At 42.6% G+C, this 142,694-nt stretch overlaps 4 protein-coding genes across 5 annotated transcripts in view; all 4 read left to right on the plus strand.

Annotated features, from left to right (window-relative positions):
- The first annotated feature begins 18,149 nt into the window (after nt 1-18,149).
- Nucleotides 18,150-90,955, plus strand: SFMBT1 (Scm like with four mbt domains 1). Of its 2 annotated transcripts, none has more exons than XM_082767798.1 (21): nt 18,150-18,754; nt 57,307-57,463; nt 63,249-63,343; nt 67,756-67,996; nt 68,371-68,459; nt 69,416-69,662; nt 71,185-71,282; nt 72,380-72,481; nt 73,678-73,828; nt 75,487-75,569; nt 77,007-77,133; nt 77,842-77,955; nt 79,007-79,049; nt 80,403-80,467; nt 81,916-82,055; nt 84,774-84,883; nt 86,607-86,782; nt 87,530-87,708; nt 87,893-88,138; nt 88,631-88,759; nt 89,611-90,955. In XM_082767798.1, exons 2-21 carry the CDS (start codon nt 57,436-57,438, stop codon nt 89,749-89,751), a joined length of 2,604 nt encoding a protein of 867 aa, XP_082623924.1. In that variant the 5' UTR covers nt 18,150-18,754; nt 57,307-57,435; the 3' UTR covers nt 89,752-90,955. The 2 variants fall into 2 exon arrangements, with proteins under 2 accessions (XP_082623924.1, XP_082623923.1); XM_082767797.1 differs by lacking the exon at nt 18,150-18,754 and adding an exon at nt 19,039-19,083.
- Nucleotides 90,956-95,933: 4,978 nt separating this feature from the next.
- Nucleotides 95,934-125,181, plus strand: LOC309881791 (store-operated calcium entry regulator STIMATE-like). Its single transcript, XM_082768162.1, has 8 exons — nt 95,934-96,159; nt 109,871-109,919; nt 111,750-111,845; nt 115,289-115,410; nt 120,812-120,924; nt 121,845-121,922; nt 122,820-122,969; nt 123,880-125,181. The coding sequence occupies exons 1-8, from the start codon at nt 96,009-96,011 to the stop codon at nt 123,994-123,996; spliced, it is 876 nt and encodes a 291-aa protein (XP_082624288.1). The 5' UTR covers nt 95,934-96,008; the 3' UTR covers nt 123,997-125,181.
- A 5,757-nt stretch (nt 125,182-130,938) lies between these two features.
- MUSTN1 (musculoskeletal, embryonic nuclear protein 1) lies at nt 130,939-135,095 on the plus strand. Its single transcript, XM_082768163.1, has 3 exons — nt 130,939-131,094; nt 133,660-133,780; nt 134,642-135,095. Exons 1-3 carry the CDS (start codon nt 131,086-131,088, stop codon nt 134,746-134,748), a joined length of 237 nt encoding a protein of 78 aa, XP_082624289.1. The 5' UTR covers nt 130,939-131,085; the 3' UTR covers nt 134,749-135,095.
- A 5,279-nt stretch (nt 135,096-140,374) lies between these two features.
- ITIH4 (inter-alpha-trypsin inhibitor heavy chain 4) overlaps nt 140,375-142,694 on the plus strand; it is an 18,918-nt gene continuing 16,598 nt past the window's right edge. The window contains exons 1-2 of the mRNA XM_082768476.1: nt 140,375-140,462; nt 142,381-142,541. Coding sequence (XP_082624602.1) covers nt 140,388-140,462; nt 142,381-142,541 — 236 coding nt within the window. The 5' untranslated portion in view covers nt 140,375-140,387. The remainder of the gene's footprint in view (nt 140,463-142,380; nt 142,542-142,694) is intronic.

Raw genomic sequence — 142,694 nt, forward strand, 5'->3', positions numbered from 1 at the left:
AGTGTCTAATACATTCTTGGGCCTCTTCTGCCATCACATTTTTTGGTTTTCCTTGCTCAGCATGATAATCACAACAGCTCCTGGATTTATAGACTGGAAGGGGATTAACACATGCACAACACTATCTTTCAGAAGGTGCAATTTATGTTTATCTTCCTCCTGCTGCTAGTCCCATCTATTGATTTCCCGCTGCTGACTTTTTACCTAAGTCTCGCTGCAGAGGGAAACTTCAGTCAAATAAAAGGTCCACACCTGCTCCTCCCGAAGGGCTCAAGGTTCTTTAAATCTGCTTCAGAGAGAGGACTGGGGCACTGTGATGGAGTCGAGATCATTCTGCAGACTCCCACATGGTCAGCCTTGTTTTTCCTGTCATGGGCACTTAACGAGGCCGGCAGTCAAGCAAGTTAGGTGCTTTGTTTTTGGGGTTGGATCTCTTCTGAGCTGCCTCTTCTACGTTTTGCTGGGGAGGCACTGGGTGCATGATAAGGTATTCAATTTCCAGGACACGGCCGTGTGTCACTGCCACTCTTGGTAAGCACTGGGATCTCCAGCTCCAGATTTTTTTCTGCTTTTTCTATTTTTTCTTGAATAGCTGACCCTCCATTTTTGTTGCATCATGCTGTTTGCTAGGTAGATGCTATGTGCTGTCAGCCAGACCAGGTCACCAACAGCTTCAGTCAGCTTTATTCATTTATCTTGTCATCTTTCCAGCCAAGCCCCATGAATAATTGTCATGATGCCATAACAATATTGGTTCTACAGCTTGGTTTTACTCAAAATTGCTTTAAAGAAATGTGATTCTCTGGCTTTCTTATTCCCTCAGCTAGTTTAGATTCTGGATATGCCAAATGCTACATACTCACTTTTTAAAATTCTGCTTGGTGAGTTTTCTGGACCCAGTGCTGGCATACATGTTTAGCACTAATTAAGTAGGGATCATGAAATAAAGCTATTTGTATAATCCAGAGAAAAAATATTCAGGTGGGGTTTTATACCCTGCTTTTTCATGAAGAATGTGGACTCTGTGAAATAAAGCATTTGTGGGAAGATACAGGTTTTGAAGAATAATTTATTAGATCCCATTCTTACTAAACCTGGAAAGTAGGATCAATCTCCTGAGTATCCGGCTGCTGGTATTTAAGGTGAAAGTCTCAGGTTCAATTTCCTCTTTCTGCAAAGCAGACCAGGAACTTGAATCCAGATTCTTTGCACATGCAACTTGTGTTCTAATAATGGTGTAGCTGTTGGAGACACACCAGTCTTTTATAGCCTTATTTTGCATAGTCTATTTTGGAAGAACTTGCGATTTTTTTTTAATTTTTTTATTTTTTTTCCTAAAGGAGACCGGGGGCAAAGTATTCCCAAAACTCAAAAATTTGTGCAGAGGAAAGCATTTTACTGCCGTGCTATAGAACAGACTTTAAAGTGGATAGCATAGATATAGCAATGGTGTTTGCAACTCTAAAATACAAATCTGTAGCTTTCCTTATCATTTCATGCTTTCACTGCACAAAACTCCTATTTTCTACAGCTTTTAAAGAAAAGCTTTGCTTGTCACTGCAGCAGGAACAGCCAAATCTTGTACTATGGTCTAAAAATATCCGTACCAAGCTCTAACAACCAAGTTGAAAGGTTAATTGTCCCTTCTATGCTCAAATGTAGGATTATTGATTAGGAATACTTCTTTAAAAACAAGATTTTTCCATACTCCTAAGCTTTACTGCCCATATATTGCCAAAGGCAATGCTGGAGCCCAGCTAGTTGGGTCTGCTTTCAAGAAGCAGTAGCTCTGAACTCCGCTCATCAGTACAAATTCATTAACTGAGGTGATCTTGGTTTGTAGTGAATAGCACATGTATATCCAGCATTATGTTCCAATCTTACTTTGGCAATATGCTGATTTTAATGGCTTGAAATCTTGTTTTAATCTTGTTACAACTGAGATATAAGAAATGCAATCTATAATACTTTTATTTTGCTGTGTCTACTAAATTGCTAACTCTGTACTTTAAAAATATTCCTATACATGAGGTTATTACTGTCATCTATATACAATATGAACAGGATACATATACCTTAAAGATGTAATTAGTCACCTACTCTTTTTTTTCCCATCTTTTATAATGAAAGCAAATTCTCATTTTCTTTTCTGCCTCTTCTCCCAAATTCAACTTGGCAGACAAAGAATCACCACAGGAAATAATGCCAAGCACTTTCTCTGGGGATTCCTTTGCCTTGGCTGCTGACTTGTAAATTTTTTCCTAGTTTAAGGTTCAATTGAAAAATGCCACTCATTTGTAGTCTGCTAAGTTTAAGAAGCAGAAAAATGCAAGGTGAGGAGGAAAAGCACTATCCAAATCAAGTCATTAAATTCCACCTATTCAAGAAGTCATGGTATCTTTTCTGAGATATTTGCTCTGTTATATTCCTCTTGGAGGAGACAAACACCTCAGTTAAGCCAGCTGTCAGGTTTAGTGGGGCTGAGCAGTATATTACCCTCCCTGCCCAGCGGCACACTAGTAACTTCAGAGCTCTGCCGCAGATAATGTATAAATGGTGCCTTGTTAAAGTGTTAGCCTCACATCTAGAGATATCAGCATCTCTCAGTGCCTGGCGTATTTCCTAAAAGTTTACAGCAGCCAATTCAACTGCTTGCATAAAAATTAGCGCAGGGACATTAGCATGGTTGCTAATATAGTGAGTTTGAAACTGTCTGTGAAGCAGTCAGACATAGTTGCATTCTATGTCCTAGTTACGTTCTTCTTCCTTCCCTCCAAATACTCTAGCTATAGAGATGAAAGTTTTCATTTGTGCTTTTGAATCAGGGAGTTCATGAAGGCAGACACAATGACATATTTCTGACTCTGATGGGGAACAAACAGATGTGCTTTCCAGATCTAAGTCCATCTGTTTGGGAACTGTGACAGAGCCACCAAGGATAGGCAGCATCGTGCTCACCACAGCCTTGTTTCCCAAGCAATCCAGCATCCCTCGAAGGACTTCTCCTAAGCAAGCACAGGCTGGTGAACCTTGTAGTGTGATTCAAAATTGCCACCACCTAGGACAGTCATGAATATTAAAGTACACTCTAAAATGATTATATGGAGGTTGCCCCGCCTTGCTGAGTAAATGAGGTTTTCCTCTGTATTCAGTCTTTTGGGTGACATAGATTTGTAGTGGTGTTTTGGTTTTGTTAGTACCGAAGAGTCAACACAGGTCAGTGAGCAAACTGAATTGTCTTCTGTCTGCGTGAAACAGAATTGCTGGTTACGTCTTAATCAGCAGCGAGCCTGGGGAGCCAGAAAAACCCTTCTTAGCCCAGTCTGTCTTAGTGGCATGAGCCAAGGAACTTTCTGGGTGCTGGCACACAGGATGCTCACAGCAAACAGCCCTTGGGGAAGAGCCAGTGCTCCTTGGTTTGCCCAACATGTGCAGAACCACTTTGCGCAGTGAAAGGGAACAAATTTTTTTTTTTTCATTTTTATGTTCTCTAGCAGACATCAAAATTGGTTTCCTGAGATTAGCGCAGTATATAATTTTAACTCGTTTTGTATAGCTCTACTCTTTTTTTGCACAGGAAGTTTTTTTTTTCTCATCTCTAGCTTGATATGCTTTGGCAAAAGCAATTTTATTCTTTTATCAGCAGCAGCTTGGGATGGGCATAATATTTACAAATGATGCCATGAACAAGTTATGCAAATCATCCAAATGAGAACCAGTAAGCTTTTATATCCTGCCAAACAATCGTGTATTGTAGAAATGCCATGTTTTACAGTCAATTTGAGAAATGTTTTAGAGACTTTAAAACATTAGTGCCCTATTTTTCATATTGCTCAACATATCCAACAGGATTCATTAGTACCACCAGTCCAACAATACAACCTTTGGAATAAGAAGAAAAAAATAACCATAATAGATTTTAGAAACCTAAGTGACTTTGAAAAGCTTCTTGGAACTTCATAATACTGTCAATTTTTTAAAGATCTTGTCTAAAATTGAAAACCTGTATGAATGTAAAGAGGCAATCTGTGCCTTTCTACTAGTATAAAAATACACTTTCCTAGTGCATGTAAATGAGCCATTATAAAATAAATCAGCAAAAAGTAATGGATTCTCTTAACATATTAAGCTCTCCAAAGGGCTCATCTACACTGCAGAATTTACTGGTGACTGAGATGAGAGCTGAGCTAAGGATCGGTGACATTAACAGTGATTTTTAACATCATCCCAAATTCCTTTTGATGATGTCCTGAAGGGTATCAGTTTTAGGAGGTTCTGGTTACCCAAAATAGTGTTCACAGGAGGCAAATAGCCGAGCAAGGTTTGCAATTCCCCCCTTTCCCAATTCACTGTTGGGCTATGGATGAAACACAGATTGTCAACTTCTGTTCTACCACTAGCTCGTTTTCGAGCAATTTACCTAAATTTGAAGACACCATTTTCTTATTTGTAAGTTTTTATTTTTCCAGTTCTCAATTAAATTATTGAATTTAAAAATAGGACAAGTTTCCCCTTGAGAAGAAATTTGCTGATCACAACAGTAATCCACAAAACTATCCTCCCTGAGATGAAGGTGGTAACAGAGACATCTTGGAGGGTTGGGGGAAATGGGAGCAAATATTTAATTTGTAGGTAATGAAAGATTTGTGGGAACTCAAAAATAATAACTTTTTATGCATTTCAGCATGTGTTTTTTGTTTTTTCAATCAAAAATCTGTATGTGCCACAGTATATACCAAATCCTTACATCAGCTTTCCACTTTCTCTGCAAACAGATAATAGAAAGGGCTGTATTTTAAAGGCATTCAAAGTCTTCATCTTCCCATCAGTTTTGGTTAAAAAGTTATAGGGTATCCATACTTCTTTTGTGGTGTTTTTATTCAAGTTTTTGTACTGAGCCCTATTGCCTTCACTTGAGTAAAGCAGAGTGTGTGTGTCCTTTTCTTAGCAGTGAACTATTTGTTGCTGGACAAGGGCAAAGATGGTGATTTGTCTACCCTTGCCTTTCCAACATGTCTGTTTTGTGAGGGCATGCATTAATTTTGTTTTGTTTAAAACCGTGACTGAAGTGCCCATGCTCACTTGCTGAGCTGGATGAAGCCCAGCTGGGCTGGGACAAGAGGGAACATATGTGAGGGAAAAAATAAATATATAGTGTTAAGTATGAGGCACAGAGGAGGGTTAAGTATGAGGCACACATGAGGGGTGCCTGTACATGAAGTAAAAAAGTATCAGGAGAAATGTGTGTGAGGTGACAGGAGCTGTGAGGCGGTCATGTTGGGGCAGCCATGTTGAGTGCTGTGGTGGCACCCCACACGTTCTGGAACCTTCTCTTGAGCCCAGCCCAGAGCTGGGTGGCTCAGGCTGGGTCCTTGCTCAAGGCTGCTTACCTGGCCCCGGCTGCTGTCCCCAGCTCGGCAGAGACACGGAGTGGTGAAGAGTCCCTTGAGAGGCAGCTGGGCACCCGGGGCAGGCGTCTGCTGGGAGAAACCCCAGCTGAGGCCCTGCGGCTGGGGTAAACTTCACATTGCAGTCAAAACATTTCCCTTCAGCTTGGAGCACCAACGGGTTTAGTGAGGTGTGGAAAGGTGAGACCATATTGTCTTTGGGATTTTATTACTGTAATAGAGAGATGAAATTACCAGTTTTCTCCTCCCTTGAGGGGTGTACAATCCTGAATACTGCTGGCTGCAGACCGAGGGTCGCACACTACCTGTGCAGTGAACAATTACAGATAATTTCTGTGACGACGTGCCTTAGGAATGATTTATTTCTACACAAATTGAGTTTGGTACCATGTGATACTACATGAAGATATTGAAAATGGTACCTCTCTGTAGTCTGAGGGACTGCAGGGCCTCTCCTGCAGCATCTCCTGCCCTGAGAAATGTTCTCCTCAGATGACTGCACAGGGGTCTCATTCCCAGTCCAACCTGACATCTACCACTACACCTCCTGTGTAAGCTAATACCGACGTCATATTTGCAGTAATTCTTCAGACCTTATGGTTGAGATGGCGTTAAAATGATGCCACTGTTACGAATCACCCTATATGTTTTTGGCATTGAGAAAGTAATTATTATACCTAATTCTGCTGGCAACTTTGTTATATTATGAACTATTTTCCCAGTTCTGTGGCATATACCGATATATGTTGTGCATGTTCCAGAGACAGAAAAGGATGATGAATGGGTAATATGTTGCCAGCTTTCTGCTTCTGTTGATAAGTGACTGATAAAGCTGACAAGTAGCTAGATTAAGTAAACAGAGCCTATATAACTCATTCGAAGTGAGTAACTGTTTACAAATTATCAATTGCTATCTGCAAAATTTTCAATTAGGAATGATGGATCCCATTCCTGTGTAGAAATAATAGGCCAGTGATTATGTGTATCAGGTATGTGAACAGCAAAATCAGCCATCTGACTGTGCTCATATCCAGGACAGGAATTGTCAAGAAACAGGAGAGAAACAAATGCTCTTTGGGCCAACTGCAGTAATTTTGACTCGAACAAGAATCTGAATACAGCAAAGGCTTCAGGATTTGGCTCCTAAATACAATCAGAATAATTTGTGGGCTTTTTTTAGAAGCTATTGTAACTAGTTACTACTCAAGGAACCATTTCCATTTCATTCCCATAAGTAGTGTTTGCAGAAAATGTAGAATGTGTATCTTTTTATTAGAACAGGAAGAAATGTCTGACAATATAATACTGCTTCATTTCATAATTTGCTGTAGGATGAGAATGGGATTTCAGAGCTGTTGATGTTTTAATCTCATGTTTCTTTGTCCCAAGTACAAGCAGCATACATAACAATGTTGTACATACAAAGAATGTAAGTTACACAGATTTAGTTCATCAATGGCTCTGTCATATTTGTACCACATGCTAAAGGTGGGGGAGGGTTTATGCCCAGCTCTGTATGATCAAGAGCTTGCTTTTAATTTAGTGAGTCGTCTCTGGAACATCCTGATAACAAAACATGGCTTCAGATTCCTGAGATAACATTGAGTGCCAATTGCACATCAGAGAGAAAATAACTTGGCTTGCAATAGCCTAGATTGATCCACGAAGTAAGAGGTTATAAACTGTAATGGAAGTGCTGACACAACCAAATGAGATAATACACTCCAGTACAGCTATCAGCGCAGATGGAACATGCAGCTCTGAAGTGTCTCGATGTGGCCTGACCACTCGTGCTGGAGTACAGCTATCAACACGGGGGAATTGAGGTGATGCATGAGAGCTCGGTGGGTCTGGGTGCTCTCCCTCTTGGGGGTTTGGCACCCTCTGCTGTCTGGTTTTTGAACCAAAATAAAATCAAATCAGACTATACAACGGACATAAAACAGCAACGAAATCTGTTAAATCAGCTATTTTGTAATAAATCTTGCACGCTCTTTCTTGCTGCAGCAAAGTGTGAATGTTTTAAATGTGTGTGTGTATCTTTTCCTAGTTTTACAATGCTGATTGCATTGACTCTTTCTCATAAATAAGGTGACCAAGTAAGTCTTGCCTCCTAGTCCCACCATAAGACTTCCCAACTGTTTACGTTGAATGCAAACAAAGCACAAGGCTCTGGTCCAGGAGAGGTCTCTGATGAGGCTAGGGCATAGAGGGGTTTGTAGTGCCTCAGCAGGGTCTCTATGCAATCATCACAGAGCTAAAACAACACAGCCACAGTGGATGTACAGTAGAAACAAGTGGGTTCATGCCTAACATCTGGCATGACTGTTCTTGCTATACGAGCATCTTGTGCTGCAGCTGATAGCATTGAAAACTGTGTAGGGCACCTTATGCATGTTTTAGCTATTTAGCTAAATGTTTATTCACTCTGGTTTGGTTTTTTTTTTGGTTTTATTTTAAACAATTAGCAAATGCTCTCCCTGACAGTGAGGCACACAACTTCACTTTTGTAATAGGAAAACAGGGGGAACCTACATTGAGGGGAATTTAAACCTGAGAACCCTGGAAAAGCAGGAAGCCCTGCGCTGTTATACAACTACCTCTATGGAATAGCTCCTATATCTGACTGACAAGATGAAAAATACTCCATAGAGTAGGTATTGCAGCCCACAGGAAACAGCCTTTGTTTATTGTTTATGTATTTCACTTTTTGGATATGCACTTGTATGCTACATTAAGGATAAACATGAGTTTATCAAGTAAATCTTCAGCACACAGAATACCAATCTTCCTTCCCTGAACAGGAAACCAAGGCTGTCCTTTCCAGTAGATGTCCTTCAGTGGCTTCAGTTATGAAATGGCTTCAATTATATTTTATCAGTTTTCATTTATCAATGGCTTCAATTATAAAATCAATGTTGACTTAATGAAAGTAGGACAAAGTACCCTTCTTCTGAGGGTACGGAAAGAGTTAGGTCCTGACAGACACTGCTTTGTGCCTTCTTGGGTCAGTTGAGTATCGTTCCTCTGGCACTAAGTCTGGAGTGCAAAGATAAAGATGTAGACATGTGTCTATGCGGTGTAGATGTATGTCTATGCAGGGCACATTGTGCAGCACTTTTCATGCATGCAGGGACAGCAACAACTTCCCCTGAGTGTCCTGGAGCTGTGTGTTTCTCAGGGTACCGGATTCAAGTGTGGTTTGAGAGCGGCTGCGCTCTGCAGGAGCTGGCTGCCTCTGCCTCAGCCTGGTAATCCCACCATATTCCTAGGGAAAAATAACTTGAGAAATGCAGCTATAGGGTAAATTTTTACTTGTTTCTACTACATTTCACTTCACTCCAGCAGTCTTCACTCTAAATGGATTTACTGGTCAACAGTTTTTCTTCTCCATACCCACTCTGCTTCTCATGTCTTCCCAGATCTGGGAGAATAGCTAGGGATGCAACATGCTCAGACTTTTTTGTATTGTAAGCAGAAGAAAATACACTGATTCTAATAAATTCCACTTTTGGAAATAGCTTTGGTTTTCTGTTACAACAACCATGATCATCTAAACAGACTGCAGCTCTTCATGTTCAGTCTCAATAGAAAAGAAAATGGAGGTAGTGCAGAAGGCAGCACTGACTATTTGCATGTAGTCTTTGAAAACAGCGCATCAGATAGTGCTGACTGAAAACCAGCTTTATATTAGGCTCTTGCTGCAAATGTTGTGTGCAAATCAGAGAACAAAAACATGACCTTGTGGAAAAACAACCCTCAGTCGAGTTCATATCTGAAAAAGGATAAGAAACTGTGTTTGTTTTTTGTTGTTGTTGTTGTTGTTGCTCTTTTGTTTGGTTGGTTTTTGTTTTTGTTGATATTTTTTAAATGATGCAAAATAAGATAGAAACCTGAGTGGTGGGAAAAAGCTGAATAAAAACCAGAATCCTTATCTGAGATCTCCAGTGAGTGGAAGCCATAGTACCCAGTGCTGTCTGCTCACGGGGCAGCCTTTTGCTGAGCTATATATTCAACCACAGATTGTTTTCCCCAAGCATCAACCAAGACGTTGTTTTTATTGATTTATTTTGCTAACTTCCCACTGCAGTGATAAGATGACAAAAGAACCACCTGTGGGTATCCTAATATATCTAATGCCAGCAGATTTTCAGGTTGAATACAAACAATATATCTTTCTAGGAACAAAGAGGAAACCACGAGGTAAGTTAATTTGGGAAACTAAAGAGCATGATTTAGGAATATTGGGTTTGTTAGAATGAATCAGGCTGGCCCTGGTTCACTCTCCTCTCCAGAGATGGTTCCTAATGGATGGCATGCAAGATGACAAAATAAGCCCCCAAATCGTTCAATGACACTTCAAGAGAAGGGCCTGCTTTCTGACTCTGTAGCACTAGTTGTGCTACACCAGAAGCATGAGATCTGATTCTCACTGTACTACACATCTGACAAACACTCCAGAAATTAGGTGCGTTTCTTAAAGAACACAGATGTAAGGCTGTACTGATCACTGCATCTACTGTGGGATGCTCCCTGTAGGTCTTAGGTTTATTCCCTATGGCAGCACAATTATATTTGTTGTACAATTTCCAGTTAAATTAAGATAGAAAATAAACATATAAACCTGTTCAGTTGCTTAATATATTTGCAAGCCATGGCTAAAACAGTAGCTAGTCAAAGAAGGTGTAGAGTCTAGCCCACTAGGAAACCAAGTTCTCTCTCTCCACAGTACTTCCAATGGGTTTTGCTGTCTCCTCACTTCCATAAACAGGCTAAACTTGTCTTCATACAAGTGTGTATGAAGCCCTTGTGCTAACATAAGGTTTCCCAGTTCTCATCCACTTCAAGACAGTAATTTTAGACTCTTTTGGGCTTTCTGCTAATAAAAGCATCCAGAGTAACACGCACCTGCAACTGTATTACTCTGTTTTCCCCTAACCAGGTACAGCATGTGCTGCAGCTGAGGTTCCCTACAAGTGCTGCTCTGCTGTTGTATCTCAGCCCTGACCCATTCTCAGAGGTGCATCCGAAGAGGTTAGTTTATTCGTGGTAGGAATTTCAACCCCTGGTTTGTGCTTTTTATTTCTGTGCCTAAATTTTGACTCTGACCTCAGAGTTATTTTGCTTAGATCTTAGATTTTTTGCTAATGGGGCTGCAAGATGATATACACGTAAGCACTGCTGTTCATGTATCTTAAGAATGCAGTTTGGCGTGGTCTGGCAAATTATCTAATATACTTGTTTAGATTGCTTGAAGGAACATAAATAAAGGCTCCATGTATCTGCTTTAATCTATGCCCCTCAAACCCCAAATAATACTGGTACTGGTTGCCTGTGGAGAGTCAAGGCGGTAAACACACAAATACCAACTTTGGACCTGCACCTTTCTCAGTCTCAGGACAAAAAATCAAATTGAAGTGAAGACATAAGAGCTCGAGAGATGTTTCAAAGGAAGACAATAAAAGAGAAAAGCTAGAAACTGACACTCACCAATAACAGGATTCTTAAAACCTCAAATTCGATAAACCCACAAACCAAAAGAAATTAAGCAGCCTTTGCTGCTTCAATGTCGGCATGCTATGGGATTTTAACAAGATTCATAGGTATTAAAAAGTAATGGCATAAATTGGTTATTTAAAGTCACTATTGATTTGTTGCCAGATTCTGCATATCAACAATTGCACTTGAGTGACCATTTACTTTGCTCAGAAATAAATATTCCTGCTCAGCTGCGTGTGCTAGTTGGAAGAGAATCAGTTTTCACCACTGGCAAAGGGACAGGTTGTTATCTCAAGCCACATGGTTCATTGATTTATCAGTGGCGGTGTAAATACAGAAATTTATAGGGATGCTGTCACAATCATTTATTTAAAAGCTTTTTTTTTTTTTTTTTTTTTTTGAAGAAGAAGGATGATAGTGGATTCCCAGGTAAGAATGTGAGAGGCTTTCTGAGTATTTGGACTTATTAGTTGGTTGAGGTAAATTATCTCCATTTGATGTTTCTGGCTGGCAGAGTTAATTTATTTGTACAAAAGTATTTAATGATGCAGAGAGATTGTTATTGGTGGTTTAATTATTGTTTTGATCAGAGCTTCTGTATGGGTGGTAGTACGCCTAATAAGATAATCATACTTTTTCATCTGGTAATGAGTCTTTGGAGTATTCCCAGCACAGTTTTAAGTCTTAGTTGTTTTCCCGCTCTTGGTTTAATTTCTCTGTTTCATTTGGCTTGTATAATGAGACTAGATGTGCTGCTTTACTGCTGTTTATAATCTGTTTTCTTAATCTGGTCTTCTGTGCTCGGGCAGGACTGATCAGGATTTTCTAAAACTACATAAACGTCTAATCTGAGGGAAAAATTGATTTGCCCTTGTATTGAAACAAATAAACTGGGTATTTGTTCTTAGGTAAATGACAGTATTGCTTTTGCATAATCTTGTTGTGGTATCTAAACTGTACTTATAAAAAGCATGTTGCCTGCCCCTTTTTTCCATTCACATCTCTTAAAAAAACACGTTTCCGCTGTCTCCTTGCAAATGCTAATTACCATTGGCAAGATTATATATTCAAATTCAGCAAAATACCGACAATGCAGTCAGTATCCTGTAGTTAATCTTAGCAATTGTATGCACCAACTGAAGGAAAGGGATTTTCAGTATTCGGTGTCAATGGTAACTATCTTGCAGATGAGTTGACTTGTAGTTGAAGCTGGAAAGTGCTCAAAAATGTTAGGAGAACCATAAACTAGCAAAGTTAGTGTCACATGGAAGGACTCTGCTTTTCTACAGAGGTGCATATTCCAGTTGTTACGGTGTCTTGTGTGTTGAGTACTTATATACTCCACTTTTCTCTATTCTGTGACTATACTTGCTTTTCTTCTATATCATTTTTTAGTCTGAGCTTATAGGGCCTGGATTTTACTTGCTTTGAAGTCAATGTTGTTTCCGCTGTGGTGGTGTATATACAGAGATGGCCCACACTGCAGAAACGTGAGGCACACAAAGAAGCACATGACATCTGAATATTGATGCACGCTGCCTGCCAGGTAACTACTACAAAAATTGTACCAGGAGTTAGGAAATTCCTCCTTCTCCTCTGGAATGTTCTCATCCTCTTGGTGCTGTTAAAAAAGAAATGTAAACACTGACAGAGAATGCAATCCTTCCATTTGTGCTAATATCACATGATAACTGAACACCTCACAGAAATTGGAGGAGTCATAAACCTTGTAGAAGTCCAAAGTGAACACCACATGGTGAAATCTCACCCTGCATAATCAATTTGTAATTAAATTAAGAAAGCAAACTCAAGGACTTAAAGAGAAATGCAATCTGATTGTAATATTAGAATCTAAATCTATCCAGCCACTCCAGGAAGCCTGACCTGGTTATTTAAACCATTTTACCCTTTCACAGATAAAATGAAACAAATCTTTTCCACAACTTAATATTCTTCCAGCAAAAAGCTAATATTTTCCTAAGCACTCGTGAACTTTAGTTTCATGTGAGTACATTTCTTCTAGTGCGAGAGCAGCACAGCCTTAACCATGTCTTATGGATGACTGATGGAGTGGTCAAACGAAGCTGCCTGATGCCAGTGGCTATTCTTCATCAGTTTTTAATGCTTCACACTAGCTTAATTTACGGCACTGCCACCAACCCTAATCTGCACGTACACGGTTTGTGCTGTTGTGTCCAAGAACATCTTTGCATCTCCTACTGCAGTCGCTCAGTGTTTTGTAGGAATTCACACTTCTATTAGATAATTGGCAGCACTGTTATAGAGCTTAATACAGCAACAGCACTGGCGCAGCAGTCCATGTGCAGCACTTGGGTGATGCATCCAGCTCCTTACTTGTACAACTTCAAAAGCGTCAGCTGAAATTGCAGAAGAATATTTTGCCTTTGACCAGAAACAAATCTGACTGCTTGTCGGCACGCAGCCAATGTGTGAAGCAAGCGACTGGAAGAGGTTCCTCCTGCACAGGAGCTGCGCAGCAGTCCTGCACCGGCAATGTGCAGTAAGCATTGCAAGGGCTTGGGGATTGGAACAACCTACAGCAGCAGGATTCCCCTCAGTGCCAGGGGAAGTGCTCCCGGTCTGGGGTTACATGCGGAGCAGGAGATGACTTTTCTTTAGGTCCGTGTTAGGATCTCTTTGGGAATGCTTTGAGTTTTGTTTTGTTTTTTTTTTTTTTACCTGATGGTGTGTTTCACTTGTGCCCTCTCAGAGAGCTTCCAGAGGCAGCAGGTGATGAGAGGAGGCCTGCTAGCATTCTGGAGATTAACAAGAAGGGACTGCAAGGAACTAGAGTGGAAGAATAGGGCTTGCTGTAGCTTCTTGTATTTTATCAGGTATCACAGACCTGCGGAGTTAGAAATAATTTCCTGGAGAAAGTTTATCAGCCACATCTGCCTGCAAGTAGCTTGGGGAAATCTGCAAGGTTACCTAAAATTTCTTTTCCCTAAAGCTCCCAGGCTTTAGCCCAAGATCTTTTTCCTTCTCCTTTGTGACCTGTACAGCATATCCCACACCTGAAAAGTCTTCAGTTATGAAAAAACTGTGAAAAAGTGGCAACTATCCTCATACCCAACAGAGGAAGCATGAGGAGAGACCTTACCAGGGAGAAGATGCAAGATGGCATGGCACTGCTTTCCTATGGGAGTATCTTGTAATAGGGGCAACATTTTGGCATTGTAATAAACCTTCCAAAGATAGCTTCTGCTGGTAGACTGGATGGAAAGAATATTTTTGCATTCCCCTTTGCAGAATAGCTGTTATGCTATGTGAAAGCTTACGTGCTTTTATCTCCAGCCATGTGCAGGGAGGCTTCAAAAAGGAGCAGGATTCCAGTTCTGACACGCTGGACTCTCTTAAGGCTCAGCTTTAGGCTTGTATCACTTCCTAAGTGACTTATTTCCTTTATGGGTAAAGGGTTAAGCTTTCTACCATTATTCAAGCTAGTCTAAATAGACTAAACAAAGGGGAAGGGAAAATTATTTATGTGAAAAATGAGCAGCATCATGGCAGGTAACAGCCAGGTTTCTTTCAGGAACTTGTTTTCCGTGACATATTGAAAATGGATCTGTAGTGTTAAAACAAACAAAAAAAAGCACAACCCAAGTGAGGTGGAATGGATATTAATATGAAGTAATTAAAATTGGGAGTGTAGAGGTCAGATGAAATGAGAAGGAAGCAAAAACATAGATGGAAAAAGCAGCCAAGCATACAAGGGCATGCCTCGAAGCTGAACTGGAGAGAAGGTAGAAGGTGGGGTCCCGTGCTGCAGGGACCAGGTTACAGATGCTTTCTGCTGCTGCCAGGTGGGCATCTGACCAAAGACCGTGTAGCCTTTTTTACTGCTGATATAAAATGACTGATAAGGGAGCTGCATGTGCCCTGAAACCTTGTTGTCCTGAGTCTGGAGTTTGTTACATCAGAAAGCAGTTAGGTGGGGAAGCAAAGGAACAGATCAAAGGCCTTGGATCTCAGCTTCTTCTTCCTTCCTACAATTGAACCTGATCAGGCATATCTACATGCCAATGAAATGCCTTTAAAAGAGAGCTGTCTTGAAGATCTGAAGCAAAGGAAAATGCTGCCTCAATAACCATTAACATCCCCAGTGTCCACAGCATAAGCTGTGAACATCTGGTACCTGCTGCTGACTGCGGGAGCATCTTTTGCCAGGCCACTGAAGGAGGACAGTCTGAGTTGCACTTAGCCCTGTGTGCCATCGGCATGCTTCTGCAACAGCAAACGGAGGAGTCCCAGTGGCTTTTCCCTTGCGTCTGTGCTATGGTTCCTCTGGGGACGAACAGATTGTCTGTCACAGGGCTGTCAGCTGAGCCTCTCACCAATTTTAACACCGACATAATTTTCAGACTATAAAGTCTGAAAACAGGAAGAGCAAAGCAGAAGTCCAGGGATGTCACTCAGTGACCCACAGAAGGTTATCTTCTGGGTTAGAATTTGTCTGGTTCATTGACCACAGAAATAGCAACTGCAAATACTTCAGTTCCAGAAACGTATGTCTCTGGTTATTACCCCAGAAGTACTCTCTGTATGTTGATGCCCACGGGAACAGTGGAGAGCAATGAATATTAAAAAGTCTTTGGCAATTTTTGTTCTCTAGCACGGCAGTAAAGTTCTGTATATTTTGGAATAAGACATGCAGTTCTAAGTTAACAGCTAAACACCTTCAGCAGCATTTGCAGAAAAAGTCCCTACCCTTTGGGAAAACATAATGAACGCAAACAATTGTGTCGAGCTCTGTGTGGAGTAGAAGGCTCAGGTAACAGGGCTTTGCCTCAGCTCCCCTTTGGGCATCCTGGGCCGTGCTGATTTGCCCTGTGGCTCTTGGTATGCCCCTGCATTTGGTTTCCTTCCCAAACACACACTTTTACCCCATTAAGGGCTGGCGATGCAGGCAAGGATCATGAGGGGACCCAGGATTTCAGAAGCACTTTTGCCTTCCCCTTTAAGATACAAATAGTAATTCCACTAAGACCAGCATATGGCACTCACGTGCGTACTCACGTAGGCTCTGTCTCACAATCTTTACCCGAGCAAATCTTCCATTAAACTACAGGTAGAGACAGAGTTGTAACTGACTTGTAGCTAATATGAATTTACATAGCAAACAATTGTCTCTGGGTTTCGCTCTCGCAGACACTCACGATGTTCCTGTAACTGAATTGTTCCCATTCAGTGGATGGGAATGCTCAGCTACGTTTGGGATACATTTGAGTACAGACACAGGACTGCAAAAACCCAGTGGTCCTATTCTTAGCGCTGGGAGGTACGGCTTGAGCCTGCTGTCTGCACACTCAGATAGCTCATTGTAGTCAGAGGGTCTTCTTGGCCCTTGCAGTCTCTAGGAGTGTGGTCCTAATTCATGTATCAAAACAAAACCCAGCTGAATGTTTCTCTGAACAGAGCAGAAACAGAAACCCCTGCTTAGGCAGCAGCTGGCTGACACTCCTGATACTGATAGTCTAATGTTGCTCACACAGATTGAAAACTTTATGTCAAAAAGGGTTTCCTTTAATGTTAGGAAACAACAGTAGGAAAAGGCAGTGTGCTGCTAACAAGGTGTGTGACTTTACTGGCTCAGGTACTGAGGGTTTAGAGAAAATTTAGAATCCCTCGTTAACCACTTTAACCACTTAATACAAGAAAAATAAATTTTTAGTGATTAGGAAGCTGATGATCCTTGAAGACGTGTGAAGTGCACGAAGTGTTCAGGTTTACCTTTGTTGTAGAAATGGTGTATCCCAGTCTGCAGAAAACCAAAGCAAATGCCAAGCAAAGGAAAAGGCTGTGGGAAAACAGCCGAACCGTGGTGGTTCTTGGAGATCCGCCTGTTGCCAAAGAGGTAGCGTTGGTTCAAGAATGGGGCATACTCAGGAACGTGGGTAACGTGTGCTGGGGAGTCTGCTGCAGGCTTGGACCAGGCTGCTGGGGGCACTTCTGCATTTCTGACATGGCAAAAGGTGTGGATGGGTTGCACAGAGAGTGAGTGAGCTGCAGGGGAAGAGGGGAGGCTTCTGAGGAGGCTGATGCTAAACAAGCTTAAAACAGTTTTTAAGGATGCCAGTTTTTAAGGCATGGCATCATCTTAAACAGTGCTAGCACAATTGCTGAAGATAATCTATTGCGTGGAGAACCAGAAATGGGATGGAATATAATAGCAAGAAGTCATGCACTTAAAGATTAATTAGAATAACTGCGAGTATGCTTGGAGGTTCATCAACTGTGAGATTACACGAGGAGAGGAGTGCGGGTATGTTATTGGTTGTAGGATAACTAAGATGCCACTGTAATGCGGTCTTAAAAATGCTAATGTATTCCGGGATGCATCGAGTGAGGTGTTTTCAGTAGACGGCGAGGTATTAATATCACTGTGCGAGGCAGTTGTTAAGACCTTGTTTAGAGCAGTGCACGCAGGGCAGAAGGTATAGAGGACACTGGAAGAATGGAAAACGTATTTAGAGAGAAGATTAAAAACACAGCCGAAAGGTTGAGGGATGATGATCTAATTGCTATTTAGAGGGACATTTTAGGTAAATATCAGAGGCACGGAATTATCATGTAATGTGAAGGGTAATACCGGTAAAGATCAAATGGCTATAAATCGGCACCGAATACATTTAGGGTGGAAATTAGAAACTTCCTCGATCGTCCCAAGAGCGGCTGCCAGCAAAGCCCTGCAGATGAAGGCGGCCGGGGGGGGGGGGGGCAGGGACACGGCGCTGGGCGCCGAGCGCTGGCCCTGCCCCTGCCCCAGGGGCTCCCGCGGAGCGCGCCGCGGGCTGCGAGCGGGTCGGGGCTCCGCTCACCCCCGGAGGCTGCTCCCAGCTCCCGCCGTGCCTTTCCACCTCCTCCCGGTTTTTCCGAAGGACGCCGAGCTGCACCAAGCCGGGGCTGGCCGGCCGGAGGAGGTCGTGAGCGCTCCCGGGGCCGGCAGCAGCAGGCGGCACGGAGCGGCGGCGGGCAGCGGCTGAGCCCCGCGGCCGTGCCCTGCCCACGCTGCCCGCTCCTCTCGGCAGCCCTTCACCTCCCCCGGGGCGCGCACCGCAGCCTCCTCCCCGGGATCACCGGAGCGCTCCGGGGGCCGGGAACTTCGCGGCGCTTCCCCGCACCCGTCCCGCTACCCCGCTCCCCGGGCGCGGCGCGGGCCACACCTGCCCGGCGCGGCTCGGCGGGGCCGGGAGCCGGGCTCCCTCCGGCGGCACGGCGAGGCCCCCCTCTAGCGGACGGCCCGGGGCCGGGGCTCCGTTGCTCCGCTGCTCCGCTGCCGGGCGGGGAGCGGCGCGTTGGGGCCGGACGGCGGCGGCGGGGCCGCGCCGAGCTCCTGCGCGCTCCGCTCCGCTCCGCCCGGGGTGCCAGCAACTGGTGGCCGGCACCGTGCGGGGCACGGCACCCGCACCGGGAGGCACCCGCAGCGGGCGGCCCCCAGCCCGAGCCGGCGGCGCGTCCCTTTCGCCGCTCCGCTCCTCTCCGCTCCCGCCGCCGCCGGGCTCGGCCCCGCCGCTCCTTCCCCCGCCGTCTCCAGCCCGCTGCGCGGCTCCCGGCCGGCGGAGCGGCGCCGCACACGCAGGGCGCTTCCTTTTTCTTTCGCTTCGCTTCGCCCGGCCGGGCGGCGGGGGCAGCGGGGCTCCGCCGGCAGCGAGAGCCGAGGCCCGCTCGGCCCCGCAGGGGGGCCCCGGCCGGGGGCGGGCCGGAGCTGGAACCGGCGCCGCGCATCCCCGGAGCGCCCCTGCCCGCCGCCGGGCTGCGCCCCTGCCCCGAGCGGGGCCCGCTACCGGCGGCCGAGCCCTCGCCCGGCCCCGGCGCGGCGGGAGCAGGTGGCCGGGGGCAGGAGCCCGGGGCGGCGCGGCGGGGGCGGGGCCGGCGGGGAGCCCCGCGGGGCCGGGCGGGGAGCGGGGCTCGGCGGGACGGGAGAAGGGAGGAGGAGGGGGGGGGGGGGCGGGAGGGGCCGGCGGGGACCGGAGCGCCCGAAAAGCCGGGAGGGGAGGGGAGGGCGGAGGGGCGGCGGGGGGTGGGGGGGGGGAACGGGGGGAGCAGCGGCGGGCGCATGCGCCGTGCCGGCCGTGCCATATTGGAATGAGGCGGTGAGCGGAGCGCCGGGAGCCCGAGCCCGGGGAGCGGCGGGGGCTGGAAAAACTCCCCGCAGGTGAGGCGGGGGGCGGCGGAGGGCGGCCTCGGGCGGAGCGGGCCCGGGCGCAGCTGCTGGCGGCGTTTTGCCGGCGGGGCGCGGGGCCCCCGGGGTTTTTCCGGGCTCCCGAAGTTTGGATGCGGAGGGGGAGAGAAAAAAAAAAAAAAAAAAAGAGGAAAAAAAAAAAAAAAGGCGGCGAAGGAGGAGGAGGAGGAGGAGGAGGAGGAGGGGAAGAGGGGGGAAGAGGCAGGCGGGAGCGCGCCGGGGCGCGATGCGCGGGGCCGCCTCCCCGCCGCGCAAGTGCCCGCGCGCAACTCTGCGCGCTCCCGCGGGGGCCCGCGGCGCGCCCGGCCCGAAGTTGCCCTCCCGGGCGGCCCCGCGGGAACTTGGCGGCCCCGGCTTGGGGGGGCGAGCTCCCCCCTCCCAAAATGGCGGTGGGAGGGGACCTTCAAACCCCGCACCGCCCGCACCGCCCCGCGCCCTGCCCTGCCCTGCCCTGCCCCGCTCGGCGCGTCCCGCCCGCGGCTCCGCTCCTCGCTCCCCGCTCCCCGTCCGGCGGCCGCGCAGCGCTCGCTCGGGCCGGGCCGGGCCGGGCCGGGCCGGGCAGGGCGGAGGGGGGGGCGGGCGCCGCCCCCGCACCGCACCCGCGGCTCTCCCGCAGCGCCTGCGCTGCCGCGGGGCCGGCATTGTGTGCGCGCCGCGCCCGGCGGCTCCTCGGCCGGCCCCGCAGCCTTTGTCTCCCGCGGAGCCGCTGCCCGCCGCCGCCGCACCTGAGGGGCGGCCGCCGGCGACGCCGCCGGGGCGACCGCCGAGGTCCCGGGGCCGGCCGGGGGCTCCCGGGGCGGGAGCGGCGCTGGGCGGCGGCGGGATGCCCGCCCGGCGGCACCCGGCAAGTTTCCGTCCGCGGCTCCTGCAAACTTGTCACCGAGGCTTCTCCCTCCCCCCCCCGGGCGCGGTGGAGAGAATGAAAGGAGAAGGAAAACGCCGCGGGCAGCGGGCGGTGAATTCCCAACTCCGCTCCCCGTTAGGGTGCTGCCAGGCCCTCTCGCTCCTTCGGAAATAGGCCAGCGCCGCCTGGTTCACGGGCACGCACGTGTGCGTTAGCAGAGCAATTAGAGCTCCTCGCAGAAACTTGTTGCCGTTATAAAATGGCTTTGCGCGGTAACCTTTACGCCTGACGGCTTTACCCGCTCCCACGGTAGAATCGGGGCGGGAGAGGTTTCGAAGCAAGAAGGCCTACCTGCCTGCCTGCCCACCTACCTGGCTGGCTCCTCGCCGCTCCCTCCTGCTCATGAGCTGGCTGCTGTCAGCAGCCCGGGAGGTTACCGGAGAAAACCTTCCCGGTGGGCAGAAGGGAAGGTCCGCCGGGCAAAAGTCATGCTGGAGAAACGGAGCACCTCTCTTGTAACTTCAGAAATACCCGCGTTTTGCAACTCAGGGGTCACAGCAGATGTGGACTGATCAGAAAGATCTGATCTGTAAGAGGAAAAAAGTTGTCAGTGGGGAATGAACATGGTGGTGCTGGAGCGGGGGCTGTAACTTGCAGCACCCAGCAGGACAGAGTCCTGTGCTGGATAAGGTCTGTGATTACTGCTTCAAAACAGCCAGCTTTCAGGGCCGAGTAAATCAATGATACGACAAAAGTATATCAGCCAACTGTGGAAGAACGTGGGTTTCCTGTGTGGTGGTTATTGCAAGCATGGATTTTACAATTAAAAAAAGAGTAAGAAGGCATCTATCTATCTAAAGGATCATCTGTAGGAAGAAGACTTAGTGGGCTTCCTGCCTTCAGTTCAGCCATTTCCTCTTTTACTTTTGCTTTGCAAATTGTTGCTGTGATTGAAGGCTGAAGAGAATGAAATCTGGTTCTTCCCACAACCATTAGTAATGGGAAAACAGTAGCTGGGCAAGCCAGACAACTGAACAAAACCAAGAGACCTCACTTTACCCTTTTTGTCAGTAGTACTTAAGGCTGAACATGGAAGAGTTGGGAGAACGGCTTGGCTCATGTCTGCCTCCCTTTTCGGCTGGGCGCTTGCTTTGGGAGAATTGGGCAGCCCCTTGGGTCAAAGCTGGCACACACATTATCCACGGGAGGCGGCAGCACGAGATAGGTAGCTGAGGCACAGTGGCAGACCGTAGCGATTATTGATCTGCACGGCTTTTCCTTTGCAGTTTTTTTCCCCTCCACTATTAATTTGCTAGTATGGAATTAACTTACCTGATTCTTTTACCTGGGAAATTTCCTGAGCAATTGCTGTGGGAGAGAGAAAGGTGGGTCAAGTGTAAGACTCACACGGTTTGCGTGCTGGGATCTTTAAATTCTGAACCTCTTCCACTGTCTTGTGGCGAAGATGTTAAGGAATACTGCAAAAACATCTGTGCCATAGCATGTTTCGGTACCAGGTTCTACCTTATGTAAGGGTTTTTCTGTGGGCGTTGTTCCACGGCAGACCTGTGACAGCTCCAGAGCTAACCTTTTGTCGTATGTACTTTTTGAATGCACTCTATTTATTTTAGCAAGTCACTCGAAGATCATTACCATGCTTCCTTTTGCAAGGTCTGGCCATGGCATGGTGCTGCAGACATCAGCGCAGTCACTTCATGCTGGCCGGACTTCAGTAATTGTGTTCGAGTGGTGCACTTCAGACACCTGGCAGCTTAATTACACGAACACATTGACAGCGAACTGACTCCTGCTAAATTCACTAACGCGCCTTTTAAGTGCAGGACAAATTGAAACCTGGGAGGTATTTAGTGAGGGATGTTCTGGGGAGAGAGCTTTCAATACCTGAAAGCACAGGTTTTGTACTACACACCTTGTCCCTGTGTTAACGTGGTAGTCCTGGCATTACAGAATAGTCTCGGGATTTGGTTTCTTGACCTTTTAAATACCCAGTCCTGCTTCTTGTGGATTGATCAGCGACTGAAAACCACGTAGCCTACGTAGTTACAAATGCTCTCTGGAACTACAGCACCTCTCTTTGGCGGTGTCCATCAGAGGCACCCCGCTCGATGTTCAGCAGGCAGAGTGTGTCGCCTCTGCCTTGGCAGCTTCGCGCGGTGATGCATTGCCGCTGGTAGTGGAGTTGGCTTCGTGCCCATTTCCTGCTGCCTTTGGGACATGGTGTTCAGTTTTGGGGTCATAGGTTTAGATTTGAGGTGGGTGTTGTTTCCCTCTAAAGTTTTTTTTTTTTTTTTTTTTTTTTTTCCCCAAGATTGTTGTCCTGTTTGAAAAGTCAGAAGATGGAGTAAGAGGGGGTGAAGGGGGAGAGTTGATTTTTTTGTTGTTGTTTTTATACAAATGCTTGCTGAAATTGTGCTGAAGGGGAATGTTGTGTTAATATGCAAGATCCTGAAAGGGAAATGCAGCAGTTTGCATTCTCTAAATGTAGCAAAAATTGAAAATGAAAGTAAAATTTTATTCTAATTATATATTAATACCTTTTTACATTAAAAAAACTCATTAGTGTAATGGCATTTTTCATGTAATTATATATTTTGATGAACTTTAATCAATAATTCTTTCCACTGGTCAATTTTCTTTATATGGATAAAGCCTGTGAAAGAAGCATTAAGATGTTACTTATTGCTCATTTGATTTTAAAATGGTCTTGCTTCCTAGAGAACAGAATACTTTTTGGGAAAAAAAAAAAAAAGAAAAAAAAAAAAAAGAAAGACTCAACGCCCATTAAGACACATACACGGTTACCTCTGTATCCATTCTGATTTTTCCTGCTTTTTCTTGGACTTGCTGACAACCATTATGGTTTGGTGGTGATGACAGGAGAGGTCTTTATTATTATTATTATATATATTTTTAATAACCTCATACCTTAGGGTGAGATTGTATTTCCGAAGTGTACTTACAGAGAGCTCGCCTGTAGGATTGAAGAACTGCAACAAGAATTCTACCCCGCGTTATTACTAGGGCAAATCTTAGGGCAGTCAGTTGCCTGAGTATTTTCAGTGCTCCCTATGGGAAGGGAGGGCATCAGTTGAGGCTGGAACAAGATAGGCTGTGTATGAGCTGGGACTCTCCAGATAACTTTCCACCTCTCTGGGCAGTTAGTGTATTTTAACTAGCACAAAGCTGCTTCGTAGTTTACAGAGTCCTGGGTGAATGCTTTAAAACCACGCTGAAGACGGAAAGCGGTGAGAGTTGGGGGAGCTCCCTGCTCCATGTGCTGGGACACTGCTGCGTTATCACCCCGCACACCAGCGAGGAGCATTTTGCTGGGAACTGTGCAAACAAACGTGGCCCATGAGCCACAGGACTAACGAAGCTCTGCTCCCAAAGACTCTTTCTTCTTCTGTTTCCCCATTCTCTTTATCCTTTCTTAATTCGTCGGGATTCTCAGCAGTGTCTGGATTCATCTTTCTTTCACTGGAGACTGTGATGTATAGCGTTTCTTTTTCTTCTGAAAATAATCATTCTGGTACAACACTCGCAGGACTTCAATCTCACTGAAACCCCTGCCCCTCTGTCATATTTAGTTTACTGATTTTGATGAAGAGCCATGAGAGGGTAGGTAGAAAATGGTACATGCAGGCACTTCAAATGACAAGGCTTGTTTCCTGGGGAAACCAGGTAAACAGTAGTGTTAAAACCCGGAGTAAGAGGTTTTTGTGTTTGCAGTAAAACTGTTGTCTCTTCTGGGGATGCATTTCTGCTCTTCCAGGTTCTCTTTTTTTATAATCCAGAACAGTCTTAAATGGCAGTAACATCTTGCTGCACAGATGACTGCTGGTAAACAGCTCTTGACTGCTAGGTTTTCCCTCCCTTAACAGGGGTGGGAGCCCGGCATGGTTTGCTTGGGCATTTTTCACCCATTAACAGTTGGCAACTGGACCCAGTTGCGGATGCTTACGGGTCAGGTGAGTTGCTAGTTATGGAGTTAATCAGAACAGTTTCTTGAGATTATGTGGACACTTTAAATGGGATTATTGTCCCGAGAGTCGCCGCGAGGAGCAGCTTGCTGTTTTTCAAGGTCAATGTTTACACTGCTGTGGCACTTCATTTACAGTGGTTTATTTGCTGTTACACTCGAGGACACTCCTCGCTACAGAAATGATCTCTTTCTTCAAACAGATGAGTTGGGAAGGAGACTAGTGGAATTTGATGCTATTTAAAAATGATGTAGCTATTCAGCCAGCTTTGAGATTCTCTGCGAGTACTGAGGAGAGGTAGAGGAGATGTGTCTTGGATTTTTTATTATTATTATTATTATTTAAAGAATAAATTCTGTGCAGGGCTGAGTGACCTCCTCTCCCATTTTGGCTGATTGAAGTCGAGGGCCCTCAGCATACCTCGAGAGGTTCTCTGTCTTGCGGAATTGGGTCATTGGATGAAAGTAATGGTGGTGGGGGGGAACCCTGCAGGGTTTCACTGTTTGTCACTTAATCTTTTTCAAGGATGTAAAGGACTGGAGCTGTGATATTGAAGTAGATATCAAGTGAATCGGAGAAGATGAACTCCATCTTGATGTATTTAGAGGCTGTAGTCTCTATTTCTTCTGGGGATGGGTGAGAGAAAGCCATAAATAGCACCTTCAGGTTTGTCATTGTTTCCAGAAGAAGCCGATCAAGTCAGGAAGTGAATGCACTTCCCCTCTAATGCTGGTGTGCGCATTTATTACAAATGGCTCTGTGAGCCCCGTGGGTGTCTCGCCTCTCCGTACTGCAGTAGGTGATGCCCTGGCATTTGCTTCCTGTTTTTTGGTCTCTTGAATGCTGAGAATGTGTCTAAATGTAAGATTTTACCGTTTCTTTGGGATTTTTTTTTTCTGTCTGTAGCTGGACTGAATGAAATACTTCTAGGAATCCCTGGCTCCTTGGGAACTGTGATAACGTGCACGCACGTGCTGCTCTTGTTTGTTGTCTGCTCAATGCATGGGGAGCTGTGGCCTCTGGTGTAAAAAGAAAAAAATCATCTTGAAATCATAAAATATATCTTAAATCTAAGGAATTTCAAGTTACAGAACACTGTAAAGTCTTGTCTGAAACTAGGGTGGTTTATTTCTAAGTGTCTTTCTCTCCTGTCAAGGCATATTTTCATGATGGGAGGCCACTGCTGGCCCCTGTGCCCATTGACATTGCCCTAAGAGTGAGGAGGTGGTGCTGCAAAAGCTGCAGAGGTGCCAGGTGGGATTAAAAATGCCATTGGAGCTCGATGATACACACAGACAGGCTTTCTCTCATGTGGATTAGTATTTATTTTTTTCCCTGTGTCTAGTTCCAACTACTCCCCAGATCACGTGTTAAGTAGTAAACCAACCTAGTGGTGTTTTAATAGAAACGACGAGATCTGTCCGACACAATTCGTAAAGAAACAGGCAGGTGGAAAACGCCTGGCAGGCGGGCAGGGGGCAGGCATGGGGTGCTCTCCTGCAGCTGGGCCAGCAGAGCTCTCGCATCACTCACATAACGCACATCCTAAAAGAGAGCTTACTGAAGAAGGCAGTGGTTTATTCCAGGATTAATTCTGCTCGTTGCTGTTTAAAGTATTACTGTGAGAGTTAAACTAATGGCCCTAAGAAATAACGAAAGTGCAGGATCAGTCAGAAGCATTACATATATGGCACTAATTGGCCAACTGAACAGAACTAATCAGCTCTTGTAAATGAACGTGACCATGGGCACAGGCGTATGAAAATCTCCCCTGCTTTCTGGGAAGTTTTCTCCCCTGTATTTGCAAAACAAGACTTGATCAAGTTAACAGCTCGGCTTCTCAGTCCAGCGGCTGAGAGGTTCTGGGGTGATCGTGTTATGGCTTCAGTTATTTGTCAAACTTCTTGCAGAGGTTTGGGGGGGGGGGGGGAAGAACTTAACTCTGAATTCCCACTGCTGTTGTGGCCAACTGTTACTCTTTGAACTTACTCTTGTGCAAACTGGAGCATGTATTTCTCACTCCTCTTAATGAAAACCAGTGTTTTTTGGGAAGTGGCTTGGCTGAGTACTTGAATCCAACATTTACTGTGAAAAGAAGCCAATTCTAGATAATTCCAGCCTAGCTGCAAGTGTAAAGGGGTTATGGCCAACAGTTGGTTCGTTTGGCTTTGTTTTCTCAACCAGTTCAGCTTCTTTAAGTAAGAGACAATGATTGGAAACTGAAAAAACAGGGAGGATTGCCTTTAATTCCTCCAGCCTGGGTACGGAACGGAGATGGGAACATAATAACTGAAAGGACAAGGTGACAAGAAAAAAAATCAACTTTTTTTAATTGCAGTTGCTATTTCTTGATTTAAATCTTTATCTGTCTTAAATGGAAAACCAAAATACTGTTTTCTTTGTATCTGTTTCTAAGGGGTGAATGTTACTTAGTTAAGTAAAATAAAAGCACAGTTTTTGTTACTAATTGTTGTCCAATTTCCATCTAAATGCATCTTGACTTAAATTATAACTCTTAGTATTATCCAGGAAGAAATACAGAAATTACCTTTTTTATAGGAAATTGAGAATTTTATTCAAGTATTCAGGCTTAATCTTTTGCATTTCGACTTTGTTTCCGAACAGTGGTTGAATCTTACTGGGAACAATTTTTAGGTTCTTGAGAAATTGCAGCATTGCATAGTTTCATAGGCTTGTATTTAAAGCAGTTCGTGCTTCAGAAATGCCTTTCTTTTGTGCTGTTACGCAGATGGTGGCATCAAAACATGCTTTGTCAGTCTTGATCATTCTTAGACAGGGATGTGAATGATATATAAGATAAAGCAATTAATGTAACAACTGCCTTTCAACTGCTGGAGGCACCTTCATGGAAAACGAGCAGCACTGATGTTTCTAAGTAGGTGTCTTTTCATACAGCTGCGTTGTGCTGGTTGCCGTGGCCAGCCTGGGAGACTCTTGGAAACTAGCAGTGTATTTTGGGTTTCAAAGGCTGGTGGTGTATGAATTCTTTATTTTCTGCTCAAAAGAGAGAGATCTCTTACCACAAGGCAAAAACTTGATTTCTGACAAACTGCTCAGCCAAATCCACTTTACTGTATTAAAATTACTAACCCTCCCGAGGTCCTGCCTGAGTAGTAGGGCTTGAAAGCAAAACAGCAGCTTGCTAGCTGTCGGAGGGGGCTGAGGAGGCTCTCTGTGCTGTGGGAGGATGGGTGCCTTCAAGTCTAGCTGAAGTTGCGATGAACTTTTACGTTCAATTGCCGCAGCGTGTCAGATCAGTAGGCCACCAAGCCCCGTGTCTCACCTCAGAAACCTTCTGAAATGAGGATGAGAAGCAGTGAAGGGTCCTTCGTGCAGCTGGTGACGTGGGCGTGGAGCTGTGTAGGAACCAGCGGTTTGACCTGCTCGCTGTCAGTTGGTCTAATCCTTTCCGAATCCACAGCTTCCTGTGGTTATGAGTCTGCAGTTTAATGATGTACAGCGTGACAAGGTGCTGCAGTTTGTTTTCTGGTTCTTGTGGTAGGAGAAATAGTGAATAACCTTTCCTTATTCTTTTTTATAGTAGTTATGATTTTACAGGGCTCTATTGTACCCTTCCGTAGGCGCTTTGTTGAGCCTGAAGAAGGAAATGGTTTTATTGTGCAGAAGGCATCGAAGCCTATTCACGGCTTGTGCGTGCGTAGTGCTGGACTGGGCAGGACCTCTCTTTCAGGCTGTGGGTATTGTCTGGCATAGCTGTAAAACCAAACTGCACACAGATCTCGGTTAATATCTTAGTGCTGCAAGCCTCTGATCCTTTTCTTTGTGCATCTTCTAGTCGTGCTGTGGCTGTTTGGCACCAGGACTATGTGCTCTGTCGGGGTACAGGTGTGCTGGGGGTTTCCAGAATTGTAACACGAGGTTTTCTGGTTTCTTCTCCATTAATTGGGGTTCTTAATGACCATGGAACTGATGTTCTGAGGGAATTACTCACAACAATTGAAAATCCTGAGTTGCAGTTGCTAATGTAGATCTCAATCTATAGGCAAGGTTATTTCTTTCTCCATGCATTATTATTGTATCTTGAATTTCATCTTCAACTATACTTCTCCAGTTCTTAGCAATCAACATTTATTTTTCATTGCTTACACAGTTCTTTGTTGTCTTAAAACTCCACTTCATATGTGAAACTTCTTATTTCTGCACTTCTTCGCATCGCAGGAAGAGAACTCAGGATAAACTCACTAGGCCTCCCTGCATTGTGAAAAATGACTTGGATTTCTGGCATTACCTCCCATCTTCATTCCTGAAGTTAAAATAAAAGGCGATCTTCCAGAAAATGCTTCAAAATGATAGAAGTCTCTGTGGACAGGAGCAGGTTCTTGAAAGACCGTGCTGTGACTGTGGGCCCCAGGTTTGGGGCAAAGCGTTTGCTTTCCTTAACTCGTGTCAAAGGCAGGGAATGGGAGCTCAGGGTGCCACGGTTCTGATGGATTTTTTATCCACTGCTTTGGGTAGGTATTTCTGGACACCGGCATGGGAAGCAGATGTCAGGAGCTGTGGGAAGATGGGTGTGAGGAGCTGGCCTTTGGGTTTATTTGGCCACAGCTTCTTTCCCTGTTAATCTTTGGCCATTCACATGTGTATTTTGCAGGGGAGGAGGAGAAATAAAATCTTGTAAAACTAAATTCAGTGCTTATAGCAATGTTAATACTGAAAAAAATTGTATGCAGAAAGCTCTTAAGGTTCCAAGTTTTAGCAATTGCAGTGTACAACTCTTTTTTTTTTTTAATTTCAGAAAGTTTTCATTTTGGTAGCGGAGGATGTACAAAGCAGAAATGCTGATACCACTTCTTCAGTGTTCCTGTTGTAGTTCAGATCACTTTCTCACCTGAGGTGACCATTGAGTTTGGTTTTGGCCTTAATGCTTGTCCTTAATGAAACCTTTACTTCTCACAGTCATAAAAGGAGGTATCTGTGCCTAGATCTGCTGTACAGCATGTGGTATTGAACTTAACACTGATCCTGTCCTCATTAAGAAAATCTCATTGTGAATTTCTCAGGTTGTGAAGTGTTTTTAAACACTGTTACTTGAGCTATGTACGCCAGGCTGCCACCGAGCTGCACGTGGTGGTGTGAGTAAGTCTGCAGTGACTGCTGGGGTTGGGCAGAGAGCAGGCAGATGTTCCTGCGGTGGGGGACAAGATCACTTTGGCAGTGTCTTGGGGAGCTCCCTGCGTCTGGCACCTCCATGGTTTGCACAGGCGAACATGGATTTTGCAGTTAAACCCTGTCACATGGGAATATACTGTGATCCGAAGCGTGCATATCCAGGAGATACATCCAGGAGACTTCAGGACATGTTGAGGAGACTTCAGGAAAGGACATCTTCAGGTGGCATTTTCAGGAAGAGGGTGTCGTTTGTTTTTTCTGAGACACTTTTTATTACATCCTACTGTGAGATGAAGATTTTCTGGTTTAATAATCATGTCTAATGATTCCAAAGTAGAAATTGAATTTGAATGAAAGTCTGATACCTCTTTGGTATTTAAATTTAATAACAGAAATAACATTGCATGTGCCAGCAGAGTGATGCCCGAAAAGAATCCACTGAAGTTTAGGAGGAGGAGGCTGCAAAAATAATGAAATGAAAAAAATTGTTTCGATTTTAAAACACATTTTGTGACTGTAAACATTCCAGTGTCATCAGGATCAAGCTTCAAAATCATACCCCTAAAAATAGAGGAATCTTTTTTAGTTGCTCTCTGTCTTTTGAGCCCTTAGGCTTCGGACTTGTTTATCTCTCTGTATGAACAGAAGTGCAAAAGAAGTCTTAAAATGAGAACAGATTTTCGTGTAATTGCATCACTCCTGATGCTGGAGTAATAACAACATCATCAGTTCCTGTGAGATATCCACTAAGACCCTGTGCTGTCACTGTTCTTAGGCCTTCAGGCCTGTTGTGATTTGAAATGTATAGTGTTGAAAGCTGTTGTCTTTTTTTTTTTTTTAAGCTTTCAGTTCTTTTTAAAGGGAGGAGCGGGAAGGAAGCATATAGGTTAATGCGCAGTAACAAAAGGCAAGGCCATGGTTTTGTGGTGTTGCCTGGAGAGGGAGAATTCCATCACTGAGCACAGCTCATAATGCCCTCCGTCCTGTGTGGCAGCAAAGGAGAAAGGGGAGAGCTGCCTTCTGCCACCGCAGTTTGGAAGTCCAAAGGTTGGTACAGTCTTCGTGGTGAGCCAAAGGGAGCTTTAGCCAGTGAAAAGAGCATTTCAGTGCACAAAGCAGAAACAGTTCATGAGCTGTAGTGGAAACAGGCGGCATTCTGGGGACCGGTCAGAAGGTTTGAAGATGGTGGTTGGTTAAAGATGTTCCAGGATCAAATGTGGGGACTTTGTGAGGCTTGCTTGTGTTGATGCTTGAAGTTTCTCAGAATTAATAAATCCAGCAACGCCTATGCTGGCTTCACAGTCAAGTGTGTGTGTTTTTCTCAGTTTTCTAGATTTAAAATGCCACGTTTAAAGCCTTGTTGCTCTGAAATGTTTTCTCAGCCTGTTATGAAACCTAATTTACGCACTTTACAGAAGAGGCTCAGCTGCTGCTTTAACACCAGAAGTGTATTAAGAAATCCAGTCTGTACAGGGTGAGAAATAACCGTATTTCTGTGCTTTTAGCCTCTTATTATTGCTGTTTGGACATGATGATAAGAGATGTACTGGCAGTGGAACTGAAGTAGTGGCTGAGATCTGCAGCGTAGGTAATGATGACAGGAAAAGGGCTTTCTGGTCGCATTTGGAAAGGTGTCAGGGCATCAGTCAGGGAGGCGAGCGTGTTGGTGATGCAGCGGTTGTGCCTTGCCTTGAAGCCAGCGTGTCTTAGGGAGGTTTGTTGGATCTTACACACAGAGCAAAGAGCAAGGTAAGGTGACCTAATCTGGAATTTCAGATAGACTATAAGTAAGCGTGTCCTGTCAACGTACACCACTGGAACAGAAGTTTTCTAAGCCTTGAGCTCATTGATGGTTTTGGGATCCCTTCAGATGCAGAGAGGAGTTTTGGGGGTTCTCATTATAATATTCCTCCTCTGGATTCACATTTATTTCCACTAAAAATGTATTTGCCAAACTGAACTGGAACTCCTTTAAAACAAAAAGCAAATTGGAAAGCAGTGGGAGGGCTCAGGACTCTGCGGCGAGAGGATTGAACTCTGCCATCCACAGCCTCTTAGGAATACAGTTAGCCTTCTAAAGATAAAGGAAAATTCAATTAAAAAGCATGAAGGAGGGTGAAGGGGTGTAATTAAAACACACAATGCTAAAAACAAAACGAACAGTGCTTTTTCGTGTTACACTTAAAGCAGGCTGCTTTCTGTGTGCAGTTGCTGTTGCTTAAGATTATTGATTTCGTTTCCTAGGGGAAACACTTTTTAAGAAGATGCTAAAAGAGTGACGTCTGTTGGTGTGAGTGGCAGTGGGATGTGACACAAACATCGCTCTGATGGGCAGCTCTGTGGAGAGTTTGCCTCTCCAACTTGCCAGTTTTGCTTTGAAAAAAATGAAAGCAGAAAATGAAGTACTCCTCCTGCTTTTGTCTCACGCTAGCAGCAGTTGTCCTACCAGGCACAGGGCGAGTGCTTCAGGCAGCAGGAGAGACCAAAAGCAGCACGGGGGCAGCTTCTTCTCTCTTGGTTCATCTACAGCAGTGCTCACTTCCTAGGATTTAGTAGCTTGGACCCTGATTGTCAAAACGTTTGGAGTCCAACTCCTGTCAGCACTGGTGCCTAAGACCTTAGATAAGATGTGCGGCCTGAGGTCCACACTAGGCTGGGAACCTCTCTTCAGTTCCGTGATAAAGGCCAATGCCGTGTAGGAGCAAATACACCTGCTCCGTGGTGCTTTTTTGCTACTAATCCGCTGCTTGCTCTCACACAAATGGCAGATGCTGGGTTAGAGCACCTGGTTCTTTGCTTGCTGGTGAAGCATCCCCTGGCTTGAGGTAAGGCGCTTTGTTATCACTGCTGTCCTTTAGGGTCAAAATACTCCGATACTGTGTAGTGGGGTCACCTCGTACACACACTGACCTGCCCGCTGCAGCTCTGTCGAAGTGAGTGCGTACGATGTGCCTGAGTGATTGAAGCTGGCATGCGGTCCTTCTGGATTTCAGTCCTTCCAGAACCACAGCTGGTTTGATTTCCCAAACACGGATGGTGTCTGATTTGATGGAGGAGATGAAGCTGTGTGGAAGAAAAGGTGGGTGGGAGCTGGCAAAAGAAAAATGAAGGAAAAAGATTGGCGTAGGGCATGAACTTCACTGTCAAATTGTTTCAGAATGGTTTCTGAATGCTGTTCTCTTACATTAGTAGCATTCAAAAACCCATCTCCTTCCCAGTACTCAGGAGTTGAGCATTAAAATTTAATATTATTATTTTTAATACTTAAACTGGTTGGTAAAATATTGGTTTCATTAGTTCATGAGTTTTGTGCAAAAAAATTGAAAAGGAAATATTTTAAATCACTCTAAGAAAGAGCACCAGCTTCTTGTGGTAGCAGAGGCATATGTCTTGTTCTCTGCACAAATACTGTAAGCATGTTTATAGAAAAATTACTGCTTAGCATCAGAAAACTTAGTATTAACCAAAAAAGTACTGCAAGTTTTGTAATGAGTTTGAGTCAAAAAAGCAATCTTCCCTTGTTTAATCTTTTGCTTGGTCTTCCTGATGTCTGCTTTTGTAACAATAGCTTGTGCTGTCAGTTCAGTTCCTTTGATAAAACTAATAATTAAACAAATACACAATTAGAAACTAGCAGCACCTATGCTTTTCAGCTGGAGAAAGCAAGCGTATAATCACCCTGCCCCTACGAACATCCTGGAAGCATCGGGCTGGAAGGAGCAGTGCATTCACGTTTTGAATCCAAAAAAAGGAATCCACAATCCTTTCAGCAAAAGTCACTGGGAAACCCTTTCCTGCAGGAAATAAGCCTGCTCGTTTCTTCCTGGTCTGCTCTGAAATGGGAAATTAAAGCGCTCTATGGTTTGGAAAAGTTCAGAATAACAGCGATCTGGAAAGTGGGTGCCTTAACTCTCCTGCAAATGCACAATACAGACTTCATCCTTAGTGTTTGTTTCCCTGTTATTTTCAATAAGCAATCAACTGGAAACCCATCACTATTAGTTATTAGTTATTTAGTAACCAGTGAATTATTTTACCTACTTTATTTAAACTTCTCTATGTTTTTACTTCCTTACACCACTCAATATGATTTCATGCGTGGCTGTTCCTTAACCTGATTTTATCAAAATAACCCAGTTTTATCAAATATTTTAAATTAGAAAATACAGTTTTCAGTTGTCTGCAGGAAATTGCAGGGATAACTAATATTTTCTGATAATTTTTCTACAGATGTTTAACTTTTATTTAAGAAGTAGAGGGGGCGTAGTCAGGCTGAAACTATTCCTGTGGATGTAGACTCTGTATTCTAGCTAGGTAGCAAGTAACATTGGAAAACCTAACCACTGCTGGTTTACCTCTCCTCTTATCCCGCTGTCTCCACCCCTCACCACCACCCCCATTACTAGTTTGCAGAAATTTACGTGCTGTGTGAAACTTCCATCTTCTCTTTACTTGATGGCAATTTCTCCCTAACCGTGAGGTTTCCTGTCCTCATGCAGAAGAGGATCTCCTGTATTTAATGTAATCTATTTCTCCTATGTCTGCAAAATATCTGTATTTTCTGTATGTGTGTGCAAAGCTGAAACATATGTCACCAAACAGGTGAGAAGCTAGATTTTGGCTCATGCTTAGTCTGATACCTAAGACAAAGACATTGATAAATGTTTTAAAACTTTGGTAAACATTTTAAGGTGTATCACTTAATACATTTTAATAACTGGGATGGCAAGCAGAACTTGCTGTTGGAAAAAGGGCTCTCTGGAGGCCACGTAGAAAAACAGGTAGAAATTTTGAATAAGGAAGGTGTGGGGTGAGTTACTGTGCTGAGCTTTCTTACACGTGCTGACGTTCCACGGGCTTTAGGCTGTGCTGAAATGTGATTGTTTTGACCAAGTTGAGATCTGCGATTCCTCCAAGTTTGGCTTGAATTGCGATTTCCTGGATGACATTGCAGCGTGATGGTGTCATGCTGCCGGGCTGCTCTTGCGGCGTCTCCTTCGCACTGTGCAGGAGTGGCACGGCTGGGGTAGCCGTTGTCATGAAGGTCTGCGTTGTAGATGGAGATGCTTTTAAAATGAATTTAATCTTATTTAGCTTTACCTTTTGAAAAATTGCCTTGTAAAAATAGACAAGTTTAGTTGGCTCTGTCCAAAAACACCCTTTTTTGTGGCTGCAAGTTACACTTGTGTTCCAGTAGCAGTGCTTTAGGCTGGGGTGTTGCCACAGAAGTCCCCTGGGGCTGTGAACACCTCGGCTGAATTCCCCGCTCTGTTAGGAAGGGAAGGCGGTGGTGAAGTACAAGTACAAGTACATAGCAGCGGTAGGCAGCTGGCCTCTCTTGGGACATACGATACAGTTGTTCAGCAATTTAAAATAATACTCTGAATCTTGTAAATGTGATGCAAAGACTCCGATAGTACCTGGGGCATTACCCAGCTCTTCCACCAGATCATTTGACTTCTCTCGCCATGTGCAGCATAAAGAGCCCCTTAACCAGGATGCTTGGGAGGCTGCCAGCTGTTGCTTGCTGCCTGCAGACACCAAGCCCGTGTTAAGTCTTCCGTGGTGCATCAGCACAGAAAAAGTGCATGTTGTTAAAGAAAGAGGTTATTTCACAGTTTAAAACAGAAGATCTGGCGTGGGAACCTGGAATCCTGCATTGCTGAAACAGTGAAGTGGCGGTGAAGGGTAAACTTGATTCTCATTTCCCCTTAACAGCTCCCCAGCAGCGTTTGATTTTGGTAGTTTCCTTTAGGTACTGGTCTTGGATTAATATGGTTATATTACAAATGAATAAGTCCTGATTGCATTCAATTTAACTCCTTCTTTACTTAATCCTGTTGCATGTATTGTATTTAATATCAGTGCCAGTATAAGTTATGGGAACAGTTTTGAGCATCCTCTGCCCATGATCTCCAGATAGCAGAGTATTACAGGCTGTGCTGTAATGGTGACTAAAAATCATTATAACAGAATTGTGGTATTTTTTTATATATATATATGTTGGTGGGTTAATTTTTTTTTTTAAACTAGGTATCTATTTAAGAAGAAAAGGATAATGTCATTTAAGTGTCATTTGTGTAATTCTGAATTCTTGGTGATAGATATTCCCGATGTGATCTCTCTGTCATTACTGACTGCAAATGCTCTTGCCATGGGTAAACTAACTTGGGGCTTTACATTATCAGGAAACATTCGGAGAGCAGAGGCAGCCAGCCAGTGTGTGGTTTACTCAAATGGAGAACATGTGCAACATTGCACAATATTGCTAAGCTACTCGTTGGTGTCTGTGTTCAGTGACAACTAAAATCAGAACTCATTACATTTTGAGTAATTTGGATTAAAAAAAAAAAAAAGGTAAAAAAAAAAAAAAAGTGGTGATTTCATTTATTTCATTTCTACTGAGCAGTTCTGTGGTAATGGCAGTGAACGTGACTGAAGCAGGGGGGTCCGGCAGCTTATGAGCAGCTCTGGGTTGGGCCTCCAGCTCTGGGGAAGTGCTTGGCTCTTCGTCCTTTAATCCACGCTGTCTACCAGGAAGTCTTTTTGGTAAAGCTTTTCCAATCAGCCTTACCTCCTGCCTGTGGGGATCATGGAAACAGCTGGCCCAAGAGGAAAAACAGTGCTAAATTCCAAATTTCCAGGTCTTCCCACTGTGTTGTTTCCCACTCTGTAGGCAGGATTACATCCCTCACTTTGTGTTTAGATGCAGCTCTCTCTTTTGGACATTTCTAACTTGAATTATTTTCATCTTTCCTCCTGGGCAAGCAGGAAGCCAGGCAGAAGCTGACCAGTGGGGTGGTAGCTGAGTGGTTTAGTTTCCTTTCTCCTGGAGGAGAGCAGCACGCTGGAGGGGAGGTGGCCTTTTCATGCTCCCGTCTCTAGAGCTTGGCTGTGGCTCACAGGCAGCCATCACCCTGCTGCTCTCCAAGCAGTCTTGGTATGCTGGGCGATGGGAGACCTTTGAACTCTTTAATTTGCTGCTCTTTAGTCCTGTTTTACATGTGCCACTGGAGGCCCAGGAGAAATCGTCTGTGTTCACCCATCCAAACCAGACATTGCATGGTAAGACAAAGCAAATGGAGTAAGCATCAATTAAACTAAAAGAGAGGTGGCCAGGAAGAAATCTTAAGTGAAACCCACAAAAAAATGACTTTATTTTGTATCCTGAGCACCAAGTGAAATGGCCAGGCTGAAGAACCATGGACTTGCTCAGGTGGAACATCTGCCACTGTCTGTGCCAGGAGCCGTGAGGCTGCCTGGCTGTGGCTGTTGCCTCAACTCACAACTCCTGAGCATTGACAGTGGCTTCCTTGCCACTGCTGGGGTTTAGCAAATGGTTTTCCTGCTTAGCCAGAACAGAAGACTTAGAAGTGAGTGTTGCTCTGCACATTGGTGCTTCAAGGCTGATGGCATTGTGCAGCTGGGGGCTCACTGCTGTGTGGAGCTGGCACCCTCAGCATAGCATATACAGTATTTTCCAGGTCAAATCAAGTAGTTGTTTTCCTCTTCTGAATAATCAGCTTCACAGATCTGGTCCAGCTGACTGCATTGTGCAGAATAGTTGTCCAAAGCTGCAGGTAGTTCTAGATAATGTGTTATTTCCTATTCTGTTCGGTGAGTGCTAAGAGGAGAAGGCAACATACAACTGAGCCTCAGTCAGTAGCAGATAACACTGAGTTATCTTGACAGTGGACTTTTTTCTTCATCTGAGGAAAACTTTGCAGGACCAGCACTTTGATCCTGACAGTGACTGATGGATGTGGCTCAAAGTCTGCATGGCAAAGTGGTTGTTGCATTGATTAAAGTGTATTTGTGTACCTTGCTGGGGGAGAAAAGTTTGATTTGGTGAGTACAGATATGTTTTCATATTATGCTACTGTATGAGTGAAGCAGCTGTTTTCTGTATGTTTTGATTGCCATTTGTATACCTGGTGCATGGTAAATGAAATTGTGGTACGTTTAAAAGCAGCTGATGTAAAGGTTTTCATTTAACACAAGAAGCCAAACTATGTTTCTCCTCTTAGCAATTTTCCCCCTGGAACCAGTGTGGTTACAGTCAGATTTAAGTTCACTTGAGTTTCAGAGGTACCAGACTGTGCTATAGTGTAAACACAGCTGGTATCGAGTGAAATAGGCTTCAGTCTTCTCAAAAGTATACAAGTTCCCTGTTAGTGCAATAATAGATGTGTATTTTATTAACTTTTAGTCTGCCTGTCGGCTTCCTTCGCAAGCTGAAAGGATGAGGTGCCCCATTGCCCGGCTGTCCATTCAGCGCTGCAGGCTGTGAGCAGAAAGCACTGCCAGAGCCTCGCTGAGAGTACAAACCTGCCTGCTGCTCGTCCTGAGGAGCGAACAGAGGGGTTCCTCTCACCTTGTAAGAGGGTCAGAGTATCCGTAATGGTGTGCAAACCACACTACTTATAGTGGTTAAAATAGTGGTAGATATGTAATAGGTAACTTTAACTGCATAGTGGCGCAAGTGAGGCGGTGAATGCCAGATCCGATGTGGCCATGGGTATTTCACAGAACTCGAGAACCAGCTTGGGCTCCTTCCATAAGCTGCTGTCTCTCAGATCTACGTGGTTTTGGATTAAAACAATAAAATGACACAGTGGAAGTACATCCTCATAATAATTTAAATATAATTCACCTAAAACATCGCAGCTTTGCCTGGCAATGCACTGAGTGAACACGTAGAGCTTGTCAGATACCAGCATGTAACGCAGGCTGAGTTCTGTTGGGCTTGTTGTGTGTTGGAGCTTGGAGACTGTGGCATGGAAAACAGCTGATGTTACCTGTAGCAGCCGCGGTGGTGTCGGGTCCTGTGTGAGTGGAGCCCGTGCACTGGAAGGAAGGGGGCTGACGGCTGCTAGAGGGCAGTGGGACGCTGCTCAGCGCTCTGGGCAGTGGGAGGCATGGCTGCTGAGAGAAAACGTCTAGCAGGGGGATTGCAAGGCTGCCTGGGCGTTATTTGGGAAATCTGTTGTCGCTGAAAGGGCGGTTAACCTGAAAACATGATTCAGGTCGTTGTTCGCACTTTGACACTTTGTAAAACCGACTTGCGTAGCTCTCAGGTCGGATGGCAGGGGTCAGTTCAGTGACAGTCCGACAAAGCCCAGGCATCCCACAGGGTGCCCTCAGGGTGGAGCTGGTGCCCCCCGTGCTGTGCCACCGAGAGCAGGCGTTACTGCCCCAACAGAGCTGGCAGCCAAGGGTGCCTTATGTGACAGCCGGGGTGGTGCGGCTCTGAGGGGTTTATAAATAACCGAAGTTACAAAATCTCATTCATCTGTGCTGCTAGAATAGAGGGCCGTACCCGTGGGGAGCAAGAGATGTGTAGTAGTTCCCTGTCAGCACCGAAGAAGCACGGAAATCAGCTGGCATCAGATCTCAATCGGCCCTGCTGTTCTGGCACAAGGGCTGGGGCTGGTGGGAGCAAATCGAGATGAAATGCAAAAAAATAGAACTTAAAAGTATATTTACGCAAATCAGACCACGTGTCACTACCATTGCAGAACTGCTGTGAACCGGGTGGAAGTCACACTGGAATGAGGATGTCCTGTGTGCGCTCCCAGCGCTTGGTGATCCCACAGCAAAAACCGCTCCTCGCTTGGATACGCGGCACAGCTGCGTGGCTGGGGCTGTGTGGCAGCACGGGGCCTCAGTCCCTACAAACAGCTGGACTTCCATGTGTGTAAAGCAGTAAAAGGTGGAGCTGAAGCTTGTCATGTTTTTAGCAGGCTTTTATACCTTCAAGAAAATGAAGCAGCTGTTTCCCTTCTGTGGCATAATGTATATGGTGTGTAACCACTGGAATAATCAGGTGCCTCGTGTGTAGAAGAGTGAGGTAAATTCCTTTCAGTAAGAAAATATTGTTTTTTGTAAACAAGCTGTGGTGAGCACCATCCCGTAAATGCAATGTTTTCTGCCTAAATCAACAGTCTTTATAGGCCTCCTTCTGCATGAGCATGTTGTGACTTGACTTTATTGCAAAAATAAAGGTTTTGAATTGGCCATTTTTGTGCTATGATGGAATTGCTTCCCCAGATTTTCATCAGGGGTTGCAGGAACACAATGTCCAATGTGATACGAATGTCGCTGTTCATACAGTTATTTCTAAATGCTTTTTCCTGCTTTTTATTCTTCGATGGTTCAGGCTCTATTGCAAAGTGAGTGGTTTGTCTCTTGCCTGGAATGTGCCACACTCAGCATTTCACTGCTTCTACAGTTGCAGCCTCTTGGAGCAGGTGGCTTCAAAGGGAGAATGCAAGGGAGAATGAAGGAATACTTGACTAATTTATGCAGGGTACAGCGTGCCGATTGCACAGGAGTGCAATACAGTTATTTCTACTCCTGAGAGTTTTCAAGTCGAGTTCTGTCAAATACGAGCTATTAAGCAATGCTTACTTATTCTTACCTATTTGAAGCAGGCTGGAAATAGCACAGTTATACAAATGGTGAGTCTTAGGCAAAGGCATTTGCCTCTGACATTGGGCAAATGAAAGAAATTGCAGAAAATCTGGAAATGTTGTATGCTGAAACCTTTGTGAGAATACAGATTAAGATAGTAAGTCTCTTCTCCATCTGAAAAAGAAGAAGATTGTAGAGCTAACTTTGTTGCTGGTGTTCAGCCGCAAGTTGCCTTTTTTTCCTGTTTCTGTCCATCAGACTTAGTCTTCTGATTAATAAATATGTGTCTTGGTTGTGTTTAAAGTTTATTTTTAGATTAACCTGCTTAGAAAGCATACCATCTGATGTGAAATAATGCCTGAGTGTAGAACAGTTAAGTTCACCAAAATTTGCATCTTTTGCCACACAGATAAGCGTCTGTAAAGCTTTGCATCTGAAGTGCACCTTTTCCTGTGCAGTGGATGACTGCAATGAATACTGAAACACACGTGTGTTTTGTTGGCACAGAAGAAAGTGAGAACCACTTTACTTAGTCTTATTTGTTAGCATTAGTTCATTTTCTGTATTTTTTTAAGTGAGGCGTTGGAGTTACCCGGAGTCTTTATCATTACCTGAGAAATCCTTTGGATATCACGATGTGTGCTGGCACAGGCATTTTTAAAACAAGATTCAGATGAGTATGCAGAGTGGATAAGTTCTCTGTTACATTGGTGCTCTGCAGCAGGACTTGGGTGACCCTGGTGGCTTTCTCATTGAGGTCACCAATGGATTCTGAACCCTCTGGTCAGCTGTGCCTGGCAAGTCAGGGGAATTGTAGCCTGACCCAAGTCTCCTCTTTGGTTTTGCTATGGGTGTTTGCTCCAGTGGAAAGTTTAGTGTGGAGCAGGAATGAGCAAGTGGGTGTGGAAATGCCTTTTTGGGGGTAGTGCAAACCTTACTCTGGTTTAGTTACATGGGGAAGCTGTAGCCAAGGTACAAGTAATGCTCCCAAAGCTTTCAGAAACAGGTAGTCTAGAAGCAAGCATCCTTTTAAGATGCGTTTCCGTGTTTCATGTCGAGGCTGAGCCCTGAGGAGCTGTAATCCTCAAGGAAAGCCTGACCTTTTCTCTCAGGTTCCTCCTCCTTCTGCAACATCAAAGGTTCCCATAGCGCATGTTGGGGCAGGATCGTACTTGGACATCAACTGTTAGTGCTTTGCTTTCTGCTCTCCTCCTAGTTGCCTGTTTGTGGAGGCAGGGTGCAGGTGAGAGGTTTCTGGTGGTGCAGCCCCGGCTCAGCATGCAGCTGCATCCCTGTTATGTGAGCAGCCCTGCCCGGGTCAGGGCACTTTGCCCTGGGAGTACGAGTCTGCTCTGTCTTTTCATGTCTGTTCACAAACCAAAAATGTAAACTCTACATTTCATCATCATCCAAAAGTGATTGCAAGGCTGAAATAAAAATCAGGAGGGGAAAAAGCTCTGAAAAATGTCTTTTGTTCCAGTTTTCTCCCTCGTGCTGATTACTAACTGGCAAACAACTTCTCTGCTTCCCTTTTCTCCTTGGAGGCAGCTGCCCTGCTCGAGTGATGGGGCTGGAGCACTGGGAGCCAAATGGCACCGAACACGTCCCCAGGCCACACAGGTTGCCCTGAGCCAGCACACGTCACGATGTGCACAGCCAGGTTGGGCCAGGAGCAGCCAGTAGACTTTTTTTTTTCTGCTCAGTCACGGAATTTATCACAGTAACTGACAAATTAATGAACAAACTCATAATTAATGTCAATGAAAATTTAATTCACTTGTTATTTAAACGATGCAATAATTTTGATAGCCGTGTGTGCAGGGCTCTGTGCCGTTGCACAGTGAAGGCTGAGCGTGGGAAGTTGAAGATAGAACGGGACAAAACAAAACTAACAACTTGGGAGGCAGCATACAAATATTTACAGTGTTTATTGTAGTCTTGAAAGCTGCAGAGTTCATAGCGGCAGGAGATGAGTAAGTTCTTTGGGATGTTGGTCTCTGAACCTTTCCTCACATCACAGAGGTACAGCGTGATGAATTTGCTTGTTTGGAGCGAAGAGAAGCTTTAAGCCCTGAAAAAAGCTGGGTGTGTGGTGCTGGGATTGCTGTTGTGTGATGAAGCACGAGAGGTTTTGTTTGCTCTTTGCTTCTGCAAAGAGTTTGTCAAAATGACACTTGTGTAGGCAGCCTGATTTGAATTTTTTCCCCCTATATTCTTTACATTCACAAGTGCTCACTTTCACCTCGGGGTGCCAGTAAGTGGGATTTACAGGGCACAAATTTTAAGTGTAAGAAGTATTTGCAACTACAGCGTGTTGTAGGTCAGTGAAATAAATTACCATGTCTTTTGCCTAAAGCATTTCATTTCCTTCGTCACCAGCTCCTTCAGGGAAATCTCTAGATCAACTATTTAATGCTTGTAATGGAAAATTCTGTTTCTGAAACAACTGAATATTTGCTGGTGCTTATTCTTTCTTTCACTTTGTGTTTCTCCAATCCTTAGATTTGGACAACATTGCAATGATTGCTTTACTGACACCCCCGTTTTCTCCCTCTCCTCCTGCTTCCCCCCAGACACCCAATTTTGTGTGTGCCATGGGAAAGAGTGTAACACCCTTCCCTTCTTGGAGTTTTTCTTATCAAATTTAAGGTTTTCAGGCAAGATGTAATGCTTCTGCGGTCAGGGAATTGAGTGGTGCTCAAAAATGATCTTTTTCTTGTTGTCTGAGGAATATTCCGGTGTTCTACTCTTGAATCCAAGCAGCACAAAGGATGAAGCGGTGCTATTTACAAAGCAATGTTCTATCTCCACAACCAAAAATGCTGAAAAAGTTACTAGTACCACTGAGTGAGCCCATGCAGCATTTAATGTGTTCTGAAACGTGTTCAAAATCCCGTGGTCTGGAAAGAAAGACTGCTCAGGATCTGCCTAGCTCAAGATTACAGAGTAAGGTTCGAAGAAGAAAAGCTCCTAATCTCCCTTAGTGGTTGTGTTTGCAGCATGTGAAGTGCAAGCTGATGTCTTTGTATGTTGGAGCTGTCGCTGCTGCATTGCTGTGCGAGGCTGCAGGGCTGTTGGCCTTTGCAGCTAAAGCGCTTTTTTTGTAATAATAAATCCAAAGCTGCAGTGCCAGCAGGCTTAGAGGTGTTAATTTAATTTGCAAATATATCTTTTTGACCTGCTTGGCACAAGCCCATTCTTCAGGGAGTCCTCCCCACGTTGGTCCTCATCCTGCTTAGCAAATGCTTGCGCCGTTCTGGAGGCTGCTTCTCGGTGATGCCTGCCTGCCTCTGCCTCCATAGCACTGCCTTCATCTCCTTCCCATGGGGACGGTTTGCCCTGCAGAGAGCTGCAAGTCACTGCATTGTTCTGCTTGGCAGCTGGACAGCCTTGACACAGCCCACTGCCACCAGAACCTGACTGCGGTTCATCGGTGTCTTCATCTTTGCCTTGATCCCAGGAGAGTTTGAAAAACCAACCCGTCCTGCTCTGGTGTAGTGCCTCCTCTAGCTTAAGCCCAAGGATTAAAATTAGTGTGACTCTGGCAATCGGTGGACACTCCTTAAAGTGCAGGATGCCATTCTTTGGTGGAAAAGAAATAGCTTGCACAGATAATCTACAGCACAAAGCTCTGAAATAAGTTCTGCAAAATTAAAATTCAGGTGGGGGTTATGCAGATTGCCTTATTTGAATATTTAAATCTTCTTTAGCTTTTTGATGACTGCTTTATCATTGTTTTCCATATATATGCAATGATGCTCATTTACAGCCTTCCCCAATCAGTTATACAGCAAATACCACTGCTATAAATAAAATGTCATTTGCAGGAGACAGTTTTGTAAGTTAAATGAGGAAGAAATATTCCCTTTGAAGAAACGTTAGCCATCATCAGTTGGTCAGGATTTTCTCTACAGGATTATTCAAAGAGGTGGCTGAAATGTGTGTTTTCCGTTCCCTTTCTTCCCTAATAGTGGCCAAGGAGTACTTTGTTGGGTTTTTTTGGTAGTGTTTCACAGCAGTTGTCCTAAAAGAAAGAAAGGTCTGTGGCTGCAGTGGTGTGTTTCAGCTCAGTCACTGCAGTGGTTAGCTCCAGAAGGGAGCAGAGCCGCTTGTTGCCATCCCTGCTCTCTGCCATGGTTGCCGTCTTAATCCTGCCGTCAGCTGCTGCTCCTCTTCAGCACAAAAACTAATCGCTCTCTGTTTTTCCCAATTCTTTTTGTTTTCTTGGCGAGGTCACACTTGGGCTTCTTTAGTTCTTTTTCCTTTTTGTATTGTCTACTCAATTATTCAGAATTGTCGGCCGGGAGATATTTCTGTCTTTGCTGTTAGTGTTTGAACGGTGTCAGTAAAGTCAAAGTCGTCACTATTAGGGAAAAATGCTCTTACTTTTGCTGTTGGGATCTGAAGCAGTGGTAGTATCAGACCAGCACCACTTCTGCAGGTCATACAGCCACACGTGAACCGCATGCCTGTGGTTCTTCCATGGGCGCTCCTGCAGCTGCGGGGAAATTGCTTGGCCTCCTCTGCAGTTTGTCCTCCTGTGTGGAGTGTGAGATCCTGTGCTGGGCTGGTGAAGCGTTCTGAATCGTTTTTAAAGTAACCTAGGTTAGATTAGTTTGAGGTGGTTACACACCAGACTTCCAGCTTTACAGGTACGGTGAATTTTCATCAGCATCGTTGTCCTTGGCAGCTCTGGAGCAGCTCAGGTCAGAATGCATCTCTAGGTGACAAACCTGTAGCTGGAGCGCAGTAAGGTAAGTGACCTGAGCATGCAGTAAGCCCATGAAACAGGATGGGGATCAAGGTAAAGGTAAGATGCCACACTCAAACTGCACAGGGCTTTGTCTGAACTGCTGGAGGTTAGGATGTAGAATAAGCTGCCTCCAACACTCTTTTGTTAAGGTATGTTTAAATACGCATCGTAGGAAGCTGAATTTTGTCTCATCTAGGATTTCTGACTTGATGTAACAATCTTTACTCAAATAGTTGCGTTAGAAGGATTATATGTTTAATAAAGAAAGGAATTAGAAGTTCTGGTATTCACATTCGGAGACCTGAGTAAAGGTCTCCAAAGCCTTTAAGATGTCTTGCTCATTTAGATGTACTCCCTGTCGGCCCCCATACATAATAGAACTGTGGTTTAGTTTTTCAGCTTCCCCCATTTTAAGTCGGTAATTCAGTCGTGCTTTTGCTTTTGAATCAGGGAATTCCTCTGAGTAGGAAATCATTATAGTCCTGTCAAGGCCTAATGCTTGGATGGCAGCATGCTTCCGATGCTTCCCTTTGGTGCTCCTACCAGGGGAAAGAGCAGAGAACCTGCGTTTATGGAAGTGAGCCGTGCTGCTATCCTGATCTGCTACCGAGAGCTCTCCTTATGAACATCATCTGGCAGGAGAACATCTCCTTGTGGGAGAACACGAGCCCTTCGTTTTCAACTACTGCGGACATCTGCTCCATCCCGCGGTGGCGGTCCTCCTTCTCCTCCTGTCGTGCCATCTCGAAGGCAGCTGAGGAGCACGTGTTGTGCTGGGCCCTGTGCGGGAGCACCAGGGGCCAGGAGGAGGAGAAGGGCAGATGCAGCCCCCGCACGGATCCTGTCCTGTGCGCTGCTGGCCCCAGGGAGCCTGCAGGGAGAGTTGAGAGCACCTGCTGCTCGCAGAGTAAAAATAAGTACTGTAAAAATAAGAACCTGTGGCATGGAAGTCCTAACATGCTGCTGAACTCTGAAGCCTGTTTTGTGAAGAAAATGACACAGCAGGCCTGGAGTCCTGACCCTTCGAAGTTTGTAGTCTCATTTACTCCTGGGTCTCATCTGTACTGAGAAGGTGCTCATTAGCATTTCTGAAAGCAGGGCCTGAGCTCTGGAGGTCTCGATGCCGAGGTGCCTTTGTAGCACGTATTCAGCGTGTGCCGAGTGCGGCTGACACTTCTGCAGTCCCTCCACCTCTCACTTCCCACATGCAGCAGCAGCTGGGCTCCAGCACTTGGGTTTAGCTGGTAGGCTGAGGTTTATTTCTTGGCGGTAGGTGATACTGAGTCCTTGCCGGGGAAAATGAGCCTTGGTTTCACACCTTCTGCAGCCACAGGTTGCGTTTGTTTTGTTTCCCCACACTCGCTGCCCAGGTGTATGCTAACTTCTGCAGAAGGAAAACAGTGACTTACGACTTGGTTTTGATCCAGCTCCATACGACGTGATGAGTGTTTTTGATAAAACAGTGCAGTGTCTTACTTCATTCTGCAGCTTTTATTTGTAATTATGTTTTTTTTAGAGCCACTGCTTGTTAAAACAGGCTTTCTGTCTGTTGGACAGCAGTTTGATTTGCAGTTGCATCTGTCTGCGTAGAGTGTATGTGTGCTTAAAAACAAATTAGTGTGCATTAGTGTGCTTAAAAACAAATAACAGATTCTTAGTTCTTTTTGTTGTTGCTGTTTAATTGAAATTATTTAAACTGAATATAGTACAAAACCTGCAACCTTTGAAACCAGTTCTTTTCTATTTTAATTTTCACTGTAGCCCACCCTTGCGGATTTGGCTGCCTGGGGATAGTTGCTTGCTCAGAGATGACCAACACTCCATGTCTGCAAGAAGTAGGAATGAGATGCTACTCCCTTTGTTGCCCCCAAGTATCAGTGGCAATATTTTATAAATACAAACTTAAAGTTAGACTATGAAGTCTGTTTTTAGATGCAAATCCAGGAGAACGGCAGTAATTTCACAAATGGTGAGAGCTGGTTAGGATGCTGATGGAGTTGATGGGATCTGTCGCGGGGTGTACATGTGTTGACAAACAGGCTTAGCTCCTAACCTTTAAACTTGTGTGTTGGTGGGGTGAAAGGAAATGTCCTTGGGGTTAAGCTGGGCTTGGCTGTGGATCTCAAATGGCTGGAGCTGGTGTGAGCCCTCACTGGCTGATGGGACCTGACTTTATCTTGCGGTTCTGTTGGCATTCAAGGGAGAGTTCCCCTTTCCACATGTAGCCTGTGGCGTAGAAGCTTTTCTGAGAAATGGGTGTAATATATTATTTTATTTTGGTATTGTATACTGTTTCAATGACACAACAAAGGAAGGAAGCAAAGTAGGAGTATTATTTTATATATCAAAAGCATTTTATATGATTGGCTTTTTTTTTTTTTAATGTCATGTTTGCAGAGTACCTTCCTTCCCTCTCCACTTCCTCCTCCTCTTATTGATGTTTTGTCTGTAGTGGTGGCATCCATTAGATGGTTCAAGTTCAGTTTCCCTGGAATGAGGAGTTCAGTTTCAGAAAAGGATTTGGAAGATGCTGCAGGGTTTTTTTTTTCCCTTTGCATGACCTGAGTGTTGAGACAAGTTGAGTGTCCTGCTAAGATTGCATTCAAAGACTTTCTTATAACATATGCACAGATTATAGGAGTTGGCAGAGGGGACTTGTTTGAATAAATCGAGCCTCCTAGCAGTATCATGGAGGCATTTATTACAACTCAGTTAAGACTGCATTGACCTTCATACTTTATCTGCAGGACTGATATCTTTCATGCATTGAAATTAGTTTCCAAATCTGTTGTTCTAACAGATAAATTTTTGCAGAGTCTCTGGGTAATTTTTATGTTTCAGGCATTTACAGATGAGTTTTTATCTTTATTAATTGCCTAAAATGTATGCGCAATCAATGCATTTTTTGGTTTAAAACAACTTCCAGATACTGGATAGCCGAGTGTTATGTTTGTAATTGTATTTGTCTGTTGGTGCTGGAAGTGCTCGTGCTTGAGACCACTGCAACAACCTGGTATTCTTCCTACTTTTGGAGCTAAAAGTTGTTGTGGTAAGGAGTTTTCATGGCCCACTTTTCCACCAATAGCTCAGTCCAGGTTGCTGCGTAGGTTTCTGTATTGAGTATCTCAAGTCCTGCCACTAGCTCAGAGTTGTCTCTTGAACAAAATTGAGTGAGTTTTATGCATTTATACTTCAAGTCAGAAGAGCAAGACTGGGTGGTGAGTGACAAAACATTTGGTTATTTCTTTCTAAAAATCTAAACCAGGATATTGTACCCATTTGTAATGCACCTACTGTGGGGCAGGGGAGAAGCCAGGTGTTTCACAGTGCTGTGCCTTGCGGTGTGCATTTCACTTAGAGGCTACTCAAACCCACTTTAGATGGTCCCATACCCCACACATTGCTGCTGGCAGTTTAACTCTTGCGTTTTTGTTGGGCAGCCATCTGCAGCGCGTCAGTATGTCATGGGGGATTTGATACTTAACGTGGTGGGGATTCAGTTGTGGAGGCAGGAGCCATTTCCTTGCTGTTTGTCAGCTCTACTTCGTCTCGCGATGACTTTTACTGCGTGTTCCTGGCAGAACATGAACTTGTCCATACACTATCTGTCTTTAGACAGAGGATGAGAAATTCTAGAGCCGTCATCTGGTTCTTCAGAGCACCAAGAATTTCTCATCCCTCCTTCATCCTTTTGTCCAGATTCAGGCAAATGTTTTCATGCTGTAAGGTAAGCAATTAATAGAGTCTTGCATTAAAATGGAGAAGTCTATTCTGGCCGTTTTCTTTATTTGCTGATAACCCCCAATCTTTTTGTAGCCTGTCTGCTGGAAAAAGTAGCTGGAGAAGGCAGAATAATGCTGGAGACTTCCTGCATTTGTAAAAAAAAAAAAAAAAAAAAAAAAAAAAAACAGAACCTTGACAAAAACAGCTGCTATCTTAAATGTTGCTGAATCGAACCAAGGAATTCCTAATAGTTTCTGTTTGCAGGCAATTATAAATACAAGAGAACTTTCTGGGAAGCCCTGTCATGTGTTGGTCCCCGGTCAAGTTGAATGCTCGGCACTGAGTTTGCTGGGAGCAGTGACTTCCACATTTTCACCTGGACTTAACGTGTAGCCCTGCGGAGATGGCCTTACCAACTGGGTAGCGCAGCACGGGTTGGAAAGACAGATCCCATCATTTGTTTAGCTGGAGCTGAGAATTACAGCGTTTATTAACCAGCCTTCCCAGTTTTAAGTGCGTTCCACAGCTGGTGGTGCTCTGCTGAGGGTCAGGAGCAACTGGACCTCGGGCAGGTGTTGGGATTGGAAAAATCACATAAATTCATACAGCCTCAGTGAAAGAAGATAAATGCCAAATGTTGCATCAGCGGACTTGGGTTAAATAGATTGTTGTTTTTTTCTATGGTGGACTAGTAGCCCTGTTAAAAGGTTAAGTGTACAAGCTTCGATCCCATTTTGTGACAAAAGGACTCTCCTTTCCTCCGTTAAACATTTTTATCCTAATAAAAATGCACATGCACACACAACATTTCCACGTCTTTGAGGCAGAAAGGATTACCAGGGCTGCAACCTTTCCGTCTGCTGCCAGGTTTTTGTTTCTTGGTCTGTGCAAACCCAGCAATTTGCTCTCCTAGCCTGACGCGAGGGGCTCCTGCAGAAGTTGGCCAGCGCAGCAAGCTGCCCGCCTCGGCTGCACGTGGGGAGGCGGTGGCAGTGCCATGCAAGGGCAGATTCCTCTTCTTTGCTGCAGCCAGTGCAAAGCCTCTGCTCCAGAGTCGGGACGTGCTGCTGGGACGTTGCTCCGTCAGCGCCTCGTAGGGGTGCCTCTCCAGGACCTGAGGGCATCTGCGCCTGAAGAAGCGATGCTTGAAATGTGTGTCGGTAACTTACTGCTCTGCTTCCAGCAAATCCCAGCGTTCGGTGTTCTGCCCACGTCCTGGGGCAAACCCCAGGAAGCTGGCAGAAAGAGAAGAGTTTTTAGTAAGCCCTTGGGACAGGAAGACACGTGCAAAGGAGTGTAGTGGTGCTGTGTAGTGTGCTCTGCACGGGCTGACCCAACTCCCCTTCGCGTGTGCTTGCAGTGCTGTAGTTGCCCTCACGTGGACAGCATGCAGCATGCTGTGAGCCCAAATTGCTGCTGATGGCTGCATTTGGTGCATTTTGGAACTAGAAGTCCACCCAAAGTTTCCATCTGTATTGGACAGGAAAATTTCTTCAACAGCTGTGACTTGGTACAACAACAGCAGCTAGTGACATTGGTAGCGTTTTTATTTCTTTGTTAGAGAAGCATCAAACTATTTTGCCTATATGTAGTCGATACTCTGGGCTTTGCAGGGCTGTCTTGGAGAGATTTAGAGTGTGCTAAGAGTGCTGAGCTAAGGGATCTGTGGCAGATAGTGGCTTTCACAGGAAAGAAAACTAGAATTGTGTTTTGCTAGTCATGGGACAGCATTTAAAATGGCTTGAGAAAATCGACATTCCACCATAAACTGGAGCTAGTGAGATGTCTCACACTTTGTCTTTTGTTCGCGGACGGTCAGACACTAGGGAAGCATGTGCTTGTGAAGTACTTTGCTTACAGAGCTGACGGCTGGAAATTCTGTAAATGCTGGGCTTTCAACTGATGGTGACTAAAGAGAAGACTGAAGGACAAGAAACGTCTTAAACCCTGTCCTGACTCTGCAAGGCTTAGAGAACCCAGAGCTTGCCCCAAACCTAGCGACCTGGAGACCCCTTCTTGGAAGAGCAGGATCCCTGCTATGGCTCCCAGCAGGGAGAATAACAGGAGGATGGGGCACAAGAAGAGAAAGAAGGCATAAAAGCAGGTATGCAGAATGCTGTGCTTCCCAAGCAAAGAACTGGAGAGCATGGCCATCCTCGCTGAAAGCTGTGTGTGGGCCCTCTGGTGCTGCGTGCACAGAAAAACAGCAAAACAGAAGTATGCACAGAAGAACAGGAGCTTAGAGAAGTGCGGTTGTGGTTGTTGAATCACAAAACACACGAGGAGCAAGAATCGTGCTCCATGTGGCTGGTTAGCCAGGGGGGCTGGTTTTGTGCCTGCTGTGCACGGTGTGGATGGAGTGAAACAATCCTGGACGGGGGAAAGGAGAGCGAGCAGCGCCTCGGCAGCAGCCCTGTGGGGTTCAGGCAAGTTGTTTGTCCGGATGTCACCGAGGTGATTGTGCAGACTTCTGCTGATCCCTGAACTTTAAATGATTCCTTACCATCACAGATCTTCTACCGTCAAAAGATTTCTTCTACTGAAGGTCGTTCTAAATATTTGCTTGCTTTTGCCTCTTTCAGTCCTGGTTTTGAGGATGAGATTTTTCAGAGGGCAAATGCCTCCCACTGACGTGCTGTGCCTGTAACTGGCAGTGTCCTGCTGAAAGGGCAGTGGGCTACCTGGCCTTGGCAATTTCCCCCAAAAGAATGTGGCTGTTCCCAGGAAACACTGACCTCTAATTCAGGAGATTTGGGTGTTTCTGTACTGTTCGTGTGTTGTTACAAGCGAGGGAATGAAACCTGCACTGAGCAGCCTTGTAGCTGATTGCTTGAAAGTTTCCTTCAGTGCTGGAGATTTTGGTTCTGATTGACAGATTTGCTTTCTGGGTATCTTTCTTTTGTCTTGTGCTGAAAATACTAACAAAAGGAGTTTGCAGCTGCTGTGATACGAACCTTGCCAGTATACCTGTAATGGATTGTGTAAAAATGGTCACGGGAAATCAAGTACTGCACATGCGAGTGGACCGAAAATAAAGTTGGTGCCTACCTGAAGTATGTTGGGTTCTGGTTGTGCTGTACAATTCTGTTGAACAAATTCTACTGCTTAAATACAAGGCTGACAGGAGAAAGCTTGTTTCAGAAGAAACACTTCAAAAGAAGCTGTCATCCTAGAGGGTCCTATCGGATTTTTGGCTCTCTTATCAGTGACCGTTAGCAGGGGCTCTGTCGGGTTGGAGTCCCTTTGTCCTTGCAGGGTGTGAACATGTCTTCATGAGGGCTGGTGTTCTCCGCAGAGCTTATCTCCTCAGTGAGACCCCACGCAGCTGCATTTCAGCCAGCTTCGATCTGCGACCGTGTTGATAAGGCGTGGGGTATGGGAGCACCCACTGTGTGCATGTCCCCCTTCTCCCGTGGCACCCCAGCCTCATCGTGCAGCCAGTGAGGCAGCTAGTGCCTTGTCATGACTGCCTGCAGTGATGTTAGATTAGGAAAATATTTTTTTTTAAAAAAGAAAGAAAAGCCATGAAGCTGCCTTTCCCAGCCTGGAACCATGTGCCAGACCACCCCAGCAGTGATACTGGGCTCACTGGTGTGCTGTTGGTGCACACCTTCCTGCCCATGAAGGAAGAGTCTCTCCACCCAGGTAATTGTGTCATAGGAGACAGATACAGATCTTAACTACAGAAAAGCTTTTACGATGAACTCGTGCATTAGTAAGATGAATTGGGAATAATCACTGAAGGGGTCACTGTGCACAAGGAAGCGTAAGCACTCCTGGTTGTTTCCTATTTCTAACCACACGCCGAGAAAGGCTGCTGCTGCTGGGCACTCGCCTGCCCCTGCTTTGTGCTGGGTGTTCCTTCGGAATGGGTTTCAGACAGGAGGGTGTAGCAGAGGGCTGCTTTTGTCCCGCGTGGTTTCTCTGCTGAAATGCCAGCAAGAATCTCCACTGCGAACGCTGGGCCTAATCAGAAGCTGTGCTGAGCAGGGCACGGCTAAACCACAAGCATGAGTCTGACAACAAAGAATTTGTTACAGAAAGCCTTAGCTGAAGTGCGTGTGCTTTGTCTCCTCATAAGGAATACGTAATTAGTATATCTGTGAAGTAGGAAAGCACAGGTATATATGTGTGAATCCTCCCCTCCCCACTCCAGGGTATGCTCCCAGGATAACTAAAAGGACCTTTTCTTTTGGTCCTGCTTTGGCAGAAGATTTTCTCAGTGGCCGAGCTGAAGGTTTCAGATGCTGAAGAACTTCTTCCCCTGCTCTGACAGAGCTCTGCAGCAGGTTTCCTGCCTGCCTCTGTGGAGTGAGGCTCCCCCTGTGCAGGCACCGGGTTTTGAAGGAGATTTTGCTGGATGCCTTTACATGAAGGAATGTGCTGAAACCTGATCCCTTCTGTAGCTTCTTCCCCGGTCCCTAGGAGTATCGCATGTCCCCGTTGTCTCATGCGCCTTTGTTTTAAAATAATATTAAGCCTCAGACACCAGCTGATTTACTTTAATTCAACATCCAACTTATGTTTGATTTCTTTTCATATTCAAGTGAGCCATCTGGCTTTAATGAACTGTAACTGTTTTTAATGCTGCCTCCAGTTGCTAACATCTGAATATTTCATGTGCTGAAAGGAGGTTTGAAATGCAGAAGTGAGACTGAAGAGTCCAAAGTATTTCCAAATCAGCTCTGTTCCAGCGGCACTTGAGCTCCCCTCCCCTCGAGGTTTATCAAAAGGTAATCTTTGGGGTGCCAAACTGCAAGCATCAGCCATGGTGGCTGCTAATTGCAAGTATTCTCAATGTTGTGTACATAAAATACCAGTGCTGCTTATGAAATCCTGAATAACCACCCAACTCGGGCAGAATATCAATCAACTTCAACAGGAGCTGCCAGGATTTGGCATCTTCTAAATAAACAGCCTCTTAATTTTTGGGGGTGTTTAAATATTTCCTCATTGTAAACAACAACAAACTAGTTTTACGTCATGTAGTTTAGTTCTAGAAGTTAACTGGGAGCTGGATACCATAAATGAACAATGTGTTAATCTCAGTTAAATTTCAATTGTACTTTGCCAGGGTTTTACTGATAGAAACCTGTGATACATCCCCAAATTTGCTGGGCTATGTGCTTCACTAGTTTTTTTCACAGCATTGCCTTTGTTTTGGCTTAGCAGAGTGACAGGTTATAGACTTCCTATAGGTCATTACCAGGAAATACTTGGATTAACGATAAAAAGTGCGTCGTTGGTTAGGTCTTCTCTGTGTGCCAAGCATCATGCAGGTTACCAGCAACCTGATCTTCTAGTGCTAGAAGTTTAGATCGAATCTGTCTGCAGGGGGAAATCACCTTCAGCAAAGGTGCTCAGGGAACACCACAGCTTTGGCTTTCCCGCACAGCGCTGTCCTAAGAGCGTGGAAGTCAGGTATGTAAGAAACAGGTGGTGGTTGTTGGAAATTGCTTTATTTCTCTTAAGCTCTGCTTAATTTCTCAGTAAATTGCTCATAGGGACAAAGCAGAATTGGGAGTTAACTGATAGCTTTGTGGGTATCCACCAAACCCAGACTTTCTGAGCTGGAGAAGAGCAGGTTGGGAACAGTACAGGAAAAACTGGCAGCTGAGCTCCGTCCAGTAGCATTCCTGAAACTGTAAAGAATAAAGCTGTATAAATATCTTTCACGTGGTAGGATTTTGTCACAGAATGCCCCCATTTAAAAGGAGCTCTTAATGAGATACTCAGGCTTGCACGTGCACAGATTTTTGTTCCTCACTTGGTAATGGACATTTTCAAGTTGTTGGTTCCAGAGAACTTCCTACACCACTGAGCAGTGTCGGTGGATATTTCTCCGTTCTGTTCCAGTTTTTGTTTTACTTTTGTGTGTGTGAAGCTCACGGTATTGCATGCAGGAAAGCCCAGCTGGGCCTCTCAGTGTTTTGCATTGCAGTTCCCTAAAATTCATGCCAAAAAGAAGCTCAGTCTACAGAGCAGCTTCGGCATCTCCCTTTGAGTTAACACATGACTTGAGTTTGGTTGGGCCTGCGGCCATCTAGCAACCTGGACACTCCACTGTCATGCTCAGCACACCGGCATTTGCAGCCTGCTACACTCGGTATTTCACAATTACACCACGGAAATCCTCCACTTACAGGGTTTGTCCCGCTCTGCTCTGCGCTGGGTGGCCTCACCTCGAGCACTGTGTGCAGTTCTGGGCACCACAGCACAGAAAGGACATGAAACTGTTGGGGAGTGTGCAGAGGAGGGCTACAAGATGGTGAAGGGCCTAGAGGGGAAGACGTATGAGGAGCGGCTGAGGGCACCGGGCCTGCTTAGCCTGGAGAAGAGGAGGCTGAGGGGGGACCTCATGGCGGCCTACAGCTTCCTGATTAGGGGAGTGGAGGGGCAGGGGCCTATCTGTTCTCCTTAATCACCAGCGATAGGACCCAGGGGAGTGGTGTCAAGCTGAGGCAGGGGAGGTTCAGGCTGGACATCAGGAAGAGGTTCTTCACAGAGAGGGTGGTTGCACACTGGAACAGGCTCCCCAGGGAAGCAGTCACTGCACCAAACCTGTCGGAATTTAAGAAGCGTTTGGACTGTGCACTTAGTCACATGGTCTGAATTTTTGGGTAGACCTGTGTGGAGCTAGGAGCTGGACTTGATGATCCTTATGGGTCCCTTCCAACTTGGGATATTTTATGATTCTACTTTCGGAGAGGTTTTTTCTTCCCCTTTGTTTTTCTTTCCAAGTTCTCTGCATCGAAACGAGGGAGACACATCCTTCAGAACTTGCTTTGCACACAGACCCTGAGAGCCTGAAGATACTGCTATCACAAGCGACAGTGCCACTGCCCCTTCCGTCCCCGAGCCTGGCATTACGGGAGCTGCCTTCTCTGGTCACCCTGATAGACTGCTGAGCAATGGGGTGGGCGAGCTGGGCGCCTCAACTTCCCTTTCACAGAGCTGCTTCTTCAAAACACTTCAATTTTTAACAAGTAGACAAATTTTCAAAGGAAAAAACATGCTGTTAGATTTTTTTTTTTCAGACCAGCTGTAATTCACAGTCTGCTTATTTGAATGACAATACAAATGAAACTGCAGCCTGCGTAAAGCTGCCTCAAGTCTGCAAGCAGTTGTAGTTGGATGGAAAATGATCTTTAGTCATTGATAGCTATCTTGTGTCCAGTCCAGTTAGAGCTTCAGAAGGGAAATCACAGTGGCACCTCTAAAAGGTGAATCTTTCACCGTGCAGAATCTTTCACCTATTTGTGGTGCTCATTTTGAAGGAAGGTTTTGGTTCCATCTGCTAGGCAACTTGTGGTTTTTAGGGATTTGCCCATGCTATAGCAGGGGGAAAAATTGTTGTTGTTTTTTTTCTTTTTAAACCTTGGAAAAAAAACAACCAACCAACCTCTCTAAGGATTATCAAGTAGTCTTCATAAACACACCAGGTGTACACAACTCAGGACAATTTAAGACTTGCAAATGTTTGAGGCTTCCGTCTTGTAAACCGTAGTTACTCAAAATGTGTTTGGGTGAGAAATACAGCCTTTGTTTTTAAAAGTTTCCGTCATTCCTAGTACATTGTTTAAAAAGGAAAACAAGGTGCTTCCAAGGCGTTCAATAGAAATGCAAAGAACATTTGAAGCTTTTTTTTTTTTTTAATGATTTTTAAGCTAATAATTTGTTTCCAGGGCTGGAGGCCCAGGTGTAAAAACAACTTGTATTGGGTTAGACCTGTCCTTTTTCAGTTTCTACAAGTAATAATGAAATGATGATTTAATTGCTCATAGGAATTGCAGTAACGGTTTGAAAGCCATGGCTTGTAATCACAAAATGTTTAGGAGCGTATTTCTGCCATCTGTACTTTGTTTGCTTTAACCCGATAGCTTCAAAACAGGTTATTTTTGCCTGGTGTGCATCAAGAGCAGGAATAGCTTCAGCCTGTGGGACCCAGTGTGTGTGTGTGCACATGTGTATAGTGAATCCACGGTGCAAAAACCAACCACTTTTGGGGTATTTCTAATATTTTACACATGCTATTCTGGCATGTTCTGCAGAACGATAGCTTCTGGATGAGGGCTAACATGGGAAGATGTTAAATGCTTCAGCCATCTATGATTGTATGGCTTCTCTGTTTGTAGGGTGGGTTTGTAAAAACATACTGCGCGTTTCTTCTTGTCCTGCTGTCACCAAAACAATTTGGGGCACTATTGGCAGAGAGGAGTATTAGATTGGAGAGGGGCTGTGTTCCTTGAAGATCCTGAGATTTTTCTCACAAATTTTCTCAGACAAGATCTTTTTTGAAGCTATTTTATTCGTGATTGCAATGGTGGGTGTCCTGCAAATAAGAGCACACAGTAAAAGTTTATCATAACCTTATATTACCTCTTACCAGACACTTGATTTCTCCCCTGTTTCCTCACTGGCTGAGTACGACAGGTTCCCAACCTACTCGACGCATTTCTATACCACATATGTACAATGTGATTTGACCAACTGTTAATTCCTCCTCTTCCTTTTTTTTTTCCTTCTTCCCTTGTGACTAGAGGGCCCGTGATTTTTGGTTTTACTGATTTTGTACTGCTCATCTTGTTTTTCTTAGCTAGCCTCCTTATTTTGGGACAGTGGGACCTTCCCTTTATCTGCTTAACATACTCCCCACTGACTGCTGTGCCGCACAGTCACTTTTGAATGTGCAAGGTTAGTGGAATTTTCCACTGTAAAACCACCGTCTATTGCAAAAACATAACTTTGTTTCTCACAACTCCCCCCTCGTCTTTTCTTACTCCTATTGTTGCTTTTGCACCTCTTCACATACCCGACTCTTGATTTTTTTCAACATCAGGGTGCGATATTCTTCTTCAGATGTCACAGGGAATGACAGATACACGATGCCATTATTATTACAATGCCAACAAATAGTTGTGTGAGCTAATTCCATTCAGGTAACCACGAAGTTCGTTTCTCCCAAATGTTTCTAAATCCCCAGGAAGTGTCATCTTGAGCCACTCTATGTAGGATCTTGTAGTGTTTTTTTTCCCCGAATATTTTTAAGATCAGTTAAATTCGTCCCATTTTATCTATATACATACAGCAACTAGCACTAATTACAGTGCACACTCCTCCTTGTGAGGTTAGCAATAAATCTAATACCGTTTGATTCTGGAGTACTATTTTTGCAAACTTGTTACCTCCTTTTGTAGTACCTGGACTGCATCCAGAGTGCTATTTTCTAGTTCTTCGATTATAGCCAAGATATCTACAATAGCGTTTTCTAATTCACTCACCCCTAACTTTTTGTTTTGTTTTGTTTTCAGGATCTCTTCTTGAATGTCCTGGCTGCCAGCAGGATTGAAAGTGGGAGGCAACTCATGACCACCAAACTGTGACAGCCTCGGATCCCCCTGCTTCTGGCTGCTTGGCATAACCACTGGGCTACTGTGGAGATGAATGGAGAACAGCAGTATGATGCAGGTAATAGAGCGGTGGAGCTCTGGGGCTAAAGGTTCTCAAAATATTTGGCAAGCAAGGTGGGGAAAGCTCAAATTTTAGTTACTGTGGGTTACATTCTGACTACTGAGCTTAAGTTTGGTATTGCTCTGTTTCAGAAGCAAAGTGTATCATTGGCTTAAAGGAGAGCAAAATCCGACCCACCCTAGTAATTATGTTTCTAAGAAGCTGTGTCTTTCCCCTTCGTGATGCCAGCATAAGATGAGCTTATCGCTACTATTTTAAGGCATTTGCCTGTCAAAGTGGTTAATGTTATCTTGTTCTGTCCTCGTGTGCCTTCATGTTGCTCTTAATATTCTCACAGGGTTGTGCTGCTGGTTTAAGAAGTCAGATAATCGAAGCTGTGTGGTGCTGTTGTAATCTGTCCTGGTTTTCTGATCTTCCTTGCTGCTCCCTTTGATGGGCTTGGGACATCAGCTCCTAACCTGCTGCAGAGTGGTATATTATGACACATTAGCTCAGGTTTTGGTTCATCTTGAAGCACCAGGCTGAGGAGAATGTCTGTCTGGGACGGCTGGGGATACTAACAGCTTTCTGAAACAGAGTTCTTAGGTTGTATGCACAGGGACCATCTGTTTTCCTGACTTCACTGCCAGTTTGTTCCTTCTCCTTGAGAAAGTCCCTACCCACAGTGCAGTGTTGGGACAGTTAATGAGAAGTACATTTCTATTTGTAGTTACCAACATAAACCATTTGGTTAGGATTTTGCAGAGTATTATTTTCCTTTGATACTTGTCCAACGAGCAGCCCTTCTCACAGGACAATTCACAGTTGGTAATTTTTGTACCTCTACTTTATGGAAGTCTGATTGCTGTGTTACTGACAAAATGTTAAACATGATTTTAATCTACAGTGTTTTTAGCAGAATGTTAACACCTGCTATCTGATGCTGAAACGGGCTTTTTGATTATTAATTATAGCCAATCACTCAGGTTGTTGTCAACATTATATCCTCAAATAAGCAAGAAAAAGCAGCATGCACAAGTATGCAGAATGTCTCCAGGCACATACAAATGCAGTTTCCTCTGCTACTGGGAAGTGCTAACTTCTGTCAGGTTGTGTACAGTAAGGAGATGTATATGTGGTCAGCAGCAGGGTGTTCACAGGCTGGTGGCACACAGATCTGTACTAAAACCTATATTGAATTGCTTCAGTTTTCCTCCAAAAGTAGCAGAGGTCACCCAGTCCTCTCTGCCTGCTTACGGAATCGCCGTGAAGGGCTCCCTGTTTCTTGTAATTGCTGAACAGGTATTGTCCTGAGCATCCTTTCAGTGTCTGGTTTGAGTACAGGTGGCTGTGAAAAGCAGATGATAACTGAAGAGAGCCTTACTTGCTCAGTGCGAAGGCAGTTTCCAGCAAATGCTCACCACGTAAGCATAAGCACAGTGTTTTGGTGTTGCACCCTTGGCTAGTGTTTTCTGCAGTGACCAGTCCCAACCCCTACTGGAATGTGCACTCCCTCCTTTGACTGGTGTCATGCTTCCAGCTGATGACTTATAGCAGGTTTTGGAGATTCCACTGTCTTTGTGTGGGAAAGACAACTTTCATTCTTTTCACAGTCTTCCTCAGCTGCCGAAATTCTAACCTGTCTTTATTTATTCATGGCCTTGCAGCTGGTATAGAAGGCAAAGATTAACTGTTACTAAAATCAGATTTAAATACATCTAAGTTTCAGCGTGAGAAACCTTTAGATTAGCTTTAACTGAAGGTCTTTTAGACTTCGATGTGATGTATTTAAATGTCCTATGTGACTCTTTTCAACTCAATCACATTAAAGATACATGAAAGTTATTTGCACTGAGAGTTTAACTCCAGTCCAAAGATCAAGACAGTCTGGTGTAGGTTGCTTCCATTGTAGGTATATTTAAGTGCTCATGCCCTTAATATTCCACTACCGTCTTGTATCCAAATGATACAATTCAGTATTCTTCCTCTACTTGTATGTGTCAGAGAGCAACAGGACATAATTCATATTTAAGTCCAGAAAGGAAGAGTAGATGTTGAAAATAATGCTAGTAGAAATAGTGATAAATAGGAAAGGGTGTACATATCCAGGAAACTTTGAATATTCTTACCATTTTCTGACCTTCAGAGTGAATGTGCATTCTCCTCAGAAGCTCTGTAGGACACCTCTCAGATTTTACTTACCGAATATGATAGCTTGATTTGAAAGTCTACCTGGCAAAAACTAGTTGTATGGCGAGGCCACAGGGATGAGAATCACACCTGGTTTCTCTCCCTGCCTGTGCCAAGGTTGTGCTTTGCCACTGAACTGGTGTGTGCTTCAATCTCCTGCCTAACATAGAAGAATATGTCCTGTTACGTAGTGGAAAGCAGAGCTTTTTTAGGACTCACAAGCAATTAAGGATATGGAGAGGAAGAGAGAACATACATACATGTACTCAACTACAGCACTACTTAACAAATTGTGCTTTAAGATTAAATGGATAAAACACATTTTTGCCTGTTGTCATCCGTCACCCTAATCTACAAGTTTTCTCACAGTAGAATTGAGTTGCTGGTGTAAATAGAAGAGGTTTGCCTGGGCAGTTTGAACTCGGATTGATTTGGATGTTTAATACAGATGTACAGCCCCTCAGGAATGCAGCTTCATTAAACCGGTCCTCTGCGTATCCCAGCATCTGCTAACCCACCACAACGGAGCTGTGCGGGAGGGCCTGCCACAATCTGGCAGTGGACCCGATCAAAGATGTGATTTAAAGAGGGCCCTGCTCCGCTGCAAGCATCCTACCAGTGAAAGCAGAAAAGCAACTGGATTCTGACTCCAAGCTTTCCAGCATGTGAGTCTTGCTGGAGAGCGGTTGCTTCGCCCCCCTCTTGGAGTGTTTCTGCAGTTGGATGTAGAAAAATAGGTAGTGGATTTCTGAGATTTTTCTCATTTTCTATAGTCCTATGATGTGGCCATTCCATAACTAAAACACAATTCTCGCTCTGTGAAACACCGTGGAGTGTTTTTGCTGGGAGCTGTATCCAACAAGCTGGTCGTGTTCCACACTGATTCAGTGAGCACAGCACTGAGTGAGTCGGTATCCCATAGCTTGCCAAGGCCATCAGCCGGGCCTGCCTCCTAAGACTAGTTTCAGGAGAAGCTCTGGGTGTGCTGGTCAGGTTTGGCCATCGAGGGGTACAAAGCGATCCGAGCCCTTCTCCCCACGTCGCAGACCTGGAAGGAAACGGCTCTTTGAGGTAGGAAAACACACGGGCTGCAGGGCCTGGGGATTAGCGGCGTGAAAAGGACCTGGGATAGCTCTGATCAGTTTGGGAACTGGTTTTGACCCTGCTTAGAGGCAAAAGGGTAGCAGGAGCTGCATTCAAGCAGGCTTTCTGGGAGCTCCTTGTGGCAATTAAGTGGCAACATAAGTTACTAATTGACCCTTTCAGTGTGTTAAGTGACCTGTGCCTCATTTAAGGAGCTTAACTGCCCCTCAGACAGCTATCTGATGATCCCGCCTTACTGAAGGCTCGGCAAGGCAGGAGCCGTCCCGGCAGTACTCCCGGCTGAATCTGCCTGGCTCTCCAGCATGCTAAACCTCACTGAGCAGTCGCTTTGCTTTGCTTCTCTCCTAGCAGAGCAGTATGCTTAGACATCACAGCGCAGGGCTTGGGGGGCTGGATGAGAGCCGGGCTGTTGCTGTTGTCCAGCAGCCTTGTGCTAAGGAGGAAAAGGGCAAGCGGCGCAAAGTCCGAGCAAGTTGGTTCTGAGGCTTGCCTGACCATAAATGTTCTGTCCGAGCTGATGTTTCTTCCCGCTTTGGTTCGCCAGCTGTAAACTTAACCATTTTGATGGCGGTGTTAAAGTAAAGTGTTGTTTTAATGAGTTGAGAAGTCTTACTTTGTTTTTTCAATGAGGTTATATTTTTCTTCGAATGACTTGCAGCCAAAACTAGGCTCAGCTGCACCCTAGTTTGCAAACTGCTGTGTTCTGCGACTTACCCTCTCTACTCCGTCAAAATGTGTTAAATCAAGGTACCTGCTTTTGAGTTACTTGCTTTTGTCCTTTTCCAGGTGTGTTTCTGCAGTAAGTTAAAAATTATCCTCTAAAATGGGTGATGATCCTCAAGCTCCAAATTTTCTGAGCTCTCAGGCTTGTGAAAGGCCAACATAAGCAGCTCTGTTTGATTAAAAATAGCAAAATGAAAGTGGAATCGGGAGCAAATGAGCTGCTTTTAAAACAGATACTGTCATCATAAAACAAAAGCTATCTGAAGGTGCATTTTTAAATTTGGGGAAACATTCCTAGAATTCCAATGAAAAGTCAAAGATGAGTTTAATGTTCATTTGAAGAGAAAATGAACACACCATACCCTGAGAATTTAGAGGGTTTTTAGGTGATTTAGATGATTTTTAGATGATTTAAAGTAGCTCAGACTTCTGGGCAAATATTTGCCCCTCTCTATTCAAGGAATAAGAAGTGTTGTGAAGCATTCTTAGCGGATTTTCAGCATGTCTGTGGCTCTGATTTGGGAATGTGAAAGCATTTCATCCTTTGTTTTTGTTTTTTGGACACTTAATGTTTCTTACTCACATTACTGCTCCTCGAAAGAAGAGGTGCCACCTGTCCTAAGAGTGAGAGCATAGGGAACATTAGCATCGTGTAACCTTTGCTGAGCTCTCCCCACGCTTTGGCCACGCTCGGATTTCTCTGTTCTCACGTAAATGTGGCCCCAAGTTTCCTGGTACAGAGAGATGAGCATCTCTCATCTTCATTCACAAAGACAGCTGTGGTTTGACTGTAGAACCAGTCTAAAAGTGAAGCCTCCTTTGTCATCCCGCCCTGTGCCTGCAGGGAAAAAAAAAAAACAAACTGGGGCTGTGTGGTGAACAAAACTGGGGAGTAAAATCCAAACTGTTCTGGTTGCAGTGACTTCCCAGGAACGTGGGTTACACGTTAGAGAAAAAGGGGAATGGGAAAGAGAGCAGGGAAGTGAGCCAAGCACTGAAGGGGAGACCATGGGTAGAGGGACAGATATGATAATGCTGATAGAAAATATGACTAAATTGTAGAGTGTGGCTCACACTACAGCTGCTCTCTTCCCTGACAGCATGAGTGAGTGTACAACTGTGGCTTGAGTGGTTTTAGCCTGTTCTGGTTTAAATACATCCAGAAATGAGGTTTTCTTGCTCTGAAGAAGCTGTTGCACCTTAAGAGCTGGTATTTTAAGTGACTAATTTGAAGGCTCTTGATTTCAGTTGTGTCTGGAGCTGCTTTTCTTAGAACTACCCTGAATCCTTCTCTGTGCTTCTGGCATCTTATAACACTGAAATAAATACTTGCTTAAAAAAGAGGGGAGTCTTTAGAAAGTTCTTTTAGTTCTTTTAGAAAAAAAAAAAAAAAAAAAGAGAGCAGTCTTATCTGTTTCCTGGATGTTTTTTTTTAATTGAATCCACTGAAGGTCTGGTGTGCCCAGAACTTTTAGTCCCTTCCTAAATATTTATTGATACAAACACAGGGCTTATGCCTGTACTCCCCTCTCTTAGATTTATAAACAATTTATGCTTCACCAGAATACTCAGGCTCTCGCTATTTGTCAGACTGAATCCAACTTACAGTGCCCTTCACATACAAGAAAAGGTGAAATAGCATTGTTTGTGTGTTGAAATGCATGACTGAAGTTCATTGCATGCTTACATAGTCAGTCATTTAGAAGTGGTCTTTGCTGGAGTTCTTGATAGGCCAAAACTTTAGCCAACGGGTTGCTGGATAGAAGATGTTTGGCTTCTCTTCCAGATGCTGGTTCCGGTGTGGAAGAAATGGAATTCAATTGGGATGAGTATCTAGAAGACACAGGAGCAATCGCAGCCCCTCATGGATCTTTTAAACATGTGAGTAAGGGATTGTGTCATTACTTACCATTTCCTACATCGTTTTTTTTATACACTGAATGTTTAGGGTTGATGAGTCGATGCACTAAAATCTGGAAGACTAACTAAAATCACGTTTCCTAGAGTAATGAGAAATGTGGAATTTCTTTTTTTTTATTATTGGTTGTCATCATCTTGTTTGTACATAGCACAGGATAATCCCATCCTCATGTACTGGAAGTTAAGGGGTCCCTTGTCGTTTCTGCACCAGAGGATAAGCTTGATTTTTCTCATGAAGACTGAACTGGCCAGCATCTTCTCTTTGGGGATTTCTACCAGTCAACTGCTGTGGAGTAGCTGTGCTTCAGAGAATGGTGCTGTATAGTTCTTGAATAGCAGAATTCAGATCTGCTCTCAGAGGAAGTTTTAATGATGGTTCTCGAGGAGGCCAAGGAGAAAACAATAGCTCTGTTGAACATTTGACTTTAATAGTTAGAAAACTGATTAGGATCACAAGGTTTAGTGGATGGGATGAAGTCTAGATAAGCCCTTGGATGCTTTAAGTCGTTTGTTGGTAAACTTCAGAACTGCACTGTCCCATTGGATGACAACTGAAGTGTGGCTTGCTGCACTAGGACATCAGGGAAAGCAAGCTGCAAAATATTAAAGAATCTATTAAAATACAGCAGTTGTGTTATGAGCAAAGATCCACAGTAAATGTAGGCTCTGCAGAGACCCTTCCATACACTGTAATTGTAAGTTCTTTGCTCAGTATGAGCTTTCAGATATCACGTTTCTGGAAGGGAGAGACCTTACAATTGTTTTTAGTTCTTAGTTTACAAATGTTCTAGCAGGAGCAAGCTTAATCAGCAGTGGTGCTTGCACAGCCCCCATTGAGGAGTGGCATCGAGTTGGAGCAGTGGCCTTTTGTAGCAGCAGCGAGAGGTGCTGCCTGCCTGCTACTGTGGTGTGCATTGCCTTGCTTGATCTCCATTAAAAGAAGCCTGCTCACAGCTCAGACATTATACAAACAAATTGTGATGCCAGCCTCATAGTAGTGGCCAGCTGAATTAACGTGACAGCTCGGTTTTGTTAATCAGCAGGAGACCACCTTGGGTGACTTTGGTACCCCCACACGTCACCCTTTGCCCTCTCAGTTGGGCCAAACAAGAGGTCTGACCACTGTGGCTGTGGTCAATACAATTAGGTTAAAAAAAAAAAAAAATCCACGTTTTTAATTGTCATTATCCCTTACACGTGTAGAACACTGCAGGGCTTTGCTTGTTTAAGCAATAACCGCTGGGGAGAGTGCTTTAGGAAGCGAGTGTGGACAAAGCAGTGTCACCCAGTCCTTTCTGCTGCCTTGGGTGCCCTCTTGTGGGCAAATCCAAGGAGGAGCAGAGCTGGGCTGGCCCGGCTTCATGCCCGCACACGGATGCAGGCAGGAGAGCTGCAGGGGGCACGTGGAGGAGCAGGGAAATAGATGGCTGTGGGTTAAAGCAGAACGGGAACTGTCAGGCACTGATGAGCAGAGTTCCCCTAGAATTTGTCCAGAGGCCAGTTTTGATGTTCTCCATAATATGATTGGCAAAAAGAAAATTGTTTTAAGTTAATGCTGACACAGAACTGACAAGCAGGGAAAGGAGGGTATTTACAGCAGTCACATCCCCTAGATCTTGCTGTTAATAGAAATTCAATGGTGCAAGGTCATGTATTCAGCATTTCTGCTGTAAAAGTGTTAGTGTAGTTCCAGGATACATCAGGGGAGAGATTTTCAGCAGAGGGCATCCAGGCACTGATGTCTCTGCTAGAAACTGGTGGTCCTCGCAGCTCGGTCTGTGCAGTGTGTGTTGCTTGACGTGAAGAACAGATTTCTATAATCTAGATGCAGGAGAGCTGGGAGGGAGCTTTTGTGCTCTCAGAAAAGCAAAGTGGGAAAAAAATAAGCTGAAGAATAATGCTGGCACAAGAGAAAAAGGTGTTGCATCAACTAGAATTAAATTTTAAATGGAAGCTTAAGGTTTTTGTTTGGTTCTTTTGAAATGCTGGAGTAGTGAGACTGTGAGCGGCCTTCCGCTATGAGCAGTGGATGAGAAATGCCTCGCCCACATCGTAGGGAGAGTACATGCACAAGTCAGGAAAACATAACCCGTAATAACCCAGCCTGTGTTAGCAAAGCACTAGTCTTGCAAATGGGAGCTTATATTAATTTTGAATGTTCCACTGTTACTATGAGCAAGACACATTGCAAAATGTATGCTGCTTTCTCAAATCAAACATGGTCTAATGTTTAATTTGTTTGCGCTTTAAAAATTAAACAATACTGAGATCCAAGGGATTGTTTTGCTTACAATCTAGTAGGAGTCAGAGTTTAGGAACCCAGAGTTGCAGTGGATGCCAGTGCTGTTATCCCACCCTATGTCTAAGTAAACTTTCTTTGGAACCGTTTAATGCTCTACTTGAACACCCTTCTTCAACTTGTATGTGTGTGCAAATATGTATTACAAAATAAGTTAGTGCTCAGCATTATCTGAGGATATGTGCTTGCTGTGTGTTCTTGCAAGCTTTTAATAACATTTAATCTGTTCTTTAGCATTCTCTTCCTGAGTTGAATCAGATTTCCTTGGTCCAAGCTTGCACAAAGGGCCACAAAGTAGGGGTTGGTACTTGATGGGAAGGAGGGGCTGGGGATCAGGGTGCCTAAGCTGAGCTGTCGCCAGGTGCTCAGTGGCGCTCTCAGCTTGCCAGATGTGCAGCAGCAAGCTGCTGCTTTTGAATGCGTTGCTCTGAAGAAAATGTTCACAGAGCTCCTGCACAGCATCTCCTGCTCGCCAGCTTTCCCACTGGTCCAGCCTAAAAGAAGGAAGTTTTGTGCTTTAAACCTCTGTGGTGTCGTCTTGCCCAGCTGCCAGAAGAGGGTGCTAGCTTCTTGGTCTCTGCTGTATCCACCCGGAGCATACATGACAGCGTTTGAAAAATGTACCTGACTTCAGGGAAAGCTCCATCTGTTGCTGTTGGTTTCCTTGAATACAGTTCTCTATGCCACGAGGCTTGGCTGAAAGTTCAGGTAGAGAGAGCTGTGCAGGTTTCCCAGTTCCTTGGACCTTGTGTTGCTCGTGACCTGTCTCTTGGGAATTGAAATCCAAAGTCTTTAATAATATCTCTTCTGCAAGGCAATTGCCTTTTCAAAGAGATTACCTCTGTAATACTGCTTCAGAAAGACTGCAGGTATTGGGTCCCACTGATTTGTTTTTATGAAGGGGATTCTCTAAGTGAGGGTTATCAACCTAAAGGATGTGAACAGTTAACAACAGAGGCATATGCTTTTCGTTCTGATGTTGTTCTCTTAGTTTTATTTTTAGCAAACCAGTATGTGCTGGCTGATGAGACTATAATAGCTGTGGCAGTTACTGAACCGTCAGCACAGAACTGGTAATAAATAACCCAGAAAACATCTACCACATCTGCATCATACTGAAAGCCTTTCTTGCAGTTAATTCAAAGAGGAAATGGAACTTGGGACCATTAAAGAAAGAAAAAGCCAGTCACATTTGGCCGAGAGCAGGGAATTGACATGTTAGTTGTTTAATAAAGACTGAGGCTATGACATTAAGTGTAGCTTGGAAATACTTTGTAGTGGGAGCAGGGCAGGATCCTTCTGTCCTTGCAGGAGTCTTTGAGCTGGCGGAAACTAGGAATGCAATGAACTTAATGTTTTGCCTCCCCTTCTGAAGTTCACATCTCAGTATCTGAGTACCGTGCAGTTGGATTCCTCTCCTTCACACAGCACACGCACAGAACGTATATGCTATTTGGCACTCAGCTATTTCCAAGACATAAGCTTGCTGAAAAACTGTGTGCTGTTTTTGTTAATCTGTGCAGTTCATGTAACTGTGTCACACACAGGATTATTTAGATTCTTTAACAGAGACATTAAAAGTCCTTGTTCTGCAATTTGTGCAGGTTTGTGCCTTCTTAAATGAGCACAGTAGCAGAGACAGCGGCATCACTAAAAAGCAGGTGTATATACTTTAAGTAGGCTCACTGTCCAAAGAGGTTGGAAGAAAAAGTTTAACACAAGAAGTCAAGGTTGTGCTGCTGAGTTTGACTTTTAGCCCTGTCTAGCTGGACAGCCCAGCTGTGAGTTGGAAAGCCTTTCTGTGATGGGGGAGGTACTGTCTGGGACAGGAAGATGCATTGCAAGGTATTAATTGAAGGTTGAAAAGTACTCTGAAGTGTGGAGGAGATTTCATTAATGCTGATTCCATGTGCAGTCTAATTTGGGTCCCATACCATGATGAAGCTGTTTCTCCGAAGAGGCTGGATGGCATTTGGCATGAGGGTTTTTGCTAATGATTATGTCTAAATTGCTCTCCCTGTTGTTTCCTCAAGTTTTCTGGGTGGTGCTCAGGTGTGATGATCTTTCTCTTCAGGTGGATACAAGTTTGCAGAATGGTTTTGCCCCTGGTATGAAGCTAGAAGTAGCTGTCAAGTCCGACCAGAACACCTACTGGGTAGCCACCATCATTACTACCTGTGGGCAGCTGCTCCTGTTGCGCTACGATGGTTACGGAGAAGATCGCAAGGCTGACTTTTGGTGCGATATCATGACAGCTGATTTACACCCCATCGGCTGGTGTGAGCAAAACAAGAAGATTCTCAAAGTGCCTGAAGGTAATGCCTCCATGTGCAGAAGAGGGGAGTGGGACAAGGTGGGGTTATCTGTTGTTTTTTTCTGAAATCCCATGGCTTACTCTCTCTGGATTTTGCTCTTGCACCAGAGAGAGTTGTTAGCTTAATTTAAGAATTGGACTTAGATTTACACAGAGACTTGTGGTTATCTTAATCATCACCCTCCAAATCCTACTGCTTTGTCATTTCCTTTACAGAATGTTTTTTTGTCTTATTTCTTCTTTTGAGGTGTTACTGATGAGCATGTGGCAGCTTCTTCTGAATCACACAGCACAGTAGTGTGGTAATGTCTTGTTGCCCGAATGATATTTAACTGGCAGGAAGTATCACAGTTTTTCTTCCTCATTTTTCACTAGGTATCAAGGACAAGATACCTGACCAGGAGGAATTCCTTCAGCGAGTACTGAAAGGAGCATGCAGTGCTCCTGCTAATCTGCTGGAGGGGGTAAGTGTTTGAATGTGCTGCATCTTGGTTTTTGTCTTGCTTTTGCCTTATGTTATTAAAGGAACTCCTATTAAGATTGTCAGTTCAATGCCTCTTTTTTTTTATTTCTGTTTTGGTTGTCTTTTTTTTTTTATTTAGGAGACATTGTAGTATGATGCTGAACTTAGAATTCCACTCCTTAGTGTTTCCTGTTTACAGTGTTTTATGTTGATAGTGTTGTGTTTAAACATATCTTTCACTGCAGGCTTGGATTGTCTGTGCTATTTATTAATTCTCTCAGAAGGAAGACCTATTTTCAAATTCCCTTAGGTTTCAATCTTCCTCCTATTCTGGTCCTCCTTCGTATAGCTCTAGGGAAATTATTCTTTATTTACCTGGCATTCAGGTTGTTCCCTTTCTGAGCTGACTCCTTCCACTAATTTTTTTGTTTTTACTAGTGGGCAGATTATAGTTTCACTTAATCTTGTAACACTGCAAGTTAAATCGTTCTCTGCAATTAGAATGATACTTTATCACTTAATTATCAATGTCTGGTGGTAAAGTGCACAACATTTTTTTTTTTTTTGAATACCATTGACATCATCCTCACAACTAAAATTTTTATCTTTGTATGCTAGATGAGTCAGTTTTTAAAAGGAGTTATTCATGTTTGCTCCAAACCTGTTATATATAAGGAATAATACTTCTGAAAGCAATAAACAGCATTTAAGTGAAATGTTTGACTGTATCTACAGGCAGTACAGAAGTTCTGATACAAGCACCAGTGATTCTAAATGCTGGTTTCTGTTGTCCTGTGTTAGTAAGGGACATGTTTTTCTTTACTTTTGTGTTGATACTTTATTTATTCAAAATAAACGTGTATAAAGGACAGAAAAAAAGTGGAAATACAGGATTTGGAAGTTGTTGTTGTTGTACAGAATAATTTCTTTTATGTTCTTGTTGTTCTCTTTCTGTAGCTTCACAGAGGGAAAAATCCATTGGATCTAATTGCACCAGGCTCCCGACTAGAACTGCAAAACTTCCGGGATTCCCTGGAAGCCTGGATTGTCAATGTGGTAGAAAATGTTGGAGGGAGACTTAAATTGCGATACGAGGGGCTGGAGGATTCTGACAAATTTGACCAGTGGATATTCTACCTGGATCCTTTCCTTCATCAAGTAGGGTGGGCAACTCAGAATGGATATAACCTGCAGCCACCTTTAGGTACTTCAAAACTTATATCTTTTATACGGTGAGCAATGCTTGAGAATACTCCTGCTACTTTGGTGCTCTGAATCTGCATTCTGGATGTATAAATGGTCACATAATCAGTGTGTGATCTGCCAGTGTATCTAGTGAAATGTAAGTGAAAACACCAGTAAAAAAAAGTCCTACAAGACTTTTCACCCACTCATGCAAATGTTGCTAAATGGTTTTGCCTGTCAAAACATTCCACCTATTTGTGGAAGGAGAGGAGCTGAGGAAGGGGCCTTTGCAATTATTTTTGATACGTTTGTGTTCCTGTGTGTGGGGAGGTACTGCTCAATGGCAGGTTTTGCTGTTGAGACTGGAAATCCAGTAGGCTCCTCAAGGCTCTATCTAAAGAGGTGCTAAGTGGATATGGAAATGTTCCTGTAAATGGTTGCCCAGAGAATTAATTCGTGGAAGAGGGGCCAGAGAGCAGGACAGATTTCCATGTTTCCCAGGCATATCAGGATGGGTGGGTGGTAGCTTTTCTTGGTCATCGGAGAAGTGGGGCCTAAAATGGCTGAAACACAAATGGATTGCTTATAAGCAGAGCGGTGATGTAATGTTTCCTGATGAGGAGAAACCTTGGGATAAAACTGGAAAATGGCAAGTGTTTACTCTAAAGCCTTTCTGTAAAGGCAGATGTACATGCAAGGTGCTGGTATGATCTGAGCCGTTAGTTGTGGAAGTCCAAGTCTTTCAGAACGAGTGTTTTTGTTATATTTTTTGTGTGGTTTTCCCTTTACTGATAAGAAGAAATAATGCTGAGGAAACCGAAACTATTTCCATTGAAATGACTGAGCATGGTGCCTTTGCTCATGCTTGACCAGCCTCTGCTGAAATGAGGACAGCGAGCAGGCACACACCAAGTCACTGGCACAAACTAGATGAGTGGCTTCCACAGCACCATCTGAGTGGATAATGTCTATTAAAAATGTTAGGTTCTGACTTTTTAGACTTGTTTCCTTTTTATGTTGATATAAGAGCCTTTGATATATTCACAGACTTGACATCAGGGATCCTTTGTGCATGATCCTAGTAAAAGTAATTCCCTCGCTATCAGAGAGGTGTGTGATCTGCAATTAAAGGTGCTGAAAGAGTAACTTATACAGCTGAGACAGACATGTGGAACATTTCTTCAGCCTTCTGCTTGCTTAAGCCTAAAACAAACAAATGTTGTCCAGCTAGGACTGTTTTCTGGTCATGCATTCCTCCAGACGTTTTCCTCAGGGTTGATGTGACCGCCATTTTCTCAGAAAGACCTGACTGGGCAGTACATAGGTGATACAGTAGTGCCTGACTTCAGTCCCATTTTGTAACATACGCAAAATCTTAACAACCAGTAGGTTTTTAAGAATGAAGATACCTGCACAGATTCTGAACAGATGTGAATGTAGCACGTAAAGGAGCACAAATCAAACTTTTATTACTGCCTGTTTTATGAGGGAAAAGAAGAAAGATGACTTCATTCACTATTTCCTGGTCTTTTTTGCTCAAGCCATTAGGTCCTTGAAAAGTGAAGCAGATTGGCAAGAGATCTTGAAGAAAGTGAAGGAGGAAGAAGAGGAATCATCAGTTCCTACAGATCTTTTTAAGGTAAAGACAGAATTTGTGTATTTTAATGCTGTATGTGATACCAGAAAAATGCTGCATTCCTAAGAAATTATTCAGGGAAGTCAAACATTGTTGCTCAAACTTCCTTCCATGTTTTGTTTTGTTTTTCTGTTTTTGTTTGTGTGTTGTTGTGTTTTTTAACTTCTTTTTTGTTGCTCATTCTAGTTTAAAAAAATAAATTAAAGATCATACTGCAATACAGTTCTTGTGAAATTAGACAAAATACCTATCACAACTATGTGAGCCATTACTTGTCATGCTGGGAAAAAGCCCTGATTCTGATCCCTATAATGGCATCTCCAGTTGTTTACCAGCTGGCCTTGTTGATTACTGTCCTTCTAGAGGAGTGAGGTATTAACTGTACTCCTAGTTTTTTGAGCATATTGAAAAGTTTAACGTGTAACACCTAATATGTAACCTGATATAGTCATGTATGTTATTTAATGGGCCCTGATAGACCCTCAGTGTTAACAAATGTTGCTATTGAGTCTGAATTTAAATGTTTATGAATTTAAAAAAAAAAAAAAAGAAATCTTTGAATCTTTTGAAAAGAAATTACGTTTTGAGAAATGGAAATGGAAATTTAGTCCTTTAAGTTCTTAGTTCAGTTTTCTCAGCTACATTTGGGCCCATAAACAGAACAGAAGAGAAAGTGGTGTTGCTCTTGAATCCGTTGGATCTTAACCAATAGTATATACCTAAGTCTGGAGCAGGAACACTCTTTTGTAGGCTTTTGGTAAGCTGAAAGTGAAGACTTCTATTGTCCTCTTTTAGGTTAGATCATGATGAGCCCTAAATGTTAGGGGAAAAAAGAACTTTTCTATTGACTTAGCAGACCACTCTGCACTGTGAAATCTTGCTTCTGTGTGGAGAATGTCAGAGAAGTAAATCTTTGGGACTCAGTCTTATTAAAAACTCATAGAAATGGCAGTCTTAGAGGGCTGAGACTCTATGATAGTGAGGTTGCTAGTACTCTACTGAACTACTAAAACTCAAGTTACCCTCTTCAGTTGAACCTACGTAAGGTTGGTCTTTTCTGATGGAGAAAGGCAGGTGATCACTGATACTTGATTTTTCAGGATAAACCTGTGATTGGAGTACATTCGTTCTCTGAAGGCATGAAGTTAGAAGCTGTGGACCCGATGGCTCCTTTCGTGATATCTCCTGCTACGGTTCTCAAGGTACTGGGATTCTTTAACTTGTCTTAATTCAGTTAAATTGCTACTTGTGTTTTTAAATGCTCAGAAAAATCTCGTTAACCAATTGTCTTAAAATACTGTACTAGTTTTCAAATTAGGTATTTTGTATGTCTCCCTTCAGGGACAGGTCACTGTGGGAGGAGGAAAAAAAAAAAAAAAAAGAAAGAGTGAGGGGGAAAAAAAGAAAGAACAACCCTAACTGCTGATGGTGAAAACATTGGAATTGAAAGTAGAAGAAAAGTTCCATAAAGATAGAACATCAAAAGATCAAATGGCTGAAGCTGTTAAACCTGGGTTTTTAAGATGAGATACAATCCTTCATAATCTGAGTATCCAACTGAAGATAGATGTTTGTTTTTTTGCAAAAGTTTGGATTTGCAAAAGTTAATATCATTTTTATGTACAAGCTATGAACTTTCAAAAAAGGGCCCACACGTGGATTTAGAAGTTGAAATGAAAACTTCGTAGCATACTCAGGTTGTGAGCAGCTTCTATCTTCCTGTGTTGATAAACAGGTGAAAGGTTCTGTAAGAGACTTGTTTTCATGTAGTAAAACAAAATGTTCCTGTACAACGTAAACCAAGAGCATATTTTAAAATGTTTTTGGTGCGAAAATAAAGAAATACAGCTTTTTCTTTAGGACAGATACTCTGTCAATATGATAGCTTACATTTCAGTGATAGCTCTCTTTTAAACTATAACGTGCAGTTTCTTCTAATAAGATGCTCACTTTATTACTAAGAAGGTGCAACATGTTCCAAGTGAAGCAAAATCATTTGATTTTTCTGATGGTGATGAAGTTCTGCTCCTCAGTTCAGGAGCTTAGTGTTCTACTTTTGACAGTTCATCCTATGACACAGTTCAATTTTGGTGAAATAATGTAAGACTTCAAGTTCTATTTTCTCCTGTGTTTTTTTGTTTGTTTGTTTTGTAAGAGAATGTCATATAGCACTTGATCACCTTACTTTTTTAAGTGCTTATACATTGCCTTATATTATGATTTATTTTTCTTAAGTTTCCAGGTAATGTAGAGGAGTCTACTTTCTTAACGATTCCCACAGACTCTTTTTTCAATGTTTCTATTTTTATGCTGTCTAATAAAGTTATCAAAATGAAGGAGAAGTAGATCATTATCTGCTATTTACAAGACTGCATGGTACTCTTTTGGCTAACTACAGGTATACAATGAAAAATATTTCAAGATAGAAATTGATGACTTGAGACCAGAGCGTACAACCAGCCAGTCCTATATTTGCCATGTCAACAGTGCTGGAATTTTCCCTGTGCAATGGAGTCTGAAGAATGGCTTGCATCTTAGTCCTCCACCAGGTATGTTTGTGCAGGTTTGTCGTGCTCCCTCCTCTTTGAAGTAGCTTGCCAGTCTCCAGAATGCGATGTTTAGGACAACACTTTTGCAAAAGAATTACTTGTAGTAGAAAAAGTGAAGAAAATGAAAGATTCTGAGAAACAGGAGTTTTGAGTTAGAGAGTCTGAGGTTTCCTGTGTATGTGCTTGGATTGGAGAAGGTAGCGGTGGCTAGGGGGACCGGCCTTGCATAAAAACCTGAAAGCTTGGAGGATGTGTTTCAGGGCTAAAGGTGATGCTGATTTCAGCGTTAATTAACGTAATATCAGAAGTCTGTGGTCCGTGCATTGGATTTTTGCTTCTAGTCAGATCAGAACATTGTTACTCAAATTCTTAAAATATTTTCTTATCACTGTAAATGTTAATGAAGTATTTTTTCCAAGGGCCTATCAGGCAAGGTAGCGGATTACTAAAATGTTCCTTCAAGATAGAACAGAACTGAGCAGTGATCCTCAGCTACTGAATTATTAAGACCTTTTTGCAAAAGGGAAGTGACAACAGTATTGTAAAACTAGGGACTTGGTACCCTTATTCACCACCACAGAAGTGGGAATGTTTTGGTTTATCTGCTCATGATATCAGAGGAACAAAGAGTGTAGGATGTTTGTCTCTTTCCTTTTCTTTTACATGCAAAATTCTGGGTAATGCTGGGTCAAGCAAAGCCACTTTTTGTATCTTACTCAAGGAGACACCTTGCTTTATAGGCATGTGTCTGGATCTAATGGAGATTTTAAGCTTCTCTTCTTTTAACCCCGTGGGAAATGGTGGGCATTCTGAATTATGTGAGGTCTCAAGTCCCACTGGCACTGATAAAACTGAGAAAAATAAATAGGTCTGTCTGTGGTTAGGCCCTCACTTGATGTTTGTAGATAATTATGGTTATACTATATTCTCAGACTAGTTTTAAAATTTTGTTTGATTTCTTAAACCCTGATACAGATGTCCCTTGGAATGGAGCACTCCAAAGACACTTATGGAATCAACTGCTGCTGTTGTCTACTTGCTATTATACTGCCAGTCTCAAACTATTATGGCAGCACATTTCTTTTGCACCCAGTTCCTTTCAGTTACTTGTTGTTTATGAGATCATGGGGAAGCAAAGTATTTCCTCCAAGAAAAAATTAATTTGCCCTTTTTTTGAGAGAGAGAGTTGCTCTGTCCCTGAAGGACTCTTCCCTTCAAGCACATGTGGATTTACAGCTATTAGCAAACTTGACACTTTTAGGAAAGACTAACTGCTCTCTTTAAAGGCGTGATACTTAATAAGTGTTTAAGAGAGTAATATGTTGCTATTGAGCAGCTTTTAGATGATCTATTTAACAAAAAAAGAACTTCCCTTGTCTGCTTAGATATATTCTGTTCAAACCTCAGCATGCTCTCTGTGAATTTGCTTTTGGTTTGATGCCATTTCAAGCCAAAACAGGAATCAAAGTGAGTGCCCAAAGCTCATCTACACTGGTAATAAAGAGAGTATCTCAAATACATGAGAACCGTGCTATGGGCTCAGTGAAGCCGTAGTCAGCTGACAAACTCAAGTGGTCCAAACGAATTTCACGTCAGCTTGAAATGAGTCCGTTGTTCTCACACTGTTAAACTAACCCCTGTGCTTGTTCTTTGCCCAGGTTATCCAGGGCAGGACTTCGATTGGGCAGACTACCTCAAACAATGCGGTGCTGAGGCAGCTCCCCAGAGCTGCTTCCCTTCGGTAAGGTTCTCTTGCAGAAAAATGTTTTTTCTCTTATGTGAATGATATATTTGATTCCAGCAAGAAACATTTTACATGGTTTTGACTTAATTTGCCTGTGATAACTGATGAAATGGCAGAGTTAAGAGAGTGCAAATGAGGGCAGAATGAAGTAGGTGCATATGAACTTCTTATCTAAGTAAGTATTAGACCAAATGCTTCAGTTACAAAGCAGATCAGTTCAGTGATAAAGCAGATCAAAAGAAATGACTGATCTGTGAAATGGAAGTGTGTAAGAGTCCACAGAATTGCCATGAAATAACATCAATCTTCGGTGCTCCTGTGGTTGTGGAAATAGGGCCTTTTAATAGACCTTATTTTCATTTACTTAGTACATTATTTCAGTCTTCCTTCCTTTCAGCATGAAAAATTCATCCCATTGTGTTAATCAATAACCAGCCATCTTAAATTAGTACCAAGTAATCATTTTACATTAATCAATGCCTGAAGTACTTGTTAGTTTTTGGGCTTTTGTTGGTATAATGATAGCATTGTTGTCTCCCAGAGCAGAATACCTTGTCAAGCAGAAAAGGGTGCCATTAACACCTACCTTCCAATTCCATTTACAATACTTGGGCTATTGCAATGCTTAAGGAAAGAAATTAAAATGAATAATAACCATTTTTTGAAGAGGGTGTTGCTGTCTATGAATTTTTGTTGCCCTTGTTGTGTCTGTAAGCTGTGGCATCTCAGAATAGGTCATTGAATTTTTTATCCCTTTTCTGAGAAGAGTTGATCGCTGTGGGCTAGTTTCAGAATTTGTAATATGTTGATCCTGTAATTATGTTGCAGAGTGGCTCTTGGAGGAAAAGTCCTCTGTCTGGCAGCTACTTGTTATTTTTAATTCAGGTGCTTTGGATCTAGATAAATACACGTTCTTACTTTTTAAGAATTTTTGAATAAATCCAAAAACCTATGTATCCAAAAATATAAAATAGAAAGAAAGCTTCCATTGCTGTCTGCCAGGACTCATTTGGATGAGGCAGAAATGTTATTTGCATACCTAAAATAAATTTCCAAGCTAATATAATAGAATAGAAAGCCTTGTCAGACTATATGTTGGATTCATCACTTCTGTAGCAAGCAGCAGAGAATCCCTGATTGCATGGAGTGGAATGAATCCATTCAGAGTCTCAGCCTCCTTATTTTTGAGTACAAATATGTTCTGTTCTAGGTCTGTCTATAGAATCTTTTTTTTCCTAACTTAAACACTTTATAGTTTGTAATATATATTAATTGCATTTAACATGCTAATTATCTGAAGTTTTCTGTTTGTGAGTGTCCTTCTGTGATACTCAGACATTGTGGTTTTTTGTGTGTTATTCCCGTTCATGGCTTTTGATATCATACATTGGATATAAAGATGGTATTCTATTAAGTATTCTGTCTTTTTCCTAGTTAACTTCTGACCACGGATTTAAAGAGAATATGAAACTTGAGGCTGTGAACCCTGTTGACCCTGAAGAAGTTTGCATTGCTACAGTCACCAAATTGAAAGATTCTTACCTCTGGCTTCAGCTGGAGGGTAAGCCTGACTGGGAAGAGAAGTGTAGCACTTACACTGATTATGCTGTGGTACCATCATCTAACCTGAAAAGTATCTGGAACAAGCTCACTACCTGCTCAATATTGGCAGCAAATCACTGCTCCATCAGTAAAAACACAGCAATCCATTTGCATTGCCTGTTTCCTAGCTAGCTTTGTATGGCAGTGTTTATTTAAGCCAGGCAAGAATTGCATTTGCGCACTGCAGTGTGTCAGTGTGAGGTTAGTGTACTGTGTGAAAGGCTGGTCAGTGTCTTTTAGAAAGCAAGGCCTTGTAACATTTTTTTTTAATAAATGAGTGACTTCCATCCTGATCTAAGCTTTGACCAGATATTGGAAGAAAACTTTTGGAGAGGTTCTTCATTAGGACTGGATAGGCTATATGAGACACCCTCCATATTAATCCTGCTTCTTGATTAAAAGTCCATCAGCATGCAGTTACTCTGCACTGTGCATCTCTGCTAACCTGGGGAGGGCAAATTCCCATCTCCAGCTTTGGGAGGAAAGAAATGAGATCAGGAAGGAATCTGGGCAATAAAGGAGGATGAATATACAATTGATACTGTGTACCATAAACGTGGTAAATTAAAAAAGGGAGCTCCTCTGGCAACATATAAAAAGCATTGACCAAATGAGTTTTTTGGATTGTTATGAGTTTTTTCAATTTTTACTTCTTTTAACTGAACAGGTTCCAAGAAGCCCGTCCCTGACTGTATAGTGAGTGTGGAATCAATGGATATATTTCCAGTGGGTTGGTGTGAGACGAATGGATATCAGCTCAGACCTCCGCGCAAAGCAATAGGTATCAGTTGTGTTTTGTTTGCAGTGGTTAGCTGGTTTGGTAGAGGTGGTGAAGACCTATGAGAATAGGTTACTGCACAGTTAGTTGTGGCATCACTGAATTTAGAAATTTCCACTGTGTATGGACAATCTATCCTTTTGGCAACTGTTTCCCTGCCTTCTTGGTGCAGCTGTGAGAAATACTTCAGTGGAATTGGAATCCATACAACTCCAAAACAGGCATTGTTGGTTTGAGACCCTCACAGCCTGTAAGAGAGCGTGGAAACAATGCATTAGCCACAGTAAAGAAACGATATGTATGCCTACATGCACACACACGCGTGCTGTGCATATACTTTTGTCTGAGCTGTTCTTGCAATGTGTCTGACTGATTGATTTTATACTTGGGTTGTGCAAGCAAAATTAATGCCTTAGTAAAGCACTGTTGAGTATGTATACATTTGGGAGTTAAAATGAGAAGGAATGGCTTTGTAAATGTGCCAGGGTTGTCACGATCCCTCAATGGCAAAATGTTGAAAAGTAAATCTTATCTGTTCTAATTACACTGTAAGTAATGTAAGAGAGTGCCTTCTCCCAACTGGTTAGTGAGTTCTGTTTATTAAAGCTTAATGGAAAAACTGAAGAATGTCTATTAGGTAAGATAGTAAAATGGTAAGATTGGAATGAGCTGTCATTTACTGCAAGTCAAAGCAAGAGAAACTTGTCTGGGAAATGTCTGCAATGCGAAGAGCAGAGGAGGAAGGAGGAGCCTAATCAGAAAAAAGAAGCTTAAAAAAAAGCCAGATGTTTGATGAGGACTAAGCCTGAAATTGCTGCGGATGTACATGTTGCCTTATCTTATTATTTACTACCATTATTATAATATTAATATCTGGTTGTAAGGTAAAAATTGACTCTAGTGGGTCAGCTATTTAACAGTTGCAGAGACTTTGAGTATAGATTCTCTTTGGCATATAACTTAAAGGAAAGGTGTCTAGTAAATACAGCAGTAGAAGCTTCATTTGCTTGCTTCCTGTGCTTTGTGGTTTTTATTTTCTTCTCCTTCCTTTCAGTAAACAAGCAGAAAAAGATTGCAGTAGTTCAACCCGAGAAACAGTAAGTAATAGTGTTTTGCTGGGTCTTTTTTGTGTGTTTGTTTGTTTGTTTGCTTGTTTCCCTAATTGGTAAATCTGTTGTCTTAGGGGACACAACTTTAGAGAAGCCCTCTAGTGAGGGTTGAGAAATTCCATAGTCTGTATAACGTGATGTTGATAGTTCCTGTTGATATTGAAAAGGACCTCTCGTGCTGCTGTGGTGGGATATAGAAAGCTTGAAATTTGTTTTTTAGCAATGCTAGTGCGGCTCAACTGAGTTGACCTGTTGAATAGGTCAAGTCATTGAAGCTCTAGACTTGAAATTTTTAATCTGTCATTTCTAAGATTGCATTATCTGTGAGTATTGAAATACATTTAAGAAAAACTAGCCTGATCTTAAGAATGTGAATTTATAATCACATGTGCTTTAGCCTTTTCAATGGCAATTAATAGGGAAGATTGCAAGAATGCTTTTCAATTCCACTTTTGTTGTATTCCCTTTTTAAATAAGATAGTTGCTGTAAGGTAAACATGCTTAGAAAACGTGGCTTCCTTAACACATAGCTGTGATTTTGCACAGTGGATTGGAAAGTTCATTTCTAGTGTGAATACTGTTACTCAGTAGATGTATATTTAATACTTCTTTCCTGAATTTAATTAATTACAAGGCCAAACTAGCCACAAAGGAAAGAAAAGCCCTACTAATATCTACAGTTCATCTACAAACTGTCATGCATATGAAACTCCTTCATTTGAGCCTGCTCAAAAATGCTCAGTAGAATTCCTGACAGTTGGTTTTATTGACTTAGAGCTTTACAAACACCAGATCTGTCGGTAGTTCTGCCAATGTTTTCATTGTTCTTAAAATAACGAGCAGACTGTTCTTCCATGGTTTTGTAATTGGGATACTTACCAGAGTGCTTGATTCATTTTGATTGAGTTCTGTTTAAAATCCATCTTTTTCAAAGTGCATTAGGTAAGACTGTACATTGCCTTGTGCTGTGAAATGAAGATAAAGGAGATAGAAAAAGTAAACTACTCTTGGTTGCTTTGTGTAAAGCGATTATCAGATTATATGTTATTGTAACTATGATTCTGTGATCAGCATGCCAGCCTGTACAATTCAAGCAAAGTATGATCACTGCTAGCTGTTAGCAGTCCAGTAGTTCTTTCCAAATTGAAATCAATAGTCTTTGTATATTTAAGAAAAAAAAAGTTGATGTGAGCAATGTTATGAAATACAGAATGTATAAACAGCAGATTAACAAAGCTGGAGCAAGAATGTTTTTGGCTTTTAATGATTGGGTTTTAGGAGCTGAGGGGTGGCTGTCCTTACCATCTGTCCCTTTTCCCAACCTCCTTCTTTGTGTTTCAGAGTTTTGTCTTCAAGGACAGTTCATGATGGACTAAAGAACCAGGAACTAAACTCTTCTGACTCAGGTATTGATCAGAAAGGGCAGGGCAACAAAACCAAAATCCTTCAACAGTCCTGGCTCATAGTGCTGCTCAATAGTCTTCTGTCAGGATATAGGAAAGAAGATGAGGAAAGAGCTTGAAGATTTTCATCCTTGATTGATTTGAACATCAGAAAATGAAATGAACAAAACTATACAATTACTTCTGTGTCCTGTAATTGAAATGTGCATTAAACCTGGAAAATAGATTTTTACACCAAACCTTCTTCCCCCTACAGAGAATATGTAGAGCCAAATGTATGCTGTGACCCATGCAGATGATTTGTTAATGTCACCTGCTGTGTTTAATAATGTTGGGAGAAACATCATAACAAGCATGCTGCATCTGTACTCTTGAGTCGTTAGATTCTAGCTTTGGGAAGCAGGTTTATCTGCTTTTTATAACTTTGTCATCATGATAAACAAAGGCAATTCAAACAGTAAGCTGTGTTGTGTGCCAGATGGTGAAATCTAATAATTTTCTAAACTGTTGCTAGAACGAATATGATGAATAAGTACATCTGCTGGTTAAAGAGTCATACAGATCTGTCTGTTTGGCAACAAAATGCCTCTTCTGCTGTCTACTGTATAGTGAAATGCATATCTGAAGCTGCACCAAATGCAAGCTTTATAAAACCAATTTGTGCTTGCTTAGCATTTTAATCGTTTTTTAATAGAGTAATAATGTGAATTTTATTCATTTATTTAGCAGTTATCACCTACTGAATTTAAAGATCTTTAAGTGATAGTGTTGCTCAATCAAAAATACTGCAACACTGTTAGGGTTAAACTTATTTTTTTAATTCGTAAGTATCTTACAATACATATTATACAGAACTTTAATTTTGAGCAGCATTGGACCACTTTGAAGGCTTAACAAACTTGATGTCATTTCATCAAAGGTCACTTCATCAGTTTTATCTTCTGATTGAGTGAAAAGAGTGAAAATGCAAAGCAATCAATATTGCAGTTTAGGATGAATATTGGAGAAGAACTTTGCCAGCTTCTCTGATGGCAAAAGTTTAGGGAAGAGAGAGTTATTCAACTGGAAAATTTGTCTGTAATTACTGTGTTAGAATGTGCTCTGCTACCAAATAGATGGGATTGCCATCTTCTTGCCTGTTCTCACTGAGGTACCGTAACGCATCAGACTAGCCAGAAAAAACGCTTCTTTTCTGATATATAACTGGCTTTATTTTCTATTGTTTGTTAATTTGCAAGCATGCTTGTTAAGTATGGGGAAATGTCTTTAGCAACATCTATAACTAGTCCTGAGGTGGCAAATTTGACACCTGTACTCACCCAAACTAAACTCATTCAGGTGTTCTTTTCCTTTCTTTATTACAGCAGGCAAAATATTAAGCATTGCAAGAAGTAATTTGCTGGGGAGGTGGTACCATGTGATTTAAATCTTTTTTTTTTCTCATTTCTCAGTGATAATTAATGGAAAGTACTGCTGCCCAAAGATCTACTTCAACCACCGGTGCTTCTCAGGGCCTTACCTTAACAAAGGCAGGATTGCTGAGCTTCCTCAATCTGTGGGACCTGGGAACTGTGTTCTTGTTCTGAAAGAGGTGAGGTGGTTCTACGCTGTGTACCTCTATTAGCAGTACATCATAAACTCTAGAGTGTGTCTCTCATTATAGATGGGTAATTAATACTTTTAAGGCGTTCATAAACTGATGATGAGCGAATGGGATTTTGTATAAAATGAAGGATAAATCATGGACTGTTTTATGAATAGCTGGAAGGAGTAAAAATGTCCCATTTATCTGAGTTAAGTCAACCTTCAGCTGCTAACTTTTCTTATAGGTTAAAACAGAGTAACTTGTAATTGCCATGACCAGAGGAGTTAATATCTTTTTATAGCTGTAATAAATGCTTCAATTTTAATTAACAGAATTTAGTTTCAGATAATCCCAAAAGCTTTCCTTCACAGTTTGCACCACTGATGTTAGAACAGAGGAAATACAGATTTTCTTAGCAGAAATGCAAAACTGTTTTCAGTAATGGGGAAATGAAAAGAATTCCTAATATTTAAGTTTGATATAATTTGCAATGATCTGATGAAATAATGGATAAGCTCATTATTGAAGAAGTTCTATTTCTGCATGCATAAATGTAGCCATCCCCAGCAAACATCAGGGGGAATGAAACAGTAAAAAGACCTTAGTCATAATTTTTTAACAGCAGTAAGGGTGCATATTAATTTTTTTTGGTCTTCAGACATAAGTATATAAAAGCGTACAAAAGGATATGTGTGCATCATACCAGTACACAACGTGGTGGACATTTGAGTGAGATGCATACTCTTGTTTTAATCTCAAATATTTGACTTAAAAATTAAAACTTGTGTTTTGGCATGCCCATAAAATTGTTTAAATCATTTATCTACACCTCTGCTTAAAAACATATGCCTGATCCTTCAGCATTTGGAGATGAGGAATGCAATTGTGAATTTTTAAGCAGACCTGTACCCTCATCTCAACTCATTAATCTAGTTCAAGTACTTTATCACTGGATAAAGCTTGCTCATACCTAGTAAAATAGATAGTGGGCAGATGGGGTCCCAGGACTGTGGAAAACAACGGTATTGTGTCCCCAGGTTGTAGGGGGAAATCTGGTTTTAAGAGGTAGCCTGTATTTGAGCAAATGTACCTTGCTTAATGGAAAGTACATTTTCTTGTTAAATAACTTAAATGGAATTTCAGATAGGTAAATTAAGACTAATCTTAAACTCGCAGCTATATGGGATGAAGATTGTATTTTTGAGACTGATGGCATTAAGGTATAAAAAATAATTACTGCTATAGAAATGGCCAGATGGCATGGAAGCTGGAGGAGTTCCCTACCTTTTTCAGAAGTGAATGGCCCTAGTGGCTGCTCAGATAAAGACCTGGATTTCATGAAACACTGGCTTGATCTACCATGGTGAATCTATATTATGGGAGGAAAATGCAGCTCACAGAAGCTATCTCTGAGAACCCTTATCACAGAATTCACTGAACTGTAGGAGTTGGAAGGGACCTCAAGAGATTATCAGGTCCAACCCCCAAATGACAGCTTAAATGTCACTTATTATTTTTAAACCAGCAGGTTTTGCACTTCTTGACAAAACTAAAACAGATTCTTTAGCAAAAAAGCATCTTCATTCTTTAGACGTGATCTGGCATCAGAAGATGCCCTTGCAGTCTCCGATTGGAGTGTCTGCTCTTCTTTGGTCCTACAGCATATTCATTTGCAAGGGCTGAATGTCCCTTGCTATGCAGGATGCTGCACATTGTCAAACTAAGTGAACACCACACTGTATTTCTCCCCATCCTTTCTGCAAGTTTCAGTTCTCTGATGTACATTCTTCAGCACTCCAGAAGAGCAAGTGTGAAATTCTGTGGCAGCTTCATTTCACCTCGAAGAAGGTTTAACCTTCTTCACCACCTGAAAGCATGAAATATGCACAAATCCTGCTAATGTACAAGATGCTGAGTGTTGCTAAAAGTTCAACCAATCTGCTTAGTTATATACATTTTAATTATGATTCTGACTCTTTATATAAATCCTGCAGTGAGTTCGGTACTTGCATAGTGTGATAATTGAATACCGTTCACTGGAGCTGTAGACCTCTGGATTGCTGTGGTAGTAGGACTGAAGCTGCAGTCCTGACACGTTGGTGCAACCAATTTGGGATAAGCAAACGCTGAAAATAAGAAACAAGATTTGAATGTAAATTTTGTACTATCCCACACTAATTTGAAGCTGTTCACAACTTTGAGTTACTTGCTGCACAGCACCAGAGAAATTCTCATTTTATTATAGTACAGGCCTTATTGTGGTTCACAAAAGCAGAAAGGAGCTTAAGATTCTGGAGTGTGATTTTGTAGCAAGCAGTGGGTTGGCAGGCAGTAAAACCCTGCAGCATTTGTAGGCATATCTTCATGTGTCAAACAGGCTCTAAGGTGATAACTCAGATTTACCCAAGGTTATGCAAATGTGGTATCCAGCCCTGCGCTTCAATTTAGTGACATGTAATTTGAAGGCATTGACTGGGAAATTGCTCGATACACTTGCGATACACTTGTGACTCTGCAGACAAATTTTGAAGGTTTGGCATGGCCCAAAGTGTTGACTGCTCTCAGTTTTCATTTTGGCAGTATCTGTAATCCTGCTGTGAATGAATGCTTTGATGCTGGATAATTCAAATGAATAGAATTAATTTCCTATTCTACCCTAGCACTTTAAAAAAAGTTTCGTTGTATAAATAAACTAAACATTTTCTCCTCTTCCCCCAACGATAGGTTCTCACTTTATTGATCAATGCAGCTTACAAACCCAGCCGTGTCCTGCGAGAGCTGCAGTTGGATGAAGAGGCTGCATGGCATGGGCATGGAGAAACCCTAAAAGCCAAGTAAATTCTCATCCTGTTCCCCACTCAGCTGATCCCAGTGACAGTGTCCTCTGGGGTCTGGGCTTTAACTTCTCATATTTCAGAGATGGAAAAATTGCTTATAGCATGTAAAGATGCTGACTGACTAAATTTCCAAATCTTTATATAAAGTCTTTTCTGAATGTCTGGTGAAGTGCATCTGAATTTAATGTTCCTTAATACACCATGTGCACTCTGCTGCTGGCTCGTTAGCAGCTATTGGTGAAGTACCAGTGGTGTGGTACCGGTACAACAGTGTAGGTACAACAGGGCAGACCAGCATGTGAGGCTTAAGATATTTAATTTGCCTAATAATTGTCAGTATTTGAAAGCAGAAGCACATACTGCTTAGGAAGCTTCTCAGAATTCCATGGCATTTCCATGCCAGTTTCTCAGTGGAAGAAGATTCCTCTGAAATTCAGTTGTAGCAGTGCTGTGAAATGGACTGGCATGGAAGTCTTTCTACAACAACCTACCCTAAAGTGCTCCATAGCTTTCTTGCTGAGCCTTTTGGGTTGGAGCTTCTTTGCAAGATTATTCTGTGGCTAGGAAAAAAAACATGATCATATTTGCATATATTTGATAAATCCAGATATTACCTTATAGTCTAGTGATGGCCTTGTAATTAGGTCACCATGTTTGTGTACTAGAGATTAGATTTTCCCAGTGTGCCATAGCACAGACTTTACTACACGGTTTTGAATATGTCAGTAATTCTTTAGTTGGATCAGTTCTGTGTGTAAAAGGACACTTTTCCATGTATTGAAGGATTGTTCTGTATTTGGATTTGGACAACAGGAAGATTACAAGAAAAGTTAATGCAAATAAAAGATATGGTTGAAATAGAAAGAAATCTTTTGATCTGTTTCACTGAAGTTGCTTGCTTTTGTCACAGCAGTGAGAGCAGGGATGTCTGCAATATGAGGACACTTTCCTTTTTCTCTTATTTATTTATTTATTTATTTATTTATTTATTTATTTATTTATTTCAGTGCATTAATTAGATATTTGCAGGCCTGAGAAGTCCCTAATACATATCAGCACTTGTCAGTAGCTGTGCTGGGAGAACAAAGCAGAAATGAGGCATGAGATGGGCAGGTATTTCACCATGCTACTCTGTCCGTGCCATCACAAGGCTGATGAACAAAAAGAAATTGCTCTTGTCTGACTCAAAGTAAGAAATAGCCATATGTGGAGTCATGGCAAATGACTGTCCTGACAAATTGTTCAGCAATTAGATGAAAAGTGAATGGAAATGCAACAGTAGTTCATTTGTTTGCCATCACATGGGCATAGAATGGCTCACAAGAAGCTGTTTGATGCTGTATTTTATTAGTAGTTGTTTGGCCTCTAGTGCGAATTGGTGCGCTCAGTCTTGGGATTTGGGGACCAGCTATCTGCATCACAGTGGACACTTCTGCAGTCCCCTGAAAAGAACTCTGTGAGGAAAGAAATCACGCCATCTAAACTCCAGGATAGTCCTCTCAGAGGGTATTTAATAGTTACTGGCAAGGGCGGTGTTTGTTCTATTTGGTACTGCCAGCTTTTTTACTTTGCTCGAGGATCTGTCATAAGAGCCAGGACTACCTGCTTCCTGGACTATCCCTGAGTCCATTCTTAAAGCAGTATCCTTATACATTTTTGATGAAGTACTTTTGTCCTTTATTAGAGGACTTCTGAATTATGACCATGGTTTCAATTGCAGGTACAAAGGGAAGAGCTACCGTGCAACTGTGGAAGTGGTAAGGACAGCAGATCGGGTAGCAGACTTCTGCAGAAAGACATGCATCAAGCTGGAGTGTTGTCCAAACCTCTTCGGCCCTCAGATGGTGCTGGACAAGTGTTCAGAGAACTGCTCCGTCCTGACAAAGACTAAATACAGTGAGTAGGCAGTGGCTGTCAAACTGAGGTGGGACTTGGGAGCGTTATATTTTGCTTTTGCTCCAGAAGCGATCCAAAGTACATTGGTTTGCTTACAGAAAGAGAAGCTCAAGCACTACATGCACTGGCCTACAAAATATCTGTGTACCAATGTGTAGGGCAGACGAAAATAGTTTTAAATTAAATGGTAAAACCGTAGATTAAATTGTTGTATTTATCTCTGTAAGATACATTTTGGGACAAGAATTGACTAATACTGTAATATAAGTGACATTGTAATTGCTTTTATCATTTTGTTGTGGAACAAAATAAAATACTTTAAAGCTCTTCTCTTAGCTTTTAGGTTTTTTAGACTTTTAGTTTTTTTAAAACTATCTTAACCATGTGACACTGAGAACAAACAGTGCATGGAGGCCATGTTTAAAAGCTGCAGGACATCACAAAAGACACCGTTAAATTGGATGAAGTCTGTAGTTGATGATTTTTATATAAAATCTGATCATATGGGGCTTCTCAAAGATAAGTAAATCTCCTGTTACAGGGAAAACAAAATTAATTAGTAACTCTTCTTCCTTAAACCAAATTGAAGAGGAAAACATAGACATACTCATTCTGAAGTTTTGCAGAATTGGGATTTCTACTGGGAAATGTCCTGCTACTGGTTTTCCAGTCCTGATGATGGACAAACATAACTAGTGGCATTGAAGGTGCATTTCAACATGATGCTCCTTTCTTCTGTCCTGGTAGCACACTATTATGGAAAGCGGAAAAACAAGCGGATAGGTAGGCCTCCGGGTGGCCACAGTAACCTGGAAGTAGCCATGAAGAAACCAAATAAAAGAAGGAAGAGACGAAAACATTTTTTTGTTCATAAGAAAAAACGTTCTTCTACTTCAGTGGATAACACTCCAGCTGGATCTCCCCAGGTATGAGACTGACAACACCTTTAACAGATACGGTATGTGATCATGGACCAGCTTCATTTGAAACAACAAACTTAGTTCCTTGTAACCTCGGGTTACTGCAGATACATGGATGGCAATTGTAGTTTTTGTCCTAAAATTCCTATTTCTGATTTTGTTCCTTTTTTATTTTTTTCCTACTTTCTAGGGCAGTGGGGGAGAAGAGGAAGATGACCAGGATGAGGTAGACGAAGAATCTTTGACTGAGGATAGCACATCAGAGCAGCAAGATGAATTACTTGAGGAATCAGAGGTATCAGAGAAGAAATCACTGTCGTCCTCTCCTACACAGAGTGAGCTGTCTCATTCTCTGGCTCAGGACCGAGACAAGCGGAAGAGGAAGCTTAGGACCTTTTCTTTTTCTGATGATGAAAATAAGCCTCCTTCACCGAAGGTAATTCTGAAAATACATTAGTGCCCTTTCTGAGTGTTGGGTAAGCACAAATATCTTGGGACTATTAACCATCACGTGTATTTTTATAAAGTATTCCATTATCCCATAAGGGCATTGTGAAGACACTGCAGAATAATTAGAAATCACAATTGCTATTACAGTCATGTTACAAGACCGTAATAAAGACTAAACAGAAAGCTGTAGGCAAAATGGGGAGCTTTCCACTTCCCAGCTGTTAGCCATCCTTGGTTCAACTTCAGCAGTGCCAAGTCCTGGTTTTAGATCACTGCTTACTGGCTATGAGGATGTGACCTCCACCTGCAGCACAGTGCTGTTCTGCACATCTCTTAACCACAGAGCAAGTACAGTTTGGAGCTCTCATTACAGCTTCATTTGGCAGCTGAACATCGGGAGTGGGGGGGAGCAGAGGGGACTGTTGGTCCATGCCTTCTGTAATATTTTAGTTCTTTTTGTGCTGGGTGGCTTGTCTAGGAGATAAAGATTGAAGTTGCTGAAAAGCTGCAGCTGGACAGTAACCCTCTAGAATGGAGCGTGGCTGACGTTGTGCGATTCCTCAAATCTACTGACTGTGCACCGCTGGCAAGAATATTCCTCGACCAGGTATGATATTCTGTTAAAGTGTTGAAGCTCTGTTACTTGGCTACAAAAAGAAGCTAGTTTAAATTGTATAGTAGGGTTCTGAGGGAAAAAAAACAACACATGCACAACTTGCTGTAGTTTGGGAGAGGAGGGTGAAGTGAATGGACACAATTATGTTTGGGTTTCTTAGTACTCAGTGGAGGAGGTTTTAGTCTGTGAGGCATCAGAATCCCAAAACCACAGAGAATGCCCATGAAAAGCACCACAAAAAGCAGCACCTGTTTTTGTAGATGATACTGTTCTGCAACTTGAGTTGAGGACTCCAAATGATAAATGTTTTCCATTCTGCAGACTTAACTGCAGGTGTCATAATGTTGTATGCAACAAGTGAACAATTCTGTGTTAAAGTATGATGACTAAAGTAAAAATATAAGTCAAATGATGCATCTTAGTTAAAATTTGCCACAAAAAATATCATCTATCAAGACTAGTACTGGAACTGGTGCTGAATATGGTTTATGACAGATGTTACAGAAGATACACTTTGCCTTGTAGAACATCTGTTTCTATAGAATGATTAGAAGTTAGGTAAAATGACTTTCTGTCTGAAATTTCCTTCATTTCTATTGTTGGGTTGATTTAAAAATAGCCTCTCATGAGGTTCTGTCCCTTAAGTACTGAACTTGAGCTAGCATTTTAAGAAAGGAATTAAATTTTTAGTGAGAAATAAAGGTTCTTAAGTTACCTGGAGTAGCATGGAAGGAACTACTAATTCACAAACGCCCATGAATCTGAAATGACAGCAAGTCAAAGCTGCAGGGGGATGGAGAACAAAAATGCAAAGTCACTATGGAGATTTTGTCTTCTGACAGGAAATTGACGGCCAGGCACTGCTGCTGCTGACCCTGCCCACCGTTCAGGAGTGCATGGACTTGAAACTTGGGCCAGCTATTAAACTTTGCCATCACATTGAGAGGGTCAAACTTGCTTTTTACCAGCAGTTTGCTAACTAAGGAGCTGCCAAGTTGAAGTGGACCTTTGAAGCACAACCACAACTCTATGCTCCTTTCCCTCCAGTGAGGAAAGCCAAATGAAGCTGAACTGGGGCTCTGGCAACCTGATAGAATCTGTCAGCCTCGGTTTTTCACTTTGCGAAAAAGAAGACAACATCTGGAGCAAAATGCCAATGCAAACTTGGGCTACTCTGCCAGCTGCCAGCTTGGGAACACGATAGTCTCTTGCTCTATGGTTCCCTTTTTTTAATGTATTTTTTAATGATTACAGAAAAGTCTCCTCTGGTGGGAAGTGACATTTCAATAGTTCTGGTGGCACAGAACTTTAAAAGGAGAAACGGATCCTGTTTACGTTCGCATGCAGGCTGCCAGAAATAACTTTCTCTGTTCCTGGTGATTCACAGAATCCCCATCCCCTCCTGTGGACGAACATTTGCTTTACCACAGCACTGGCTTTGGAATGTGCTCTTTGCACATTCGTGTGTTAATGTTGAGTTTTTTAATGAATTTGTTCATTGTTAGGACAACAACGTGGCCACAGGGTTCTGAATGTACAGTATAGCAAGAGTGTGGTTCTTTTTTGTTTTGTTTTGTTGTTTCGTTATTGTTGGGTTTTTGTTTTGTTTTGTTTTTACTACCTCTGTAGCCTGAACAGTAGAAGTGATGAATTAAAAAGGGAGGGAACTGTTTCTTCTGGACAAATCGTAGGTCACTGCACAGCAGTCTCTCTTCTGTAAGCATGCCATAAGTACAAACCCATATCAGCATACAGAGCTTCTGTCCCCAAGCTTTAGCTGAAACTTCTGGAGGCTTAGCTTGGGTGTTACCTATTTCTCAGATGTCAGAAAACTTAATTACTTTGCACTTCTCTTACAGATGGGCTGTAGGAAAAAAAAAAAAAAAAAAAAAAAAAGAAGGAAAGAGAAAGTGCCTCTGCATTTCCTATACTTTGGTTTCCAGATAAAATTTCTTTTACTTTTTTCCCCGTTTAGATTTCTGTGAAGTTGTTTCCTTTTTCTTATACCAAACAACCGGGCCATGTACACAGAGCCTGTAGCAGCTTTTTGCTTTTCTCCTTGTACATCTCTTCACAGAATACACTAAAAAAGCTGCAATCAATGGAGGACTGCTCTGCCACCGTTTGCTTACTGAAAATTATCTTACAAGTATGACTTTGTATTTTTAACTACTTACAGCTGCTCAGGATCAGACTTGATGAACAGTGGGGGGGGGGGGGGGGCGGGGAAGAGGTTTTTTTGTGCTTTTTCTGGGAAAAAGGAGCATAGGGACATCTAGTTCCATCAGTAGACCCACTGTACGATGAACTGCTGATTTTAATTTTTCAGGGTAATTAAACCCATTCAGCCACTTGCTGTGGACCTCTGTGTCACATTTTAAGTAACAGGGCTTACCTTACATTCCATTAAAGATGTGGGAAATTTGCATCAGGCTTGAGATCTGCTTCAAATATGCATTAGGTTTCAGGTGGTCTGCATTCATTTACTTTTGCCTGTTCTCATGAGTGTTTGGAGGAGCATGGGCTGGAGCTTTATAAAGCAAGAGTGCAGCCCTTCTCCTTTCTCATTCAATTGCATTTTTACAGAAAACCCCTGGCAAACAAGGTGTCTGAGGGTAGGAAAGTGCTCACTACATGAATTTGTTTTAGGAAGGACATGTGCACTGATTTCTGATCAGCAGTGGGTACTTGGTCACATGGAGTGATTCAAGCTTCTCTTCACCCTAAAATGATAGGATATTTTGATGCTGTGAGCTGTAGGATTCAGTGAGGAGGTCACGTGTAAAGCAAGAGCTGAGCTTGCACAGTCTGTGTCTGTATCCAGCACGTGGGTGTTGAGAGGAGCTACCTCCAATACAAACCGTGTATAGAGTAAGCAAAGCAAAATAGTTGGTGTTGATTTCTTTTGCTATTATCCCCTTAGAATAACTGCCTTGTAGAGACAGAACTGTTTAGGGAAGTCCTAAATTAAAAATTGCCTTTTTTTTTTTTTTTTAATCAAAATGTCAATATTGATTCTAATATGACAATTGTCATATGTCTGATATGACAGTTTATGGCTAATATGTCCATTGTCTAGTTGTCAGTTGTCTAATATGACGGTTTACTAGCTCAGTAGTTTTGATTGAGGGAGGGCAGGCAGTGTGTGACTAGAGCAATTTTTCTTCTCAGATTATAAGAGTCTGAAAACATAGTTAAATTGAAATCAGAGTGCCCTTTTTTTTTTCTCCACACCATATATGTGGCCAATAAATGGACGTTTTTTCTCTTTTTGTTATGCCAAGGTCATCCTTCTGTACTCCATTCCTTTAGTTACAAGCTCAGTGGTAATCCATTAGGCATGTTTTTTTATTTTTTTTTTTTTGAAAGAAACATTGCTGCTTTGTTGTCAGTGTCTTGTCTGGAGAAAATTGCCCTGCAGAGAACTTCCGGGCTGGAAGATGCTTTTGAATCACATTTGTCATTCTTCAGGGATTCCAGAATTCTTTTGCACTGTTACAGAAGCTGATGCCCAGCAGAACTGATCTGCATAACCAAGAGATGTTAATTCCACTTTTCCCGACGGACAGATAGGTGTCTTCCTGAGTAGCTGTTAGGAGAGAATAGACCTTAAAGGGTAATGTAGTGAACCTGTTAACATGGCACCTAAAATTTAAATACAAAAGTCATACTTCTTTTTCTCAGCAAACAAAGCAGTGAGCAGTTTCAGAGGTTAGTGGGATACTTACTGGTCACCTTTGGCATGTTTTATAGGCTAGATATTTCTGCCTTGTTTTGGGAGGCACTGACAGTCTGGTCCCAATGGGATCCGTTTTTGTTGAGATTTTCAAAAGGGATGTTTTCATTATTTGTGAAATGTTTTTATGCTGCACATGGGTACTGTACACTCTGTTTCCTGGGGAAAAAAAAAAAAAAAAAAGCACTCATTGCTGGATTTTAAAAGGGATAATTGGGGCTTTATCGTGATGGATGATGTTTCTACTTGGCTGTTTCAAGTTCCTCTTCTTCTGTGTGTGGCAGATGACAACTGCACTTATGTTTGTTCATCTTACACCAACATAACTTGAAATCAGCTCACATGCTGCTTTAGTTGCTCTCTTTCTTCAGAACTGGAGTTTTGGTAGCTCAATGCCTGAATCTTGGCTTTAGATGATACCTGTGTTTCCCCAGCAGGAGTTGCTGGGACTTCGGTAATTAACTTAGGCTTCAGGGGGTTGTGCTGTCCTCTACCATTTCCATTCATCCTAAGACATGACACAGATGAAGTCCAGCCTCCTGGACTTGGAAATGTTTTCATTACAAGAAAATGAGCTCTCCTTTGGGCGTCATGTACTGTTTATGTGTGTGAAAAAAGGAGATACTGCTTAGTTTATATTCTTGAGAGCTTATATTCTTGTCTTATTTTTATATGCATTGTGTAGTCTTGGTTTGCACATCATAGCTTTAGAAACATGGTGGTGCCTCCACATGGCTCTCGTACTGTGCTAAGCTTAGCCTTGCTGGGCAGAAAGATTTTGTTGAGTTACTACAGTTTGCTCTCTGCATCAACACAAGGAGCCCATAGCAGAGAAGTATTTGACAAAAATGTCGCTGAAGGGTAATGTGGTAAATTGATCCCCCAAGGCATGAGCAGCAACTGAAAGTGACCTTTCCAGGAGAGGAGAGGTACAGCACAGATCTTGGTGAATGAAGACTACTTTTTTCTAATGCTAAACCCTTGTAAAAGTTAATCTTTGAGGAAAGAAAGAAAAGGCAAATTTGTTTACATGTTGTGTAGAGCACCAGGGGTGTTTGCAGTCTCTCCTGGGATTAAGGGAAACAGTACAGAGTTTGCAGTGGTGGTTAGGATTATTTTCCCTTGTCACAACTTTCAGCACTATTTCATTGTTGCTTTAGACTTTGCTGGGGTTTATTCTTTATTCCAGTGATGCTTTAAGTGAGGGAAGAAGGATTTAGCTGCTAGGTCCACAGAAGTGTAAATATATTTACAGCTGATTGGACCGAGCTCTCCAATCTTCTGCATAAAGTACAAAGACATGGCAAAAGGAAAAGAGATTTTTGAATGTAATTGAATAGGCTTCATAACTGTCAAACTCAAACTGGAGACTGGATACCTTTGGACCAAATCTATTGCTAGGGGAGAAGCTCTTACCCAAAAGCCAAAAACATGATAGATAGATAGTAAGCTACTCCTTAACCGGTCCTGTTGCTTAGTGGCAGACTGGTTACTGCCTACTGTGAGCTCAAATTGCTACAGCTAAGCACAAAGACATAGGCTCTGTCAGGAGACTTCAAGCGTTGGCTGAAGGCTCCATTTTAAAGGGATTGTGTGCTGAATCCAAATTTTAGAGTGCTGCCAAACTTCCCCAAATGTGCACATAGCCTTGTTTTCAAAGGCAGCCTTATGGGTGAAGGATTAGGAGGGGACTTGGGAACACCAGGTACAGCAAGCCCCTCTATTGTTACATGTTTTTCTAAAATGATAATAATCTGTATGAAATCTAGGGAAAACAATTTACGGCTGGTGTCACTTTGTCTCCCTGGTCTGGTCATTTCTAGCTTTCTCATAGTTGCATCTGTTGTCCTGAAGTGCACCAGGCAATAAGGATGGGACATTTTGACGAGAAGACAAAGTTCCTATGTTAAGTGCAAAGCCAGCAGTGGTTGGCTCAGCTTTAAGCCATGGAAGCGAGCAGGTCTTGCGCTGACAAAATTCAGAGGCGGTAGGTCTGGCTGACTCAGCACAACCATGGGCACGGAGCCTGTGGAAGTCCTCCACCGTTGTGCCATTCAGGAGGAACAGGCCTTCTGCTCGAGTCACAGGCATGGCTCGCTCAAGTCAATGAACAACGAAGTCCGGGCAAAAATGAGTTCTTGCCCACCCCAAAAGTTGTTGAGCGCCAGTTTCCAAGAAACCTCTTGGAAAAAAATATTTTTTCTGGAGGTGTCATGTTTCTCCTCTCCTTTTTTTTTTTTTTTTTTTTTTTATTGTTGCTATTTTTTGTTTAAATTAAAAAAATAATCTTTGTAGACAATCAGAGGCCTTCTAGGAGGCTCTGCCCTAAGGGGGTACCTGCTCTCCACACGTGGGCCTCTTTCTTATACTAACTCATTGGAACTGATGCACTTTTCCTGTATTTTGCCTTTTTTAATTAGCTGCTTGTTCTTAAACAAAGATTTAAATGCATATTGTGTTGCGTCCCTTCTGCTTGTTGTTTTTATCTTTCTTTAACTTTTAAATATATATATATATATGCAGTGAGACTGAAGTACTAAATGGAAGAGAAACATGCACAAGAAGATATGCCTATTAAGTCCCACCATTGTTTGAGCAGGTGTAACAATTTAATCAGAGGATTTTTTAAAAAATATTTTGGATGGATATTTTGCTTGTTTTGTCTGTAAATAGTGTACATAAGTTTGTGGTATATGACAGTTTTAAGTGGTTGTAAGAAAATTAAAAAAGATACTTAAACTGTTCCTGATGGTTTTGGTTGTTAATATAACGGCGAACGCTGCTGCTTACCCGTGGGTGGTTTTCCATCTTCCAAAAGCGTGGGGAACACTAGGTGGTGTGTTCCATTTTATGTCTAAAAGGAAATGCTGACTACATAAATACCACTTGCCCAGCATCCTTGTCAACAGCTCGTTTGGGTGGTACCCATGGTTCCCTCAAAGGCAGGTACGTTCAAGCTCTAAACCTCCTAAAGTACCAGATTTTGTTTCACGGGATGCTGCAGGTCCTACAACGGAGCTGAGGACAGAGCCTACAAGTGAGTTCCCATTAATTGTTGCCTGTAAACCGATGTAGCCAAACCTTGCAGGGGCTGCTGCTCCTTCTGTGGGCTCCTCTGACGAGTGGATAGCATGCACCGAGTCGGCATTTTAAAACGAGCCGCTTTGGTTTTCCACGAATAACACAAATTCCCCGGGCTGTTGGGCAGCAGCTCAGCCTTCCAGCAGCGCCCCTTGGCCTCCACACAACCACCGAGGGGCTTGAACCTGACGGGACCCGAGAGAAAACCCCCCTCGCTCAGGCCCTGCCCTGCCCTCAGCCGCCTCTCGCCTCCCTCCGCTCCCCGGGCGGCCGGGCCGGGCCCCGCCTGCCTCTGACGCGCCGGGGCGGGCCGCGGGCCGCAGGAAGCGGGGCGGGGGCCCGGCCTCGGCCGCCGCCGGGCTCGACACCGCCACAGCCACCGCCGCCATGCGCCGCTGAGGCGGGCGCTGGCCGGGCCTCGCCATGGGGGCGCCGCCGCCCAACGGCAGCCTCGGCCCCACCGAGAGCCCCCCGCGGCCCGGCGAGCGAGGCTGCGAGAACGGGGCCCTGATGGACAGCTTCGGCATCTTCCTGCAGGGGCTCCTGGGCGTCGTGGCCTTCAGCACCCTCATGCGTGAGTGTGGGCCGGGTCGGGCCGGGCCTCCACACGGGGAGCGGCGGGGAGAGGCTGCGGGGCCGTGCCCGGCCTCGCCTCAGCCCGGGCCGGGGAGGGGGTTGAGGCCGCTGAGGCGAAGGGGAGCGGCGGGGGCTCGGCGGTAAGGCCGTGGTGCTGCTTCCACGCCAGCATCGTGCTCCCGGGGTTAGGTGAGAAGTTTTGCTGCCTGCCTCGCGTTTCGTTCGCCCTTAACGAGCGCGTTGAGCCCCAGGAGCTGCGCTCACGGCAGGTGAAGCATTGGGGTCAGCCGGGCCGCCCTCATCACGGGGAGCCCGGGAGGCTGCCCCCCAGAAAGGCTCCTCAGGAAGGTGGCACGGTCAACACGTGTGTGTGCTGATCGAGACTGGTTTATTTTTTTTTTTTTTTCTGGAGATATTTCCGCTTAAATCTTTATGCGTTTCGAGTATGCCTGTGGACTCTGTGAATATAAGGAAAAGTGAATACCCAGGACAGGCAGTGTAAAAGCCTGGTTGCCAGCCGCACTTCCTAACTTAATTCTACTTAAATATTTTTGAACCGTGAGCCATTAGAAGGAGATTGTCAGTGATGTGCTTGTAATTGTGGGAGAGGGGAGTGGAAGGAAGGTAGCCAGTCCCCACCCTGGTACTGGTAAGAAAAGCGATCTGTTTCCAAAGGAGATTAGAGCAAAAAAGTAGCAAACTGTTCTGCTTACACTGGAAAGCAGAAGGAGAGGTTTGCTTGTCCCAGTGTTGACAGCCGCGTTGTTTTCCGCGTGACATTGGGCCTGTGCTGTAGCAGAAGGAGAAGCTGACCCAGCCACGCAGACCAGTTGCACTGGTAAGAGAGCACTGGTCTCCCAGTTAGGTGCTGTGCTGCGCTGGAAGGGCCGATCCTGTTCAGTCTCCTTGTTTTGCTGTACTGTTTCCAGCCTTTTTGTCATACTCCAAGCAGCATGTGGCATGCTCTTCCAAAATCTTTCAAAGTTGCCTCAACAAACCCAGTAGGGCTGCTCTGTGCTCCACGTGGTAGACCTGATGTGAGTGAGAAGCAGGAACTGACAGCTGAGGACGGCTCCTCAGCGGTCACCTCGGCACCTCCATAGCTGTTCCTGTCCCAAGCTGGCGTGGCAGAAGGGATGACACAGCCCCAGGAGCTGGATCACGCAACCGGTACAGTGAGGAAAACAAGCAGAGGGATGTGGTTGTCTTTAGGCTCAAGTATTTCCTCCAGCTGTTTGCTACAACAGAGTGAGCGGCGCTGAGGAAGAAGCAGGCGGCTGTTGGCAGGGCCTGCCCGAGATGCAGCACAGCTGTCTGGTTGGAGATCAGCTCCCATTTAGTGTTAAGCCTCTGCATGGAGCTTCCCTCTGTAAAACGCCAGGGAGCTGAAGACATGGGACTGCCTGGCACTTAGATTTAACTGGAAGGGGCAAGCCTGTTTATTTTGAAAGGAAGCATCAGAAGGAGCTGTTCTGACACTTTGGATGCCATTACTAGTGCAGAATCCTCTGCTGGGGAAAGCAATGAGAGTAACATCACAGATGTATTGTAGAACAGTTCGTTATGCACAGTAGCTCTTTTCCTTTGAAAAATATTTGATATGACATCTAAACAGTAAGAATTTTTCTTAAGTAGGTAAATCAGAGGGTGACCCAAGCTTGCCCTTTCCTTGATGGCTCCTGCTGTGCTTGCATTCAGTTGAATAAGGAATTATTGTTTTTTTTCTGGTCATAGTAACTAACTGCAAGAGGAGAGTCTTTTTGTGCCTCCTTACAAGATGTTCATCTCCAAATAAGTGAAGACCTATCCTTAAAGCAAAACTGCTTAAGATGTGATGCTCCAGATCCTTCCCGTGTGTCTGCCTGTCCGGTTGCCATGAAGTTATGTGGTCACCTCCCCCTCCAGTGGCATCAGCTGCACTTTGTCTTCCAAGGGCTGAGCGCGTCGTTCGTTCTGTGTCAAGTTCTTCAGCGTGCTGCAGATGTGTTGCCTCTGGCAGCTGGGGCGTGCAGCCCCATCAGCAGCCTCCCCAGTACATCCCTTCGCTGCTGGAGGGGCACAGGCAGGAAAGTTGTGGCAGGGACAGAGAATCTCTTGCTTTGAGCTGGTGAAAAGAGCGTTTGAAACTAAATCCGAGGTTTTCTTTCCTCTAGCTCACACCTCCTTGTTCTGTCTCACAGGGCGTGAAAAACAGTTTACCTTTTTACGTTACAGTAGTCTCTTAAGTGTTTGAGTGCTGTTACTCCATTTCCTCCACGATCAAATATACAGCTTGTTGTAATCCCCAGAGTTTTGCCTTGTAGTAAACAATTTGGCTAGTTATCAGCTGTCCTGGGCTTATTCCCTAACTCCCTCAGCCTAAGAATAACTCGCATTTGTTCTCACCACGTTAAGTTGTTTGAGGCCTAAGAAATCCACGACTTAACCAAAATCACGCTGATTTCACACCTCTCCATCCCCTCTCCTTCCCTTTCTTCCTCTCTCGTGGTCCATAAACCAGAAGAGTGAGCTCCTCCTCTGTTGTCAAGTCATGAGGGGATATACCTGGTGCTGTCAGAGCCTGCTGGTGTGTGGATTAATTTCACCTGCTCTGGGTTCAGCTCTTTGATGGGGTGCTGGAGGCACCCTGGGGCGATTTCACCCGGGTGCTGCAGGTGTTCTGGTGTGCCCGGAGTCGCACAGAAGGCAGGTTAGGTGACTTCTGCGGCTTCTCTCCTAGCTGCAGGCTCTACCTTGCTAAAAAAAAGGGAACACACTGATATAAAAACTTTTTTGTTTTTCTTTTTTTCCAAACCTACTTGGAATGGTAGCCCTTTCGGATTCTGTCTGCTAATTCTCACATCTGTGAGCCTGGTTTTTGAAGCCTGTTTCTTAATTTTGCTCTCATGCCTAAGTATGCGTTGGTTTTCCAGCCTGGTTTGTTTAAGCCAAGCCACTTGGTAGCAGGAAGTCGTAATGGGTTTCTGCTGCCGTAGGGGGTGGATGTTTGTGCCTCACGTCCGCCAGCCAAAGATGAGACGTTTTTGCCCTTACAGTGCTCAGCTCTTATTTCATGGGGATATTGAATTAAAATGTCACATTTGCTCCTTAGCTTTTATTTTTTGGGGGGCTATAGTTATGCTTTTTATTACTGGTGGCACAAAGCAAGTTTTAAATACTTTTTTATACCTTGGTGTATTCTGTCTGTAATCCCAAGTACCTTCTGAGCATTCTCTGGTCAAGCTTTTAGTGATGAACACGGTGGGAGCTCAGTAATCCCACACACCTATGACATAATGGGAAAGAATACAGTTATTATTAGCCAAAGCTGCAAAAAGGTGTGGGGAAAAAACACATTGCCAATCCCTTTATCCTGTCTGTCTGAAGCTTTGCCTAGTATTTCATCCTGGCTGTGTGCATTTCTCAGCAGACCCTTACCGTGCCAGAGCATGGATGAGTTTGTGTCAGGCTGCATAGGAATGGCTGAGAAATTAGATATAAGTTGTACTGACAAATTAGTGAAATAGAGGAGTCCTTTGGTGCTCTGCAGGTAAAGGGTTTGTGTCTGCCTGTAGGGAAGCATTAACATGCTGTAAAGGAGACCAAAGTGTGTGGGGTTGTTAATCTTTTATGGCTTTTTTACAGTTTGTCTGTGCTCACACCGAGCAGGTTAAAGCTGCTGCGTTCTCCGAAGTGAAATGCTTGAGTGTAGGTGCTGGGAGTAAGCGAGAGGTTGGGTTTGCTGTGGGGGGTCACGGCTTACATACGGTACCTTTTATAAAGATTTTTCTCTATTTTGTTCCTTGCCCTCTTTTCTTACGGTGTCCGAAAGGAAGCACCTTTAAAGGCTGCATTCTTATGTCCTTTACTTTACAGCAAGGTTTTCCCACCTGATAAGCCTGCCAGGAGAATGATTGCTGCTTGTACCGTAAGTTACCTTGTTAGACAGTTTCTTAGAATTTGAAATGCTCTAGCAAAAATAAAAATTTCAAAGGAATTATTTCATATTTTCATCAGGGTAAGGGAGTTTTATTACAGGTGTGAATGATTCAGGGAGCAGGGGCTTGAGAAGGAAGACAAAGTAACTCCAGCGACCTTTCAAAAAAAATTTGGCCTAAAGAAAACCATTAATTACGAAATACCTAAAGCATACCATTTTCAAGGCAAATGCTCCTGGCACCGCTGGTTGTAGAGCTCATCCTGCACACGAGTTTCAAATCACAAAGAGTGCACCTCGTGTGTATGAAGCCGTGAGCAGCACTGCAGGAGCCTGGTGGATTGTGCTGTGCAGGATGCACATCGTCCTTGTCTGCAGAGCTCTGTGCAGGTGCAGGTGCCGGGCGAGTTGCTAGACGTGTGCAGGATGTGGGCTCAGTGATTGCCTGCGTTGGGACCCAAAAGGGGTGTGAAGGACAATGGCAGAGGGAAGAAAGCCTCGGAGCTGCACCTCGGCGCTGTTCTGGCCCAGAGGAGATGCAAAAGGCACAGAGATGAGAGTTGTGCTGGGCACCCAGTCGGGAAGGAAAGTGATTTGGTTATTTTGGACTGGTTTGGCAGAGCCTGGTGAGCCAGAGCAGTGCTCTTGCCTGGAAAGCCGCAGGCAGGACCCAGGGTAGAACCAGGACAGCCCTGCAGCTCCCTCAGGGAGCTGGCTGCTTGTGCCTGCAGGACCCAGGAGAGCCCCGTGCGGTCCTGCTGCTCCTGTACAGCCTGTGGAGTGTGGGGTTCCCTAAACCCATCCAAGGTTCTGCTGTGTTAGGTGCTGTTTGTCGCTTGCTTTAAATAAAGCACCAGTCCTTTCTTTCGATGGCACCCTCATCCACGTCTGAGACAAAAATGGGAGGTGCATTAGGATCCAAAACAGGGAAAAAAGGCAGCCACGTGGGTAAACATTAGTTAAGTGAGTTTCTTTTACTGTGCTAATACTGTAGTATTTCGCATACAAAAGATGTAGTTCTGACCACTGCAAGCTCTGCAGGAAAAAAATATCTTGCTGAGAAGCATCATATTGTCAAGTAATAGTTTGGTTGGAGCTGTTCAGTTGATCCTTTTTTAAGGGAAGCAAAAAAAAAAAACACAGCTGAAATGAATCTGGGAGTAACACTTTTGGGATTTTTTCTGAATTTTGGAAATTGAAGATGAACAGCCTTGCTTTGTAGCGTAGTTAGGTATGCCTCTCTGCATTTACTGACCATAGCAGAAACCTTTTCATAATGTTTAGTTCTGCTTAAACTACATTACCTTGGGTTTTACTTATTTTTTTTGCAGGATGCCTCATTCTTTGTGGGGGGTAGATTATAACAGCAATTTATTGGGTGGCTTAATGTCCTGGTAGTGTGATAGTCTCAGGTCATAAATATTTAGCGTCACTAAATGCAGCAAGTCTTCTGGAAACGCCATGTGTATATATATATGTGTATATATACGTATATATATGTATAAAGCAAAAGGACAATTATTTTTGTCAACAAATAATCTGTAATGGTGAAGTAAGTTGCACTTTTCATTAAAAGTTGTCTGCTGCCCGTTTATCTTGTGGGCTCAGAATGTATTACACTGTTCTTATTACTCAGCTGATTGCTGGATATAATTATACCCCAGATAATAAGATTGTTCTAAGTATAATTATGCATGTCATTCACATCATGAAATGTTTAGAAAAAAGGGTACATTATGTTGACATTTGGAAATTATTAAAATGATAAATTATCCAGAAACTGAGAAGCTGTGTTTAATCAGAAGTAACTTCTGAACTTAGCTAGCCTGTTGTTTAACTGTAAACTGCCTAATGAATTTTTGTTCTCGACTAATGTTTTATAATTAAATTTGTAAGGAGCTGATTTGCACAAATATACAGTGTGCGTTTTTGCACTCTGCTGTGATGTTAATTTCATGGCTAATGAAGTTTGCAGCCATAACGGGTATCTAACAAGGCCTTATCTTGCAGATGGTGCTGATGGAGTGACAAACCAGCTCTGTTTTCTCACGGCAGCACATGTAGCACGTTACCACTCCAAGACTTCTTGACCCCAGCACGCCGTGTACCCCGCAGACCTCAGCGTGTCAGCGCTTACCTGCAGCGAGCAGCTTGCGTGAGGCTGCTTTGCAGGTGGTAGAGGGATGATGCCTTAGGCTTTGAATGGGAATAATTCAAGTTGCTCAGGCTACTGATGGCCTGTTCTTCCACCACCAGTCCCGAGTTACACATTACTCAGCCTTGTGCTTTGTGTTTCCGTTCTTGTTTTATCATAGGTGATGAACGTTGAGGGTGGCACTAAGCAGATCTCTAAAGAGAGGTGAACGTCAAGGAGGAGTTCCTGAGTTGTGAAGGGTTTCAAAGGTAGCGGTGGGTTCTGTAGAACCGACTGTCCTCTGGTTTCTGGTAAAACTTAAGAAACGGCTGTCCTGGGTTTGAATGCTCAAAATGTGACCAAAAGCTGTTCTATAGGGTTGATTCCATCAACCTGTGGCAAACACAAGGCAGACAGCCAGCGACTCACCTTGCGTATGTGCAGAAACAGCCTTTGCTTGCTTTTTGTTGTTCTGGTCTAGTCCCTTTCTCCCTTTGTCAGAAATGCATATTTTTCCATGGAACAAAAATGAGTCTAAAATTACAACAACTATTAACAGCTTACAATGCGTGTCTTCTGTCTCTAATCATTTTTGAAGATGGTATGCTCTGAAATTTTAATTTGTTTTAATCACCCTTAGTTTTTCTTACTGGAAAATACCAGCTATCAACTATCATAAATGATCATTTCAGGAAATGTTTCTTATCTTGAGGCTGATGGTGAGACTACCAGCATATTTTAGTTTATGTGCATGGAATTTCAGTGCTCTCTTTGGAAAGTGATTGTAGTGCTAGAAGATGAAATAGTCTAGGGAGGCTTAAAATCAGAAAACAAACAAAACCTCAATTTGATGTTAAAAACTTGAGTTTTCTTATAGCAATAGGTTTCATGGTGCTGGCGTTAGCTTTTAGTGCTGTGAAGCTTGTATTAAATTTTCACAACTGTTAAGAGGTATGAAGCTGTGTCATTAAGAATAATGCTCATGCAGGTGGAAACTATTGCATGTTTTCATCTTGATTCAATAAATACCTAATTGGTAGATACATTATGTCAAAGAAGTCTACACGATTGGCCTCTGACACTCCCTTTGTGATCCTTGTTTGCGTGAAAAGAACAGGTGAAAGTGGGCTGTGTATCTTTTTGGAAATTTTTATTATTATTTTTAAGGGATTGGTGCTATGTGAAATACGCTTTGCTTTTGCAATTCAATGCTTTGATTATTTTGTCGGCCTAGTGGAATAAATCTGGTTAGTAAAGCTACTTAGAATTTAAATGGACTTTAAAAATAAAGTATAAGTCCACCTTTGGCCTCCTCAATTAAGTATTTTTGCGGTGTTTTTCATATTCTACAAAGAGAAACCGTTCTACGTGCTTTTTGGAAATGCCTGAATTTATGTTTTGGGCTTGGTTTCTGCTTTTAAGACTGTTCCAGCTGCCGGCGTAATAGTTTAATACTTTAATGAATGACGGGGTGAGTTTCTTGCTGTGCTTTGGCGGCTCTCAGTTCCCAGGAGCTGATTTAGAATAAGCGCTGTGAATAACTGAGAGTTCATTGATATCTGTTGTCATACGAGTGATGTCGGGAAAACTTCATCTATTATTGAGTGATCCGTGAGTGTTGTAGGTGAAAATGGTGCCGTGAATCGTAAATCGCTGCTTAGTGCACATTAATATGGATTGGTTCTATTTGTATGGCATTAAATAATTTATGTTTCCCAAATGGTTCTTTTTAATGGGGGAAAAAGCCCCCTTGGCGGTGGCAGACTGTACTTTGCAGTTCTCCTGAGGTGTGCGTACCGCACGGTGGGACGGGGCTTTCTGTAGCACCCTACCTCTTGCTCCTTGTAGTGTTTTCCTAGCACCTCCTGCAGAGCCCAGAAGTGTTTTCAAGAGAGCTGTGTATGAAAATTAAACTTCTGAAGGCAATCTTACAGGCACTCCCAGTGCCACAGGCTCAGATTAGCTTCCCTTCAGCTATTTCCTATCTGCTGAGGAAGCGGAACAGCACGTGCCTCTGTCTGGAAGTGCTGGGGAGCTGATTTACAGGAGCCTTTCAGACGGGGACACCTGGACTGAAGTCGTGTGTTACACACAGAGATAACGACTGCCGATTTTCTAAGACCAAACGCTGGCTCACAATTTAACGTTTGGGTAAATATTGCCCAAGCCATCGGTGCTGCTTACCTCAGCGTTCTTAAAGCTTGCGAGATTTAACGTTCAGTGTTGCTGCACTGTTGGCACTTATTTATTTGTGTGCTATTTATTTTCCTGATAGCGGTTTGTCCTTTCCTTTTCCACTCACTGTGCAGAGCAGCTTCGCGTCGTGCTGGCTCAAAGCCCATGCAGGGACAAGACTCACAGAGAGGCTGCTCGCTGGGTGTGGAAGCAGGTGGGAGGTAAACATCATTTTTGCAGGGTTCAAAGGACAGCACTGTACCTGTAACAGACAGTAGTTGTGTTTCTCCTGTGTTTGTCCAGGAAGCACTGCTGCCTGCTCGGTACGTTACGTGAAGTCCAGTGTTGACAAATCATTTTCCTTCTTCTTCTTTCATCCATGACAAGACAAAGAGTCCTGGTCATGAGATAGCTGGGCTTGGCTGATGCTCAGCTCTAGTGCATGTAACTCCGCCCTGCTCTAACAGTCAGACCCGTTTATCCGGGGCGCAGTCTTTGCTGCCTAAAAGCTGTAGCCACAACCTTGCTCTACCAGCTGCCTGGGAGAAGGTGTGCAGGTACCTGCCTGGACACTGAGTCTTTAGTCCCCCGATGCCCCCCAGTGACTGTCTGGGACACTAAATTTACTGTGTCCTCTGTCTGTAACATTTTTCCCTGGGTGACCATCTTTAACAGACAGGTGTTAGTTGCCCACGGATCTCTACAGAGCCACTGAGGCCAAGGACTCGGTGCAATTCAGAAAAGGGGTGTGGGTGCTGGCGTGGCTAACACTGCTTTCTGCCTTCCAGACATCTTGCAGGCGAGCTCAAGCATTTTGTGGTATGTGAGCCCTTAATATGGGCTAAATTGAAATTTCTCTCGTGCAGCTGTAGTGCTGGATGTGGTTCTGAATCAGTTGCTGCAGCTGGTGCTGAATGTGTCCAGGAGTGAGTGGTCCAGGCAAAGAGCAAAACCATGAGCAGCGGGCTTGCAGGGTGGCCAGTGCTTGAGCTCCACACTTGTAGTTAATGAGGCACAGGGAGAAAAGGAAGAATTACAGTGGGGCAAAGAGTGAATTACCAAGCACATGGAGCTGTTTCTTTTTTGTCCAGAAAAATGTTCAGCAGCATGACAAAAGCACTTGTTCTTTCAGTCTTTTGTGTTAACAAAGTCACACATTTATTACGTCTGTTTAAAACAAGTAAGTAAATACCTATGTTCCTTTTTCTAAACTGAATGGAGGGAGATGCTGAGCTCAAAAGCGTTGCAAAAGCTGGTTTGTGGCTTACAGACTCATTATCCTTTTGTAAGGCATGCTTAGTTCGTTCTTGTTAGACATGTAGTTTCTTGCAAGGTTAGTTTAAAAAAATTAGTGTAGAGAAATCTGTAATTTCTTATTCCTTCTTTGCTGCTACCAAAGAAATAATGAGGGGATCAAGTGAAACTCCAACTACAAGCCTCTTAAAAGCTGTGTGAACCGGGAGGTAAGTTCAAAAATATGATAAAGAGCACAGGTGATGTCATTCCATGATGGTGCAAATCATTTATCCTTACAGGATTTTCAGGAATTATTAGTGTGCATCTTCTTGTTTGTAACAGACATGGTTCCCACTGCTTTGGCAAACTGCTGGTGGTAACAAGTGGAATGGGGTTTGTGACAGCCTTCCTAAACAGAAGTGGAAATCATTGAAATCTGACATGCATACGTGGTTGACTTCTTATGTGATCCAGCTGCAGTAGGTTCCTCATTCATAAATTCTGTGCATTCCAGTAAATGTGTGTGTATGGCTTCTAGCTTGCTGAACTTTGGTCTTTGGGTACGTGGCTCAGATCCTGGAGCCCTTAAGCATCATATTGCAGGATGGTGATTTTTAGACCCCACAGTCTGACTTCTGCTGGAAGGGACCCGTGGGTTTCACCCCTCTGGGCACCTTGTTGCAGAGTTCAGCTTCTCTCACTGGATATTTTCTACTTCTGTCATGTTGGAATTTCCCTGGTTACAGCTCGTGTTGGTGTCCTGCTGCCTCTCTCATTAGAGCTGGTTCTGTCTGTGCTGTAGCTGCCCACACGTACTAGCAGATTTGCATCTGTGACGTGCAAATGTGATCTTAGCCTCGGTGAATTTCCCCCTTTCCATTTTCTTCCCTTTGGGTGGCTCGGCTGTTGCTTTGCTGAGGTCTGGTGGTGGTGACGAGGAGGAGGTTTATGAAACATTTTGTGACACGCTTTGGTTTTGACCTCGTCTCGAAGAAGTTTTGAGAGGTGCTGGAATACAGGTGGAATTCCCAGCTCTGTCGTGGGAGGAGCAGGGTTATTGCAGTGCAGCTGTGGAGAACGTCAAACACATTGAATATTCTTCAGCTTGCTTTCATTCATTTGAATTTTAAATTGGTGAGCTACAGAAATCTTCTTAGATCTTTATTTGGATCAGAAAGAGTCTTATTGTGAGCTGCCAGAATGCATGTCTAAGAAATTCAGTAAAACGCAGTGAGCAGACCCATTTTGAACACTTCATCGGGTCACTTTTGGTGCTGATACAAGAAAAAACGTCCAGAAACCGGGAGTGCTTACCTCTATAGTGATGTTGTTTTGCATCAGGAAGGTCTTTCCTGGGGGATTTTCTTTCTTAGGGTGAAGAAGGGAGAGAAGGGCAGGCTGACTTCCTCGTGCAGGCTCAAGTGTTGCTTTCCCTATGGACAGCACGCAGAGGTTTACTTCACCTCTGGTCTGTGTTCATACAAATGGCCTTTATTCTTCCCTGTGCGTTTCCAGGTCTCTGGAATACTAAATGTAAAATGTACTGTGTTGAAGTAACTGTTAGAAACCCTTCTGTTATCCCCAGAAACTTCATGAAACATGAAGACAACTCACTGAACTTGAATTTCGCACAGCTCATGCTCTGCCTTGTGTGCCTCCCTTGTCGGTTGCCTGCCTGGCTGCCCCCGTGCTTGTTGGCTGAAGTGCTTTTGTTGCCTTCCCTGAAAAATGATGGCATTGAAAGTATAAGTTAGCAGCACTTCTCTCTTCCTTCATAATTCAGCATGGAATTCTGAACGTTATTAGGTAATTAATGTTAAATACAGTGAATTCTTGGTAGCACGAGCCTCACGCTGCAAACAAGCCTATGTCCCGTGCCGCAGCCACAGGGTTGGGGTGGGCAAGAGCCGCTTTCCCAGCTCGCTGCAGGAGATATGCCATGCCCCTCACTGCAAGGAAGGCGAGTTGCTTTACCCTGAGCCTTGAGCCCCTCCAGAGCAATAGCGTGCTCTGGGTGGCAGTGAAACCCCAGCCATGCAGAAATACCTCCGGGGCCTTCGTATGTCCCAGGTGCCTGATGTTTGTCTGCATGGAGCTACGAGAAACCCCGCTGAGAACACAGCCTGGTTCGTGTAGGTTGGCTGGACTTGCAAATCTGTAGGCCCACGTTCATCAGGTAGCAGCCTGTAGAGCACTTAAACACATTTAAGTGCTACATCTACAAGAATTAATGTCGTTTAATTCTTGTAACGGAGTGGGGTGGAAGTTTGTGGTATGGTCGGCTGTATAAAGCATCCCTGAAGTTGTCGGTGGAGCCTTTCAGAGGTAACTCTCCTCTTTAGTGTTAACTCCAGTGAAATGTTTTCAGAATTGGACGGAGAAATTCAGAGGGTCCAAAGACATTTCGTGTTCTATCAGTACTGAGAAAAAGGTCTTGGTGGAATTGTTTTTAAGTAATCTCTTCTTGTGAGTATGTATCTAAAGAAAGGAATTCATGAGCTCATACAACTTCTTCATAGTGCTAATAGACAAAAACCTGACCTTGGAGTTCTTCCCCCGAAGTCTGTAAATCTTATCAGCTTAATTCCTACTGGGTCTGCAGGAAAGTGCCTTGCACAAAACCTACAGTAAGTTGCAACTGGTAGTTCTGCCATTTATTTTGACTTGCTTTGAAGCTTCTTTGTCACTTGCAAAAGTGACGCTGATTAAAATAATCCATGTTGTGGCCCGGGTGGTTTTGTCATAAACAGAAAGCTGGTAAACTCAGCTGAGCAGTGCTTGTTTCTTAACAGAGCTTTTATATTTATGGCATGCTGTTCACAGGGAAAACTGCTGACAAACATTGCTGTTACAACTTTATTGTTGGGGTAATGTGCAGTCTTTTCCTCTTGTCAGTTTTAATTTCTAATGGACGTATTATATGGGGGTAAAACACAATTTATCTCTGCTGTCAGAGACAGTAACAGTGCAGAAACTAGAATACATACAGCATCCCATTTGTATGCATCCCATTTTATGCATCTCTAACACCTGGAGAAACCTGTTACAAAGCCTACTGATATTTTGCCTGACCTGCTGGGGTTTGTGCCTTCAAGGCAGAATCTCTGCAAGTTGAAGGGGAGGAGGGGAACCAAGGCTTAAAACTTTTTTTTTTTTTTTTTTTAAGAGACAGCCTCTGAAATAATAGCATAAATGGTTATTGTTCGAGATTGATGTTAAAGGCACTGATTGGTGACACTGAACTTGAGGTGGTATGGAAAGACTCTGGGCAGTAAAAGACCTTCAGTGTCTGAAGACGGCACAAGCTGTGTAGATGAGGTGGTACGAGGCTACAGACCAGCCACCCTTATGTATGGCTGGTTGCTTTTATCCCTTACCCCTCTATTTTTCCTCTACAAATCACCTTCACCCCTCTTTTTCCCCACCTTTGGCTCCCCCCCTAAAGAACCCTTAATAAGTCCCATAAATCCCCCAGTGATCTTCCGCACATCCCAAAAGGGGTCCCGTGATGCCCCCAGTCCCTCTGAGCCCCCTGGACTTCTGCTCCTTCGTGGGGGCACGGAGAGCTTCTTGGCACGTAACTGCTCATGTTGTCAGTGGTAAGAAGATGGAGACGGTCAAATATATCCGTGTGAGTTGGGTTTTCCTTGTGTGTAGTTGGCTTCTATTTTAATATGGCTTTTTCCTTGAGTTTGTCTTTTTTGTAGGCTAACAACTATCAACCTTCCTGTGAAGGGAGTATCTGATTAAGTAATCTGTCCGATTTCCCTTCTGGAATTCAATTTGCACACAAAAGTCCAATTTGTCATCCAGAAAATAAATACACTTTGTCAGGGAATGTTTGTCTTGTTATTAATTCTTTTGATTTATTTCTGATATTATAGATTGCCCCTACACTTCAAGTAATACTTTCCTATTTGACTGTTGATCTCCAGTGAGTGAAAGAAACTGCTTTTTCTTGTAATATCCTGAACCTGCCTTACTATTGGAAATTAAATTTTCTGGTTGGGTGATCATAAAAGCTAAGGCCATGGAAATGGTGGTCAGGTAACAGATTATTTGTAGGTGATAGAAGGGAGACAATTGCTTTTAAAATCTATCTTTAGAGCTTCATAAAGTGAAATACAGGTGTATAAGGCCTAATTTATTGAGGAGTAACGCTTCTGCAAGATGATTTGCTTTTACTTCTCTATATTTCTGTTGCTCTGCGAGTTGCTGATTATCTCCAATTGTTCCTTTCTTTTGTAGTAAAGCGCTTCAGAGAACCAAAGCATGAAAGACGTCCTTGGAGAATATGGTATGTTCCTGCATGGCTCACTCCTTCATTTTAGCTTCTTGCATGTTTTAGAAATTTATAGAATGATTGTCTGCATGTGGTGATGATGATTAAAAAAAAAAATGATGACAAGAAAGTGATGAATAAATGATGAACAAAACAGTTACAAAAATACAGGATTTAACGAAATGTTGTGTTCTTAAGAATATTTCCCCGCTAGTTCATTCCCACGAGACATTGCCAGGAACCTTCATGAAGATGCACATTTAGACGTAAAGCTTAAAGTTGCATTTCCTCCTGAGGATGGAAAGTAAAACTGCCCCAAGATGCTAAGCTTAAACAGATGTTCTTGTTCTGTAGCTGTCCTAGTTTTTGTAATAGAGAAAATGGTACGGTAAAAGATCTAATTTCATAAGCTGTTAAAGAATATGTGGTATAAAAAGTATATTTGTTTTTATGACTTTTTAAATGTTTTTGTATTGTGATGCCAACATAACCTGTCTTAGGTTTAAGTAGAGACTGGTGTAAAATTTAAGCTGTTGATTGTTCCAGCTGTTGTAGACTGTAGTGCTTTGTTTTTTCTTCAGTGGCTGATATTCATCTTTGATTCATGATGATTAAATTCATCATACAGTGCTGCTTTTCATAATTAATCTTGACCTTTATTTTATTGGAAAAAATAAATACAAAATGTTTGTGTACTATGGTCTACCTCAGCCTGAAATTCTGGCTAGCGCTGCGGTAGCTTTTAATTTTTAAGCCAAGAATCTAGTTCTGAGATTGAGTATTGTTATTTATAGTACGTTGTAGTGATTAGATAAGTAACGTTCTGGCTTCCTGCCTCATCTCCAACTTTGTGCTCTCAGTGTTGGGCAATGAATGAGAGAGAATAAAGTTTAATACCAAATTGTCAGGGAGGGCAGATGAATTTGTGCATATAATATTGTTTGGATCTATTTTGGGGCTTTTTTTAGACGTGGAAGCAACAGGCAAAATGAGTGCTGGTCTGTATAAATGACACACTCTTGCCTACGTAATACTTCTGACACAATTCCTATATTTAACATATTTAATAAATCATCGTGGAAAGTTAATTAGTATATGATAATAAAAGAGTTGGAAAGGGCTGGGATCAATGTTGAATCTGTACCTGAGTGATGTTGTTTTTAAATATGTTCACAGTAAGTAGGAAACTATTTTCTTCCTGTCTGTCTTTTGCTTTGGAGATGGTAGTTTCAGGGTGATAACTCCTTTGCAGTGAGGTCTTGAAGCTGTTGTGCTTTAGCTAAAATTCAGGGAGGCTACTTCATGCTTTTAGGTGAAAAATACCAATGATGGAGTTTTAGCAAAATGCTATAGATAAAGGAAACATTAGCCAGCTATTAGATTGTTCATCAACAAGTAAGTGATGACAATTTTACCTCCATCCCTGCCATAAACTTACTAAAAATACATAAACATAAAAGGACTGAAATATCTTGCGAACCTGAGGTACTCATTGTTTACAGGAGGTTATTAAAGACTTAAATAGGTTTAGTGAAGATTAGCTCATGGATAATGCATATGATACCAGGAGGATCTCTCTTGTCTTTAAATTTTCAGTGCCAAGGCCTCACGTTGGTATGATTTGATTTATTGTTAGCAACATTTTTCCAGAAAAAAATAGCAAAGGGTTGAATTTAAAGTGGAACATGGTTAAGTAAGTTAAATACTATGGCATGTTATCCTTCTGGTGTTCTGATTTGAAGAAAAATGAGTAATTGGGATGGAATATTAATATAAATTTGCAGTGTTCCTACTGCGTTGTAAACAGTTTTGAGTGTCCTAAAAGCTGTTTTTTACTCTCTACAGGTTTTTAGATACTTCCAAGCAAGCCATAGGGATGTTGTTCATCCACTTTGCAAACGTCTATTTATCAGACCTTACAGAAGAAGACCCTTGTTCACTGTGAGTGTTTAATTATTGAATAGTTGGTCTTTATGGAGGTTTACTGTTGAGTTTGCTGTACTTGGACAGTAATGCAAGATATATCAGAGAAACAAATTTGCATGCAAAAAGTCAGTCACTTTCAAAATACCATGTTTTAAGCTTAGTTAATCAAGGATCAGAAATCTGCTCTTTTAGGTTATGTCTGGCAGGACCTCAGAAAGCTGTTGTGTTTTGTTTTGTTTTGTTTTCTGGTCTGTGTATGGGTGTTTTAGACCGAGAGTAAACTTGCTTCTTCCCTTCTAAGTACTGAATGAGGACTTAGGATGCTCATTGTAATATAAGGCTGTTTACTGAAGGAGGTAAGAGATACCAGGAACCAGTGGAAGTGAATGTGAAGTTGTGTACACTGGCCTCCAGCTTCATCATTCACTGCAACAAGGCTTTAATATAAAGTCAGGTAGCTTTCAGGGATATTGAGCAAAGATTGTCCCTGCTTATATTTTCTTCAGAAAACTGCATCAGCTACTGCAGTATCATTTTCACTTTGTTAAAAGCAGGAAATCTTGCCTGGTACCGAGGCAATTAGTGCAAAAATTAAATTTTGTGATCTCACACTTGGAGCAGTGTGACTAAGTAGGTAAGCATTTCACTATAGTGTATTAAACCTGAAGAATCTATGACTAAGACCCTGTCAGGCTTTTTAGAGGAGCTGCTGAAGCAAATGACAATTGTTTGGGTTTCTTATTGATGGGGCTCATGCTCAAAGAAGCCTACGCATTTCTTGTAATAGAAACTGTAAAATTACTTCTAAAAGTCTAGTAATTTGCCCCTGAAAACCAAATGCCATTCCTTCCTTGGCAGCTGCTCACAGATGTCCTTTGGTAAACAAAGGAGTTAAATAGCTCAAGGAATATGTTTGTTGCTTCGTAAGACTAAATGTTTTATTTGCCTTATTTCTCCTTAGTTTCCTCTGTTTCCACATGCTATAAATGTGCCAGTAGAACACTGCTTTTCTCCTCCCAACACAAAGCATTTTGGTAGGGAAAATGCATTTATTTTAACACACCGGCTGCAGAAGACATAAATATGAGAGTTTCAGTAATACTGGGTATCATTGTAAGATCTTTTTGGTTACTGTTTTGTAAATTATCAGGAAAATCTTAAAAGCTGACAGGTGTAAATTGCTTTTATTTCATTTTCATGTATATATTTAAACAAGCTAACCAAAGCATGTTTAGAATCATTAGCATTCAAAGTCAAAGCTTAATACTTCATTAAAACATTTCAAAAATAACTTTTTGTATTGTCTGAGTTTTTAAAATAGAAGGTTTGCTAACGTGTGTTCTCTTCTACATGTTTCTGTATCGTCTACATAACTTTATTTTCAAATGCCCCTTTTAACATAGATGTAGTGTGACACATAACAAAGGCACGGCTGTCATTTGTTGTTCTTAGGATAACTGTGGAGTTGGGCAGTTTCTCAGATAAGGGTGCAGGTCCTCCTTGTTGGCAGAAAAAATAGCATGCTCTATCAACCAAAGCCACTTGTCCTTTGTTGGGGAAAAATATATCTTAAAGGTTTCAAGTGGGTCAAAATTCCTGAGTAAAAGCAGTGTTTCTGTATGTGACTTCAAATAATAGTAATATGAGTCAGCAAACCCAAACACGGGTAGCTTTCTGTGCTTTCCTGCTTCGTAGTGCAGGTTTTTTTTTTTCAAAACAAAGCCAGAAAAGGTAGTTTTAGAGAACATCGTGGTTGGAAAGGACCACGACTGGAAGCTGCCATTTGTTACTTTGGAAACGCAACGCTCTGTGTCAGGCAGGTATGGGATAAGCCGAAAGCTGATAAACCCTCTGTTCAACCACCTCGGACAGGGCTGCTGTGTGAGGACTTCGGAATAGCCAAAGCAGCCGGCGGGGTTTGGTGGTGCAGGCTGCCCGCTGGCTGTGAGCGGCAGTGTTGGCTCAGGCCAGCTCGCAGCCACCGCTGCTGCTCGGAGCCCTCCTGCTGCCGGCAGCGCTGCCCCGGGTGCCGGCTGTGCCTGGCCGGCTGGAAGCCCTCCTGCCGCGGGCTTAGAGCAGCCCCTGGTGGCCTCAAGCGGCTCCTGTAAGTGCTGGGCTTCCTCTGTCAAGCACTAAGCCTTGATCTCTGCGTTCCTCAAAGAGAAAGTTCATTAAAACTATGATCTGACACAGCCGTTAGAAAATAGCTGTTTTTAGAAACTTTGTGGCTACATCTTCGCTGAAGCAAGGCACGTTCAATTCATTTTTATTCTTGAGCTGCTGCTTGAATGAGATTTTGAGGATCAAAGCAGCTCCTCCTTTACTGCTCTGATTGCACATACTGTGTATTTGCTTTCCACTTTCTGATGTTATTTTGTCCACGTGGACTTGCCTCTGCGGCCAGCAGGAGCCCCCAGCTCTCTGATTTGTTATTTCAACAGATTCTGAAAATAGGATTCTAGATCCTATGGACTCTTGAATTTACTGTAAGTATTTGGAATTGCCAAACAAGACTCAGTCACAGGGATTTCCAGTGTGATGTGCAGCTGGGATAACCTTCGCTGGCTCTTTCTCAGCTGCTGTTTTGTTCAGCCAAAACGGAGCAATAGTAAACAAACCAAACTGACCTGCAAGATGCTTTGAAGTTCAGCTACACCATTTAATGGACCTAAGAATTAATTTGAAACCCACGGTGATCTCTGGATTCTTGAGGCATAGGCGAGATCCCAGGAGTTCCTTCTGAAGCAATTAATAGTGCAGCCGTTGTGTGTCCTTTACACTGTATTTTTTTCCTTGGAAGGCTAGTTCTAGATTCGATTTCAGATGTTTATTAGATACGATTTGAAGTCCTAAAGCAAATCACTTTCTGCTAAACTCTGAAGTAATTTGAAATGTGGTTTTGATAGTGGCTTTGATAGTGACCGTTGTTCCTTGTCAGCTCTAGTAGAGTGCTCCTTCAAGCAAGAGAGAACTCCTTGTGGGGCCTCCCCCATTAGAATGAAAGTGTTTTGGGTTGTTAGGTTGTTGTTGTGTTTTGTTTTGTTTTGTTTTTCCTTCAAATTCTGTGAGGTGTTAAGAATTAAAAAAAGTAAATTAGCTTATTCCTTTTATTCCCCTGGTTTTATTCAAATACAGTGTTTCTATGCAGAATGAACTGAAGGAAACCTGTTTTTAATTTAAAGACATAAAATGAATATTGGAGTTTATACAGAGGATGCACACACACAGTTCATGGAAATACAAGTTGAAGCTTAAGTTTAAGGTCAGAAACAGAATGTTAAGACTCCCATAAAACTATCTATAAATTTTACACTATGTACGTACAGAAGTGGGTAAATGATTAATCTCAGTGATGTGGCTTTTCAACATAAATGAATACCTATCAATTGTGTAAAATTACATGGAACTTACAGAAATTGGACCCTTGCTCCTTGTTTTCTTTACATTTTTCCTTTTAGGTACCTTATCAACTTCTTGTTAGATGCCACATTAGGGATGCTGTTAATCTACGCTGGTATACGTGCAGTCAGCAGCATTGTGGAATGGCAGCAGTGGGAGTCCCTTCGCTTTGGTGAATATGGTAAATATTTCTATTGTTGCACTAAAATACTTTCCAAGACAGAATTTTGGCATATTTCAGCTAACAGTTCACTGACCTTTAAGTCATTACACAGTTGTTATAATGGCTACTGTAGAATTCCACTCGTCAGTAGCACCCTGTATCTTGGCATGCAAATTCTGTGTTGCAAAGTTTAACAAGTCTTTAAGCATTTAGTGAGGCTTGGAACAACTGCTTGGTTTTGTTGTTGTGAGGAGTGATTGAACAAATTATGGTACTGGCTAATCTCAGGTTAAAAAACAACAGGATAAATGTACTCTGAAACACTTTAAATAATGATAGCTGGAACATCATTTCCTATTAAAGCTTTCACTGCACCGCATGCCGTTGTCTGAAGATACGGGTTGAGCATTCTGCCAGCCCTCTTTAAAGTAAACAAGCACATATCTTTGCAAAGAGAATGTGCTTGTCCTCAAGTAGGGATCACTTGAACTCCTGCGCGTGGGGCTTGTATCTGATGAAAAATGCACAAGTCTTTCTTACAGGCTAAGAAATACAGAAGTGAAATTAGTTTCATCTGAAGTTGTGGGTTTTGTTTTCTGTTAGCCACTGCAGTCTGCTGACCTGCAGAAACTGTGGATTTGCAGATGCAAAAAAACTTGATATATTATGTACACAGCATTCAATTCTGTTCAACCTAATATTTTCAGATGTAATTACTAAATGTATAAATACTAAAATTTGCACTTGAAGCTCCTTGAAATAAGAATGCGGGGAGGGAGGGGTTGTCTTACAAGAGAGCTATGGCTCTTTACCAGAGAAAAAAACACACTGTAGTTTAAAAATAATAATAATAATGTTTGCCTAACAAACTAAAAGCTTTTGTAGCAGTTTGATAATTATCATTATTTGATTTTGTATAAGAAAGACAAAAAAAAAATAAAAAATAGCCAACCAAACAAAAAACCCAAGTGGCTAACAGAATTAAGAATTAATAAAGGCCTTGTTAAAATCAAGTACTTTAAATGGTTGGGAAATTTGCAATTAAATCAAATAGCGTTAATTGCTGTTTGTTTTTAATGTCAGAGGTTTAAAATATATATGCCAGGCATTTATCTATTGGGAGAAATAGCTTCCTCTACCATTAGTACATTTTTAAAAGTTAAATTAATGTCGAATGAATGTATATCTTAGGCTACAGTTTATGGCTGTTAATGCTGTTTAAATCAATGCTGCCACAACACTGTTTATCTTCTTTTTTTTCCCCACGTACCACTGTCCAAATGTTTTCACTCTTTTCCTTGGACTGGTGCTCATCTCACTCTTTAGGGAACTGATGCAGAGAGCTAAACTGTCAGAAAATTTGCCATATGTAGAAAAGTAAATAGTTTCTCCAGATCAGTCCCGAGACTTAGGTTTCTAAGGGGTTAGGTAAGCACCAATGCTCAGGGAAGGTTAAAGGGCCGAGACATTGCTGAACTTACCTTCTGACAGCTTTGAGACCTGCTGCTCAAAATCCCCTTTTATGATTGTTGACTTGGCTTGAAACTATTTGAAATGTTTTCATAGCTTTTACCCCATGTAAAATCGGCTTTCTGCTCAGAGCAAAATTTATTCTGTATCTGTTACCATTACAGGTAGGTAGTCATAATCATGTTAAATATTAGAGGGTTTTTTTGTTTGTTTTGTTTTGTTTTTCCTCTCATAGCATTGTTTTTTCTTGTGAGAGCTCCCTTCTCCCATTTTAATTTCCTTTCACAAATAAGTAGTCTCAGTGGATGGGAGGATGTGGGGACTCTCCTGCAAATATTTCCATCACTTACTGGCTTCTAAATGAACCCATTTTTATTTTAGTTAGGCATCTGTTGCTGCATTAGCTAAGCTTTTAAGATCCACAGCTGAATTTGTTACTTATGTCAAGGTGGGCTGGGACTGATCCTTCACTTTCATTTTGTGTTAGGAGATCGAAAATTTGTAAAAGTCATTTATAAAATTCTCTAACTCCTCTTTAATTAGTTTTTCTTTCCAATATCAGATCATTCTGTTAGTGACTTTCTTCTTCTTATCTTCATTAATGTGCTGCCTCTGACCTTAGTGTGATGTTTTTTTGTTAAACAAGCTATCAAAAGGACTAATAAAAAGTTTCTTGTAAATCTGTTTTCATTAGTTTTGTGGGAAAAGCTTCCAGCATGAAGAGAACTAGGTACCAGATGGACAGTTACTGCTGACAGCTGTGCAGTAAGGTTAGATCCCATGCAAGAAATTGGGAACTGTCTAAAAAGGGCAAGTCACACTGGGTTGTTTGCTGCCCTCTTCTGTTAAGCACCACTGCTGTTTCTGAAATGAAAGCCCACTTACTACCATTTTATCTGAAATTTTTCACCTTGGCTACAGGAAAGCTCATCTTATGTTTTGTAAGATCCTTAAAAATAAATAAATGAAGTGGGGTAAAAGGAACTGCAGTTCTGTGGGGTCTCAAGGATGTTTAGATTCATATTTGGAGGTAAACATGGATGTATAGCACACGAGTGGCAAGGTGGCTGCTCACTAAAATGTGTTGGGAGGCGTGTGCCATTTTATCTGAAGTACTAAAGGAAGGCCTTTGCTTGAAGATCGGTATGTTTTTTGTTTGTTTGCAAGTGTGGAAAAACAAAGCCCACAAAACAGCAAGTCTCTTCTTTTGATTGAGTGATGTTTGTGTTTCTAGAGCCTAAATAATCATTTGTCTCAAGTTAATTCTCACTGTGAGCTCATTTCCCGTCTTAGCTCTATTACTTGATCCCTGGTGATTCATTACTTGAGAAGCTGTCATAAAAATAGCAGTTGTCCTGCTGGTTTTAAAAGGCTCTCTTTATATGGAGGATAGTTTTTAAGTGTAAATGCCTCAAGGAAAGAATGGATACCAAAATATCAACATAGTCACTGGTAGTACAGCAAAACAGCACTGCGTGCTGGTTTACAAACAACTAGCATGATGCTCCTTTGAGGGCATTCTCATGTCAGCATTTTTAAACTTATTAGATTTGTCTTCACATTTCCAGTTTTGTATTATCAGATTGATTATGTCAGCAGCTGAAAGTGCAGAAGCAGTTTATATAGCAGAGTATGTAAATAGGAGAAAAGCAGTTGTGATCTGTACCAAAAACAATGTTCCCTGCATTCCTCTTCCCTTCTTGTGGTAGCTACTTTAGCTGCTGTGAGAAGAAAATAGGCGACAAAGCCCTGCTGGCTGACAATGAACTATATTGACAAGTAAATCGGGCTGTGGTTTTCAGATGGCCAAGCTTAGGAGTTGCATTTGATGAATCTTTTCCCTCTAGCTCTTTGCTTGTGATTTGCAGAACAACTCATTTACCTGTGGCCTACCTGTAGGGTAGATAGGCACTTGCTATAAAAGCTTTGAAAATTGGTCTTGGTTCAGTGAGTTGACATTTTTGTAAGAAAATTCCTCAGGATTTGAACAGAAACACACTACAGGACAGAGGAATCACAGGTATTTTGTTTAAGTGCTGTCTATAACCACAAATTCTATGAAGTAGCTGATGCCCTCATATAAGACGATTTACCATTGCCCAACGTTTAAAAAAAAAATAAGTGTTGCTACAGTTGTCATTGGTGAGGCTTCAAAATTTTTCAGTTTCTGTTTTAATGTGGATTGTTTTGTTGCTTTTTTTTTTTTTTTGCATTAGCAAAATTTATTTTAATTTGCAGGACGTTCTAAGTGTGCAGATTATACATGGAAGGTATAAAATCAGAATTCAAAAGACTGTCCCAAACTTTGGAAATGAAATTAGGACTTAATGGCTTCAAAATTAACTTTAAAGTTCTGATTTGAGTTTATGCACTGAATCTTTGACTGTACGAATGTCCCAGATATTCTTGGGAACACTGCCTGGATGTGACAGTGCTATTAACATTTTTTACTCCAATTGCATAATTTATAAAATTGTTTAAAAAACTTGGTTTGAAAGTGTCTCTAGAGATCTCATTTTTTCCATATTTGCTACTTACTGAAGAAAACCAGAGAATGCAAATAAAAATGCGGAGTATACAATTTCATTATCAAATTTAACTCAGGCCTTGCATCCCCAGAAGAATCACAGTTGCTTACTTAAGAATTACTGATGTTTCTGCCTTCAAATCTTATATATATATATAATTATTTTTTTTTTCCCACAAAAGAAACCTTAAACTGCAGTGCATAACTATAAAACTTGATTATTTAACTGTTTTTCTTTTGGACTACTGAGTGTTGATCCATTAGCTCTTACTCTAAAACTTACTTGGAAAATGTCCTTTGTCTTGGACTCCGATCTGATTTATCGTTTTTTCTTTCTAGCATTTAAGCAGCAAACAGTAAGTCTCAAGACTATTACCAAGTATTAGTACTGAAAGGCTTTCAGAAATCTTCCAGAAAAGGAAGTAGCAACTATCCATTATGCATTACAAATACCTAAAGGCATCTGAATTTCCATTGCACATTGTTCATCCCCAGCCTGAAGAGTTCTAAGCTGCGTTTGAAGATGGTGCAGAAGGCTGCTGGGAAGTCTAAAGAGCTAACAGCCCCTGCCAAAGCTTCCTTTTCATTTCCAGTGAAGTGCTGCTTTAAGCTCCCCTGCAAAGCTGCTAGGCATACCGTTCCTCTCTTTTCCTTTTTTTTTTTTTTTTTTTTTTTCTCTCTCATTGCTTTCACGGAATAGTTTACAAAGCTTTCTAATAGTTTACAAAGCTTTCCTGTTCCGATATTTGTCTAAGATGGTCTTTGTTCTGTTGGCAGAGAGCAATGCACTCAGGTTTTCACTCTGCCATGTTCTAATGGGGTGCAGCAGAGCTTCAAACCCTTTCAGACTGAAATGAAAATGTGATCTTAGTTAACTTCTTGTTCAACTAATTTTTTTTCATATCGGTGCTTGCACCTGTTGCTGCAATTAAGATTGGTTAGTTACAGCAGCCAACTTTGTAGAGACGAAAGATATGCTTAAGGTAGTCTAGGGAGAATGGCAGAAATCCTCATGTTTCTATTTAAAGTAGTAGCGAAGGGAAAGATGCTTCTCCTCAGCCATGTTTGTTTTAAGTTTTACCCTTCTAGGAAACTCAGTGCTTTGTGATAGAGGAGAAAAAAGAACAGTTTTGTGAGAAATAAAGGTAACTCAGCTATATCTAGCTCACCATCAGATTAGGTAAAATAGCACATAAGCAGGCACCACTGACTTGGATGAAGTCTGTGTATTTTCAGTTTCTAACTGATACTTTCTGAAAATTGAGGTGAGGCTGAGGGAGGGCAAGGAACAGCACTAAGGAAATAGTGGAAGGCACTGTGAGGGGATGTAGGTGCCCTTCCTCTAATACTGCTTTTCTGAAACGTTTGCTGTGAAGTAAAATGAAGCATACGTATCTCTTGAACCTTTCTTCCTTATTGCAGGTGACCCACTGCAGTGCAGTGCCTGGGTGGGGCAGTGTGCTCTGTACATCATGATTATGATGTTCGAGAAAACCATCATCATTATAGTGCTTCTGATACCTCAGTGGAAGGAGGTTTGTGTTTTTTACACCATCTTACAAATGAATTTCAGGTGGAAGCCATAAAGCATAGATTTCTAATGTTCCAGTGTTTAATTGGTTGACTTGTCCATCAAAACAGACTACAATCCATGCCATTTAATTCTGGGAATAGTATGTTCCTGTACCTTGATTAGGGTACAGTTAAATAGGCTTTCTGTCATTCATTGCCAGGAAAAATATTTATTGTTTTATGTTTATATAAATATATACTACAATGTATAAAATTTTATTCTATCTACTTGTCTGGGTAGATAGTGTTTTTTCCTTTTCTCATTTTCTTAATCCTTTTTCAAAGCTGTTCTGTTTTGCTTTCTGTAGTAGTTTAGATTTCCTTTGCACAGTTTTGTTCATAAACCTAATTTGTAGGCTTTTAGTAATTTGCAGTGGATTAGTGAAGCCAATTGCTGATGACTGGATAAATATTTATTTTAGCATCTGTGTAACTTAATATTCAGAAGTGATGGGGTGTGGTGCTGTAGCGCATTAAAACCAATTAGTTCCTATTATATTGTTTGGACTAATTTGGGAACTCTGAATCTTCTCCTTACTGTGTATTTTGTAAAGCTCTGGTCTGTTTGAATTTTCTTAAGATAAAACTTAAAAACATGTTCCTTGAGAGCATACAGCTCGAAAATGGCCAAGATGGTTTGAATGCATCTCTTCAGAATTCTATAAACAAAAACAACAGAGATAAGTTTATTGCCAGCCCCGCTTACTTATCTGTTGTGATTTATAAGCTGTCCTAAATATTTTCCTTTTTACACAAAGCTGTCCTTTTTAGGTTCACATAACTTACTTATATAGTGTTAGCTAGTACAAAAATAATTGCATTTACTAATCAAGTTGTGAGCACGTGCTGCCATGATCTGAATTTAATCCTTTTCTTTTCACAGGTAGCTTTATTGAATCCTATAGAGAACCCCCAGTTGGAGTTGGCTATCGTCATGTTGATAGTTCCCTTCTTTGTTAATGTTAGTACAACTTGCATGCTTCTGTGAGATGTTTACTTGTAATTTTCTCCCATATAATAGTTAAATAACATTAATCCTTAAATGTTAATCCTTAAATATATAGCATAATGTACCTCGATGTTTAAGTTATTTTAATTTTTAAAAAGGAAGGGTGTTAAAGAATGGAGAAAATGCCTGGATATGTAGATTATTCTTAGCTGAAACCTATACTGAGCTAAGTAACCAGGCTGAGAAGAGGCGTAGAAATGCTTCATTGACCCTTTTGGGCTGATGACTTCAGTAGATTGAATGTACTACTAAAATACTGACATAGAAATTATGAAATGACGATGAAATTTGCTTTGGGAAACAGTTGGGCTAAGGATGGCTGTACTGTGAAGTATCCTGTGTCTGATGACAGCTGATAGCGGCTGGCCTATGCAGGAGTGGAAGGAAAGGGAAGTGTGTAATCAGCCTTCATAAAGAATACCCTTCCAGCAATCTGGGATTTAAGAACAAGAGTCAGAGATGGTATCTTTGCATGTAATACCTGCTGGCAGCTTTTGCTTTCATTAATTTGTTCAAGCATGGATTTTATCTTTGCAAACTGAAAGTTTGTTGCAATAAGATGTCTGCCTAAGCCATTCACATTTCTACACAAAGAGTTAATGTATGAGCACTCTGAACAGCAACTGTTTTCCTTATTCTCTCCTCTTCTGCAAAAGAATAAAGTGGAAGTGTCCTAGAGCATTCATGCAGTGTATAATAAGCCATGGGACTGTATGCCAAAAAACTATACCTTTTTGGCCAATTCAGAACTATTTTTAAGCTTTCCTAATTCTGTCCAAATGCTGACTGAACAAACATATGCTGATCTGAGGAAAACTGAACTGTCACCTTCCTCTTTCTTTTTACCAGGCATTAATGTTCTGGGTAGTAGATAATTTTCTTATGAAGAAAGGGAAGACAAAAGCTAAACTCGAAGAAAAGGAAGCAGGACAAGATTCGAGAAATGGAAGTAAAGTCCGATATAGGAGAGCAGCATCACATGAAGAGTCAGAGTCTGAAGTATGTAGAGTTCATTACTGCAATTAATGCAATATCAATCCAGTTCATCCCTCATTCTATTGATTTGACTGTAACATTTTCAACTCGGTTTTGATATTCTTTGCATGTACCTCTAACAGTGGTTCCTAGTGTTTGCAATTGAAAACCAGTTAAGAAAAGTTAATGTCGCACCACTCACCAGTTAGTTATTTTCTTTTCAAATGAGCAGGAAGACGTAATACATGTAAATGTCACAGGTGAACTGTGTTACAACTACTTCTACAGATCCCACGCAGAGTACAAAGCTAACAGACCATTCTGATTTGAAGACAGGTTAATGGCTTAAAGTAAGAGGAAGCTGGAGGAGGCAATTGGCCTGATTTTTGTAGAAGTACTTGTCTTTGCTCTTGCAAATAACTTTTTAAAAGTGCCCACTTAATATTATTTAGTATAGCTTGCCTGGATGGGCAGTATCTCTGAAGGTAAGTTTTTTGCTTTAGTCAGTTGATGCATTTAGTCAGTTTTCTGCATTCTGGGCAGTGCTGCCTGTATGTTTTGTTTTTTAATAAAATTTTAATTGCAAATGTTGGTGAGGAGCTTATGTATTCCCTTTCACGTTAACAACAAGCTGCCCCCACTGTTCTGGAGGTGCTGGAATCAAATCTTTAGGTTAAGAGTCTGTGATTGTAGTAGAGATTAATTTGCATGCATCCTTCTTTGAGGTTCTTACTTACTTGAGGTTCCAGTAGAGTGCATGACATAATGCAGTTTTTTGATAGTACTGGCAGTAAATCCCATTTATGTTCTGTAAGCTCTTCCTAGAGCAAATACTAAAGTCCTTTGCAAGCATAAAAAATAGTAAGTTAAAAGTAGAATGAGGAAAGACCATGACTTTGATCCATGTTACTCAGAAACTGTAATTTATTTTTAGATCCTCATTTCAGCAGACGATGAGATGGAGGAATCAGACGCTGAAGAGGACCTGCGTAGACTGACCAACCTAAAGTCCATTAAGAAAAAGAAGCATCGTTTTGGTCTGCCTGTATGACACATTCCCTGACCTGTGTATTTGCAGGTTTCATGGCAAGAACTCCTCTGTCAGTGGGTTTTAATGTTGCAATTGCATCTCCCTTTTCATACAAACTGACTTAAAAGCAAGGTCTACCAACATAATGCAAGCATTTGGAAGACTTGCAGTTCAGTTGCACTACAGACACACTGACCAATTATGCAAGAATGTCTTTTCATCATATGTGAAAACAGCGTTGTTAAGGACTAGCCACTAAGGTGATTTGTATCTGACATTTCAGAGAAGATCATAGAAAACAGATACAGCGATCTTTCATTTATGGTTAGTGAATGATACAGTGTAAGATGTTCTCAAAAAGGCATCTGAATCAACTAAGTTAGTGTGTTTTATTACTAAAACTGGCTTTTGCAGCATAATTCCTAGAGCAGAATAGTTTATGGTTACAAGCTGTAACTTAATGTTATTTTTTTAAGTACAAATGTTTACTTGCTACCAGGTACCTATGGAACTAATAGGTGGAACAAAGATTTTTTCCAAGTCTCCTCAAATCTATTTGACTATTTTATATTTAAGTTATATTTTCATACAGTTGTATTTAAAGATTCTCTTTGTCAGAGAAAAGGGTGCAGTTCCCTTTTTTGTGCAGAAAAGGTCATAAGATTTGTAGTGAAAATCATTTTATCCTTGCGTCCTGGTTTAAGACAAAGAGGTTGCAAAGGGAAAGGCTCTCTGTCACTGCTGAAGTCACCAAATATCACTAAAAATGCAGTCCTAAGTGTGCTTTTGACCACATAATTTGAAAGTACCTTTTTTAATAGGAGGTGTTGTTTGCATATTTGACAAATGTGCACTTTAGTGTATAACAAAAATCTGTTGTGATAGGTTACTTATTTGTGAAATGAATATATCTATGGATGACTTTAATTATTTTTGTTTCTCTAAGTCTGTTATGTGTACCTCTCATATAATGCAAGAGAGATGGAATGTTTCTTTCACTTTTCCTTGTATAGGGCCTGCCATCCAGGACCTTGATCTGATTGGAGGAGCTGTGCTACAGTATTGTGAATAATTCTGTCCCATACTTGATATTGTTGAAAACGCAATCTTCTATTTAATGTGCTTAAAAATGGGTTTCTTCTGTTTAATTTCCTTTAAGTCCGCTTATTCTTTAGTGTTTTTTTTTTTTTAAAAAGAGAGGTATAATAGTCACTACAGAATTTCTGCAGTTTTCAGTGTCTGTCTTCTAATAATTGTCAACATGTGCTGCTCTAAAACCCTGCAGAGATGTTTTCAGTTACTTTTGCTTTGCAAATTTTCTAAATGATTGTTTCTGACGGCTTTCCTTACGTAGCTAAACCTTGTGCAGGACAAGGCAGTGTGTCGAAGAGGTGACAACAGAAACAAATTGCAGATCTGTTGTACAATCTAGACATCAGAAATGTCCAAGCCTTAAACCAAACAGTTTCATCAGAAAACTGCTCAGAACTTTTTAAGATTTTTTACATTTTTATAGATTTACTAGGTCTTAATGTGATTTATTATCCAGGCCACTTAAATGGGGTTCTTGGGCCTTAGTAAATACTGAACTGTGCGCTCCCTTACTTCCTTTCACTATTCCAGCATTCCTTTTCACTGCTTGGCTGCTGAGGTGAACACAATGTTCTGAGACTTCAGGTACACCTCGGCGGATCCAGCTGACTAAAAGGGACATTTTACCAAACCTAACGTTTGCAAATTTAGTTGAGCCACTGACCTCTGTTACTGTGCACTGAAATGTAATAACTGCAATAAGTTTAAATACTAGTGTTTCTTTTAGACTAAATCTAGAAACTAATGACAATGGAAGCTTAATCAAGGTATTCTGAAGTGGGGGGTAGGGGGCTGGGGAAATGTCCCTAATCGGTGTTGCCTCTGTTTTCATTTTGTTTTGTGTTTGGTTTTTTTTTTTTTTTTTTTTTTTCCATTGATTGTGTGTCTGGCATCTTCTCTTGATTGTTGACTGTTGGGCAGGCTCATATATCCAAAAGCACAGTATTTAAAGGAATTCATTTTCATCAACAGGATGGTCTCATACAGCTCACTGTTCCAAAGGGATTTAAGAGCTAGAGCTGGCTCTTGTTGCAAATGTCAGTGTTTATTTTTTAGCATAGGATTTGTTCTATTTCAGATAGTGAAATAAAAGTATTTAACATGTGCTACATACCACTGCACAGTCATTGCTATCCTCGTCAACTGAGCAGCGCACACAAATTTAACTGTACAAGCTTTCATTTTATCTTCCTTTTCCCTCCTCTTCTATAATTACTTAAATTATTGAAATGATTTCTATTTCTAGTCTCATGTTTAGTCTGTGAAATGTCAGTATAAAATTATGGCCTTAATCATGTAAAATATTTGTTTTGAGCAGACCTCAAACTTACTGACCAAGTACAAAACAGTATAAAGCACTATGGAGCAGTTTCTTGAAGGTGGTTGTAGCAAAGGTATACAAATACCTATTATTATTTTTTTCTGTCTTAAGTGCTTAAATGTCACTTGGTTTGAGATTTTGGTATGCCTAGCAAGATGACATAGTAAAGCACTATGAGCCAAAGAGACAGAAGTCAAATATTTTAAATACCACAGTAGTAAAAGGAGTATATCTTCAGAGGGAAAAAACAGTTCCAACTTTCTCTAGTAAAGTATACAAAATTTATTCCCAGCCTTAGACAAATAACAAAACTGATCTTTTTCATTTTCTGTTACCATATGGAAGAGAAATGGAAAATGTAAAATTGGCAATTTCCCTCTTTGTAAGATAAAAATTGGAATTCTCGCAGTAGATACAAGATTACGTGCTCTTGTCTGAAGAGCTTGTGTGTGTGAGAGAAGGAAATATGTGCCTAGTGCTTCACTATGTCTTACTGCTCATTGAAATGTAGTGGCACTGCAGGCTGAAATAAATTTTTCATCAAGAGTTGATCCGGTAATAATAACATTGTGGCACAACATTTGCATTTATGCTCGGATTGGTGCTCTGAGTTAATGCCTGGTAAAGGGACTATAGGACAACTCATAGCAAAGGTTTACTTCAGGCTGTGCTTAAAAAATGTGATTGTTTAATGAAAATAAGCTATGTAGTATACGCCAAAGTAAGAGAAAGGGATTGTAACTTACCGAAGACATACAGAAGCATTGGTGCAAACGGAGTTTACCACGAATGGTCAACCTAAATGTATTAACTGTTTCTGGTATCTGACCTGTGACACATTCACATAAATTTAAAACACTGGTGTCGTCTAATACGTGGTTTTCAAGTGCTGGCTTTGATATGTTCAGGTCCCCTTGTCTTACTTTAAGTAGGTAAATGCTGTATATTAATGTTGCTAACTAAAATGTACTATAGCTTTTCTTCAGGGAAAACTCAGAAATTGAGTTGCAAATTAGAGCAATGCAAAGTGATCCCCTCCAACAGATTCCAGCTGCGCCTGGGGAGGGAGGAGCGGGCTCGCAGCTCTGCTGAGAGCTGAGCATCACAAGGAATTTCTGCCACTGTGCTTGACTAACCCGTGTTTGCAACTTTGCTGTGCTTTTTGCAGGAGAAACCAGTAATGAAAGAGCCACATCAAGTCAGAGTAGATCTACAGCATAGGCGTGCAAACTTTTTTTATGTATTTAAAGTTTCCAGTTCAATTACTGAAAATGACTACTATGGTTTTACAAAGTAAAACTGCAGTATCTTTAAAAAAGGGACTCTTTTGTAGGTGTTTCTGTCTTTGCGTGGGTATCTGTCTCAAACTGAATGTTGGGTTCGTTTGTAAGTAAATTCAGAGTAGAGCCTGTGTGAGCAAAACCAACGAGCTGTATTCTGCTGCCCTCTGTTTGGACCATATTGTTTAATCAGTAGTGTTACCGTAAACTTCTAAGGGTATCTGATGTAATTACATTGTATAATGGTTTACAATAAAGTTTGACTTATTACAGATTTGTACACTTGTTTTATGCTCCTTCTGTTTAAAAGTGAGCGTGTATGTATGTTTATAATGTGCTGTTGCAGGCATCTGGTTTTGCTAGTGGAGTTTAACCTTGGGACTGCAGATTCAATTTTTTGCACTCCCATGTCAGTATTAATTTCCATATATTCTTGTCCTTTAGTAGTTAAGTCCTATTTCTTAGGAAGGACTGTTATTCTTAGAAAGCAAGTTTTGTTTACAACTGTAAGAACGATTGCAAGCTCAGATCTGTTCCCTGAGGAGTGTTTTTGCCCTCAGTGTTTGCACACACATGGAGAATAACCATCTGTATTTGCAGTAAGAAACCCTACATGTGCGCCCTGAGAACTGCTGAGGTTGCAGAACATAGACCCGAAGCCCTCTGGAATGTAGGACTTTGTTAAGATACTGTACCATACAGCTGATAATCACAGCCTGCTTTCTGCTTTTGAAGCAAAGCCAGACCTTTTGGTCATTGGCCACAAAAATGTGTGAACTTGAAAATGTCTGAATTAACCTCCAGTATCCTGCCCTTTGGCAGGGTCTTAGCCTAATGCAATAACTTGTTATACTGTCTTACCATCTCTCCCCCTTCTGATGTGTTTGCAGCAGGTAGTAGAAATGAAGGAAGGTGCCTGAGGGTCCTGTTGAGAAGCTGGTGAAGCGCTGTGTGTCACAACACTCACATAGTCTCTCCTTGTGAGACAGACGGGCTGTGTGGGGCTGTCTGGTTGTAGGACCAAGTAGCCTCTCTGTACCCCATCTCCAGAGGGCAACATGCTGGAGATGAGCAACGTCACCCTGCTGACTTCCATCACCACTACTTCACAAAGCAAAATGAGAAGGGGAGAAGTAGCGCTGTCTGAAGAAGACATGATGCCTACACGCTGTGTAGTGCAGAGTTGTCTCTGCCTACCAAAGGGTGCTGCAGCAAACACTTGCACTTCTCTGATATATCCAACAAAATGAGCATAGCCCAAGCTTGCTTCCCATCCCGCCCTGTTTTGGAGGCTGTAAAGATGCTGTTTTACTCTTCAGGTGTCTTGTTTCCTAGCTGAAGTGTCTAGCATCTATTACCCAAGGTGCTGAAGGAATTAGGAGGGCCATCAAGAAGGAGCACTGCCTTGCCAGGAAGCTGTGACATGAACCATAAAGGTAGGTCACGCCTTCATGCCAAAATAGAGCAGAAATCCTGTTATCAGTGGGCTTCTGCTGGTTTCACCACTTCTATCTGGGCAGAAGCAGATTGGTTTGTTCGGCTGGGCTGGGCCTGCACAGTATCAATTCACAACTACCTCGGTTATTCCTCTCTTCTGTTTGTGCATTACCTTCGTTACTTATCACGTACTACACACAGGCAGCCCTATCCCCATCCCCACCGCCTCCCTAAAGAGAAATCAAAGAATAATCTTCACCCTATTGAGCTTGGCAGTCCACTGAGTAAGCAGGTTCCTGGAGAAGTCACATCTGCTGTAAGATCCCTGTCTTGTGGAAATCGCAGTGTTCAGATGTGTACAACACCTTAGCAAAAATTCAGGATATGCTGCCTCCCTCTCCGGCTGCCTTAGCTCCAATCCCCATGGAAGAAATGTTTTCCCTAAAGCTGATGGTTTTTCTTTCCGCTCTGGTAGTCTTACAAAAGGTACTGGCATTTCACAGAAACTTTTCCTCTATTTTACTAAGCTGTGGATTTAAAATGGAAATTCAACATTAGGAATGTTTAAGCACGTAGCATCCGAAATGCTGCTTAACCTACAAATAATTACTCCACAGTCACATAAAAGAAGGCATCATCTCGGGCCTGGAGAGAGCTCATTTACAGGTAAGATGAACCCACAGATCTGGGGGATAGTTCACAACTGACAGATCGTGGTCTTGACTGCAGTTTGCCAGTGCTGTGACATTGATGCAATGTTTTCATAATGGAAAAAAATGCCAGTTTTATTTACTTCCCGTGTCTCTCTCTGTAGCCTTAAACAAATCACAGGCAGAGCCTGAGAAAAGGCTGGGGAAGATTTCTGTCGCTACAGCAGTCGCCGTTCCTGATAAAAGATGTCAGGAGTTATGCCAAGTCCACCTTTCCCATGCTAAAGTACCTGGCTGGAGTCTTGGTGCTTTCTAAGTGTCAAGCATAGTCACAGAAGCTTATTATTATTATTACTGCTAGTAGTAGTAGTATTAGCATTAGGCATGATGCAAAGAATTAACGTTATATATAAAAGGGTGGAAAGAGCTCCCCACCAAACCCTCTCCTGGTAATAAAAATTACAACCCATGCATAAGACTTTCTTTTTCTATTTAATTAAAAATTAGCTTGGGAACAAATCTTAAAAGTTTTGGAGAAGGTTTTATTACTGTCAGCACATACAGTGGGGAAAATGAATTTAATCGTGTGTGAATAATCCACTGCTATATGTACGACAGATGAACTGGTTAAACTTACTAATCCTGCTGTAAACAGAAAGTGATTTTACTCTCTGAAGTGTGTAAGAGCCAGCTGGCATCAGAGTGAGCTCAGGAATAGGATTGTAAGGGTAAAACCATATCCTATCTCATAAACTCCAAAACACACAACACTGGTTCCTGTGCAAAAGAGAATTAGGGCACAGCAGTGTAATGCTTTTGATGTTAGGTTTATATAAACTTTACAGAAAGCGTATTTTCTAATGCTGGGAATGAGCAAACAAGACTTTTTTTTTTTTTTTTTTTTTTCCTATCAAGAGAATTCAGAGTCGATTTTGTGTCTGTAACAAACTTTCGCCTTTTAAAGTTATAAGTAGAGCCCCAGTGGACTCCCCTGGAAGTTGTTTTTGCTGTGGATTGGGCTTCCCCGCGGTCCCGCTGCCACAGCTGTCTGCTCTCATCACTCCTGAACTTCATCCGTCCCCAGGCACACGGCGCGGCAAATCCTGCCAGCCCTAGTCATCGCTAAGAATAAACTTTTCAACAACAGCCTGTGTCAACCTGAATCATCCTGGGATCTGGTTTGGGAAAGTGACCCAGCTAATGACCTCACGTTAGATGCTCTATATAAGCTGAGAGAAAAAAACAGGCACACGCACAGTGCGCAGGCTGGATTTAATCAAAGCCGGGAAACTACCTTGGAAAGGATTTCAGGCGAGTGAGCGCTGTAGTTATGTCACAGGTATGGGGGCATTGTGCTGGGCTGGCTCTCGTTCAAGCAGGTTACCTGACAAATCTGTACTTGTTTTAGATGGTTTGCTCGAAATATCTTATTAGCAAGTTATTCTTGTTAAGCAGTGAATTGTCTCATCTGCTTGGATTGTTTGATTATGTTGAAATATTTAAAACCACTTTATAGCTTAACAACTAAGATTTTAAGAGCAATTATTATACGGAGAAGGAAAGCAGCTGCTCTCTACATGATTAATTCTTTCTTTTTTTTTTTTTTTTTTTTATTATTATTATTATTTTTACCCTAAGTACTTTTATTTCTGTAGGAAGGAAAAAAGCATTTCCACTGCTCCGTTTGGGGCTGTTTTCCTGAAAGTTTTCTGCTTTTCCAACACATTGTCTCAGCCAGTTATTTGAAATTTTGATAGTAGTTTAAAAGGATGTGTCTAGACTGAATGTGCTGCTATGTAAAGCAAAGTTTGGTTTATTAATGTGCAAGAAAAGAAAGTGTGACTGAAAACTGTAGCTGTCGTACACCACTTGAGATGGAAATGTTGCACTACACATTTTTGCGTTCATCTTTTAGTTCAATCAGAAGTTTTTCTTTACTGTGTTCCCCAATATTCCGTGTTTCAAAGTGATCTTAAAATTAGCTCAGAAATGTTGAGTTTTTCACATAAGTGCTATGTTTTCACCCAAAGATATGTGCACCTGTCAGAGTTCCCCCCATAACAAGGGTTTTATGTGGTGGGTGAGATGGAAAATGTGGGAAGGGCAATGGAGCATAATCCTTCAGCCACACAGAGTAGTACGGTTCTGCTTATTTTCTTTACTCCAAAGAAAGAGACTTAAAAACAACATTGCATGTCTCATAAACTTGGGACGGGAGGAGATAAAGGCCAGGCAGGACCGCTGTGCTGGCGGGGGATGGCTGCTGGCAAACCCTGCTTACAAACGTGCTTGTGTTGGTAGTAATTAACAGTCATGTGGCTCCAACAAGTCCCTTGTCCTGATGGAAAGAAGACTCACAGTTACCGTCTCTTGCCAACAACAGGCAAAGGACGTCAGCAGGTTTCATATTCCTGCTAAAAAAAAAAAAAAAACGAGGTATTTTTTCCCCTTTCTGCATTGGAACCAACACATTTGTTTCCTGTGGATTATGCCAAAGACCCATCACCAGCCAGTTCTTGTTACAGATAGACAAATGAAATGCTGGCTATGGAGACATTTGGTTCACCAGCTTAACCCATCAAAAGTTGCTGTGAATTCTGAAGAGTTTGCTCTCAGCTCCTGCTTTCTTTGGATACTCATAGAGTGTTTTTCCCAGAGACCTCATGAGTGTTTTGTTTCCCACAACACATGTAGATGGGATTGACAGCGAGCTATTCCGAGCGTTCCTGGGGGTTTATAGCCAGCCACAACTCTGCCGAAGTCTCCAGTGCAGCCTGGCATGCATGTGCTGTCCCTGCAATCCCCCTGGGACTCACTGCTCAAGCCCTTTGCAGGCCCTGGGGATTTGTTCCCCTCCACAACTGTTTTTAGCTTTACAGGCAGTGGCCCAGGAATGTACAATGAGGCTCCACCGCTGCCAAAACCCAAATCAGGAGCCCTGCGTATGTAGTGATGGGCAGAGAAGTTTCTCGCTGATAAATAAATAGATTAAAGTTGGAATGCCCACCTCTCATCTTCTTCTTAATCACATCTCCTGTTGAGGGTGGTGAATCTGATCCCCCTGCACCCCAGTGTAAGGTCTTTCAGGTTGGACCTTGGCACCCAGTCCTTGAAAATAGTAAAATGAAGAGGGGAACGTTAATAGTGCTGATTGATGTAGCGTTCAACTTAGAAGTGCTGATTTAAAGGTAGGGTTGTTCTTCCATGTTTTTCCAATTTTCTTCTAGCAAACTGTAACTGGGTTAATACTTGGACATTCTAGTGTACCACCTGATGATGCATCTATTTCTGTATTGGATTTCCTATTCCTTCTCCAGATTCTGAGTCCAAAATGTGTTCAGTAGGTGCTTGTCAAAACCCCCTTTGAGTGCTGAGATACTTTCATTCCCTACATTTAAATCAATATCTATGGGCCAAGTCTTAAATTTATTCCAACTAGATCAGACCAGATTTCTTTAGGAAATCAGTCAGAGAGATTCTGATGTAGTAGTAGACGGTGGCTGAGCATAATTCTGCAATTAAGTAGTTTGTTTTAGTGGTTTTTTTGCTTGTTTATTTTCCTGAACACTGGAAAAATTCTTTAATTACCAATCTATCTTGGCCTTTCTTTGCAAAAGGGCCAGGCAGGCATCTGCTCTGTCTCTTTCAAAGTCTGGGCAATCAGAAGACAAATTTAGAACCAGAATGGTGGCAACAGATTTTGGGAAAGGTAACGAAATCCTGCCCTGATGTGGAGTTGTGGTTGTGTAGAGATCTGGAGTAGCTGAGTGTTTATTCTCAGAGTTGCAGTAGGTGGAATACAGAATTAGCAACTCTGTATGTTGTAGCTGTTAGGTCCAGACCTCTTTGTTCCCTGTTTCTAAACATGAAATACTGATGAGTGGGCAATACTTTTGTTTCATAGCCAGCCCCTGTGAAAAAGAAGCGTCCTCCAGTGAAGGAAGAAGATCTCAAAGGAGCTAGAGGAAATCTTTCCAAAAACCAGGAAATTAAATCTAAAACCTACCAAGTCATGAAGCAGTGTGGTAAGTCTCTTCTCCTTGATGGAAATAATAAGAAACCTTACAAAGTAAAGCATGGAATTAATTGTTATCTTCAGTGAAGGAGTGCACCTCAGAAACAGCAGCAGGCAATGCTGTCACATCCTCTGGCCTGGCTGCATAGAATCCTTGAATCCATCATCTTGTTGGCACCCCCATAGGTACCAACAGGGCTCTGCTTCAAGTGATTTATTTTCTCCCTGTCTGGACAACGTAGGAGGGAGAGCTCTGACTTTGCCTTCTGAGCCAGAGTTCAAAACAAATCCTGGTCCCACAGTCAGAGTGGTTGACAAAGTTGAAGACCTGGATGTTTGGGCATAGACTAGGGCCTCTAAAGTGTACAAAATTGATGTTTGAGATGAAACACATACTGGGGGGAATAAAGGGCAGAAGGTGAGAGAGAAGAGAGTAGGTGCTTGCACTGAATGCTCCTGGTGCTTTGTTGGTTGTTTTTTTTTGTTTGTTTGTTTGTTTTTGTTTTGTTTTGTTTTGTTTTTTGTTTTTGTTTGTTTGTTTCTTTGTCTTTTGTTTTTTTCATCAATAGTGGGAGGGTACAAAGAAAAATGATGAATTTCAACCCCTTTTCAGGGTGATATCCTGAACCTCACAGTGTTTTTAAGCACCTCAAGGAACTTGGGGTGGTCAGTGTTGACGACCACCTACAGATGCTGGAAGCTGCTCTGTGCTTGAAATGAGAGTGCTGTGTTTTACTGTTTGGGAAGTTGATGGACTGATTAAATATTTATCAAATGCTCATATGTTTTAGCTGCAGTAACACCAATGCTAACTGATTCACTGATTCCCTCCTCTTCTGTTTTTGTTTGTTTGTTTGTTTGTTTTCCCAAGAACAAATGGGCTCTGCAGCACCTTCCATATTCAGCCGAGATCGGACAGGAGGTGAAACAGTCTTTGAGAAACCTAAAGATGAACCAGCCAAAAGCGTCTTTGGTTGACAGCTGAGCTGAAAGTGATTGTTGAGATGATTGTTGTAATATTTTCCTAATTTTCTACCCCTTACACTAACTTCACTGTAGACCTAAATAGCTTATTTTCACCTTAAGCCATTAAAAAGTGAATGGACTCATATCAAAGGGTACAACTTCCGTTTTATTTTTTATTAAGTGCATACTTTGTGTTGAATGGTGTTTGCTATAATGGTTTAATTGAAAAAATGGTTGTTGGACACTGCTTGGCTTACTGTAGTGACCAATTTTAACTCAGATTAATTCTGTGGGCTTCTTGCCATCACTAGCTATGATCTAAATGTCAAAAGCAATGAATAAATACTCAGATGACACCATTTTAGTGTCTGTGCAATTTCTTCACACTGCTTTTACAGATAGGGACGTAAGGAGCTGGCTGAATGGGCATTGCAGAATCATTGAAATGAGTTCCGGCCATGGCAGCACCCCAGGGAACCCTCCTGGTGCTGGGGGAGGTGGCAGCTCCCTCATGGCCTCCTCAGGGCAGCACTTCAATCATTCCTTGATGGTGAGAGAAGATGGCGGGCAGTGCCTCAATCACTTCCTCACAGTGAGAGAAGATGGCAGGCAGCGCCTCAATCATTCCCTCACAGTGAGAAGACGGCGGGCAGCGCCTCAATCATTCCCTCATGGTGAGAGAAGATGGCGGGCAGTGCCTCAGTCGTTCCCTCATGGTGAGAGAAGATGGTGGACAGTGCCGCAACTGTTTCCTCACACACAGCACTGCCGGGAGAGCAAATGGCAGGCTGTTGGTCTGCCTCAGTATGGAGTGATGACTTTCTGCCCATTCCCTGCCATATTTTTTCCTCACATCCTTAGGGTCTTGTCAGATCAAGACAAAAGTTGAGCCACAGACACATCATGTCCCAAACAACTCCTCTCTGAGTCAAAGTGTGTTTTCAACTCTATTTGTTTACATCTTGATTTATGGCATTAAACATCAAGGATTTTTTTTTTTTTTTTTTTCCCTGAGGTTTTAAATTGGAGTATTTTGGACCTGTGGTCTAAAACATGGATAATCACCTCTTTTGGTGGTGCCTATTCCCTGGCAGCGTGCCTGAGGGTGGTCAGGGAGGTAAGTCCCACCTTTATTTAACAACGGTTTTAATTTTTTGCAGGCCGTTTAAGAAGTGAAAGTGGTATTCAAGGTCTCTGTGTGGGTGAGCACTGTGAAGAAAATTATCTTTGCTTTTTTGTGTCACGAACAGTGGATAAAATGTGCTGATGCCCACAGAACTCTAGGAGAGGCTGTGGCATGGGACACTTGTCACTCAATAGCAAATCCTTTGGTTTTAATTGATGGTTTCCCTAAGAAAAATAAAGATGCTGTTGCTTTTAAGAAACACACATTTTATAAATGTGTTTATAATATGTTTTGTTTACAAATGTTATGGACAAGGTTAGTGCAAGTGTCACAGAATTAACCACTTAACTGTGTGCAGCAGCTGTGCTGTGCATTTAGTAAAAAAAAAAATTACTCTTTTCTCTTCTTCCCAGCTCCTTCACCGCCTATTCATGTTTTCCAGGGGCAAACCCAGCCATCAGTTTAAAACTCCGAAGAGTTTTGAAAGAGCCTTATTTAGCCTATTTTTCAATTTCAGGGATTATTATCTGCAGCTGAGGCACTGCTTCCTCTCTGCTGTTCACTGCTCTTCCTGAAGAGTGGCAGCACAGCCTCTTCCTCTCTGAAGGACCAAGGTTCAAGAATTAAAATACTGAAGAAAAAAAGCTCTCACTCGAATACTGCTAGAACTGTCCCCACATCAGGTTTAACTACACCTCCTTAATTAATCTGTGAGGAAGAAGTGGCAGGAGGTTGTTTATTAATTAGAAAAGAAAATGGAGGACAACTGGGGCTAAATTATGTTCACACTTTCTTTTTATGCTGCATGTGATTGAATATTGCAGATTTGCTTGGAAGCGGCGAAACCAGAGAGGAGGAGGAAGGGTGCTGTATTTCAGACCCATCTTTGGGTATGTCAGTGCTGATTTGGAATGCACGGAGACCTTTGCCTTCTGCAGACACACAGCACAAATGCGACAGGGAAGCAAGACAAGTTATCTATCTGGAAAGTGGGGTTTTGCTAAGAGCTTTACTTCCATAATGTCTTCAGGTTCAATTATTTGTGATGGTTCACAGTGTGACACTAAGTGCTCGGGTTCAGGAATCCCTTTTAAGAGGGATCTCATCTAAAAAGATAAGCATTGGAGGTAAATGTGTGTCCCTGGGACAAAACTGCTCCCCACTGATGACTACAGGGTGTTTGCTCTCCCTTATGAACTGAAGCAATCCTGTGCTGGAAGTTACCGGTGGCTGCTGCAGGACTGGAGCTGTTTGTAGGTGAGAGAAACAACCATAACAGCTGTCTGGAGAAATGCTGTCGTCTTTTTCTTCATCACCTTGTATGTAATACATCCAGCCATGGGAAATGTGGTTTATTCCTTTTTTTCCTTCATTTTCATAGAGGAATAGTGACAGGGAAGTGTCTGACTGCCTCCAGAAAGTGAGTTTTCATGTCCTCTTGCAATCAAAAGTATCTCCTGTTGTCGTGATGGCTTTAAATCTTTCCTCCAAGGTTCTACTTCAGAGTAAGGAACACCAAGTGCTGCAGAATCAGACCTGTGCCCAGCACACCACCAGTATCAGCAAGGATGACTGCCATTAGGATTCATATAGAAACAGTAGGATGCCCGTATTGAAAACATCTCAGGATGCCTAAACCTGTGCAGCTCAAGCGGCTGTTCAACATTCATGTGATTGTATATAGGGGCATTAGAAAAGCAATGACAGATCCACTTAATTACAGCTAAACCTTTGGCTCTTAGGCCACTAAGTATAATATTCTACGCATTTTAAGGGCTTAAAGCATTACACAAGTTAAAGAAGTTAATCAAATGTAATTTTTCTCTCTAAAAATATACATATTTACATGCCTTGCTATAAATGATACTGTATTTACAAGTAGCATACTTTGCCTGGAAGGAGCAAAGTGGTTGTTGTTGTTGCTTTTTTTTAATTTATTTAAAGCAGGAGCCTTTTAAGACCAGGCTGTGCTCAACAGACTCTTTTATGATGAACTTGAAAATTACTGCTGAAGTAGTAAATTAATGAGCCCTCCATTAGCAGTTTCTTCCCAAAAGGTCACTGGAAGCCTACTCTCCATGTAGGAGAGTAATGGCATCACCTACTATGAAGTTGTAAATGGAAAAAGGCTGTCAAAAAGCACTATGAAAAGGTGTTTGTTGTTGTTTTGTTGTTGTTTGTTTTTGTGTGTGTGGAAGGGTTGCAGGTCCAGTGGAGAAAGGGTTATCGGCCATCCTGGAGTTGTCAACATGGGGCAGATAGGCAGGGAAATCATGTTGGTGTGGGTAGGATCCAGCCTTCACCAGCTTGTGGCTGCAGGCAGAGTGGTCTTTCCAGAACACATGTCCCCACAGTGCCAGCCGATAGCATATTAACATATCTGTATTTGGATGTTCATAAAATCCATACTGGAACCAAGGCCTGTGCATGCCTAAGAGTTCATCTGAGCTCCAGAGGGATGTGATTTTTCCTCTCCTAGTGTTATTTCAAGATTTCGGAATATTTTGTTGTCTTGCACAGGGCTATGAATGAATAAATAAAGCCATCATAAAGGATATGGTTGGCCTTCTGGGCTGCAAGCACCCACTGCTGGCTCATGTCCAGCTTCTCATCCACCACAATCCCCAGGTTCTTCTCTGCAGGGCTGCTCTCAATGAGCTCTTCTCCCAGTCTGTCCTGTCTGGGATTGCCCCGACCCAGGTGCAGCACCCTGCACTTGGACTTGAGCCTCATTAGGTTCATGCGGGCCCACTTCTCAAGCTCATCCAGGTCTCTCTGGATGGCATCCCTTCCTTCTGGTGTATCAACTGCACCACTCAGCTCAGTGTCACCTGCAAATTTGCTGAGTGTGCACTGTATCTATATCATTGATGAAGATAATGAAAAGCACCAGTCCCAAGACAGGCCCTGAGGGACACTGCTCATCACTGCTCTCCAGCTGGACATAGAACCATTGGCTGCACCCAGAGAGTGGTGGTCATCGAGCCAAGTCCTTATCCACCAGATGGTCTGCCTTTCAAATCCATGTCTTTCAAATTTAGAGATTAGGATATCATGTGGGACTTTGTCAAAGTCCTTACAGAAATCCAAGTAGATGACATCATTTGGTCTTACCTTGTTGACCGATGCAATCACTTCATCGTAGAAAGCCACCAGATTGCTCAGGTATGATTCACCCTTGGTGAAGCCACGCTGGCTCTCCCAGATCACCTCCTTGTCCTGCATGTGCCCACATTTCATCTCAATTCCCCTTTATGTAGAGCTGAGGAAATAACCTTTTCAAATGGGTTCTCTCCTTCGTCTGTTTACCATATTGCCTAAAAAAAAATTACTGTCCCAAAATGTGTTTGAAATGCTTTGTGAAAGAGGCAGACATCACAACTACTCAGATGGAGAAATATCCTTGAAATAGTCATGCAAGATGTCTTTAGATGGGAAGCTACCTAAATGCCAATTGAGTGAGCAGATATTTTAGGAATTTTGTTAGTACAATGTTATATCCATGAGTATTTACATATAAAAATGTGGATGGAATTTATTTTTTCCAGGGCAACAAACCAACCATCAACCAACAAAAACTTTACAAGAACTGTTTGATGACCCACTTAGATAGCAACTTTATTATAAAATAAGAGGTAAAAACAGCCCTTTCACTCCATTTACAGCTAAATTCAGGTGCAGAGCTCTCCCAGCACTAAACTTTTGTTTAAATAGCCCTGCTGGATGCCCAGGTGCAAGGCAACTTTGCAGAATCCGTGGTGGATGCACTGCAGCTGTGTTAGAGCTGAGGCCAGATGCACTCCTGTACACAGCTGCTGTTGCTAAGATTTTTGAAAAGCTCATGGCTTCTTTGTACACTTACATATGTTGCACGGTCTTAGCACCTCACTGCGGAGTCCAGGCTTGGTCTGATTACCTTTTGTCACTGCTTAGCTGAAAAAACAAACAATTGTCATTGTTATTTGTCAAGCAAGGCTTCTGGCTGGTTAAGAGACAGCAAAAAGGATGTTTCTATATAACTACTCAACATCTCTCATAGGCTGATTGGGCAAGACGGTACAAGGTTTGGAGAAGTCACCAGCTCACAAAATCTCATGTGGATGTCACATGTCTGGGCAGCCTCCAAATCTTGGAAGTGCTTGAGGTAATGTCAATTGTTCCTTTTTTTTTTTTCTTTCTTTTTCTTTTTCCAAGTGACTGCTGGGCATGATAGAGAACCATGTATCCAAGAAGGCACAGACCTGTTCAGCTGCCTGTGGGATTTTACATGCCCCAGTAGAATCTCAGTTTAAACAGAAAGCACAAGGATTTCTTTGCTTTATGAAACGTTAAAATTCTAACATTCAACAGCAAAGACCGGTTGGAAAAAATAAGCTTTAACTGAGTCCAAGTTTTAAGTATGTTTAACGTGTAAATATTATGTTTCTGTGTCTCTTCAAAGTCTACACAATATCCTCACATACAAGTTACTCATTAACTGATTAAGATAAACTGAGTTTTCATTTGAAAATCTGGTCTTTCCAAAATGGAGGAGAGAACGTTGCTCGCATTGATGATCTTTTCCTCACTTGTAGTATTAACAGAAACTATTGCTCAAAAGGTATTTGCTCTCTTTCTCTCTCTCTTTCTCTCCTTAACAATTTGTTGTTTGCTCATTTTTTGATCTGGTGGTATCGCTGTGAGCAGGTGATGCAGAGATGCACCCGTATAGCATCAGATGTGTTTTGCTGTGATTTGAGAACTTTGGGTCCCTTTAAGGCCTCTTTGTGTTTCTCTGGGCTGCTACTGTATAAGGATGGAGGTGGAAATTTGCAGATGTCTGATCACTCTCTTTCCCTGTGCTGGAAAATACCCAGCTGAGGGATTGATGGGTCTCCCTTGAACACCGGGTGAGCTTTGGATCTTGACACAGAGGAGTTACAGCAGGACTGACTGCTGGCCATGGACTGTTGCAGTGCCGGGTGGTTTCTGATGGTGTTTAATATGGGATGGAAGAGAGCAGAGGCAGTTATTTGTACCTTATGGAACAGCAAACTGTGTTTTGGAACACCTCAGGGTACGTGTGGCTGCAGTCTCAGATTAGAAAGTAAAGAAATGGAGGAAGCCTTCTGTCTGAAGGATTTTATTTCCATAGTGCCTATTCAGAGACATGTGAAATACAACCAAAATACAGACAAGGTCAGACCTTGTGGCTACTGCACGGGCCCTGCAAGAAGCCATGGGTGTGGTGCATGGGCCCATGGTGAGAGGCCACGAGCTGCTTCGTGCTGTGCTCAGGTGGATATGTAGGGCTGCTCCTGGCCTGCTGCCTGTGCTGAGCGGTGCCCCTCACCGTGCTGCACCCCGCTGCTCCTTTTGGGACCAATTGCTCTTGGTCCCAGAGCACCAAGCAGAAGCAGGGGTGCTGGGACACACCTGAAAAGCCTTTGGGAAGAGGTGTCCCCAGGAAGGACAGACCCCAGCACAGGCAGGGAGAGGCACCTGAACTGCCAGGATTGGGAAGTTGGTCTCTTGGCAAATATTTTTCTTTTTTATTCTGTAATGTCAGCAGGCATCAGGAGACGGAGCCTGCTCTGCCAGTGTACAATGAAAAAAGGAACAGCTCTCTGTTACCTGTACGGCTGGCTGCAGCACTGTCTGTGGTCACCCTTGTATCGAGTTTAACTTGATTAAACTTCTGAATTTAGGCCAGTGCCGTAATTAAGAAGAGGTCAGCACTCCTTAAGTGGATGCTGTTAGTTGGGGAGCACAGGAGATGAATGATTAAAATAATTAAAGATCAATTAGCTATTCAGAAGATTTGTGACACTGGGACAGTAAAAATAGAAGTGTGGTAATCTGCTTTGCTACTGAGCTTTTTTGTTTTAATAAGCTATTGGGCTGTTGATATCCAGATCAATCCTCTTTACTGTTGCTGCCAAAACACAGGACCTGCTTAGGGCAGGGCCTCGCTGCCTTTGAAGCAGAAATCCCATGTGCAGGAGGTTGCTTGCAGTAGCACAAGGAGGTGCTCCAGGCGCATCCCCATCCAGCTGCTCTGTGAGGTGTTCCCAGGTGACTCCGGCATGGTGTCCATCTCCCCCCAGCCCCTGGAAGCACCAAGCCAGCAGAAAGATGAGTGCTCAAAGGGCATCTCTGCTTGTGCAAACAACACGGGACAGGGGCCCCTCAGGGTTTCAGACCTGCTCAGTAGTTTGTGCCACCACAAGGCACCGGGATGGAAAACACGCAGCAAAGTCAACAGCTCAGAGAGCAAACAAATCATCATGTAAAAAGTTAGAGGGTCTCTTTCCATGGTCAAGCACTTGAAAAGGCATGTGGTTTTTTTTTTGAGGTTAATCTTAGGAGATGCATCCGAGTAACACAGCAACAGTTAATTATTTCATTGAACTTTTCCAGTAACGTCACCCAGGTAAGGGCTGTCTGGCAGAAAAGCAAACAAACAAACAAACTTTTGGAGCTGTTTCTGTTCAGCATGTTTTTTTTTGTTTGTTTTGTGTTTTGTTTTGTTTTTCTAGCATGCTATTGAAATCTACAGCCTGCGTGTGAACTGCAGAGTCACATCACGATTCGCTCATACCGTCATCACCAGCAAAATCATCAACCGAGCTAATGAGTCTCGTGAGGCAACCTTTGAAGTGGAGCTACCCAAGACAGCCTTTATCACCAACTTCTCCATGTAGGACCAGCTCTTACCTGTGGTGTTAAAGAGGCAGCTCTGGGGGCTTAGTGGCGTTCACCCATCTTGTTAGGAGGTGCTAAGCACAACAGACAGAGAGCCAAGCTCAGGAATGCCCTGAATAAATGTTGGGGGGGCAAAAAAAAAGTAGGT

Source organism: Aythya marila (assembly GCF_965140915.1).
Source record: "Aythya marila genome assembly, chromosome: 10".
Lineage (NCBI taxonomy): Eukaryota > Metazoa > Chordata > Aves > Anseriformes > Anatidae > Aythya > Aythya marila.

Excerpts from the sequence above, each read along its gene's own strand:
- LOC309881791 (XM_082768162.1), top strand. The coding sequence starts at position 96,009 with ATGGGGGCGCCGCCGCCCAACGGCAGCCTCGGCCCCACCGAGAGCCCC. Across the intron at positions 96,160-109,870 it reads GGCCTTCAGCACCCTCATGC|TAAAGCGCTTCAGAGAACCA; the intron begins GTGAGTGTGGGC and ends TTTCTTTTGTAG. Across the intron at positions 121,923-122,819 it reads TAGTTCCCTTCTTTGTTAAT|GCATTAATGTTCTGGGTAGT; the intron begins GTTAGTACAACT and ends TCTTTTTACCAG.
- SFMBT1 (XM_082767798.1), top strand. The coding sequence starts at position 57,436 with ATGAATGGAGAACAGCAGTATGATGCAG. Across the intron at positions 57,464-63,248 it reads AGAACAGCAGTATGATGCAG|ATGCTGGTTCCGGTGTGGAA; the intron begins GTAATAGAGCGG and ends CTTCTCTTCCAG. Across the intron at positions 77,956-79,006 it reads ACCTCCGCGCAAAGCAATAG|TAAACAAGCAGAAAAAGATT; the intron begins GTATCAGTTGTG and ends CCTTCCTTTCAG.
- MUSTN1 (XM_082768163.1), top strand. Across the intron at positions 133,781-134,641 it reads CCAAGTCATGAAGCAGTGTG|AACAAATGGGCTCTGCAGCA; the intron begins GTAAGTCTCTTC and ends TGTTTTCCCAAG.